Below are 144,179 nucleotides of genomic sequence, written 5' to 3'. Positions count from 1 at the left end.
CCTGTATCCCCAGGTCCCTTTCTACCTGTCTGCTTGTGACCGTTTGAGGCTGTCCCCTTAAGAAAAGGAATATTGTAGTTGGATGTTTGTAAACGAAAGACGGATCTAAACTAATTTCATTGGTAGATTGGGACGAAGCACCTTCTGAACTGGGAGTGCGGCAGAGTATCCTGGGCATTCCTGCACTTTTCTGGTCAGTCTTACTTTTCCCCCTTTGCAGCTCACAGCATTCTGGGTTTTCGGCCAAGACTTGACCTTGAAACTGATAAACTGCAAGGCCTGTATTAACCACCTTCTAATTAACACATAACTGCTTTTAATTTTTTTAAATTTTTAATCTTTGATGCACATTCAGAATCTGATTCGTCAGTTGGAGAGTCAGAAAGTCGTCAGCAAAAATCATTCACCTTTCAACAGTCCAGTGTGGCCTGTGCGAAAGCAGAATAGAGACTGGCGTCTGACGGTTGACTACCGAGCCCTAAATGAAGTGACACCACCTATGAGTGCAGCAGTACCAGACATGATAGAGCTACAGTATGAGCTGGAATCCAAAGAGGCCAAAGAGTATGCTACCATAGATATTGCTAATGCATTTTTCTCTATTCCCATAGCAGAGGAATGCAGGCCTCAGTATGCTTTCACCTGGAGAGGAATCCAGTACACTTTCAACAGATTGCCAATGGGCTGGATCCACAGCTCAAGCATCTGTCATGCAGTGATCCACGATGCAATCCCAGGCACAAATACAGGCTGGGCAGTGACTGCCTGGAAAGTAGCCCTGAGGAGAGAGACTTGGGGGTGCTGGTGGACAAAAAGCTCAACATGAGCTCTCAGTGTGCACTTGCAGCCCGCAAAGCCAATCAGATCCTGGGCTGCATCAGGAGAAGTGTGGCTAGCAGGTCGAGGGAGGTGATCCTCCCCCTCTACTCAGCCCTGGTGAGACCCCACCTGGAGTACTGTGTCCAGTTCTGGAGCCCCTATTACAAGAGGGATGTGGAGGTGCTGGAACGTGTCCAGAGAAGGGCCACAAGGATGATCAGAGGGCTGGAGCACCTCTCCTATGAGGGCAGACTGAAGGAGTTGGGGCTGTTCAGTCTGCAGAAGAGAAGGCTCCGAGGTGACCTAATTGTGGCCTTCCAGTATCTGAAAGGGGCCTACAGGAAGGCTGGGGAAGGACTTCTCAGGATATCAGGTAGTGATAGGACTAGGGGGAATGGAATGAAGCTGGAGGTGGGGAGATTCAGGCTAGATGTGAGGAGGAGGTTCTTCACCATGAGAGTGGTGAAACCCTGGAATGTGTTGTCCAGGGAGGTGGTCGAGGCCCCGTCCCTGGGGGTGTTTAAGAGCAGGCTGGATGAGGCTCTGGCCAGCCTGATCTAGTGTGGGGTGTCCCTGCCCATGGCAGGGGGGTTGGAACTAGATGATCCTTGTGGTCCCTTCCAACCCTGAATGAAACTATGAAACTATGAAACTATGCTCTGGAGAAAGGCAGTGCTCCAGAACACATCCAGTTCATCGATGATATCATCGTCTGGGGTAAAACTGCTGAGGAAGTCTTTGAGAAAGATAACAAAATCATTGACATTCTTCTGAATGCAGGTTTTGCCATCAAGCGAGACAAGGTGAAAGGACCTACCACAGAGATTCAGTTTCTGGGAGTGCGGTGGCAGGATGGACGCCGACACATTCCAGTGGATGTGGTAAATAGAGTCTCTACCATGGCAAATCCCACAAACAAGCAAGAGACCCTACGTTTCTTGGGGATAGTGGGATTTTGGAGACTGCACATTCCTGGATACAGTCAGATTGTGAAACCTCTGTATGATGTGACTCGAAAGAGAAACCATTTCCACTGGGGACCTGAACAACAAGCAGCCTTTGACCAGATAAAGCAAGAGGTAGTTCAAGCAATGGGTCTGGGACCTGTCCGAGATGGTCCAGACATTAAAAACATTTTGTACACGGCTGCAAGTGACAATGGTCCAACCTGGTGCTTGTGGCAAAAAGCTCCAGGTGAGACACGTGGACGACCTCTTGGTTTCTGGAGTCGAGGTTTCAGAGGTTCAGAGGCTAATTATACTCCAACAGAGAAAGAAATTTTACCTGCCGATGAAGGAGTAAAAGCATCTTCTGAAGTAAATGGAACTGAATCACAACTTCTTCTAGCTCCCAGATTACCTTTTTTGAATTGGATGTTCTAAGGCAAAGGCTCCACACCACATCATGCCACAGACTCAACCTGGTCTAAGTGGATGGCTCTGATAACACAGAGAGCTCGAATGGGAAATCTTGAAAGACCTGGTCTAGTGGAGGTGATCTCAAGTTGGCCTGAAGGTATCAACTGTGCTAAACCTCCAGAGGAGAAAGTAACTCGTGCTGAGGAAGCTCCTCCTTACAATGATCTTTCTGATGATGAAAAGAAATATGCTTTGTTCACAGACGGTTCCTGTCGTCTTGTTGGAAACAAGCGAAGGTGGAAGTCTGCAGTGTGGAGTCCAACATGCCGAGTTGCAGAGGCGAAGGATGGAGAAGGAGAATCCAGTCAGTTCGCACAGGTAAAAGCTGTCCAGCTAGCTCTCGACGTAGCTGAACATGAGAGATGGCCCAAGCTTTATCTCTACACCGACTCATGGATGGTAGCCAATGCTCTATGGGGTTGGCTAAAGAACTGGAAAACGAATGGTTGGCAGAGGAAAGGAAAACCCATTTGGGCAGCCAACCTATGGCAGGACATTGCTGATCAAATTGAGAGAATTCCAGTGAAAGTGAGACACATTGATGCTCACATTCCTAAGAGCAAAGCTACTGAGGAACAGCAACACAACCATCAGGCAGATCTAGCTGCAAGAGTTTCTCAAGTAGACATGGACTCTAATCTTGATCTCGACTGGAAACACCGAGGTGAGATATTCTTAGCTCGGTGGGCTCATGATTCGTCAGGACATCAAGGCAGAGATGCAACATACCAATGGGCTCGTGACAGATCCATAGACATTTCCATGGATGCTATCACGCAAGTCATCCATGACTGTGACATTTGTGCTGCTATTAAGCAGGCAAAACGACTTAAGCCCTTGTGGTATGGTGACAGATGGTCCAAGTACAAATATGGTGAAGCTTGGCAGATTGACTACATCACTCTACCACGTTCTCATTCTGGTAAGCAATACGTGCTTACTATGGTAGAGGCGAACACTGGATGGTTGGAAACTTATCCAGTTCCACATGCAACTGCACGCAACACCATTCTCGGTCTGGAGAGACAAGTCCTGTGGAGACACGGAACTCCAGAGAGGATTGAGTCAGACAACGGAACTCATTTCAAGAACAACCTTGTAAAGAGCTGGGCAAAAGAGCACGGTATTGAGTGGATTTTCCATATTCCTTACTATGCACCAGCTTCAGGGAAGATTGAACGCTACAACGGTTTGTTGTAGAACACTCTTAAAGCCATAGGGGGTGGATCTTTGAAAAGCTGGGAAAAACATTTAGCACAAGCAACCTGGCTGGTAAATAGTAGAGGTTCAGTGAACCGAGCTGGACCTGCACATTCAGATCTGCTACAGAAAGTAGAAGGTGATAGAGTTCCGGTTGTTAGAGAACTCCAGCCACTCTGACACCAGCCTGTAGCACTGCATGGGGTTGTTGTGGCCAATGTATAGAACCCAGCACTTAGATGTGTTAAATCTAATTATGTGTTAAATTAGTATCCTCTAAAACCACAACCAGCAGTGACAACATTAACAAGGTTGATTTCAATAGCTGTAAACTAAGCAGTGCCTTCTCCATTCTCTGGGCCTTGGTCCATTTTATATGACTTGGCCACTGTCTAACTGAGCCTTCAAAAATGAGTGGTCCTGTGATAACTCCTGAGTTGTGCTTGGGAATTATTTGAGTGGTGCCAGGTCATGCTGAAACCATGTCAGAGGCCTGACTTTAGTTATAGTAACAGCCAAAGCTCCCAGTGACTCCAGTAAGTGGTCTGGTCAGCCGTCCATGCACTCAGACATGCTTGAGGGCTCGCTCACGCCTTCTGTTTACCAGTGTATTCCTAAAGGTCCTCAGGAGACTCCACTGCTGGAAGTGAAGAGAAAATGCCTCATTAGGAGTCTCTTAGAATCCCCCACTAAGAGCTGGGGCCACTTCAGTGGAGAGTCAGAACTGGGCAAGGCGCTGACATGCCTACAGTGGCAGAAGTGGAGGACTAGCAATATAGAGATAGTGGTTTTCGAAGAAGAAAAGTTTAAAGGCTTCTGGGAAGAACCCATCTCCACTGGAATTTGCTGCAGTGGCACAGATATGTTTCTGCAAAACTGCAGAGCCAGTTTCTAACTCCTGTCAGAGTCATAGAGTGGTTTAGGTTGGAAGAAACCTTTAAAATTCATCTAGTCGAAACCCCCTGCAGTGCTCGGGGACATGCTCAGAGCCCTCTCCAACCTTATCTGGAATGGGACATCTGCCACCTCTCTGGGCAACCTGTGCCCATGTTTCACCACCCTCAGTATATAAAAAAACGTCATCTATCTGGTCTAAATCTTCCCTCTTTTAGTTTAAAACCATCACCCCTTGTCCTGTCACAGCAGGCTCTCGTTGTCCTCGTGTTTCTCACAGTTCCCCCTTAAGTACTAAGAAGCCAATACAACAGTCAGTATCAAGTGAGCATCAGTGAGCAACAGTGAGGATCAGCTGAATTTTGGATTCATTTCAGTGGGGAGGAACCACAGTAAGTCCTTCAACTCTAATCTCATCACTCTAGATGAATACTGCTGTGATGGAGAACCTGCAGACAGTCTTGATGCTTAAGAAGGTGTTTAAACCCAAAGCACTATGGTGTCAGTAAACCCAGGAGCAATAGTTTTTATTGTCATGAAAGGAACTGATTTTTATTTATTTATTTATTTAACTTTTAACTTCTGATGTGGTGTAAATATACTTTGAAAAGGTTGGGACAAAGCAAAAGGAAAGAGTCTGGACAGAGCCCAAGCCTGGAGCTCCAAGCCACATTGCCTGAGCTAAATAGTAGTCCCTTGAGCCAGTCTTACATAGGAGCAAAATCTCACACATCAGCACTGCAAGCATGTGTGTGGTCAGTTTTTTATTGCAGTGAACCACAGGCAGGAGCAGGAGTGAGCACCATATTGCCCCACATTGGCAGGAGAAGTGGCCAAGACCCTCTTTTGCCTACTGGCCTCAGGAGAGCTCAGGAACGTTTACCCGTCACACTCAGATCCCATCTTGGCAGGGGATGGATGGATGTTGTCATCTGTATTACAAAACAGGGAAGCTCTTGAGCAGCTCACTGGGAGGTTGGGTGAGGGTATGATTTCATACCAATCAAATCAGCATGAATATGCCAGCAACCCTACCAGACTCATTCTGTTGGGCTGTGCTCCCAGAATTTTGCCCAGAACATAGCAATGGTATGACTGCTTCTGGTGTCCCCAGCAACCACAGCTCTAACAAACCTTTTCCTTCTGGGCTTTTCCCAGCCTGTGGCAGCTCTCAGACCACCATGGACTTTGTGCCTGTGTTTGCACATGATGCAAAATGTACACCAGGATCACAGGGCCACAGTTGGGGTTGGAAGGGACCTCTGGAGATTGTCGAGTTCAGTCCACCTGCCAGAGCAGGACCATAGAATCTGGCACAGGTCACACAGGAACACATCCAGATGGATCTGGAAAGTCTCCAGAGAAGGAGACTCCACAACCTCTCTGGACAGCCTGTTCACCCTCTCTGAAACAGCACCTACCTACTATGGCCTCGATTTTGAGCCAACTAACCCATGCACTTATGTGAACCCCCTCTGGAGGCACCTTTTCCTTTCCATTGGCAGGGAAGATGCAAAGGTTGTGACACACCTTATTTAGACACCTTGGGAATTTATTGTGTCCGGGGGATGAACCTAGGTATGACCAGGCTGCAGAGGTCAGGTGGTGCTTTGCAGGGAGCCCAGGTATGGGACTTGTGATGGGTTAGAGAAGACTCTTGGTGCTGAGATCTGACTAGATGGGAGATTGAGTTTCATATGCTGGGCTAAAGGCATCTCCTATTGCCTTAACCAAAAAAACTGAGGCCACCCCACAGTTTGGATGAAAACTGTGTATCAAAAGTACACATTATGGGTTATTTTTTCTTCTGCTGGTCTTGTACTCATGGTGTCCACTCAGCTTCTCCCCACATCCTGGGGAGACATGAGAGTTTGTGTCTCACTTGTTAAGCATGTGGACCATCTAGTTCCAACCCCCTCAGGGACACCTCACACTAGATCAGGTTGCTCACACCCACATCCAGCCTGGCCTTAAAAACCTCTAGGAATGAGGCTTCCACCACCTCCCTGGGCAACCTGTGCCAGTGTCTCACCACCCTCATGGGGAAAAACTTCTTCCTAACATCCAATCTGAATCTACCCATTTCTAGTTATTTTCCATTCCCCCTAGTTCTATAACTCCCTGGCACCCTAAAAAGTCCCTCCCCAGCTTTCTTGTAGCCCCCTTCAGATACTGGAAGGCCACAATAAGGTCTCCTAGGAGCCTTCTCTTCTCCAGACCAAACAGCCCCAACTGTCTCAATCTGTCTCTGTAGGAGAGCAGCCCCAGCCCTCTGCTCATCCTTGTGGCCCTTCTCTGGACACATTCCAGCATGTCCAAATCCTTCTTGTAATAGGGTCTCCATAACTGGACACAGTACTCCAGGGGGAGAACAGGAGACATGAAGGCTGTTGCTGACACATAGCTGTATTTTAGAAGATGATGAATGATTTCCTGAAGGCACAAGGACAAGGCAAGGATGGAGCCCTTTAAAGCAGAGTCATGTGGTGGGTGGGGGTGTGGAGATTAGAGCACTAATTGAGTTCCTAATGCTCTTAGGGCTAATCATCAATGCCTTAGCATATAAGGCAGTTCTCATACAGATTTTGGGCACGAGGAGATTAGTAGGAAAGGTCTATCATCTCTTGCCCTTGTGTTCCATATCACACCAGTCACTCTCTGCATTGTACAATCTGTTGCACCTTGGAGGGTGAAAAAACTCAGTCCTGAAAACCCTTACCATTACTCACTGCAGGTGTAACTGCTGTAAGGCCAGAGACCTTCACCTCAACCCAGCTGGGCTTGTGGCACTTCAGCTGCCTCCCAAGAGCAACCTGAGATCCTGATCTCAGAGCCTAGCATGCAGAGAGTGTGGTAAGGGCAGGGGTGTTGGACTGAGGTAGAGATATCACCCTGAGCATCTGATGGTAGGCTCTGTCTGGTTGTGTCAGTGGTAAGAGATGAGCCTATGAAGATACATCAGAGATTGCACTCCAGCTGAGATAAGTGCAACAAATCCTGGCAAAGCCCCAGGTCTCCTTTTGATACACCCAGAAAAGCAGCAGATGATGGAGGGTCATGCTCAGACCTTCCACTGTGATTATAACCCAACCAGGAACCTGAGGCTGGTATTAGACAGGGGCCCAGGCAAAAAGTGAGGTCTGGGGAGACACTGGAATATCCCACAGCTGCCTCTTATCTCTGTAACAGACAAAAGCAAGCTAATCTCACCATCCTGCCAGTCAAATGCCTCCAAGGTGATCAGCATTTTGAGACCTGTGGTGTTGGCATTCTTTCAATCCACCCTGATGGACCTTCCAGCAACTCAACATCTTTCCTAAACTGAGAGAATCAAAGAATCATTGAATCTTGTGGTTTGGCTTCCAAGGGACCTTTAAAGGTCATCAAATCCAAGCCCCATGCAATGAGCATCTTCAAGTAGATCAGGCTTCTCAGAGCCACCTTCCAATCTCACTTGGACTGTTTCCAGGGATGGGACATCTACCATTTCTCTGGGCAGCCTCTGTGTAAAAAGTCATCCTTCTGCCCAGTCTAAGTCTCTCCTCTTTTAGTTTATAACCATCACCCCTTGCCCTTTCACAGCATGTCCTGCTAAAAAGATTGTTTCCATCTTTCTTACAGTACTTCTCTTCTCCAAGTTGAACAACCACAGGTGTCTCAGCTTGTCCTCATGGGAAAGGTGCTCTTGCCCTCTGATGATTTTTGTGGCCTCCTCTGGAGCAGCTGCAACAAGTCTGTGTGTCTGATATAGAGCATTCCTGCGATAGTTTAAAGCTTTTATACAGCTGCATTTTGGGACAGAATAAAGTGTCCTGGTTGGTTTGGTTCTCAGGGGGGTTTGCATGACTTGCTGTCCTGTCATGTTCAATGAGCTATTTCATCTGCCTTTCTCACTCTCAGTGCAGAAGAGCATTTGATGACAAGATGAGTCCCTGGAATTTTTGAGCTCCAGACCTTATAGAACTCTTTATTTAGAGAGGAGACAGGGCCAATGCAGTCACTTTGGTGTGATTCCTAATTTATTCAAAAGCCTTGACTCTGGGTTAAAGCTATCCACCCAGGGCTTTTTCTCTTCCCTCTACATTGACTACCCAGAGAGATTGTGGAGTTTCCTTCTCTGGAGACTTTCCAAACCCACCCGGATGCATTCCTGTGTGGACTACCCTAGGTGATCCTGCTTTGGACTCAGTGATCTCTGGAGGTCCGTTCCAACATTTAATGATCTATGATTCTATGACTAGAGTTCAGCCTTGAATTTGGGAAACATTCCCAGCAGGAGTTTTCTTAGACCTAACACATTTTCCAAAATGCCCTTCCCCCACTGAAATCTCCCTTAACGCTTAATTAAAACTATCTTCAGCCACCTCTGTGAGCGAGCCTACATTCATCACTGTGTCCAGTTCTGGGCCCCTCAGTTTAGGAAAGATGTTGAGTTGCTGGAACGTGTCCAGAGAAGGGCAACAAAGCTGGGGAGGGGTTTGGAGCACAGCCCTGTGAGGAGAGGCTGAGGGAGCTGGGGTTGCTTAGCCTGGAGAAGAGGAGGCTCAGGGGAGACTTTATTGCTGTCTACAACTCCCTGAAGGGAGGTTATAGCCAGGTGGGGGTTGGTCTCTTCTCCCAGGCAACCAGCACCAGAACAAGAGGACACAGTCTCAAGCTGTGCCAGGGGAGGTTTAGGCTGGGTGTTACGAAGAAATTCTTTGGAGAAAGAGAGATTGGCCATTGGAATGTGCTGCCCAGGGAGGTGGTGGAATCACCATCACTGGAGGTGTTGGGCGATAGGTTGGACTTGATGATCTCGAAGGTCTTTTCCAACCTGGTCTATTCTATTCTATTCTATTCTATTCTATTCTATTCTATTCTATTTGTGCCAATTGGGATATGGAATTTCCAAATTCATCCTTCAACTCTTTCATGCAATTCTCAATTTTTCCAGACAGAGTTTCAATGGCCGAAACCAAAGAAACACGTGTCATGCTATCCTCCAATTGTCTCATTTGATCAGTGAATTGGCCAACTGTAGGAGGAGCTCCACCATAATTTCTTGACACAATTCTGCTCACCAGAATGTTTGCATAATTAGAAGGAGCAAGCTTGATGATCTTTTTAGCAAGACCAGTTCCCACAGGAATGTTATCAGGATTCAGTTTCATGTTCACCATAGAGTATCTCTCTAACAGCAAATTCTCTCAGGTGCTTAATTCCCTCATCTATGGTAGTCCAGGGTTTAGGATTCCATGGAAGATCATCTCGGGAAGGGTATCTCAGGGCAACTGCCATTAAAAGGCGTATCCACAGATTAACCTTACCAAGAGCCTTGCCTAGATGTCTATCTATTCCTTTATCTCTCAAGAGAGTTCCTAACTGAGCTGCTGACTTGTCTCCAACCATTAGAGCTGGAGCACCTGTATCATAACATCTACTAAGCCAAGTTAGAACTGGCTCCTTATCTGCTCTGGTGTAATCTTTATGGACATTTCTCAATTCTTCCCGAGGTGAAGAACATCTGGAAAGGTCATCTTCCTCCTCCTTTGCCTCCTCTTCCTCAACTTGTCCAAATAATCCTGCTGTCACTCTCCTAAGCATCTCTTTAAGCTGAGAACCACCACTGCTAGCTGCTGTCCTAGCTGCATCTCTATCCTGTTTTGATCTCACTAACTCCGCTAGATCTTTAAAACAAACCTTCTCTTCCTCCTCAGCAGGATCTTTTCTGGCAGAAGGTCCCTCACCAGGATCAGTCTCCTGCTCTTCTCCCCCATTAGCTCCTGGATCAGCTTTGGCCTTTCCACTTCTAGTCTTTAAAACTGCTACTTGCTTAATTGGAACTGTGTTTCAATTTACAGCCACCTGAACAGAAGCTGACAGTTTTTGAGACAGATCAGCTGCTGTGGGAGTGACTTCCAGTCCTGCTGAGAAGGCGGGCGGAAATGACTTTGCCTCGTTAATGGCTGCTGCTGAAGACGGGGGAGCCGCCATGTTGGAAGCTGCTGCCGCCCCTGGCTGCTTGCCAGAATCAGCAACAGAACCGTTCAAAGCAGCCTTTCCAATAGACTTTTTAGCTTTATCTTTGACACAGATTCTCCACTCTCTTCATCACTGGCCATCTCTGGGGCTGACCCAGAGGTACGCTGCCTCCTCTTTGATCTATGCTTAATAATGAAACAGGCCCTAGACCCTTTTTTCTCCCGACGCCAAGAATATAGCGAATACACTTTAGTTATCACCAGCAGCAGGATTACACACATCAAATAAATCACCTTTGCATCTGAGCCATCACTTAAAATTACTCTTTCACCTACTGGAATCTTAAACTGCCTTATCTCAATTGGGAGAGTGCTAGAGGTCACATTCCTGTATCTGCCAAGCCAAAAGAATCCCAGACAACAATCATATAGAAGCCGGATCTTGTACACAAACCACAAATAAATTCTCTGCATCAAATATTTACCCAGGTAATCCAGAACCAAACCCAAACAATATCTGTGGATCAGAACTCCAAAAACTGAGAAGAACAGACGCTCCAAAATCCAAAACACCTTCATGTTTGCTAGTCCGGCTTGAGAAAGCAATAAATCAAGCTAATTATCTGCCGCACGTTGGGACAGCCAAAAAGAAATGTGGTAGTTTGGAGAGAAGGCCCAGCTTCCTCTCCCCCACAAAGAGGAAAAATAACCACCACTAACCCAGCTGGAGAAGCAAAGGGAAATGCTATATTTTACAAGCAACGTGGAAAATGCCAGATATGTACACAAAATATACAGTATTTACAACATATATACAGAAATTTGCAGCAAAGTTAAAAAAACCAAGAATACAGGAACGAAATTCCCCCCCCATCCAGAGGAGGGTTCCCCTCCCGTACCCCCTTCTCTCCCCCTACCTCCCCTTTTTCCCAAAGAGAGTTAGAAAGAGAGAAAAAGGCAGCTATTAATAAGGCAGAATATTAGTTAAGCCTCATGCGAATTAGTTGCTTATCTGTTCAGGGTCACTCTGGCAGGGTGCCCAGAAGCAGACGAGCTGGAAAGGGAGAAGGAAAGGAGCGAACTGAGAGAAAATCCCAGCTGCACAAAACTTAAAACTGCATTCTACTAATCTACCAATGAAATTCGTTTAGAATATCTGATTGTTTTCGTTAATATTCCAAAGCATTCAGCCAGAGTGTCCCAGCACTGTCCCTTTTCTTAAAGGCACAGCCTCAAATGGCTATCTTATTCTATCCTATCCTATCCTATCCTATCCTATCCTATTCTATTCTATTCTATTCTATTCTATTCTATTCTATTCTATTCTATTCTATTCATGAATACCTTGAAGTTGCAAGGTTGGAGCCCTGCTGTGATCCTGTCCCACCTGAGACATTATGTGGCAGCTATACTCAGAATACCATTGAGGCCACCTATGCAACTGAATCCTGTCACTGATGGTTCATATAGTGTCCTTTCTGCCACACTGGACTCTCTTCCTACAGGCATTTCTGTCCCTTTCCCCCAGGAGACTTTCTTTAGTGGTCATGTTCTGCAAAGCTGGATCCCCACTGTTTGCATCAGGACTCAGCCCTTTGTAAAGCACTATGTGATGACAACATTTCTTGATCATGATTCACAACAACAGCTACAACCCAAGTTCTTGGCTCACTGTGTAGACCAATATCTAATGGCATTCAGTTCAATCCAATACTATCTGCATCCCCACCCCCTCTGACTCCAGCTTCAGGGCCTGGCCAGTGTTGAGCCCATGCTGTTCCTGTTCACACCCTGATTGCTGCTTGGAATGAAGAGGGAGCACTTGGAGATGAACTTCTGGCAGTGTAAGCCCTAGGGAAGGCTGAGGTTTTGCATGTCCGACACTCATTGATTCATGTCTCCCGAATTGTGGAATTGTGGAGATTTACAGGTAAGGTCAACCAGGGAGGCCACCAAATTGCAATTAATGATGCTAAACAATTAATTATTAAGACAATCTGGGAGGAAAACAAACAAACCAACCAAAAGAAGTGCTGGAAATCCCACTCTGAGCACCTCAATGTGTAATCTCCTTGAGGGGAAAAAAAAGAACCACCCAGTCAACAGCTGCAGCACGAGGTCAAGCTGATCATGTGCAGCTTTAACTTCTGAAGCCATTTCAAAGGGTAAAGCTGGAGAGACTCCCTCATTTCCATGACAAACAGCAATCAGTCCCTGAAGAGATTTACCATGACACCTGCCTGAAGCTGCAGCCTGCAACATGTGGACTCCTCAGATGTCTGACATGAGCTCAGTTTCCAGCTGCATCATTGCAGGTGGGATTTATGTGTCAGGAGGGACAGGCTGAGGAAGGAGGTGGGGGCACAACATGCAAAAGGAACATCTTTTTACACTAGGATTCTTGTGTCTTTTGGAGCATTACTGTTGGTAAATCATGCAGAACTGGATTCTGCTCTAGCTAGAATCATTGAATAATACATTGCATAACCCCTCTGGTCTGTCATCAGTGGGGCAATGGTCCCTTGCAGGGGTAATTCAGAACTGGCTGAGGTCTCTCCCTTCATGTAGAAGAAACAGGAGCACCTCAAGGTATGTGGCAGTTTCTGGGACTACTTATTTATGGGAACAGCTCCTGTGGGGTAGTGTGACCGGTTGACGTTGTAGTGGGTTGGAAGGGTAAGGCCAAGAAGCCTCCTCCCTTCCCCCTTGTAAGGTAAAGGGAAAGAAAATTGAAGGGAAAGGAAAAAAAAACTCACAAGCTGAATTAGCAAAGCAGTGGAGCTTTATATTTACAAAGCAATGTAGGGTATGCAGGGGAATATTTACAAATTTACAATATCTACAATATATACAAAGATATACAATAAAGTAACACAGAAATGAGAGTAACCCCCTTTGCCGAGGGGTTCCCCACCTCCGCTCTCCTCTCTCTCCCACCCTTTCCCCAGAGTAGGTCAGAAAAGGGAGAAAGAAGAAAGAAAGAAGTTAAAAGCAGTTTTGTGTTAATTGGAAAGGAGTTAATACAGGCCTTATCAGGTTTGTCAGTTTGAAGGCCGGAGCCTTGGCAGAAAGCCCAGCACAGAAAGCTGCTGCCTGAAGAAGAGGCGGAAGCAAGACTGAAGATAGAAGTGCCGGAGTGCCCAGTTCACTCCCAGTTCACTCCCAGTTCAGAAGGTGCTTCCTCTCACTCTTCCAATGAAATTAGTTTAGATTATTCTTTCCGTTTACCAACTTTCGTCCACCATATTCCCTTTCTTAAGGGGACAACGTCAACCGGCCACAGTCCACCCCTTCTAAACAATTTCATTGGCCGTTCATACTGTCCATCCAATCCAAAAATGATATTTACAGTTTGTGAGTAAAGTTCATAGTCCATTCCGGCTATGCTCAGATGTGGATGATTCAAAAGTCTAAGAAAATCAGAAAATGAGAAAAATGGAAAACAGTTCGTTTCTTCACAGACGAAGCGAAGAAAAGGGAAACAGGGATTCTCAGGGTCTCTTAGTTGACTCAGGTCTCTCAGGGATCTCAGGGTTCGTGCACCGTAGATTCCTCGTTGATTCTTCCTCTGGGCGTGATGTAGCTGTACAACAGTTTGAAATCAACCTCTTTCAGCTAAAGTTAAATTTCTTTGTGGAATACACTGAATTTCACCATTCTCTTGCATTACCCAATAAGTGTGACCAGGACCTTCAGCTGAAACAACCCCTCGGAAAGGTTTAGCCTCTCCTGAGGGAGAAAATACCCAAACAGTTTTACCTAACAAATTCTTTTCTCTAACAACAGGAACTCTGTCACCTTCTACTTTCCGTAGCAAATCTGAATGTGCAGGTCCAGCTCGGTTCACTGAACCTCTACTATTCACCAGCCAAGTTGCTTGTGCTAAATGTTTTTCCCAGTTTTTCAAAGATCCACCTCCCATGGCTTTGAGAGTGGTCTTCAACAAACCGTTGTAGCGTTCAATCTTCCCTGAAGCTGGTGCATAGAAGGGAATGTGGAATATCCACTCAATACCGTGCTCTTTTGCCCAGTTCTTTACAAGGTTGTTCTTGAAATGAGTTCCGTTGTCTGACTCAATCCTCTCTGGAGTTCCGTGTCTCCACAGGATCTGTCTCTCCAGACCGAGAATGGTGTTGCGTGCAGTTGCATGTGGAACTGGATAAGTTCCCAACCATCCAGTGTTTGCCTCTACCATAGTAAGCATGTATTGCTTACCAGAACGAGAACGTGGTAGAGCGATGTAGTCAATCTGCCAAGCTTCACCATACTTGTACTTGGACCATCTGTCACCATACCACAAGGGGCTTAAGTCGTTTTGCCTGCTTAATAGCAGCACAAATGTCACAGTCATGGATGACTTCTGTGATAGCATCCATGGAAATGTCTATGGATCTGTCACGAGCCCATTGGTATGTTGCATCTCTGCCTTGATGTCCTGACGAATCATGAGCCCACCGAGCTAAGAATATCTCATCTCGGTGTTTCCAGTCGAGATCAAGATTAGAGTCCATGTCTACTTGAGAAACTCTTGCAGCTAGATCTGCCTGATGGTTGTATTGCTGTTCCTCAGTAGCTTTGCTCTTAGGAATGTGAGCATCGATGTGTCTCACTTTCACTGGAATTCTCTCAATTCGATCAGCAATGTCCTGCCACAGGTTGGCTGCCCAAATGGGTTTTCCTTTTCTCTGCCAACCACTCTTCTTCCAGTTCTTTAGCCAACCCCACAGAGCATTGGCTACCATCCATGAGTCGGTGTAGAGATAAATCTTTGGCGATCTCTCACGTTCAGCCACGTCGAGAGCTAGCTGGACAGCTTTTACCTGTGCGAACTGACTGGATTCTCCTTCTCCATCTTTCGCCTCTGCAACTCGGCGTGTTGGACTCCACACTGCAGACTTCCACCTTCGCTTGTTTCCAACAAGACGACAGGAACCGTCTGTGAACAAAGCATATTTCTTTTCATCATCAGAAAGGTCATTGTAAGGAGGAGCTTCCTCAGCATGAGTTACTTTCTCCTCTGGAGGTTTAGCACAGTTGATACCTTCAGGCCAACTTGAGATCACCTCCACTAGACCAGGTCTTTCAAGATTTCCCATTCGAGCTCTCTGTGTTATCAGAGCCATCCACTTAGACCATGTTGAGTCTGTGGCATGATGTGGTGTGGAGCCTTTGCCTTTGAACATCCAATTCAAAAATGGTAATCTGGGAGCTAGAAGAAGTTGTGATTCAGTTCCAATCACTTCAGAAGATGCTTTTACCCCTTCATCGGCAGGTAAAATTTCTTTCTCTGTTGGAGTATAATTAGCCTCTGAACCTCTGTAACCTCGACTCCAGAAACCAAGAGGTCGTCCACGTGTCTCACCTGGAGCTTTTTGCCACAAGCACCAGGTTGGACCATTGTCACTTGCAGCCATGTACAAAATGTTTTTAATGTCTGGACCATCTCGAACAGGTCCCAGACCCATTGCTTGAACTACGTCTTGCTTTATCTGGTCAAAGGCTGCTTGTTGTTCAGGTCCCCAGTGGAAATGGTTTCTCTTTCGAGTCACATCATACAGAGGTTTCACAATCTGACTGTATCCAGGAATGTGCAGTCTCCAAAATCCCACTATCCCCAAGAAACGTAGGGTCTCTTGCTTGTTTGTGGGACTTGCCATGGTGGAGACTCTATTTACCACATCCACTGGCATGTGTCGGCATCCATCCTGCCACCGCACTCCCAGAAATTGAATCTCTGTGGTAGGTCCTTTCACCTTGTCTCGTTTGATGGCAAAACCTGCATTCAGAAGAATGTCAATGATTTTGTTACCTTTCTCGAAGACTACCTCAGCAGTTTTACCCCAGACGATGATGTCATCGATGAACTGGATGTGTTCTGGAGCACCGCCTTTCTCCAGAGCATCATGGATCACTGCATGACAGATTCTTGTGCTGTGGATCCAGCCCATTGGCAGTCTGTTGAAAGTGTACTGGATTCCTCTCCAGGTGAAAGCAAACTGAGGCCTGCATTCCTCTGCTATGGGAATAGAGAAAAATGCATTAGCAATGTCTATGGTAGCATACCATTTGGCCTCTTTGGATTCCAGCTCATACTGTAGTTCCATCATGTCCGGTACTGCTGCACTCATAGGTGGTGTCACTTCATTTAGGGCTCGGTGGTCTACTGTCAGACGCCAGTCTCCATTCTGCTTCCTCACAGGCCACACTGGACTGTTGAAAGGTGAATGAGTTTTGCTGACGACTTTCTGACTCTCCAACTGACGAATCAGATTCTGAATGGGCAAAAAAGAGTCACGGTTGGTTCTGTATTGTCTGTGATGCACAGTCTGAGAAGCAACCGGCAATTTAATGTCCTGTATCTTGTGTTGTCCCACAACTGCAGATTCATCAGAAAGTTCAGGTCTGGCAGATAGCTTCAATTTTTGTCCATCAATTTCTATAGAAGCTACTCCAAAAGCCCATTTGTAACCTCTAGGGTCGTTGAAACGCCCTTCTTTCAGAAAATCAATTCCCAAAATACAAGGTGCATCAGGTCCGGTCACAACTGTATGCTTCCTTCACTGTTTACCAGTTAAACTTATATTAAATTCTACCTTACTTAATTCTTGAGATCCACCAGTGACTCCCAGCATAGTTATAGACTCTGATCCCTGATAATTCGATGGTATTCTGGTGCACTGAGCTCCTGTGTCAACCAAGGCCCTGTACTTCCGAAATTGTGAAGTGCCAGGCCACTGGATGTACACATCCCAATAGATTCTGTTATCTCTATTATCCCTCTCCTCCCCTTGGCGGGAGGCAGGGCACCCCTAGTGTGGCCGGTTGACGTTGCCCCCTTAAGAAAGGGAATATCGTGGACGGAAGTTGGTAAACGGAAGGAATAGTCTAAACTAATTTCATTGGGAGAGTGGGAGGAAGCACCTTCGGAACTGGGAGTGAACTGGACATTTCCAGCACTTCTCTGTCAGTCTTGCTTCCGCCTTTTCTCCGTGCAGCAGCTCTGACCTGTGCTGGGCTTTCTGCCAAGGCTCCGGCCTTGAAAAAAAACTGATAAGGCCTGTATTAACTCCTTTCCAATTAACACAAACTGCTTCTAACTTTTATTCCTCTCTTTTCTTTCTCTTTCTATCGCATTCTGGGGAAAGGGGGGGAGAGAGGGGAAAGCGGAGGTGGGGAACCCCCTCTGCCTTGAGGGGGGTCACTCTCATTTCTGTGTTACTCTGTTGTATATCTTTGTATATATTGCAGATATTGTAAATTTGTAAATATTCCCCTGCATACCTTACATTGCTTTGTAAATATAGCTCCACTGCTTTGCTAATTCAGCTTGTGAGTTTTTTTTCCTTTCCCTTCAATTTTTTTTTTCCCTTTTACCTTACAAGGGGGAAGGGAGGAGGCTTCTCGGCCTTACTCTTCCAAACCCACCACATTTTTTTTTATTGGCGTACCCAACGTGCGGCAGATAATTAGTTTAATTTATTATTTGATTGATTTAGTGTTTTCCAGCTGAATTACCAAACATGAAGGTATTGTGGTTTGTACAGCGGTTATTCTTTTCAATTTTTGGGGCTCTGATTTACAGGTATTGTTTGGGTTTGATTTTGGATTACCTGGGCAAATATTTGGTGCGGACAATTTATATGTGGGTTATGTATAGAGTTAAATTATGGTATGGAAAATGTATTAATTTCCTATGGCCAGTGAGATACAGGAATGTTACCTGCACCACTCTCCCAATTGAGATAAAGGGTTTTAAGATTCCGCCTGAGGAGACAGTAACTTTAGGTGATGCCTGGGATCCAAAAGTGATTTATTTGATGTGTATAATTCTGCTGCTGGTGATAATTATCGTGTATCTCCTGATTTCTTTGCGGCGAGAGAGAAAGATATCCAGAGCTTGTTTTGTTATTAAAACTAGATCAAAAAGAAAACGCCGTGGCTCTCGATCAGTCCCAGAGTCATCTAGTGACGAGGACTGTGGAGGACCCGTGTCAGTCAAAAAGAAGGCTAAAAAGTTAATTGGTAAGGCAGCTCTAAATGACTCTGCTGATTCTAGCAAGTTGCCAAGGGCGTTGGCTGGTATCAACATGGCGCCTACTCCTTCTCCCGCTCCTTCTCCTTCTTCTTCTTCTCCGTCGGCCAGTAATGGAGCAACGTCACTTCCGCCCACTCCCTCGGTGGGACCGGAAGTCACTGCCCCAGCAGCTGATTTATCTCAGGACCTGTCAGCTTCCATTAAGGTGGCTGTAAATTCAAACACAGCTCCAGTTAAGGTGGCTCCTTTAAAGACTAGAGCTGGAAAGGGCGAAGATGGAGAAGAAGAGGAGGAGACTGATCCTGGTGAGGGGCCCTCTACTCTAAAAGATCCTGCTCAGGAGGAAGAGAAGGTTTGTTTTAAAGATCTAGCTAACCTAGTGAGATCAAAGCAGGATAGAGATGAAGTTAGGAAAGCAGCTGGCAAAGGTGGTTCTCAGCTTAAAGAGATCCTTAGGAGAATGACAGCAGGATTATATGGGCAAAGAATTCAGGGAGATGAAGATGGAGATGATATTTCAGACTGTTCTTCGCCCCGGGAGGAATTGCGAAATGTCCGTAAAGATTTCACCAGGGCAGATAAGGAGCCAGTTCTAGCTTGGCTTAGTAGGTGTTATGATACAGGTGCTTCAGCTCTAACAGTTGGAGACAAGTCAGCAGCTCAGTTAGGAACTCTCTCAAGGGATAATGGAATAGATAGACATCTAGGCGAAGCTCTCGGTAAGGTTAATCTGTGGATACGCCTTTTAATAGCGGTTGCCCTGAGATACCCTTCCCGAGATGATCTTCCATGGAATCCTAAACCCTGGACTACCATAGATGAGGGAATTAAGCGCTTGAGACAATTTGCTGTTAGAGAGCTACTCTATGGTGAACATGAAACTCTGAATCCTGATGACATTCCTGTGGGCATTGGTCTTGCTAAAAAGATCATCAAACTTGCTCCTTCCAATTATGCAAACATTCTGGCAAGCAGAATTGTGTCAAGAAGTTATGGTGGAGTTTCTCCTACGGTTGGCCAATTCAGTGATCAAATGAGACAATTGGAGGATAGCATGACACGTGGTTCCTTGGTTTCAGCCATTAAAACTATGTCTGGTGATATACAAAATTGCATAAGAGAGTTAAAAGATGAATTTAGAAATTCCATATCCCAATTGGCACAAAGGGATAATTTCAATTCTTCCTCCAGGTGGGTACAAGTTTCATCTGTGAGGAATACACGTCCTCCAAGGAGGTCATTCCAAAACAGGACATTCCAAAACAGGTCATTCCAAAACAGACCACCAAGGCAATCACGTAGAACTATTTGGATAACTCTGCGTGATCAGTTTGGTGAGAACATGAACCGCTGGGATGACCAACCAACTTCTAATCTTTTCAGGAGACTGAGGGAATTGCAAAGTGGCAGAACCCGAGGTAGCAATACCAGAAGGGTAGCTGTTACTTCCACAGTTCCTCAGAATGACTCTTGTGGCTCCAACAGTGGCTCCAGTTATAACATGCAAAGTTATAACCCTGCAAACTATGTGCAATGCACATGTGCGCATGTTCCCCATAACTAGGGGTGCCCTGCCTCCCGCCAGGGGGAGGAGAGGGATAACAGAGATAACAGAATCTATTGGGATGTGTACATCCAGTGGCCTGGCACTTCACAATTTCGGATGTACAGGGCCTTGGTTGACACAGGAGCTCAGTGCACCATAATACCATCAAATTATCAGGGATCAGAGTCTATAACTATTCTGGGAGTCACTGGTGGATCTCAAGAGTTAAGTAAGGTAGAGGTTAATATAAGTCTAACTGGTAAACAATGGAGGAAGCATACAGTTGTGACCGGACCTGACGCACCTTGTATTTTGGGAATCGATTTTCTGAAAGAAGGGCGTTTCAAGGACCCTAGAGGTTACAAATGGGCTTTTGGAGTAGCTTCTATAGAAATTGATGGACAAAAGTTGAAGTTATCTGCCACACCTGAACTTTCTGATGAATCTGCAGTTGTGGGACAACATAAGATACAGGACATTAAATTGCCGGTTGCTTCTCAGACTGTGCATCACAGACAATACAGAACCAACCGTGACTCTTTGTTGCCCATTCAGAATCTGATTCGTCAGTTGGAGAGTCAGAAAGTCGTCAGCAAAACTCATTCACCTTTCAACAGTCCAGTGTGGCCTGTGAGGAAGCAGAATGGAGACTGGCGTCTGACTTTTGACTACCGAGCCCTGAATGAAGTGACACCACCTATGAGTGCAGCAGTACCAGACATGATGGAACTACAGTATGAGCTGGAATCCAAAGAGGCCAAATGGTATGCTACCATAGACATTGCTAATGCATTTTTCTCTATTCCCATAGCAGAGGAATGCAGGCCTCAGTTTGCTTTCACCTGGAGAGGAATCCAGTACACTTTCAACAGACTGCCAATGGGCTGGATCCACAGCTCAAGCATCTGTCATGCAGTGATCCACGATGCTCTGGAGAAAGGCGGTGCTCCAGAACACATCCAGTTCATTGATGATATCATCGTCTGGGGTAAAACTGCTGAAGAAGTCTTCGAGAAAGGTAACAAAATCATTGACATTCTTCTGAATGCAGGTTTTGCCATCAAGCGAGACAAGGTGAAAGGACCTACCACAGAGATCCAGTTTCTGGGAGTGCGATGGCAGGATGGACGCCGACACATTCCAGTGGATGTGGTAAATCGAGTCTCTACCATGGCAAGTCCCACAAACAAGCAAGAGACCCTACGTTTCTTGGGGATAGTGGGATTTTGGAGACTGCACATTCCTGGATACAGTCAGATTGTGAAACCTCTGTATGATGTGACTCGAAAGAGGAACCATTTCCACTGGGGACCTGAACAACAAGCAGCCTTTGACCAGATAAAGCAAGAGGTAATTCAAGCAATGGGTCTGGGACCAGTCCGAGATGGTCCAGACATTAAGAACATTTTGTACACGGCTGCAAGTGACAATGGTCCAACCTGGTGCTTGTGGCAAAAAGCTCCAGGTGAGACACGTGGACGACCTCTTGGTTTCTGGAGTCGAGGTTACAGAGGTTCAGAGGCTAATTATACTCCAACAGAGAAAGAAATTCTAGCTGCCTATGAAGGAGTAAAAGCATCTTCTGAAGTGATTGGAACTGAATCACAACTTCTTTTAGCTCCCAGATTACCAGTTTTGAATTGGATGTTTAAAGGCAAAGGTTCCACACCACATCATGCCACAGACTCTACATGGTCTAAGTGGATGGCTCTGATAACACAGAGAGCTCGAATGGGAAATCTTGAAAGACCTGGTCTAGTGGAGGTGATCTCAAGTTGGCCTGAAGGCATCAACTGTGCCAAACCTCCAGAGGAGAAAGTAACTCGTGCTGAAGAAGCTCCTCCTTACAATGACCTTTCTGATGATGAAAAGAAATATGCTTTGTTCACAGACGGTTCCTGTCGTCTTGTTGGAAACAAGCGAAGGTGGAAGTCTGCAGTGTGGAGTCCAACACGCCGAGTTGCAGAGGCGAAAGATGGAGAAGGAGAATCCAGTCAGTTCGCAGAGGTAAAAGCTGTCCAGCTAGCTCTCGACGTGGCTGAACGTGAGAGATGGCCAAAGCTTTATCTCTACACCGACTCATGGATGGTAGCCAATGCTCTATGGGGTTGGCTAAAGAACTGGAAGAAGAGTGGTTGGCAGAGAAAAGGAAACCCCATTTGGGCAGCCAACCTATGGCAGGACATTGCTGATCGAATCGAGAGAATTCCAGTGAAAGTGAGACACATCGATGCTCACATTCCTAAGAGCAAACCTACTGAGGAACAACAACACAACCATCAGGCAGATCTAGCTGCAAGAATTTCTCAAGTAGACATGGACTCTAATCTTGATCTCGACTGGAAACACCGAGGTGAGATATTCTTGGCTCGGTGGGCTCACGATTCGTCAGGACATCAAGGCAGAGATGCAACATACCAATGGGCTCGTGACAGATCCATAGACATTTCCATGGATGCTATCACACAAGTCATCCATGACTGTGACATTTGTGCTGCTATTAAGCAGGCAAAACGACTTAAGCCCTTGTGGTATGGTGACAGATGGTCCAAGTACAAGTATGGTGAAGCTTGGCAGATTGACTACATCACTCTACCGCGTTCTCGTTCTGGTAAGCAATACGTGCTTACTATGGTAGAGGCAAACACTGGATGGTTGGAAACTTATCCAGTTCCACATGCAACTGCACGCAACACCATTCTTGGTCTGGAGAGACAGATCCTGTGGAGACACGGAACTCCAGAGAGGATTGAGTCAGACAACGGAACTCATTTCAAGAACAACCTTGTCAAGAGCTGGGCAAAAGAGCACGGTATTGAGTGGATATTCCACATTCCCTACTATGCGCCAGCTTCAGGGAAGATTGAATGCTACAACGGTTTGTTGAAAACCAGTCTTAAAGCCATGGGGTGTGGATCTTTGAAAAACTGGGAAAAACATTTAGCACAAGCAACCTGGCTGGTAAATAGTAGAGGTTCAGTGAATCGAGCTGGACCTGCACATTCAGATTTGCTACGGAAAGTAGAAGGTGACAGAGTTCCTGTTGTTAGAGAAAAGAATTTGTTAGGTAAAACTGTTTGGGTATTTTCTCCCTCAGGAGAGGCTAAACCTGTCCGAGGGGTGGTCTCAGCTGAAGGTCCGGGTCACACTTATTGGGTAATGCAAGAGAATGGTGAAATTCAGTGTATTCCACAAAGAAATTTAACTTTAGCTGAAAGAGGTTAATTTCAAACTGTTGTACAGCTACATCGCGTCCAAAGGAAGAATCAACAGGGAATGTACAGTGCACGAACCCTGAGATCCCTGAGAGCCCTGAGTCAACTAAGAGACCCTGAGAATCCCTGTTTCCCTTTTCTTCGCTTCGTCGGTGAAGAAATGAACTTTTTTCCATTTTTCTCATTTTCTGATTTTCTTGGACTTTTGAATCATCTACATCTGAGCATAACCGGAATGGACTATGAACTTTGCTCACGAACTCTAAATATCGTTTTGGATTGGATGGACAGTGTGAGCAGCCAATGAAATTGTTTAGAAGGGGTGGACTGTGGCCGGTTGACGTTGCCCCCTTAAGAAAGGGAATATGGTGGACGGAAGTTGGTAAACGGAAGGAATAGTCTAAACTAATTTCATTGGGAGAGTGGGAGGAAGCACCTTCGGAACTGGGAGTGAACTGGACATTTCCAGCACTTCTCTGTCAGTCTTGCTTCCGCCTTTTCTCCGTGCAGCAGCTCTGACCTGTGCTGGGCTTTCTGCCAAGGCTCCGGCCTTGAAAAAAAACTGATAAGGCCTGTATTAACTCCTTTCCAATTAACACAAACTGCTTCTAACTTTTATTCCTCTCTGTTCTTTCTCTTTCTATCCCATTCTGGGGAAAGGGGGGGAGAGAGGGGAAAGCGGAGGTGGGGAACCCCCTCTGCCTTGAGGGGGCTCACTCTCATTTCTGTGTTACTCTGTTGTATATCTTTGTATATATTGCAGATATTGTAAATTTGTAAATATTCCCCTGCATACCTTACATTGCTTTGTAAATATAGCTCCACTGCTTTGCTAATTCAGCTTGTGAGTTTTTTTTCCTTTCCCTTCAATTTTTTTTTCCCTTTTACCTTACAAGGGGGAAGGGAGGAGGCTTCTCGGCCTTACCCTTCCAAACCCACCACACCTAGTTATGGGGAACATGCGCACATGTGCATTGCACATAGTTTGCAGGGTCATAACTTTGCATGTTATAACTGGAGCCACTGTTGGAGCCATAAGAGTCATTCTGGGGAACTGTGGAAGTAACAGCTACCCTTCTGGTATTGCTACCTCGGGTTCTGCCACTTTGCAATTCCCTCAGTCTCCTGAAAAGATTAGAAGTTGGTTGGCCATCCCACCGGTTCATGTTCTCACCAAACTGATCAGGCAGAGTTATCCAAATAGTTCTACGTGATTGCCTTGGTGGTCTGTTTTGGAATGACCTGTTTTGGAATGTCCTGTTTTGGAATGACCTCTTTGGAGGACGTGTATTCCTCACAGATGAAACTTGTACCCACCTGGAGGGAGAATTGAAATTATCATTCTGTGCCAATTGGGATATGGAATTTCTAAATTCATCCTTTAACTCCCTTATGCAATTCTGAATATCACCAGACATAGTTTTAATGGCCGAAACCAAAGAACCACTTGTCATGCTATCCTCGAATTGTCTCATTTGATCACTAAATTGGCCAACCGTAGGAGAACGTTTGCATAATTGGAAGGAGCAAGTTTGATGATCTTTTTAGCAAGACCAATACCCACAGGAATGTCATCAGGATTCAGAGTTTCATATTCACCATGGAGTAGCTCTCTAACAGCAAATTCTCTCAAGCGCCTAATTCCCTCATCTATGGTAGTCCAGGGTTTAGGGTTCCATGGAAGATCATCTCGGGAAGGGTATCTCAGGGCAACCGCTATTAAAAGGCGTATCCACAGATTAACCTTACCGAGAGCCCTTCCTAGATGTCTATCTATTCCATTATCCCTTGAGAGAGTTCCTAACTGAGCTGCTGACTTGTCTCCAACTGTTAGAGCCAGAGCACCTGTATCATAACACCTACTAAGCCAAGCTAGAACTGGCTCCTTATCTGCCCTGGTGAAATCTTTACGGACATTTCGCAATTCCTCCCGGGGAGAAGAACACTCTGAAATATCATCTTGGTCTTCGTCTCCCTGAATTCTTTGTCCATATAATCCTGCTGTCATTCTCCTAAGGATCTCTTTAAGCTGAGAACCACCTTTGCCAGCTTATTTCCTAACTTCATCTCCATCCTGCTTTGATCTCACTAGGTTAGCTAGATCTTTAAAACAAACCTTCTCTTCCTCCTCAGCAGGATCTTTTAGAGTAGAGGGCCCCTCACCAGGATCAGTCTCCTCCTCTTCTTCTCCATCTTTGGCCTTTCCACTTCTAGTCTTTAAAGGAGCCACCTTAACTGGAGCTGTGTTTGAATTTACAGCCACCTTAATGGAAGCTGACAGGTCCTGAGATAAATCAGCTGCTGGGGCAGTGACTTCCGGTCCCACTGAGGGAGTGGGTGGAAGTGACGTTGCTCCGTTAATGGCCGACGGAGAAGAGGAAGGAGGAGAAGGAGCAGGAGAAGGAGTAGGCGCCATGTTGATATCAGCCGACGCCCTTGGCAGCTTGCCAGAATCAGCAGAGTCATTTAGATCTGCTTTACCAATTAATTTTTTAGCCTTCTTTTTAGCTGACACAGATTCTGCACATTCCTCATCACTAGATGACTCTGGGACTGATCGAGAGCCACGGCATTTTCTTTTTGATCTAGTTTTAATAACAAAACACGCCCTGGACACCTTTCTCTCCCGACGCCAGGAATACAGAGAATACACATTAGTTATCACCAGCAGCAGAATTATACACATGAAATAAATCACCTTTGGATCCCAGGCATCACCTAAAGTTACTCTCTCCCCAGGCGGAATCTTAAAACCCTTTATCTCAATTGGGAGAGTGGTGGAGATAACATTCCTGTATCCCACTGGCCATAAGAAATTAATACATTTTCCATACCATAGTCTAACTCTATACATAACCCACATATAAATTGTCCGCACCAAATATTTACCCAGGTAATCCAAAATCAAACCCAATCAATATCTGTAAACCAGAGCCCCAAAAATTGAAAAGAATAATCGCTCCACAAACCACAATACCTTCATGTTTGCTAATTCAGCTAGAAAACACTAAATCAATCAAGTAATAAATTAAACTAATTATCTGCCGCACGTTGGGTACGCCAATAAAAAAAAAATGTGGTGGGTTGGAAGGGTAAGGCCAAGAAGCCTCCTCCCTTCCCCCTTGTAAGGTAAAGGGAAAGAAAATTGAAGGGAAAGGAAAAAAAAACTCACAAGCTGAATTAGCAAAGCAGTGGAGCTTTATATTTACAAAGCAATGTAGGGTATGCAGGGGAATATTTACAAATTTACAATATCTGCAATATATACAAAGATATACAATAAAGTAACACAGAAATGAGAGTAACCCCCTTTGCCGAGGGGTTCCCCACCTCCGCTCTCCTCTCTCTCCCCCCCTTTCCCCAGAGTAGGTCAGAAAAGGGAGAAAGAAGAAAGAAAAAAGTTAAAAGCAGTTTTGTGTTAATTGGAAAGGAGTTAATACAGGCCTTATCAGGTTTGTCAGTTTGAAGGCTGGAGCCTTGGCAGAAAGCCCAGCACAGAAAGCTGCTGCCTGAAGAAGAGGCGGAAGCAAGACTGAAGATAGAAGTGCCGGAGTGCCCAGTTCACTCCCAGTTCACTCCCAGTTCAGAAGGTGCTTCCTCCCACTCTTCCAATGAAATTAGTTTAGATTATTCTTTCCGTTTACCAACTTCCGTCCACCATATTCCCTTTCTTAAGGGGACAACGTCAACCGGTCACAGGTAGGAATGGGATTCACTGTATAAACTCAGACATTGAGCTCTTTATGCTTATGCTCTGTGTTTTGCATATTATGCTGTCGACAACTACCTGAAGGGAGGTTGTAGCCAGGTGGGGGTTGGTCTCTTCTCCCAGGCAACCAGCACCAGAACAAGTGGACACAGTCTCAAACTGCACCAGGGGAGGTTTAGGCTGGATGTGAGGAAGAAGTTCTTCATAGAAAGAGTTATTTGCCATTGGAATGTGCTGTCCAGGGAGGTGGTGGAGTCCCCATCACTGGAGGTGGTTAGGAAGAGACTGGAGGGGGTGCTTGGTGCCATGGTTTAGTTGATTAGATGGTGTTGGATGATAGGTTGGACTTAATGATCTCAAAGGTCTTTTCCAACCTGGTTAGTTCTATTCTATTCTATTCTATTCTATTCTATTCTATTCTATTCTATTCTATTCTATTCTCCTGGATGTGACATGGTTAACAGAGCCTGGAAACTGGTTCAGCTCATTCTAAAGCAGAGGGCTCAGAGGTGTCTGTCTTCCCCTGAGTGAAATTCCAGAATCTGCAAGTTTATTCCCTAATTTTTCCCTCCCTAAAAGAAACAAACAAGCAAAAAAACAAACCAAACCAAAAGCAAACAAGCAAACAAAAAAAATCTTCCAAGAGCAGCAGTGCTATTTCTGACTTCAGCATTTAATTTCAGCAGTTAATTTCACAGGCATCCACAGAGTGTCAGTGTCAGGCTCAGTTGTAACAGAACATTAGAGTAGAGTAGAGTAGAGTAGAGTAGAGTAGAGTAGAGTAGAGTAGAGTAGAATAGAATAGAATAGAATAGAACCAAACCGAACCTCCATTGGTCTGCTGGTCGCACTCTTCTTAGTGCACCCAGAATCCCCTTGGCCCTCTTGGCCGCAAGGGCACATTGCTGTCCCATGGATAACTTGTCCACCAGGACTCTCAGGTCCTTCTCCATGGGGCTGCTCGCCAGCAGATCACCTCCCAACCTGTACTAGTCAAGAAAGCCTTTGCCACCAGAAGCCAAGTAACCAGTGATAGGATGAGAGGAAATGGTTTGGATGTTAGGAAAACCTTCTTCATTGAGAGAGTGGTTGGGCATTGGAACGGGCTGCCCAGGCAGGTGGTGGAGTCACCATCCCTGGAGGTGTTCAGGAAGTGTGTAGATGTGGTGCTTCAGGATATAGCTCAGTGGTCTTGGTGGATGGGTTATGGTCAGAGCTGATGATCTTAAAGGTCTTTTCAAACCTTAGTGGTGATTCTGTGATTCTAAGCCAGCTTTCCCCCTGCATTCAAGCTCATGACTCCGATACATGTGTACAGAGGAGAAGGAGGCACTGGGTCAGGCTTGTCAAGCAGCAGAGACCACGCTGTGTACAGTGATGCAAACTTATCTGTCATCAGATCTGTACGAGGAATGAGTAGAACACATCTTTAAAATCCTCATTAGTTAATTATCATCACTGCAGATGGTGCCCAGCTGTAAACTCCTTTCTGCTCATCTTAATCCTATTCTGAGTGGCCACCCTCAGCAGAGGAGCCTGTTTGTTTTCCTCTCCAGAGCAGTGGTGGAACACGGGAGCACACAATGGCAGAGGAAGCTGCAAGAAGGGGAGAGATGTAAATCTTTAAGAAGCGAGGAGGGGGCCCATCCCCCTGTGCAGGCAGAAGCAGCATTTCACCTTTCATTTGTAGGGCTGAAACCCATAAATTAGGGAGATCTCTCTGCCTGGCTTTTGATCTTCTCCGTGAGCATTCAAGGGAGGCCTGAGCCGGCATGGATTATTGAGCTGAGCAGAGCTATGTACCTGGATTGCCCTCGATGTGGTGAGTTGGATCTGCCTCTCTCTGTCCCTCCATAAACTTGTGAATTGATACAGGCAAAGCAGCAAAAAGGGAGGTACTGGAGGAATGGAAATCAGACAGCAGCAGGAGGTCTGATCTTTGCCTTTTGTCAGTAGCTTTGTTGTTCTTTGTCATTACATCTTTGTTTCATAGAATTCTTTGGGTTGGAAGGGGCCTTTAAAGGTCATCCAGTCCGACCTCCTTGCAGTGAGCAGGGACATCTTCAGCTTGATCAGGTTGCTCAGAACCTCGTCCAACCTCAGCTGGAATGTTTCCAGGGGTAGGGCTTCTACCACCTCTCTGGGCAACCTGTGACAGTGTTCCAGCATCATCCAGTGTAAACAATTTCTTCTATCTAGTTTGAATCTCCCCTCTTTTAGTTTAAACCAATCATCTTTTGTCCTTTGGCAACAGGCCCTACTAAAAGGCTTGTTCCCATCTTTCTTATAGACCCCTTTAAAATACTGAAAGCCACAATAAGATCTCCTTAGAGCCTTTCTTCTTCAGTCTGAAGAACTCCAACTCTCTCAGCCTGTCCTCACAGTAGCTGTGCTCCAGCCCTCTCATCATTTTTGCAGCTTCCTTTGGACCAGCTCAAACAAGTCCCTGTTCTTCAGGTGCTGAAGACCCCAGAGGTGGACACAGCACTGCAGGTGGGGTCTCATCAAAGCAGAAGAGACCTTGACCTGCTGGCCATGCTGCTCTGGATGCAGCCCAGGATATGGCTGGCCCCCGGGCTCTGAGTGCACATCAGCTCATGTCCAGCTTTTCACCCATCAATACCACCAAAGCCTTCTCTGCAGTTTCCTACTAGGAAAGGGAGATGTAGTTGGTGTTCACATGGGAGAAAGCAGTGCCCATAATAAATCAGGGATATATTTATGGGGAAGGTTATGGGGAAGGTATATTTATGGGGAAGGATCCTCCCCCTCTACTCAGCTCTGGTGAGACCCCACCTGGAGTACTGCGTCCAGTTCTGGAGCCCCTATTACAAGAGGGATCTGGAGGTGCTGGAACATGTCCAGAGAAGGGCCACGAGGATGATCAGAGGGCTGGAGCACCTCTCCTATGAGGACAGACTGAAGGAGTTGCAGCTGTTCAGTCTGCAGAAGAGAAGGCTCCGAGGTGACCTAATTGTGGCCTTCCAGTATCTGAAGGGGGCCTACAGGAAGGCTGGGGAAGGACTTCTCAGGATCTCAGGTAGTGATAGGACTAGGGGGAATGGAATGAAGCTGGAGGTGGGGAGATTCAGGCTGGATGTGAGGAGGAAGTTCTTCATCATGAGAGTGGTGAAACCCTGGAATGGGTTGTCCAGGGAGGTGGTCGAGGCCCCATCCCTGGAGGTGTTTAAGAGCAGGCTGGACGAGGCTCTGGCCAGCCTGATCTAGTGTAGGGTGTCCCTGCTCATGGCAGGGGGTTTGGAACTAGATGATCCTTGTGGTCCCTTCCAACCCTGAATGATACTATGATACTATGATACTATGAAGGTTGCTGATATGATCAAGGCATAGCTGGTGGCTCTATTTTGCTCCATTGAGCAATGCAGATGTTATCTCTGGAAAATGACCAAAGACTGCTTTTGTGTTTTCCTGGGAAGCTCTGAAGTAGGCTCTGAGTCCATCCATACAGAGTCATTTCCCAAATACACAGGTCTCCTTTTTGACCACACCTGCATTCCATTTTTCCTGATATAATTTACTGTAGCCTCTTAAAGCTTCTGCTGCCATTCAGGGAGAGCAGGAGATTGAGTGGGTCAAGCTCATAAGAAGATAGGAACTCCCATGCACAGAGAGAAGACTCCTGGCCAGTTGAAGCATTTCTGCACAGGCAGGGAGCCAAGCTGGTCACAGGCTTGTTCCAACACTGGTCCCTGATGGCAGAGATGGTGACTTTCACCACAGACCCAACTGGAATCTAAACCATAAATTCTGGTTTGGTTTTCTCTGCAAGATCTGAGTAGCCCACAAGGCTTTTCTCTTCTTTACTTTTTTTTTTTTCTTTTTAATTATTATTTAAAAATTTTCTTTCTTCCTTCTTTCTTGCTCACTTGCTTTCTTGCTTGCTTGCTTTCCTTTCTTTCCTTCCTTCCCCCCCCCCTTTCCTTCCTTTCCTTCCTTCTGAATTCCAAATCTTGAATTCTGAATTCCTTCCTTCCTTCTGAATTCCTTTTGAACTCCAAATCTCTTCTAATTTCCTTCCTTCCAATTTTCTTCCTTTGGAATTGTTTTTTATTCTTTTCCCCTCCTTTCTTTCCTTGCTTTCCTTTCTTCTGAATTCCAAATCCTGAATGCTGAATTCCTTCCTTCCTTCTGATCCTTCCTTCCTTCCTTCCTACTTAATTCCTTCTGAATTCCTTCTGATTTCCCTCTTTCCAAATCCCTTCATTTAGAATTGTTTTATTCTTTTTCCCCCTTTCTTTCCTTCTTTTCCTTCCTTCTAAATTCCAAATCCTGAATTCTGATTTCCTTCCTTCTTTCTAAATTCCTTCCTTCTGATCCTTCCTTCCAAATCCCTTCCTTTAGAATTGTTTTTTATTCTCTCCCCCTTTTTGTCCCTTGAATTCCTTCTTTTCCTTCCTTCTGAATTCCAAATCCTGAATTCTGAACTCCTTCCTTCCTTCCAAATCCCTTCCCTCTGATCCTTCCTTCCTTCTAACTTTCTTCCTTCTGAACTCCAAATTCCTTCTGATTTCTTTCTTTCCAAACCCCTTCCTTCAGAATTCTTTTTTATTCCTTCTTTTTTCCCCCTTCTTTTTTTTTTTCTTCTTCTTTGTCTGGCAACTCCTTGGTTTTTCTAAGTACAAGCTAAAAGGGAAGGTCTTGTGGGTTTGGGTTTTTTTTGGCTTATAGAAGCCTCAAGTCAATAACCCCAGACAGTACTTCAGTGAATTACTATTAAAACAAACAAACCCAGAATTTATTCCTTGGGCCAAAGAGAGGTTCATATAGTTGATGACACAAGGGTCATTTTGATCCTCACATATGACCTCTTGAATAGTACAAGGTGTTGAATTTCATCCCATAGCTCCTTGCTGTTTGTTTATGCTCTTTATACATCATGTTAGGAACCTCATCATGTTGGGGCTGCATAACTGTAGGGGCTGCATTAACATGGGAGGGAAGAAAAGCACTGATACAAATTTACCAGGAGGTGACAGGTCAGCAGCCCATTGAGCCTTTGAATAGAGGAGCCTGACACTACTCAGTTGCCTTTTGCTCAAACCCCACTTGGTTTCACCTGTCTGTTATGGAAGAGTATTGCCTGGTGGCCCTATTCCTGATCTGGGAGTTCCTGCATCTCTGTGATGCTTCTTGTGGGGTAGGGAACATGATCTGTATTTGCTTTTCAACATCTGAAACTGCAGCAGGATCTTGGCCTGTTTATAATCACTATGAATTATTGGTTGTGATGGTGACTGATTGGTAGTTATGTTCTGCATCCAAATTGCTCCTTGCAGCAACTGAAAGCACAAGATAATGTTCCCAGCTCTTGCTGCTTTGTAGGTTTATTTTATTTGCTTCCCTTGATTCACTGGATCTGTTTTGGGTCTCCTTTGGAGCTTTAGCATGTTTTGTTTTTCTTCTCACTTCTAATTTAATTCTTTTGAGTCATGGTTTTCTTCTTCTTGTGCCCTGGAGAAACATGAATCATTGGCCAATAGGTGAGTTTCAGTGCTATCAGTTATTGCTATTATTAATTTGTGCCCATTCATGTAAAAGAGGGACAAACTGCACATTCAAGTGTAAAAAGTCACCTATAAAGCTGGATCTCTTCACAGAATCACAGAATCACCAAGGTTGGAAGAGACCTCAAAGATCATGACAGAATTAGAATAAACCAAACCAGGTTGGAAGAGACCTTCAAGATCATCGTGTCCAACCCATCAACCAATCCAACCCACCCAAACAGCTAACCCATGGCACCAAGCACCCCATCAAGTCTCCTTCTGAACACCTTCAATGACGGCGACTCCACCACCTCCCCGGGCAACCCATTCCATAGCGCAATCACTCTTTCTGTATAGAACTTCTTCCTAACATCCAACCTGAACCTCCCCTGGCGCAGCCTGAGACTGTGTCCTCTTGTTCTGGTACTGGGTGCCTGGGAGAAGAGACCATCATCAGCCTGTCTACAACCTCCCTTCAGGTAGTTGTAGAGAATGATAAGGTCACCCCTGAGTCTCCTCTTCTCCAGGCTAAGCAGCCCCAGCTCCCTCAGCCTCTCCTCATAGGGCTTGTGTTCCAAACCCCTCACCAACTTTGTTGCTCTTCTCTGGACTCGTTCCAGCAAGTCAACATCCTTCCTAAACTGAGGGGCCCAGAACTGGACACAGGACTCGAGGTGTGGCCTAACCAGTGCAGTGTACAGGGGCAGAATGACCTCCCTGCTCCTGCTGGCCACAGTGTTCTTGATGCAGGCCAGGATGCCATTGGCCCTCTTGGCTGCCTGGGCACACTGCAGGCTCATGTTAAGCCTACCATCAACCAGCACCCCCAGGTCTCTCTCTGCCTTCTGCTCTCCAGCCACTCTGACCCCAGCCTGTATCACTGCATGGGGTTGTTGTGGCCAATGTGCAGAACCCGGCACTTGGATGTGTTAAATCTCATGCCGTTGGATTCTGCCCATCTGTCCAGCCTGTCGAGGTCTCTCTGCAGAGCCTCTCTACCCTCCAGCAGATCAACTCTTGCCCCCAGCTTGGTGTCGTCAGCAAATTTACTGATGATGGACTCAATGCCCTCATCCAGATCATCAATAAAGATGTTAAAGAGCACAGGGCCCAGCACTGATCCTTGGGGCACACCACTAGTGACTGGCTGCCAGCTGGATGTGGCACCATTCACCACCACTCTCTGGGCTCGGCCCTCCAGCCAGTTCCTAACCCATCGCAGTGTGCTCCCGTCCAAGCCATGGGCTGACAGCTTGGCCAGCAGTTTGCTATGGGGGATGGTGTCAAAGGCCTTGCTGAGGTCCAGGTAGACTACATCAACAGGCCTCCCCACATCCACCAGGCGGGTCACCTGATCATAGAAGGAGATCAGGTTGGTCAGGCAGGACCTGCCCTTCCTAAATCCATGCTGGCTAGGCCTGATCCCTTGGCCATCCTGTAAGTGTTGTGTTATTGAACTCAGGATGACCTGTTCCATGATCTTGCCTGGCACTGAGGTCAGGCTGACAGGCCTGTAATTCCCTGGCTCATCCAACCGGCCCTTCTTATGGATGGGCACCACGTTGGCCAGCTTCCAGTCCTCTGGGACCTCGCCAGTGAGCCAGGACTGCTGGAAAATTATGGAGAGTGGCTTGGCCAGCTCATCGGCCAGCTCTCTCAGCACCCTAGGATGAATCCCATCTGGTCCCATGGACTTGTGGGGATCCAAGCTGCTAAGGAGAGTTCCAACCACCGCCTCATGGAACATAGGGAAACTGTGCAGCTCCCTGGCTCCTTCTGCTAGCTCTGCAGGCCAGCTGTCAGGAAGACGTTCTGCCCTTCTAGTAAAAATTGAGGCAAAGAAGGTGTTAAGTATCTCTGCCTTTTCCTTATCCTTGGTTACAATGTTCCCCTCCGTATCCACCAAGGAGTGGAGGTTTTCCTTCCCCTTCCTCTTACTATTAATGTATTTATAGAAGGACTTTTTGTTGTCCTTCACAGTAGAGGCCAGTTTAAGCTCCAAGCATCAAGTACAACCTGTCACCACAGACCTACAGAATCAGAGTGCAGGGTTCCACCCCCCCCCAAATCTACTCTTCCTTAAAAAAGTAAACAACCTTCCCCCCCCCCCCCCCCCCCAGTCTGGTTTCAAATAACCTCTGAGAATGGACTTCCACTACATCATTGGAAAATTATTCCAGTCTAAATGTTCTGTCATGGGTTTGAGAGGAAGGCCCAGCCTTCTCCCCCCACAAAGAGAAAAAGAAATAAAAACCACAGCTAGCCACAGCCAGAGAAGCAAAAAGGGAAATGCTATATTTACAAGCAATTTTTAGGGAATGCAAGATATATATACACAATTTACAGTATTTACAATATATACACAGAAATATACAGCAAAGTAAAAAAACAATAATACAGGAACGAAATTCCCCCCTCCTCTGGAGGAGGGTTCCCCCCCTGTACCCCCTTCTCTCCCCTTTTTCCCCAAAGAGGGTTAGAAAGAGAGAAAAAGAGCAGTTGTTAATTAAAGCAGTTATAAATTAAAGCAAAGTGTTAGTAGGCCACACGCTTATCTGTCCAAGGTCAGTCTGGCAGAGAGCCTAGAAGCAGACGTGCTGCAAAAAGGGAGGAGGGAAGAGCGAACTGAGGAAAATCTCAGCTGCACTCAAAACTTAAAGTTGCATTCTACCAATCTACCAATGAAATTCATTTAGACCTGTCTTTTGTTTACAAAACATTCAGCCACAGCGCCCGAGTACTGTCCTTTTCTTAAAGGCACAGCCTCAAACAGTCACAGTCCACCCCTTCTAAACAATTTCATTGGCTGTTCATACTGTCCATCCAATCCAAGACAATATTTACCCAGATGATCGATAAGGAGGCCCAGACAATACTTGTAGATCAGAATCGAACACACTGAAAATAGCAATTGTTTAAAAATCCAAAGCACCTTCATGTTTGCTAGTCCATCTCGAGCAAGCAATAAATCAAGCTAATTATCCTCAAGCCCCATGTTGGGCGCAAAAAAAAATGCCATGGGTTTGAGAGGAAGGCCCAGCCTTTTCTCAGCTTCATTCCATCACATCTATTTATACCCTCTTGCTCTACACTAAGTGTTTCCTCTGCATGACTGGGAAGAATTAGCACCTTCCCATTTTGACCACACAGAGAACAAAACACCCAGGAGAAAAATCAAGACCCAGGCAAGGGTAGTGCCAAAATCTTTCTTTCAGAAAGGACTTGCAGTGCCTATGTTCATCAGCTTCCCCTCAGCCTAACTTATCTCCTGGCCTTCAGCACACACTTATTCCTCATTGTTTGCTTAGAAGTGCTGAGAGCTCTTAAAAATGGAGATCCCTTTTCTTCCTTGGCTCTCAGCTGCCTCCTGCCTGCCAGCTCTTTCATTTCCCTTGGGCATTTGTTGGCCAAGCAATGTATACTTAGTGCTTTCAATATTTTTCTTTCCCTCCCTCTTTCATCTAACCAACCCCTCAATCATCTTGTTGCTTTTTCTGTCAAACATCTCAAAATCATTGGCATCCTGCAGGCCTGAGGCTGTTCAGTGGTACCCTCCTGCAGGGCATGAAAGCTGAGTTTGTTGCCTTTGTCTTATGTGTTTCCACTGATGCTAGTTCCCTGGAAGAGTACTGCATGTACTTATAGTCTTAGCAGGAGAGGTGGGCTACTGACATGGCATTACAGATCCTTCCATGCTTGTTTCACAGCAACTCACATGGAAACAATGGATTCTTGTCACATATTGGCTTTCTCTCTTTCTCTTTCCCCTAATGAGATAGTTTAAATCATGTTATTGGGACCAAAGAGACAACAGTTGTGCTCCTAGTGCTGTCTCAATGGCCAAAAAGTCAATTGATCTGTGAGTACCTGATGCTTCAAGGGCTGGAACACCTCTTCTATGACAACAGATTGAGAGAGTTGGGGTGGTTCAACATGGAGAAGAGAAGGCTCCAGGGAGACCTTATTGCAGCCTTTCAGTACTTAAAGGAACCTATAAGATGCATGGAGACAGACTTTTTAGCAAGGCCTTTTGTAACAGATTCAGGAGTAATGGTTTTAAACTAAAAGAAGGGAGGTTCAGACTAGACAAAAGGAAGCAATTTTTTACACTGAGGGTGATGAAACACAAGCACAGGCTGCCCAGACAGGTGGTAGATGCCCCATCCCTGGCAACATCCCAGATCAGGCTGGACAGAGATCTGAACAACCTGATCTAGCTGAGGATGTCCCTCCTCACTACAAGAAGTTGGACTAGATGACCTTTAAAAGTTCTTTTTCAACTCAAAGCATTCTATGATTCTATACCTCAATTTCCCTTTTAGCTTTTATTATTTTTCCCCCCTCTTCTTTCAGGTGCTCTTAGAACTCTGACAGGTCACTTAGCTTTGTGTCTACACAACTCTGAGATGGAGAAAGATCCTAAGCATGCAGGCTTCCCAAGCTGCTTATTTTCTACCCACCCTCTGTGCTATGTGTTGGGCTTCAGTTGGGTCTCAGCATCCACAACATGCTTGGAAAGAGCCAGGCTTGGCTATCTGGTATGGCATATGCAGGACCAGGTGGATGTTGCCCAGGAGGGGGAGGCTGGTTTGAATCGCAGCACTCAAAGAGCAGAGGTGACTTCCTTGCACTCATATTCCTGCTCACAGCATGGTGGTGGGCAAGTCTTCTCCTGACAGCAAGCCTGGGCCCGTGCTTGCTGGTGGTGTGGGATGTCCTAACATGCACATTTACCATCAGCCATCCCAGCAGCAGCCTTGGAGCACTGATGGAACCTAAAGGAGCAATAAATCTGTAGAAATATCTGCTTACTCAACAGCCCTGATGCACGTCCCAGAACCACATTGTGCCAGCTCTACTTCTTGTACATGTTTTTAGCTTTTTTTACCACTGTACAGTCTGTATAGCTGTGAGACTGAGAAATGGATTCTTTGCTGCCATGTGGAGAGTTATGTACAGGTGCCAATTAACCTCCAGTTCCTGTGCTGTGCTGTGCTGTACTGTGTGACATAAGAGCAGAGTGTGCCTCTCAGAGCCCAGAAAGCAATGAGGCTCTGGTTGGTGATAAAATATCCTGCAGAGTTGTAAGACTAGAATATTTGCTCTAGAGTTACTAGGAAGAAACACATTTACAGTAACTCTTGGTAGTGACAGTGCACATGAGAATAATGAGGGGCCCAGAACTGGACACAGTACTCAAGGTGCGGCCTAACCAATGCAGAGTACAGGGGCACAATGACTTCCCTGCTCCTGCTGGCCACACTATTCCTAATAAAGGCCAGGATGCCATTGGCCTTCTTGGCCACCTGGGCACACTGCTGGCTCATGTTCAGGCAGATGTCGATCAGCACCCCTAGGTCCCTCTCCATTTGGCAGCTCTCCAGCCACTCTGACCCCAGCCTGTAGCTCTGCATGGGATTGCCGTGGCCAAAGTGCAGCACCCGGCACTTGGACTTGTTGAATGCCATCCCGTTGGACTCCACCCATCTGTCCAGCCTGTCGAGGTCCCTCTGCAGAGCCTTTCTACCCTCTAACTGACTAACATCTGCTCCTAACTTGGTGTCATCTGCAAATTTGCTGATGACTGACTCAATCCCCTCATCCAGATCATCAATGAAGATGTTAAAGAGGATGGGGCCCAGCACTGATCCCTGGGGAACTCCACTACTGACTGGACACCAGCTGGATGTGGCACCATTCACCACCACTCTCTGGGCTCGGCCATCCAGCCAGTGCCTAACCCATCGCAGTGTGCTCCCGTCCAAGCCATGGGCTGACAGCTTGGCCAGCAGTTTGCTGTGGGGGACAGTGTCAAAGGCCTTGCTGAAGTCCAGGTAGACTACATCCACAGGCCTCCCCACATCCACCAGGCAGGTCACCTGATCGTAGAAGGAGATCAGGTTGTTCAGGCAGGACCTGCCCTTCCTAAATCCATGCTGGCTAGGCCTGATCCCTTGGCCATCCTGTAAGTGCTGTGTGATTGCACTCAGGATGACCTGTTCCATGATTTTGCCTGGCACTGAGGTCAGGCTGACAGGCCTATAATTCCCTGGCTCATCCAACTGGCCCTTCTTGTGGATGGGCACCACGTTGGCCAGCTTCCAGTCTTCTGGGACCTCTCCAGTGAGCCAGGACTGCTGAAAAATGATGGAGAGTGGCTTGGCCAGCTCATCTGCCAGCTCTCTCAACACCCTAGGATGAATCCCATCTGGTCCCATCGACTTGTGGGGATCCAAGCGGGTGAGCAGATCACCAACTACCCCATTCTGGGACAGAGGAAAGCTGTGCAGCTCCCTGGCTCCTTTTGCCAGCTCTGCAGGCCAGCTGTCTGGAAGACATTCTGTCCTGCTAGTAAAAATTGAGGCAAAGAAGGTGTTAAGTATCTCTGCCTTTTCCTCATCCTTTGTTACAACGTTCCCCTCCGTGTCCACCAAGGAGTGGAGGTTGTCCTTGCCCTTCCTCTTGCTATTAATCTATTTATAGAAGGACTTTTTTTTGTCCTTCACGGCAGAGGCCAGTCTAAGCTCCAAATGTGCTTTTGCCACCCTAATTTTCTTCCTATATGATTTGGCAACATCCTTAAATTTTTCATGGTTTGCCTCACCTTTCTTCCAAAGATGATACAACCTCTTTTTTTCCCTTAGTTCTTTTAGAAGTTCATTAAACATCCAGGCTGTCTGTCTGCCCTGGCAGCTCATCTTCTGGCACATTGGCACAGCCTGTTCCTGCGCCTTCAACAGTACTTCCTTGAAGTAGGACCAGCTCTCCTGGTCCCTGTGACCGTTTGAGGCTGTGCCTTTAAGAAAGGCACTTTGGCTGAATGTTTTGGAATAATAGCGACACCAATCAGATATTCTAAATGAATTTCATTGGCAGATTGGTAGAATGCAGTTTTAAGTTTTAGTGCAGCTGGAATTTTTTCTCAGTTCATTCCTTTCACTCTCCCTTCCAGCTTGGCTGCTTCTGGGCTCCTTGTCAGAGCGACCTTGGATAAAGATGAGCGACCTTGGATAAAGATAAGCTCTAATACTAATTCGCATGAGGCCTGCTAAAATTCTGCTTTCTTGATAACTGCCTTTTTCTCTCTTTCTAACCCTCTTTGGGAAAAAAGGGAGGTAGGGGGAGAGAAGGGGGTACAGGGGGGGAACCCTCCTCTGTCCAGAGGAGGGAGTTTTGTTCCTGTATTCTTGTTTTTTTTTTTTTTGCTGTGTATTTCTGTACATATATTGTAAATATTGTATATATTGTATATCTAACCTGCCTTTCCACATTGTTTGTAAAATATAGCATTCCTTCCACTTCTCTGGCTGAGTTAGCTGTGTTGTTTTTTCTCTTTGTGGGGGAGAGAAAGCTAGGCCTTCTCTCTCAACCCACCAGATTTTTTTTGGTGCCCAATGTGGAGCTTGGGGATAATTAGTTTGATTTATTGCTTGCTCGAGTCGGACAACCAAACATGAAGGTGTTTTGGATTTTAGAGTGTCTGTTCTTCTCAGTTTTTGGGGTCCTGATTTACAAATATTGTCTGGGCCTCCTTGTCGATCACCTGGGTAAATATCTGGTGCAGATAATTTATTTATGGTTTATGTATAGAATCCAGATTCTGTATGACCACTGTCTGGGTTTTTTTCGGCTTAGTAGATATGGAAATATAACATCGAGCACTTTGCCAATTGAGATAAGGCAGTTTAAGATTCCAGTAGGTGAAAGAGTAATTTTAAGTGATGGCTGGGATCCAAAGGTGATTTATATGATGTGTGTAATCCTGCTGCTGGTGATAATTAATGTCTATTTGTTATATTCTTTGTGCCGGGAGAGGAAAGTATCCAAGGCCTGTTTCATTATTAAGCATAGATCAAAGAAAAGGCGGCGTACTTCTGATTCAGCCCCAGAGACATCCAGTGATGAAGAGAGTGGAGAATATGTGTCAGTTAGAGATACATCTAAAAAGTCTATTGGAAAGGCTGCTTTGAACGGTTCTGTTGCTGATTTTGGCAAGCTGCCAGGGGCAGTGGCAGCTTCCAACATGGCGGCTCACCCGTCTTCAACAGCAGCCATTAACGAGGCAAAGTCGTTTCCACCCTCCTTCTCGGCAGGACCGGAAGCCCCCTCCAAATAATCTGATCTGTCTCAAAATCTGTCAGCTTCTGCTCAGGTGGCTGTAAATTCAAACACAGTTCCAATTAAGCAAGTAGCAGTTTTAAAGACTAGAAGCGGAAAGGCCAAAGCTGATCCAGGAGCTAATGGGGGAGAAGAGCAGGAGACTGATCCTGGTGAGGGACCTTCTGCCAGAAAAGATCCTGCTGAGGAGGAAGAGAAGGTTTGTTTTAAAGATCTAGCGGAGTTAGTGAGATCAAAACAGGATAGAGATGCAGCTAGGACAGCAGCTAGCAGTGGTGGTTCTCAGCTTAAAGAGATGCTTAGGAGAGTGACAGCAGGATTATGGGGACAACATGTTCAGGAAGATGTGATAGATGGAGAAGAAAATGACCTTCAGGGATGCTCTTCACCTCATGAAGAGGTTCGCAATGTGCGAAAAGACTACATCAGAGCAGATAAGGAGCCAGTTCTAACTTGGCTTAGTAGATGTTATGATACAGGTGCTCCAGCTCTAATAGTTGGAGACAAGTCAGCAGCTCAGCTAGGAAGTCTCTCAAAGGATAATGCAATAGATAGACATCTAGGCAAGGCTCTCGGTAAGGTTAATCTGTGGGTACGCCTTTTATTTGCAGTTGCCCTGAGATACCCTTCCCGAGATGACCTTCCATGGAATCCTACGCCCTGGACTACCATAGATGAGGGAATTAAGCGCCTGAGAGAATTTGCTGTTAGAGAGATACTCTATGGTGAACATGAAACTCTGAATCCTGATGACATTCCTGTACGAACTCGTCTTGCTAAACACCTCATCAAACTTGCTCCTTCTAATTATGCAAACATTCTGGTGAGCAGAATTGTGTCAAGAAATTATGGTGGAGCTCCTCCTACGGTTGGCCAATTCACTGATCAAATGAGACAATTGGAGGATAGCATGACACGTGGTTCTTTGGTTTCAGCCATTCAAACTCTGCCTGGAAAAATTGAGAATTGCATGAAAGTGCTGAATAACTCCATATCCCAACTGGCACAAAGAGATAAGTCCAATTCTTCCTCCAGGTGAATACAAGTTACATCTGTGAGGTATAGACGTCCTCCAAAGAGGTCATTCCAAAACAGATCAAATCAAAACAGACCACCAAGGCAGTCACGTAGGATTATTTGGATAACTCTGCCTGATCAGTTTGGTGAGAACATGAACTGATGGGATGGTCAACCAACTTCTAATCTTTTCAGGAGACTGAGGGAACTGCAAAGTGGCAGAACCCGAGGTAGCAATACCAGAAGGGTAGCTGTTACTTCCACAGTTCCCCAGAACAACTCTAGTAGCTCCAACAATGGCTCCAGTTCTAACACTGCACACTGTGCTCAATGCACATGTGGGCATATTCCCCATAACTAGGCGTGCCCTGCCTCCCGCCAGGGGGAGGAGAGGGATAACAGTGATAATAGAATCTATTGGGATGTGTACATCCAGTGGCCTAGCACTTCAAAAATTCAAAAGTACAGGCCCTTGCTTGACACAGGAGCACAGTGCACCATAATGCCGTCAAATTATCAGGGATCAGAGTCTATAACTATTCTGGGAGTCACTGGTGGATCTCAAGATTTAAGTAAGGTGGAGGTTAATATAAGTTTAACTGGTAAACAGTGGAGGAAGCATACAGTTGTGACCGCACCTGATTCACCTTGTATTTTGGGAATTGATTTTCTGAGAGAAGGGCATTTCAAAGACCCTAGAGGTTACAAATGGCCTTTTGGAGTAGCTTCTGTAGAAATTGATGGACAAAAATTGAAGCTGTCTGTCAGACCTAAGCTTTGTGATGAATCTGCAGTTGTGGGACAACACAAGATACAGGACATTAAATTGCCGGTTGCTTCTCAGACTGTGCATCACAGACAATACAGAACCAACCGTGACTCTTTGTTGCCCATTCAGAATCTGATTTGTCAGTTGGAGAGTCAGAAGGTCGTCAGCAAAAGTCATTCACCTTTCAACAGTCCAGTGTGGCCTGTGCGAAAGCAGAATGGAGACTGGCGTCTGACAGTCGACTACCGAGCCCTGAATGAAGTAACACCACCTATGAGTGCAGCAGTACCAGACAGGATGGAACTCCAGTATGAGTTGGAATCCAAAGAGGCCGAACGGTATGCTACCACAGATATTGCTAATACATTTTTCTCTATTCCCATAGCAGAGGAATGCAGGCCTCAGTTTGCTTTCACCTGGAGAGGAATCCAGTACACATTCAACAGATTGCCCATGGGCTGGATCCACAGCTCAAGCATCTGTCATGCAGTGATCCACGATGCTCTGGAGAAAGGCGGCAATCCAGAACACATCCAGTTCATCGATGATATCATCGTCTGGGGTAAATCTGCTGAGGAAGTCTTCGAGAAAGGTAACAAAATCATTGACATTCTTCTGAATGCAGGTTTTGCCATCAAGCGAGACAAGGTGAAAGGACCTACCACAGAGATTCAGTTTCTGGGAGTGCGGTGGCAGGATGGACGCTAAACCTGTCCGAGGGGTGGTTTCAGCTGAAGGTCTGGGTCACACTTATTGGGTAATGCAAGAGAATGGTGAAATTCAGTGTATCCCGCAACGTAACTTAACTTTAGCTGCAAGAGTTTAATTTCAAACTGTTCAAAATTCGTTTTTAAAGGCTGTTCCCCAAGGAACGTTCTGAGTCAATTCCTTAACTAGGCTGAAGTCTGCCCTCCGGAAGTCCAGAATGGAGGTCTTCTTGCTACCCCTCTTAGCTTGACCAAATACCGAAAATTCAATTATTTCGTGGTAACTGGACCCTAAACACCCTCCGACCACCACATCACCCATCAGCCCTTCCCTATTGGTGAAGCGGAGGTCAAGCATAGCCTTACCCCTGGTAGGCTCACACATCACCTGGGATAAGAAGCTCTCCTCCATGCACTCTAAGAACCTCCTAGACTGCATCCTCTCTGCTATTTTGAGATCCCAGCAGATATCAGGCAGGTTGAAGTCGCCCATGAGAACAAGGTCAGGAGATCTTGAGACAGCCTTAAGCTGCCTATAGAATGACTCATCAACATCTTCCTCCTGGTTGGGTGGTCTACAACAGACTCCAACCAGGATGTCAGCCCTGTTGTCATTCCCTCTAATTCTCACCCACAGGCACTCAACCTGATGGTCCCTGATCTCCAGTTCAATGGCATCTAGTGCCTCCCTGATGTACAGGGCCACCCCTCCACCCCTTCTTCCTTGCCTGTCTCTCCTGAAGAGCCTGTAGCCATCATTTGCAGTGCTCCAGTCATGTGAGTCGTCCCACCACGTCTCTGTGATGGCAACTACATCATAACATTTCTGCTGCATCAAGGCTTCCAGCTCCTCTTGTTTGTTGCCCATGCTTCGTGCATTAGTGTACATGCACTTCAGCTGGGCTTCTGGTTTCACCTCTGGCTCTGGCTTATCACCCCCAGACCCCAGCCTGGGGGGACTGCTTTCAGCCCCATCCCCCTTCAAATCTATTTTAAAGCCCTATCTATGAGACCTGCCAATTCCCTCCCTAGAATCTTTTTCCCTTTGAGGGATAGGCCATTCTCGTACGCTCTGATCTTACCCCTCCTCTGGGACAGATGTACTCCATCTGTTGCCAGCTGACCTGGTGCAGTAGAAAGTTTTTCAAGATCAAAAAACCCAAAATTCTTTTGACTGCACCAGCCTCTAAGCCACTTGTTGACTATAGCTGTGTGGTGGTTTTGGAGACAAGGGCCTAGCCTTCTCTCCCCCACAAAGAGGAAAAATAAAAAACCACATCTAGCCAGTGTGGTGGGTTTGAGAGATAAGGCTTAGCCTCCTCTCCCCCACAAAGAGGAAGAAAGAAACCACAGCTAGCCTGCCGGCGAAGCAAAAGGGAAATGCTATATTTAGAAGCAATTTTTAGGGAATGCAGGATATATACACAATTTACAGTATTTCAGTATTTTCATTATATACACAGAAATATAAAGCAAGGTAAAAAAAAAAGAAACAATAATACAGGAACGAAATTCCCCCCCCTCTGGAGGAGGGATCCCCCCCTGTACCCCTTTCTCTCCCCTTTTTCCCCAAAGAGGGTTAGAAAGAGAGAAAAAGAGCAGTTATTAATTAAAGCAAAGTATGTTAGTAGGCCTTAGTTTGCTTATCTGTCCAAGGTCAGTCTGGTAGGGAGCCGAGAAGCGGACGAGCTGGAAAGGAGAAAGGAAAGGAGCGAACTGAGGAAAGTCCCAGCTGCACCTAAGCTTAAAACTGCATTTTTACCAATCCACAATGAAATTAGTTTAGAATACCTGATTGTTTTTGTTAATATTCCAAAACATTCAGCCAGAGTGTCCCTGCACTGTCTCTTTTCTTAAAGGCGTAGCCTCAAACGGTCACAGTCCACCCCTTCTAAACAATTTCATTGGCTGTTCATACTGTCCATCCAGTCCAAAATGATATTTACAGTTCGTAAGTAAAGTTCATAGTCCATTGTGGCTATTCTCAGATGTAGATGATTCAAAAGTCCAGGAAAATCAGAAAATGAGAAAAATGGAAAACAGCTTGTATCTTCGCCGACGAAACGAAGAAAAGGGAAACAGGGATTCGCAGGGTCTCAAAGTTGACTCAGGGCTCTCAGGGATCTCAGGGTTCGTGCACTGTACATTCCTCGTTGATTCTTCCTTTCGACGTGATGTAGCTGCACAACAGTTTGACATTAAACTCTTTCAGCTAAAGTCAAATTTCTTTCTGGAATACACTGAATTTCACCATTCTCTTGCATTACCCAATAAGTGTGACCTGGACCTTCAGCTGAAACAACCCCTCGGACAGGTTTAGCCTCTCCTGAGGGAGAAAATACCCAAACAGTTTTACCTAACAGATTCTTTTCTCTAACAACAGGAACTCTATCACCTTCTACTTTCTTTAGCAAATCTGAATGTGCAGGTCCAGCTCGGTTCACTGAACCTCTACTATTTACCAGCCAGATTGCTTGTGCTAAATGTTTTTCCCAGTTTTTCAAGGATCCACCCCCCATGGCTTTAAGAGTGGTCTTCAACAAACCATTGTAGCGTTCAATTTTCCCTGAAGCTGGTGCATAGTAAGGAATATGGAATATCCACTCAATACCGTGCTCTTTTGCCCAGTTCTTTACAAGGTTGTTCTTGAAATGAGTTCCGTTGTCTGACTCAATCCTCTCTGGAGTTCCATGTCTCCACAGGATCTGTCTCTCCAGACTGAGAATGGTGTTGCGTGCAGTTGCATGTGGAACTAGATAAATTTCCAACCATTCAGTGTTCGCCTCTACCATAGTAAGCACGTATTGCTTACCAGAACGAGAACGTGGTAGAGTGATGTAGTCAATCTGCCAAGCTTCACCATATTTGTACTTGGACCATCTGTCACCATACCACAAGGGCTTAAGTCGTTTTGCCTGCTTAATAGCAGCATAAATGTCACAGTCATGCATGACTTTAGAATAAACCTTTATTTAGAATAAACCAAACCAGGTTGGAAGAGACCTTCAAGATCATCGCGTCCAACCCATCAACCAATCCGACCCACCCAAACAGATAACCCATGGCACCAAGCTCCCCATCAAGCCTCCTCCTGAAAACCTCCAATGACGGCGACTCCACCACCTCCCCAGGCAGCCCATTCCAATGGGCAATCACTTTTCCTGTATAGGACTTCTTCCTAACATCCAACCTGAACCTCCCCTGGCGCAGCCTGAGACTGTGTCCTCTTGTTCTGGTACTGGGTGCCTGGGAGAAGAGACCATCATCCGCCTGTCTACAACCTCCCTTCGGGGAGTTGTAGAGAGTGATAAGGTCACCCCTGACTCTCCTCTTCTCCAGGCTGAGCAACCCCAGCTCCCTCAGTCTTTCCTCATAGGGCTTGTGTTCCAAACCCCTCACCAACTTTGTTGCCCTTCTCTGGACTCGTTCCAGCAAGTCAACATCCTTCCTAAACTGAGGGGCCCAGAACTGGACACAGGACTCGAGGTGTGGCCTAACCAGTGCAGTGTAGAGGGGCAGAATGACCTCCCTGCTCCTGCTGGCCACACTGTTCTTGATGCAGGCCAGGATGCCATTGGCCCTCTTGGCTGCCTGGGCAGACTTCAGGCTCATGTTCAGCCTGCCATCGACCAGTACCCCCAGGTCCCTCTCTGCCTGGCTGCTCTCCAGCCACTCTGACCCCAGCCTGTAGCACTGCATGGGGTTGTTGTGGCCAATGTGCAGAACCCGGCACTTGGATGTGTTAAATCTCATGCCATTGGACTCGGCCCATCTGTCCAGCCTGTCGAGGTATCACAGTATCACAGTATCACTTAGGTTGGAAAGGACCTCGAGGATCATCGAGTCCAACCTATCAACGCAGACCCCATGACTAGACCATGGCACCAAGTGCCATGTCCAATCTCCTCTTGAACGCCTCCAGGGTCGATGACTCAACCACCTCCCTGGGCAACCCGTTCCAATGATGAATGACTCGCTCGGTGAAGAACTTCCTCCTCACCTCGAGTATAAACCTCCCCTGGCGCAGCTTGAGACTGTGTCCCCTTGTTCTGGTGCTGGCTGCCTGGGAGAAGAGGCCAACCCCTTCGTGGCTACAACCACCTTTCAGGTAGTTGTAGAGGGCAATAAGGTCACCCCTGAGCCTCCTCTTCTCCAGGCTAAACAATCCCAGTCCCTCTGCAGAGCCTCTCTATCCTCCAGCAGATCAACTCCTGCCCCCAGCTTGGTGGCGTCAGCAAATTTACTGATGATGGACTCAATGCCCTCATCCAGATCATCAATAAAGATGTTAAAGAGCATGGGGCCCAGAACGGATCCTTGGGGCACACCACTAGTGACTGGCCGCCAGCTGGACGTGGCACCATTCACCACCGCTCTCTGGGCTCGGCCGTCCAGCCAGTTCTTAACCCATTGCAGTGTGCTCCCGTCCAAGCCATGGGCTGACAGCTTGGCCAGCAGTTTGCTATGGGGGACGGTGTCAAAGGCCTTGCTGAGGTCCAGGTAGACTACATCCACAGGCCTCCCCACATCCACCAGGTGGGTCACCTGATCGTAGAAGGAGATCAGGTTGTTCAGGCAGGACCTGCCCTTCCTAAATCCATGCTGGCTAGGCCTGATTCCTTAGCCATCCTCTAAGTGCTGTGTGATTGCACTCAGGATGACCTGTTCCATAATCTTGCCTGGCACTGACGTCAGGCTGACAGGCCTATAATTCCCTGGCTCATCCAACCGGCCCTTCTTGTGGATGGGCACCACATTGGCCAGCTTCCAGTCCACTGGGATCTCTCCTGTGAGCCAGGATTGCTGAAAAATGATGGATAGTGGCTTGGCCAGCTCATCTGCCAGCTCTCTCAGCAATGCCAGCGACGAGCAGTGTGAGCAATCTGGCAGTGCAGGCCTAGAGCCTGACATGGTGGTAGGCCATGCTCAGCATAAATGCAGCGCCAGCTAGCAGTGGAGCAAAACAGTGCTGTGCCTGCAGCATGTAACTAAAACAAGGCACTGATAGCTATAAACATGGACAGTTATCTTGGGACAACAGGACATGCACCTGCATCAACAACCTCGTTGTGTCATTAGTAGTTGGACCAATAATCTGTAATAGTGCAATGTGTGGTCACTCATAGGGAACCAATGGAGCTATGCCAACAGGGCACTCCGAGTTTATATAAGTTGTAACAGTTGCCTTGCTACGCACTTCTGCCTTTCCTGTCTCCTGTTTCTTTTTCACTTTACTGTGCTATACTTGCACTACAGGCCTGCTCCGTAGGCCTGCACCTCAGGCCTGCACCATAGGCCTGCAACACTGGAACAATAAAGGAACAATACTTGATCACATTGGTCAGCCGTATTGATTCCTATCTCCGTCATCTACATCCAAGCAGCTGAGCAGATCACCAACTGCCCCATTCTGGAACAGTGGAAAACTGTGCCGCTCCCTGGCTCCTTCTGCCAGATCTGCAGGCCAGCTGTCTGGAGGACGTTCTGTCCTTCTAGTAAAAATTGAGGCAAAGAAGGTGTTAAGTATCTCTGCCTTTTCCTGATCCTTTGATACAACATTTCCCTCCATGTCAACCAAGGAGTGGAGGTTGCTCTTGCCCTTCCTCTTTCTATTAATGTATTTATAGAAGGACTTTTTGTTGTCCTTCACAGTAGAGGCCAGTTTAAGCTCCAAGTGTGCTTTTGCCTCCCTAATTTTCTTCCTACAAGACCTAGCAACATCCTTAAACATTCTGTGGGTTGCCTCCCCTCTCTTCCAAAGGTGATACACCCTCTTTTTTTCCCTCAGTTCCATTAGAAGTTCATTAACCATCCAGGCTGGCCGTCTGCCCCGGCGGCTCATCTTCCAGCACATTGGCACAGCCTGTCCCTGAGCCTTCAACAGTTCTTCCTTGAAGCAGGTCCAGCCCTCCCGGACCCCTTTATTTTTAAGGGCTTTATGATAAGGAACCTTCTGAGTTAGTTCCTTGAGTAACCTGAAGTCTGCCCTCCAGAAGTCCAGAGTGGAGGTCATCTTGCCACCCCTCTTAGCTTGGCCAAAAACCGAAAATTCAATTATCTCGTGGTCACTGGCACCTAAACACCCTCTGACCACCACATCACCCACCAGCCCTTCACTATTGGTGAAGAGGAGGTCAAGCACAGCTTTACTCCTGGTAGGCTCTCGCAGCACCTGGGATAAGAAGCTGTCTTCCATGCACTCTAAGAACCTCCTAGACCATCTCCTCTCTGCTGTGTTGAGATCCCAGCAGATGTCAGGCAGGTTGAAGTCGCCCATGAGAACAAGGTCCGGAGATCTTGAGACAGCCCTAAGCTGCCTATAGAATGCTTCATCAACATCGTCTTCCTGGTTCGGTGGTCTATAACAGACTCCAACCAGGATGTCTGCCCTGCTGGTCTTCCCTCTAATTCTTACGCACAAGCACTCAACCCGATCATCCCTAATTTCCATCTCAATGGCATCTAGTGCCATCCTGATGTACAGGGCCACCCCTCCACACCTTCTTTCTTGCCTTTCTCTCCTGAAGAGCCTGTAGCCGTCAACTGAAGTGCTCCAGTCATGTGAGTCTTCCCACCACGTCTCTGTGATGGCAACTACATCATAACATTCCTGCTGCATCAAGGCTTCCAGCTCCTCCTGTTTGTTACCCATGCCTTGTGCATTAGTGTACATGCACTGCAGCCGGGCTGCTGGTTTCACCTCTGACTCTAGCCCTGCTTCCCGAGACCGACCACCGTGCTGCTGATGGGAAGTAGAGACTAACATCTCTCTCTCTGCTTTTCTTTGCTTCCGCACGGTCTATTTCCTTCGTGACCAGGGGGAGGACATGAGGAATTGGGATGGTGAACCCACTTATAAATTGGAAGCTCGGGTACGTGAACTGAAAGGAAAAACAACAACTAAAAATGGATCATTTAAGAAAACAGCAAAGGTATCTGCTGTAAAAAGCCAAGAAAGTAATCAACAATCTCTCAGGAGAAAAAGAATTGAGGTTAAACCCCTTGATCCCGTTGAGGGGACCTCTGGCCAGGTACTACCCAGATCAGAAAGTGAATGCTCTGATGAGGACCAGGAGTAGAGGGTCCCTGCCTTCGGCCAGGAGGAGGAGAGGGATGACAGAGTATATTGGACTGTGTGGATTCGATGGCCTGGCACATCAAAGCCACAGAAATACAAGGCGCTGGTAGACACAGGGGCACAGTGTACATTGATGCCATCAGGGCATAGAGGTGCTGAATCTCTTTGGATCTCTGGAGTGACAGGAGGCTGCCAGGAGCTGTCTGTATTAGAAGCTGATGTGAGCCTAACAGGGGACAAGTGGGAAAGACATCCCATTGTGACTGGACCAGAAGCCCCTTGCATTCTTGGTATTGATTACCTCAAGAGAGGGTATTTCAAGGATTCAAAGGGTTATAGATGGGTTTTTGGTGTTGTTACAGTTTGAGCTGGGTGCCCCCCTGCAGTGTTTACTTCCTGTGTCCAGAAGTCCAGCCCAGGGGTGGACACAGGAAATTATGTAGTATTTCATACCACAATCCTTTGCACCACTATAAGATGCAGTGCGGAGTCTAGCACTTTCTCTTTTCTTCCTCCTCCGTCAGCCGGTAACTGGGGGAGATGTCTCCTGGCTTTGGGCCTGGCTAGGCCCAAGGCCACGGGGGGATGGGCAGTCTCAGATCTGGCCAGCTGAGACTAGCCTAGCAGTGGGAGGGGGAAGAAGGAGCCCTGGGGGTCTCGGGTGTACCCTCAGGTAGGGATGGGATCTCTCTGGGTCTGTTTGGGATTTTTCTTTATCACTGTGCTTTTGCTTTTCTGTAAAAGTTCACTGCTTTCTATTTAAACTTTCCATCACTTTTGCAATCCGTTTGTCTGAGTGTTTATTGTTGCCAGGGGTGGGGAAGGGGGCTGCCTCAACCCAGCACAGGTGTGGCCACGGTGAATACAGAGAAGATCACACAGCTGTCTACCCTGCCTGGCCTTTCAGAAAGTCCTTTCATTGTGGGATTGCTGCAGGTTGAAGAACAACAGGTGCCAATTGCTACTAGAACAGTGCACCGACGGCAGTATCGTACAAACCGAGACTCCCTAGGTCCCATTCATGAACTGATTCACCAGCTGGAGATCCAGGGAGTGATCAGCAAAACACACTCACCTTTTAACAGCCCCATATGGCCAGTGCCAAAATCTGATGGAGGATGGAGATTAACTGTGGACTATCGTGGCCTGAACGAAGTGATGCCACCACTGAGTGCTGCTGTTCCAGACATGCTAGAGCTCCAGTATGAGCTGGAGTCAAAGGCAGCTAAATGGTACGCTACTATTGACATCGCCAATGCGTTCTTCTCAATCCCCTTGGCAGCAGAGTGCAGGCCACAATTTGCTTTCTCCTGGAGGGGTGTTCAATACACATGGAATCGATTGCCCCAGGGGTGGAAGCATAGCTCCACCATTTGTCATGGACTAATTCAGAGTGAACTGGAAAAGGGTGAGGCCCCTGAACATCTCCAGTACATTGATGACATCATTGTGTGGGGCGATAAAGCAAAGGAAGTGTTCAAGAAGGGAGAAAAAATCATTCAAATACTCTTAAAGGCTGGGTTTGCTATAAAGAAAAGCAAAGTCAAAGGACCTGCGCAAGAAATTCAGTTCTTGGGAATAAAGTGGCAGGATGGACACCGTCATGTACCTATGGACATGGTCAACAAGATAACAGCCATGTCTCAACCATCCAACAAGAAAGAGACACAATCCTTTCTAGGCCTTGTGGAGTTCTGGAAAATGCATGTTCCAGGCTACAGTCAGCTTGTCAGCCCTCTCTATTGAGTAACTCGAAAGAAGAATCAATTTGAATGGGGTAGTGAGCAGCAACAAGCTTTCGAACAGATCAAACAAGAGATAGCTCGTGCAGTGGCACTTGGGCCCATTCGCACAGGACCATCGGTGCAGAATATCCTTTACACCGCAGCTGGGGAGCAGGGTCTCACTTGGAATCTCTGGCAGAAGACACCAGGTGAAACCCGAGGTCGGCCATTGGGATTTTGGAGTAGAGGATATCGAGGATCAGAAGCCCACTATACACCAACTGAGAATAAACTAGAATAAACCAAACCAGGTTGGAAGAGACCTTCAAGATCATCGTGTCCAACCCATCAACCAATCCAACCCACCCAAACAGCTAACCCATGGCACCAAGCACCCCATCAAGTCTCCTTCTGAACACCTTCAATGACGGCGACTCCACCACCTCCCCGGGCAGCCCATTCCATAGCGCAATCACTCTTTCTGTATAGAACTTCTTCCTAACATCCAACCTGAACCTCCCCTGGCGCAGCCTGAGACTGTGTCCTCTTGTTCTGGTACTGGGTGCCTGGGAGAAGAGACCATCATCCGCCTGTCTACAACCTCCCTTCAGGTAGTTGTAGAGAGTGATAAGGTCACCCCTGAGTCTCCTCTTCTCCAGGCTGAGCAACCCCAGCTCCCTCAGCCTCTCCTCATAGGGCTTGTGTTCCAAACCCCTCACCAACTTTGTTGCTCTTCTCTGGACTCGTCCAGCAAGTCAACATCCTTCCTAAACTGAGGGGCGCAGAACTGGACACAGTACTCGAGGTGTGGCCTAACCAGTGCAGTGTACAGGGGCAGAATGACCTCCCTGCTCCTGCTGGCCACACTGTTCCTGATGCAGGCTAGGATGGCATTGGCCCTCTTGGCTGCCTGGGCACAATTCAGGCTCATGTTCAGCCTACCATCGACCAGTACCCCCAGGTCCCTCTCTGCCTGGCTGCTCTCCAGCCACTCTGACCCCAGCCTGTATCACTGCATGGGGTTGTTGTGGCCAATGTGCAGAACCCGGCACTTGGATGTGTTAAATCTCATGCCGTTGGATTCTGCCCATCTTTCCAGCCTGTCGAGGTCCCTCTGCAGAGCCTCTCTACCCTCCAGCAGGTCAACTCTTGCGCCCAGCTTGGTGTCGTCAGCAAATTTACTGATGATGGACTCAATGCCCTCATCCAGATCATCAATAAAGATGTTAAAGAGCACAGGGCCCAGCACTGATCCTTGGGGCACACCACTAGTGACTGGTTGCCAGCTGGATGTGACACCATTCACCACCACTCTCTGGGTTCGGCCATCCAGCCAGTTCCTAACCCATCACAATGTGCTCCCATCCAAGCCATGGGCTGACAGCTTGGCCAGCAGTTTGCTATGGGGGACGGTGTCAAAGGCCTTGCTGAGGTCCAGGTAGACTACATCCACAGGCCTCCCCACATCCACCAGGCGGGTCACCTGATCATAGAAGGAGATCAGGTTGGTCAGGCAGGACCTGCCCTTCCTAAATCCATGCTGGCTAGGCCTGATCCCTTGGCCATCCTCTAAGTGCTGTGTTATTGCACTCAGGATGACCTGTTCCATGATCTTGCCTGGCACTGAGGTCAGGCTGACAGGCCTATAATTCCCTGGCTCATCCAACCGGCCCTTCTTATGGATGGGCACAACGTTGGCCAGCTTCCAGTCCTCTGGGACCTCTCCAGTGAGCCAGGACTGCTGGAAAATTATGGAGAGTGGCTTGGCCAGCTCGTCTGCCAGCTCTCTCAGCACCCTAGGATGAATCCCATCTGGTCCCATGGACTTGTGGGGATCCAAGCTGCTAAGGAGAGTTTCAACCACCTCCTCATGGAACATAGGGAAACTGTGCAGCTCCCTGGGTCATTCTGCCAGCTCTGCAGGCCAGCTGTCAGGAAGACATCCTGTCCTTCTAGTAAAAATTGAGGCAAAGAAGGTGTTAAGTATCTCTGCCTTTTCCTCATCCTTTGTTACAATGTTCCCCTCTGTGTCCACCAAGGAGTATTTCACAGTATTTCACAGTATCACTTAGGTTGGAAAGGACCTCGAGGATCATCGAGTCCAACCTATCAACACAGACCCCATGACTAGACCATGGCACCAAGTGCCACGTCCAATCTCCCCTTGAACGCCTCCAAGGTCGATGACTCAACCACCTCCCTGGGCAACCCGCTCCAATGACAAATGACTCGCTCGGTGAAGAACTTCCTCCTCACCTCGAGCCTAAACCTCCCCTGGCGCAGCTTGAGACTGTGTCCCCTTGTTCTGGTGCTGGTTGCCTGGGAGAAGAGGCCAACCCCTTCCAGGCTACAACCACCCTTCAGGTAGTTGTAGAGGGCAATGAGGTCACCCCTGAGCCTCCTCTTCTCCAGGCTAAACAATCCCAGCTCCCTCAGCCTCTCCTCATAGGGCTTGTGTTCAGGGCCTCTCCCCAGCCTTGTTGCCCTTCTCTGGACACGTTCAAGTGTTTCGATGTCCTTCTTAAACTGAAGGGCCCAGAACTGGACACAGTACTCAAGGTGTGGCAAGGCGTACAGGTGGGCTCGTGACCGAGGGGTGGACTTGACCATGGAAGCCATCGCACAGGTCACACATGACTGTGAAACCTGTGCTGCCATCAAGAGGGCCACCAGAGCCAAGTCTCCCTGGAATAGAGCGCGGTGGCTGGGTTTTCGCTATGGTAAGGCCTGGCAGAGTGACTTTATTGGACCACTGCCACGAACACGCCAAGGCAAGCACTACATCCTCACCATGGTGGAAGCAACTACAGGCTGGTTAGAAACATGCCCTGTAAATCATGCTACTGCCCGGAACACCATCTTAGGCCTTGAAAGGCAAATCCTGTGGCGGCACGGTACCCCTGAACGGATCGAGTCTGACAACGGGACTCACTTCAGGAACAATGCCATCAGCTCCTGGGCCAAGAAACATGACATTGAATGGGGGTATCACATTCCCTATCACCCACAAGCCTCTGGGAAGGTTGAAAGATATAATGGACTGTTAAAGACTATGCTGAAAGCATTGGGTAATGGAGCATGGAGGCACTGGGATGTAAATTTAGCAGAAGCCACTTGGTTGGTTAATTCACGAGGATCTGCTAACCGTCCTGGTCCTGCCCAAACAGAACCCTTGCACACTGTGGGGGGAGATAAAGTCCCTGCAGTACACATGGGAAAGTGGCTAGGAAAGGCAGTGTAGGTTGCTCCTCCCATGGGGAAAGGCAAACCCATTCGTGGGATTGTCTTTGCTCAGGGGCCTGGATCACAGTATCACAGTATCACTTAGGTTGGAAAGGACCTCGAGGATCATCGAGTCCAACCTGACACCACAGACCCCATGACTAGACCATGGCACCAAGTGCCACGTCCAATCTCCCCTTGAACGCCTCCAGGGTCGATGACTCAACCACCTCCCTGGGCAACCCATTCCAATGCCGAATGACTCGCTCGGTGAAGAACTTCCTCCTCACCTCGAGTCTGAACCTCCCCTGGCGCAGCTTGAGACTGTGTCCCCTTGTTCTGGTGCTGGTTGCCTGGGAGAAGAGGCCAACTCCCTCCTGGCTACAACCACCCTTCAGGTAGTTGTAGAGGGCAATAAGGTCACCCCTGAGCCTCCTCTTCTCCAGGCTAAACAATCCCAGCTCCCTCAGCCTCTCCTCATAGGGCTTGTGTTCAAGGCCTCTCACCAGCCTTGTTGCCCTTCTCTGGACACGCTCAAGTGTCTCAATGTCCTTCTTAAACTGAGGAGCCCAGAACTGGACACAGTACTCAAGGTGCGGCCTAACCAGAGCAGAGTACAGGGGCACTATGACCTCCCTGCTCCTGCTGGCCACACTATTCCTAATGCAGGCCAGAATGCTATTGGCCCTCCTGGCCACCTGAGCACACTGCTGGCTCATATTCAGGTGGCTGTCGATCAGCACACCCAGGTCCCTCTCTGTTTGGGAGCTCTCCAGCCACTCCGACCCCAGCCTATAGCTCTGCATGGGATTGCCGTAGCCAAAGTGCAGCACTCGGCACTTGGACTTGTTGAAAGCCATCCCATTGGACTCTGCCCATCTTTCCAGTCGGTCGAGGTCCCTCTGCAGAGCCTTTCTACCCTCTAATTGACTAACATCTGCCCCTAACTTTGTGTCATCTGCAAACTTGCTGATGACTGACTCTACCCCTTCATCCAGATCATCAACGAATATGTTGAAGAGTACAGGGCCCAGCACTGATCCCTGGGGGACACCACTGGTGACTGGCCTCCAGCTGGATGCGGCACCGTTCACGACCACTCTCTGGGCCCGGCCCTCCAGCCAGTTCCTAACCCAGCACAGAGTGTAGTGGTCCAAGCCACGGGCTGACAGCTTAGTCAGCAGTTTGCTGTGGGGGACGGTGTCAAAGGCCTTGCTGAAGTCAAGCAAGGATGTACCTGGTGGGTAATGAAAAGAAATGGGGAGACTCAGTGTGTGCCTCAAAGGGACCTAACACTGGGGGAAAGGTAATTTGGAATGTGAATAATGTGAGTTGCATGTTGCAGAAAGTAATGAAGTAAGAAGAACCCAGACTGATGAAGGTTTGCAAGGATCAAGAACGACACAGTGGTTGAGACCATCTGGAGTTGGTGCCCAAGAACAGAATATCCTGCTTCTCCTGTCTTGAATAGTCCCAAGTGACATCTGAAGGAGCAGAAAAAAACTTTCTTTAAGAGAGGACTGAGATATTGATATGTCTCTATATGTTGGAGTATTGAGATAGTTTAAGTATGTAGATCAGGTTGTGAATGTAAGCAAGAAATTTTTTTTTCTTTTGTTATTTTGGTGTAAGAATCAAATGAGATCGTTAAATGTATTGAAATGTGAATCAGGGAACTACAGGCCAGTCAGTCTCACCTCTGTGCCTGGAAAGATCATGGAGCAGATCCTCCTGGAGGCACTACTGGCTCAGAAGAATAGTGAAGAGGTGATTGGGAACAGTCAGCATGGCTTTGCCAAGGGCAAATCCTGCCTGACCAACCTGGTTGCCTTCTATGAGCAGGTGACAAAATTAATAGATGAGGGGCGAGCAACTGATGTCATTTACCTGGACCTGAGCAAAGCCTTCAACACTGTCCCGCACCACTGTCCTGGTCTCCAAACTGGTGACACATGGGTTTGATGGGTGGACCACTAGATGGATAAGGAACTGGCTTGATGGCCGCACCCAAAGAGTGGCTGTCAATGGGTCCATGTCCCAGTGGAGGCCAGTGACAAGCGGAGTCCCTCAGGGATCAGTCCTGGGACCTGTCTTGTTCAACATCTTTGTGGGGGACACGGACAGTGGCATTGAGTGCACCCTCAGCAAGTTTGCTGATGACACCAAGCTGTGTGGTACAGCAGACAGGCTGGAGGGAAGGGAGGCCATCCAGAGGGACCTTGACAGGCTGGAGAGGTGGGCACAAGCCAACCTCATGAAGTTCAATAAGAGCAAGTGCAGGGTCCTGCATCTGGGTCGAGGCAATCCCAGGCACAAATACAGGCTGGGCAGTAACTGGCTGGAAAGCAGCCCTGAGGAGAGAGACTTGGGGGTGCTGGTGGACAAGAAGCTCAACATGAGCTCTCAGTGTGCACTTGCAGCCCTCAAAGCCAATCAGATGCTGGGCTGCATCAGGAGAAGTGTGGCCAGCAGGTCGAGGGAGGTGATCCTCCCCCTCTACTCAGCTCTGGTGAGACCCCACCTGGAGTACTGTGTCCAGTTCTGGAGCCCCTATTACAAGAGGGATGTGGAGGTGCAGGAACGTGTCCAGAGAAGGGCCACGAGGATGATCAGAGGGCTGGAGCACCTCTCCTATGAGGACAGACTGAGGGAGTTGGGGCTGTTCAGTCTGCAGAAGAGAGGGCTCCGAGGTGACCTAATTGTGGCCTTCCAGTATCTGAAGGGGGCCTACAAGAAGGCTGGGGAGGGACTTCTCAGGATCTCAGGTAGTGATAGGATTAGGGGGAATGGAATGAAGCTGGAGGTGGGGAGATTCAGGCTGGATGTGAGGAGGAGGTTCTTCACCATGAGAGTGGTGAAACCCTGGAATGGGTTGTCCAGGGAGGTGGTCGAGGCCCCATCCCTGGAGGTGTTTAAGAGCAGGCTGGACGAGGCTCTGGCCAGCCTGATCTAGTGTGGGGTGTCCCTGCCCATGGCAGGGGGGTTGGCACTAGATGATCCTTGTGGTCCCTTCCAACCCTGACTGATACTATGATACTACTATGATACTATGAACCTGAGCATGATGCAAATGGTATGGAATAAGGGGTGGAGATTGTATTGGGTTGAACTGAGGTGGAGTTAATTCTCCTCACAGCATCGTTCTAGTGCTGTGGTTTTTTGCAGCAGTAGTTGATAACACAGCAGTGTTTTGGCTATGGCTGAATCCAGTATCCGAGCTGTGTCCTTTCAAAATTTCCCTGCCCCAAGGGTACATTGAGGGGTGGGCAAGATCTTGGGAGGGGGCACAACTGAGCCAGCTGACTCAGACTGGCCAAAAAGGTATTCCATACCATATGACGTCAGCTCAGGTATAAGAAGGAAGTGAAAGAAGCAAGTTTGGGAATTCGTCCATGGCATTTATCCTCCCAAGGAACCACCAAGCTTAGAGAGCCCTGCTTCCCGAGACCGACCACCGTGCTGCTGATGGGAAGTAGAGACTAGCATCTCTCTCTCTGCTTTCATTTGCTTCCGTGCGGACTATTTGCTGTTTGCTTATTAGTGTTATTAAATTGCTCCTATCCTATCCCCGGCTTCTGTTATATTTTCTTTCCCTTCTTCCCCTGTTCACTTAAGAGGAGGAGTGATAGAGCGGCTTGGTGGGTATTTGGCCTCCAGGCCAGAGCCAAACCACCACAAATATAATAGAATTAACCAGGTTGGAAAAGACCTTCACGATCATCAAGTCCAACCTATCACCCAACACCATCTAATCAACTAAACCATGACACCAAGTGCCCCATCCAGTCTCTTCCTAAACACCTCCAGGGATGGTGACTCCACCACCTCCCTGGGCAGCACATTCCAATGGCCAATCTCTCTTTCTATGAAGAACTTCTTCCTAACATCCAGCCTAAACCTCCCCTCGTGCATCTTGAGACTTTGTCCTCTTGTTCTGGTGCTGGTTGTCTGGGAGAGGAGACCAACCCCCTCCTGGCTACAACCTCCCTTCAGGTAGATGTAGACAGCAATAAGGTCTCCTCTGAGCCTTCTCTTCTCCAGGCTAAGCAACCCCAGCTCCCTCAGCCTCTCCTCATAGGGCTGTGCTCCAAACCCCTCCCCAGCTTTGTTGCCCTTCTCTGGCCCTGTTCCAACAACTCAGCAGCTTTCCTAAGCTGAGGGGCCCAGAACTGGACACAGGACTCAAAGTGTGGCCTAACCAGTGCCGAGTACAGGGGCACAATGCCTTCCCTGTTCCTGCTACACTATTCCTGATGCAGGCCAGGGTGCCATTGGCCTTCTTGGCCACCTGGGCACACTGCTGGCTCATGTTCAGCCTACTGTCAACCCAGACCCCCAGATCCCTTTCTGCCTGGCTGCTCTCCAGCCACTCTGTCCCCAGCCTTCTGTGCCATGAGAGCTCATTGCTGACTCCTGTTCAAGTTCTTGTCCACTTCCATTTCTGCAAAGCTGGAATTAACCTGAGCCTGTGACACTGTATGGGGCATTACTTTTCCTGACACATGCCTGGTCATTTCTTCTCCTTGGGGTCACCTCAGCTAATTTATCCAGATTTTCAATGTCCTTCCAAAATGCAGTCCTACCCTCCATCAAGTCAGGTGTTCTCAGCAGTTTGATCATACTGGAAAACTTGCTGAGGGTGTCCTCTGTCGACATCCAGGTCACTAATAAGGATTTCTGAGTAGCCACACCAAGTGCTGCCCTCTCACTGCCATTTCAGCTAAAACCAACTCACCTGTTATACTGTTTCTTTGAGCAAAAAAATATCTGTACCAGTGACATGGACATGAATATAAAAGCTTGGGTAAGGTTGTAGTCCAAGAGGAAACTTGAGAGAAGCCACCACTGTCACAGAATCACAGAAGGGTAGGGGTTGGAAGGGATCTCTGGGGAACATCTTGTCCAATTCCCCTGCTAAAGCAGTGTTACCCAGAGGAGGTTGCCCAGGATCTTGTCTGAGTGGGTTTAGAATCTCTCCAGAGAAGAAGATTCCATAACCTTTCTGAGCAGCCTGTCCCAGGGCTCTGTTACCTTCAAAGGAAATAGGTTTTTCCTCATGTTTTGGTGGAACTTCTAGTTTGAGTCCATTGCATCCTTGTTCTGTTGCTGGGCACCATTGAAAGTATCTGGTCTCATCCTCTTGCCCCTCACCCTTTAGCTATTGATCAGCATTGAGAAGATCCTTGCTTGGTCTTCTCTTCTGGTGAAGGACTTTTTAGGGTGTTGGGTAGTGATAAGACTAAGGGGGATGGAACAAAAATAGAAATGGGTAGATTCAGACTGGATGTTAGGAAGAAGTTCTTCCCCATGAGGGTGGTGAGACACTGGAACATATTACCCAGGGAGGTGGTGGAAGCCTCATCCCTGGAGGTTTTTAAGGCCAGGCTGGAGGTGGCTATGAGCAAGCCGACATAGTGTGAGGTGTCCTTGCCCTTGGCAGGGGGGTTGGAGCTAGATGATCCTTGAGGTCCTTTCCAACCCTGACAATTCTGTGATTCTCCAGTCTAAACATCCTCAGGTCTCTTAGTCTTGTGCTCTGATTGCTCAGAGCCTGATCCCACCTGACCTTGAAGGTGAGGAGACCTCAATGATGAGATCTGAGATGTCAAACTTGTTGAACATATTCTTGTAAATCTCTGTCCTTCCAATGAAAGCCCTTTATGACTCTGGACTCTCTGCAAGGAATTGCTTTATACAGAAGAAGGTGCTTTGTGCTGTAAGTGATATTGGTGTACAAGTAAAATGCATAGATAAGCAATAAATAAGTATTACTGGAAGACAAGAATTTCACTTCACAACAAAGTGAACTTTCCTAGTGATTTTGTACTTGAATCCCATTGATTGATTTTTATAGGGGGAGGGGAATTCTAGCCTTTGCAGAAAAAACCTAAAAGACAAATAAGAGAAAGCAGGAAGACTCTATAAGTGAATTATGGGGGGGAAAAGGGGTCATTTCTCACCATTTGTCACTGCAAGTTGCTTGCCTGTCCTCATTTCATGCCCAAATCTCAGTAATCCAGATGTTGAGCACTCAGCTGAAACTCTATCATTGACCGTGAACTTGAAAACATTTGGTTTAGGACTCACCAGACTTTCCTGTTAAAGTAATATTTCCCTGAAACAAATTGTTAGGAACCTCAGCCATCTATGTCCCAAGTAAGAAACTATCAACTAACTGAGAAGTAACATCTACAGAAATCCTTAAGAGCTATCAGCATCTTTCCTCTGGTTCCACTGATTTCCCTGGAGTGATGATAAATCTCATTCCAAAGTGTTGTTGATGAGTGGGAGGGCTGATGAATGAGGTGCTTCATGGAAGTTTTCCAGACTTCTGCAGACCTTTGCTCCAGAGGCAAGTATCTCTGCATTCTCATTTATAACTGGTATGATTTGAGAGGAGTGCCACTGAGTCAGATTTATACCCAGGTTACATGGGCACAAGCAAGAGAAAGATTGGACGAACTGCACCCAAAGCCCCAGTGGATTTGAGAGCCTTCTCCAGCAGCTTAGGTGGCTTTTCTTTCTATCCTTAGCAACACAGCCCTGATTAACTCCCAAGCTGTGGTCAGTCATTTTGAGGACAGTTTGATTGACAGCATGTAACCGGCTAAGGTTTTTCCCTACCTTGGCCAGTGCATTAGATCCTGAAGGCACTTGGCTGGCCGTGTTGGATATTTTTGATTGTTACTGTTTTGTGGATTTGTATTTTCACCTGTGGGATATTCTATAAGAAAAAGTCATCCTGAGCAAGAGGCATGAAGTATTTCAGTGTAAGTACAAAAATACGCCTTGAGACTCCTCTCCCATCTAGCTGTAAAAAGGACTATTTGGACAAGGTGGCCACTTTTGTTGTCTTGACAGATATACAGTAGAATCCTCTGCCCATTCTGAAACTTCAGATGGATAACACAAACCTTCCTCCTCTGAGCACTGTTTATATTTCATACTAGTTCTTTGTACATGGCTCTTTCTTCACATTGTATCCTGCTTCATGGCAGCATATCTGACAGATCCTCCAGGCTTATGTGGGTAACTAACTCTATCACCTAAAACTTAAGGGGCAATGTTCCTTTACATTGGTGATCCCTTAAGAGCCTTTTGAGCTTATTCCAGAAGAAAATTAGTATTGATAAAGCCTATTATGATTTGTCTCTTATTTTAATTTGCTTCTCCTTGTTTCTGGGTTCCTCCTCAGTTTAGGAAAGATGTTGAGTTGCTGGAAGGTGTCCAGAGAAGGGCAACAAAGCTGGGGAGGGGTTTGGAGCACAAGCACTATGAGGAGAGGCTGAGGGAGCTGGGGTTACTTAGCCTGGAGAAGAGGAGGCTCAGGGGAGACCTTATTGCTGTCTACAACTACCTGAAGGGAGGTTATAGCCAGGTGGGGGCTGGTCTCTTCTCCCAGGCAACCAGCACCAGAACAAGAGGGCACAGTCTCAAGCTGTGCCAGGGGAGGTTTAGGCTGGATGCTAGGAAGAAGTTCTTGACAGAAAGAGAGATTGGCCATTGGAATGTGCTGCCCAGGGAGGTGGTGGAGTCACCATCCCTGGAGGTGTTTAGGAAGAGACTGGATGGGGTGCCTGGTGCCATGGTTTAGTTGATTAGATGGTGTTGGGTGATAGGTTGGACTTGATGATCTTGAAGGTCTCTTCCAACCTGGTCTATTCTATTCTATTCTATTCTATTCTATTCTATTCTATTCTATTCTATTCTATTCTATTCTATTCTATTCTATATCAGGTTGCCCAGAGCCCTCATGGAGAAAAAAAGTTTAATCTACCTTTCTTACAGCTGTTGAAAATTAAAGAAATGAAATTTTTCTCATAGGTGGAGTGATGAATTGACCTTTAACCAGGAAATAAACAAGGGAATAATTGCTTGGTGAAATATATGCCTGGATAGAATAAATCATAGTCAAATCTTTGTCAGTGTGCATGGATATGGAAAGAAAAAAGAAAAAGAAAGACAAATCTCTCTAAGTAATATTCTTTCAAATAGTGCCTAATGTCTTTCCTCATGCAGCTGAGGTTAAACTTCCATTTATTTCAACAGTATATTTGCTTCAGTACAATGTGCACAAATACTTCCCTTGAGAGTAGCATAGTAAGCAAATAGTGATTTGTGCTCAAAAATGTGGAGAAAAATCAGAATTTTCAGCTTTTTTGAGTTCTCATTAGTGGAAGTGGTCACTGAACCTTTCCTCCAAAGCATCATTTCTAAGTAGCATGAGAATTTTCTTGGAACCAGAACTTTATTCATCTGCTGCAAGAAGTGTAACCAGCAGCAGACTAAAGGAAAGTTGTCATTAGAAATGCACTTGTTGTTTCCTAACTCCTTTGTCAACATCAACAATATTAGTAGTCATGAGGTCTTGGGTGACAGCTTGGACTTGATGATCTTTGAGGTCTCTTCCAACCTTATTGATTCTATGATCCTGTGATCCTTTCTTGTGAGAGATTTGTTTTTTCAGTTTACACAGAAAACTTTGAGCAGCCAAGAATATAATTCAGGAAGTGAATTAGATATAGATGCTTGTAGCCAGAACCACCTTCTGCAAGCTACAAGACAAGCTGTTGTATTCCTTACTAACAGTTCAAGTGGTGTGCTGCCAACCTGTGAGCAGTAATTCCTGCTCAGAAGATGGTATTGGTAAAAGCCACTTGGAGATGTCTGCATAAGCCTGAGTAGTTAACTCAAAGTGAATTGTGACTAACCATATTCATGGGGCAGAATTTTCTCCTACTTACTGTAGCAAATATTTTAGCAGTTGTAGATGGTGTCCATTGTTTTTTTTCTTTCCATGTCAAAATCAAAGTCCTTCTTTGCCACAGTAGTTTCATTCCATGTGGGACTTTTGTAGTGACTGCCTGCCAAGAATCACAGAATGACAGGGGTTGGAAGGGATCTGGAGAGATAATCTAGCTCAACCCACCTGATAAAACAGAGTTACCCACAGCAGGTTGTCCAGATGGAGTTTAAATCTCTCCTGAGAGGGAGACTCCACAACCTGCCTGGGCAGCCTGTTCCAGTGTCCTTTGTCACCTTCAACGGAAAGAACTAGTCTCAAGCTGCACAGGGGAGGTTTAGGCTGGATGCTAGGAAGAAGTTCTTCATAGAAAGAGTGATTGGTCATTGGAATGTGCTGCCCAGGGAGGTGGTGGAGTCACCATCACTGGAGGTGTTTAGGAAGAGACTGGATGGGGCACTTGGTGTCATGGTTTAGTTGATTAGATGGTGTTGGGTGATAGGTTGGACTTGATGATCATGAAGGTCTTTTCCAACATGGTTAATTCTATTCTATTCTATTCTATTCTATTCTATTCTATTCTATTCTATTCTATTCTATTCTATTCTATTTTCCTTTGTTCTGGTTTGTGCATTCGATAAGGACAAGAAAGAAAGGGTAGAGTCTCTTTTCCACTTGTCTCTGTGACAGCAAAGACATTAAAAACACTTCAGTTCCAAATGGTGAAGTTGAGCCACCAGAAATAAACACCAAAGTCAGCTTAGTTTTAAAACTGAATCTGCTCCTCAGAAATTGTGCAGATAATTCTCATCACATCTGCCCTTACCAGGCTGCTTTTGAATTGGAATACTAGGAAAAATTTCTTCCCTGAAAGGGCTGTCAAGATATAGGACAGGCTGCCCAGGGAAGTGGTGGAGTCGCTGTCCCTGGAGGGATTTAAAAGCTGTGTAGGTGTAGCACTTTGGGACATGGTTTAGTGGTGACTTAGCAGGGTAGGGTTAATGGTAGGACTTGATGATCTTGAGGGCCTTTTCCAACCAAAATGACTTATGATTCTGTTTGAGGTCTTATATTTCTTGCTGTTACTTGTCTGCACAACTGCCTTGGCTTTTCATCTAGACCTTACCTTAGGACATTATGGTAGGACTGTGTGTAGCTGTTGTGAAAGCAACCTCCGCTGCCCCTTACCCTTGGTAGACTCAGGACTGGTTGTGTGCTACAGCGTGTCATCACTACATGAACAGATACAGTTTTCTTGTGCTTTTATTGTGTGCCAGTTGATGGAGTCAAAGGGTTACTTGAGAATCCCAGTGCTCTGTTTGTAAAAACACAGCTGAGATAGTCACAGGTTCTGACAGCTCTTCAGAGAAAACCTCAAAAGCACAAGCAAGGAAGACCCAAAGCTCAAAAGGACAACAATACACAAACATCAGCTTTTGTGGGTTTTGCTTGGGGTCTGGCTCGTGGGGTTTTGGCCTTGAGAGTGACTAACAGTGACTGAATTCTCAGTGCTGTGTGGTGGTTTGGAGAGAAAGGCCTAGCCTTCTCTCCCTCACAAAGAGGAAGAAAAACCACAGCCAGCCAGCCAGAGAAGCAAAAGGAAAAATGCTATATTTTACAAGCAATTTGGAGAATGCAGGATATGTACACAATTTACAGTATTTATAACATATATTCAGAAATATACAGCAAAGTAAAATAAAACAATAATATAGGAATGAAATTCCCTCCTCTGGAGGAGGGTTCCCCCCCTTTACTCCCTTCTCTCCCCTTTTTCCCCAAAGAGGGTTAGAAAGAGAGAAAAAGGCAGGAGATTAATAAAGCAGAGTGTTAGTAGCCCTTATCTGTTCAGAGTCACTCTGGCAGGGAGCCCAGAAGCAGACGAGCTGGAAAGGGAGAAGGAAAGGAGCGAACTGAGGAAAGTTCCAACTGAACTCAAAACTTAAAGTTGCATTCTACCAATCTACCAATGAAATTTGTTTAGAATATCTGATTGTTTTCATTAATATTCTAAAACATTCAGCCAGAGTGTCTCAGCCTCATTGCCCTTCTCTGGATATGTTCAAGAGTCTCAATGTCAATAGCTAGTCGCTACTCTTCCTGCTGTGTTTCCCCAAACCTACCTGAGCCAGTGAGTTCCCAACTCCACCCTGGTATCAGCTGCTTTTGATCAGGAACAGATTGTAAAACTGTTGTGAGGAAAGCAAACTTTGCTTGCATGCTCATCCGGCACCAATTCTACACGATTCAAAGAAACTCTGGTTTTACTTTTCTTGTAGATACCTTTAAGCAAGAGGGATGACTCAGGTGCCTGCTGACTACATGTCGACCGCCAGCTCCTACAAGTATGAGCAGAGCCTTCCCACTGTGGGTCAGACAAGCACTGTCACCAAGGTACCCCCCGCCAAGAAAATAACTTTCTTCAAGAGCGGAGATCCTCCGTTTGTGGGAGTCAAGATGGCCATCAACCAGAGGAGCTTCAAGAGCTTCAATGCACTCATGGATGACCTCTCTCATCGGGTCCCACTGCCATTTGGGGTACGCACCATCACCACCCCACGAGGAATACATTGCATTAGTGAGCTGGATCAGTTGGAGGATGGTGGCTGGTACCTTTGCTCTGACAAGACGTACGCCAAGCCTATCACCATCACTCCTGGGGGGCACAAGCCAGGCCCTCCGCGAAGCGGCCGTCCCTCAAGCACCTTGAGAAGAGCAGCTCAGGAGGGCAAGTTTGAAGATTATTCCACCACTTTCACTCACCATGGCCCCAGAATACCTAAGAAAATCACTCTAGTCAAGAATGGAGAAAGTGGTTTCTGGCGCTCCATTATCCTGAACCGCAGAAACTCCAGGAGTTTCGAAACCCTCCTGGATGAGATTTCGGAGATTTTGCAGCTTCCAGTGAAAAAGCTCTACACTGCTGATGGGAAGAAGGCAAGTATCTCTGATACCTGGTGCTGGGCACTTATTCTAGCACAGCTATCACATCAGCATTTGCATTCACCACCATGCAAATCCTTTAGCTCACAGGGGCAATGGTTAACCCAAATTCACTTAATCCATGGGCTTGTGCAGAATCATAGAATCAATAAGGTTGGAAAAAACCTAAAAGATCATCAAGTCCAACCTCATGACTACTAAACCATGGCACCAAGCGCCACGTCCAATCCCCTCTGGAACACGTCCAGGGATGGCGACTCCACCACCTCCCTGGGCAGCACATTCCAATGGCTACCAACTCTCTCTGTGAAGAACTTTCTCCTCACCTCAAGCCTAAACTTCCCCTGGTGAAGCTTGAGACTGTGTCCTCTTATTCTGGTGCTGGTGGCCTGGGAGAAGAGACCAACCCCCATCTGGCTACAACCTCCCTTCAGGTAGTTGTAGACAGCAAGAAGGTCTCCCCTGAGTGTCCTCTTCTCCAAGCTAAACCACCCTGGCTCTCTCAGTCTCTCCTTATGGGGCTGTGCTCCAGACCTCTCCCCAGCCTCGTTGCCCTTCTCTGGACATGTTCAAGAGTCTCAATGTGTGGTGGTTTGGCTCTGGCCTGGAGGCCAGATACCCACCAAGCCGCTCTATCACTCCCCCTCTTAAGTGAACAGGGGAAGAAGGGAAAGAAAATATAACAGAAGCCAGGGATAAGATAGGAGCAATTTAATAACACTAATAAGCAAACAGCAAATAGACCGCACGGAAGCAAATGAAAGCAGAGAGAGAGATGTTAGTCTCTACTTCCCATCAGCAGGACGGTGGTCAGTCTCGGGAAGCAGGGCTTTCTAAGCTTGGTAGTTCCTTGGGAGGATAAATGCCATGGACGAATCCCCAAACTTGCTTCTTTCACATACCTGAGCTGACGTCATATGGTATGGAATACCTCTTTGGCCAGTCTGAGTCAGCTGGCTCAGTTGTGCCCCCTCCCAAAATCTTGCCCACCCCTCAATGTACTCTTGAGGCAGGGAAATTTTGAAAGGACACAGCTCGGATACTGGATTCAGCCGTAGCCAAAACACTGCTGTGTTATCAACTACTGCTGCAAAAAACCACAGCCCTAGAACGATGCTGTGAGGAGAATTAACTCCACCTCAGTTCAACCCAATACACAATGTCCTCCTTAAATTCAGGGGCCCAGAACTGGACACAGAACTCAAGATGTTGTCTAACCAGTGCTGAGTACAGGCGCACAATGACTTCCCTGCTCCTGCTATTACTACTATTTCTGATGCAGGTCAGGATGCCATTGGCCTTCTTGGCCACCTGGGCACACTGATGGCTCATGTTCAGCTGGCTGTCAATCAGTACCCCTAGGTCCCTTTCTGTCTGGCGGCTCTCCAGCCACTCTGTCCCCAGCCTAGTGTTGTTAGTGTCACATTAGTTACTGCCCCATTAATCACGCAAAAGGGTGACATGGAAGAATCTTGGTCAACCATTCAAGAGCTTCATACATTAGATAATGTCTTCAGTTAATGGGAGGAAACTTCTGTCAGAAGTCCTAAGCTCAATGTTTATCAGGTGGATATAATTCTGTTTAGTACCTAGCATTTTCTGGGAGACATCTTACAACATTTTTCTGTAGTTAACAAGAGGGAATTTGACAGAATGAGATGGCCCTTAGGTAACACCTTACAGTTTCATAGTTCCTAACAGAAAAGGGTCCTGCTCTTGGTGTAGGATCCTCAGCCCTATGGTAAGCTAACTAATAAATACAAAAGTAATTAGAATATGAGTGGGATGAGCAGACATATTTTTATTGATGATTTAGTGAATATGCCAATCAGAGTGAACTCATACAATAATTTTGGGGCATGACAACTTCTCTGTTCTTCTGAAATTCATGACAAATCTGAGATTCTCCTGATTTCTTCTCCATGCCTCTGTAACAGATTAAATCTCTCCCGAGAGGGGGACTCCACAACCTGCCTGGTCAGCCTGTTCCAGTGTCCTTTGTCACCCTCAAAGGAAAGAACTAGTCTCAAGCTGTGCCAGGGGAGGTTTAGGCAGGATGTTAAGAAGAAGTTCTGCATAGAAAGAGAGATTGGCCATTGGAATGTGCTGCCCAGGGAGGTGGTGGAGTCACCATCACTGGAGGTATTTAGGAAGAGACTGGATGGGGTGCTTGGTGCCATAGTTCAGTTGATGAGATGGTGTTGGGTGATAGGTTGGACTTGATGATCGTGAAGGTCTCTTCCAACCTGGTTAATTCTATTCTATTCTATTCTATTCTATTCTATTCTATTCTACTCTACTCTACTCTACTCTACTCTATTCTATGCTAGATGTAAATAAATCTTCAGGCAACATATCTTTTTGATGCAGCCCAGGATTATACCTTTATGTGGGTGTAAACTTAGAGATATATGTGTGGTGGGTTTGAGAGAAAGGCTCAGCCTTCTCCCCCCCACAAAGAGGACGAAAGAAACCACAGCTAGCCAACCAGAGGAGCAAAAGGGAAATGCTATATTTACAAGCAATTTTTAGGGAATGCAGGATATATACACAATTTACAGTATTTACAATATATACACAGAAATATAAAGCAAGGTAAAAAAATAAACAATAATACAGGAACGAAATTCTCCTCCCTCTGGAGGAGGGTTCCCCCCCTGTACCCCCTTCTCTCCCCTTTTTCCCCAAAGAGGGTTAGAAAGAGAAAAAAAGAGCAGTTATTAATTAAAGCAAAATATGTTAGTAGGCCTTAGTTTGCATATCTGTCCAAGGTCAGTCTGGCAGGGAGCCCAGAAGCGGACGAGCTGGAAAGGAGAAAGGAAAGGAGCGAACTGACAAAAGTCCCAGCTGCACCTAAGCTTAAAACTGCATTTTTACCAATCCACCAATGAAATTAGTTTAGAATATCTGATTGTTTTCATTAACATTCCAAAACATTCAGCCATAGTGTCCCAGCACTGTCTCTTTTCTTAAAGGCACAGCCTCAAACGGTCACAATATGGAACAAGCTTGTTATTTTGTGTTCCTTTCTTGTAGCACTAATGTGAAAAAAAAAAATAATAAAAAAAGCAGAGGAAAAAAATTTCTTCCTTTTGCAGTCCCCCACCTAGTCCACAGGTGTTCCCAGTAAACCTATAAGTTTAATTCAATCATAACTCCCAAGGATATAAACCTTTTGGGACTGAAAATCTTACTGGTCTTGCAAACCAATATGTTTTATTTTCCAGCAAAACCTTTATCATTTAATTTCAAGCCATCACTTCACAGAACTGTTTTCCTATTGTTTTTCTTTTCTTTCTTTTCTTTTTTTCCCCCTAAATTGTCTTTAATGAGAAGTTTTACCTGAAAAGGAAGAAACAGTGGTGATTTTAGAAAGCAAATAAATGGAGCACTGTCATGGGTTAGGGAGGAAGGCCCAGCCTTCTCCCCCCACAAAGTGAAGGAAAAAAAATTACCACAGCTAACCACAGCCGGATTAGGAAAGGAACGCTGAATTTACAAGCAGGTTTAGGGTATGCAGGGTATACATACACAATTTACAGTATTTACAATATATACACAGAAATATAGAGCAAAGTAACACAGGAATGAGATTCCCCTCCCCCTGCTGGAGGAGGGTTCCCCCCCTGTACCCCCTTCTCTCCCCTTTTTCCCCAGAGAGGGTTAGAAAGAGAGGAAAGGATCAGTTGTTAATTCAAAGCAGTTATACATCAGAGCAAAATGTTAGTAGGTTTGCAGGCCTTACGTTTATCAGTTCAAGGTTAGTCTGGCAGAGAGCCTAGAAGCTGGAAAGGAGGAGGGCAGAAAGTGAAATGAGAAAAAGTCTCAGCTGGACTCAAAACTTAAAGCTGCACTCTACCAATCCACCAATGTAATTAGTTTAGACCTGTCTTTCCTTATAGAACATCCAGCCATGGTGTCCCTTTCTTAAAGGCACAGCCTCAAACGGTCACAGTCCACCCCTTCTAAACAATTTCATTGGCTGTTCATACTGTCCATCCAATCCACAATGACATTTACAGTTCGTGAGTAAAGTTCATACTCCATTCTGGCTATACTCAGATGTAGATGATTAAGAAGTCCAATAAAATCAGGAAATGAGAAAAATGGAACACAGTTTATATCTTCGCCGACGAAGCAAAGAAAAGGGAAACAGGGATTCGCAGGGCCTCTTAGTTGACTCAGGGCTCTCAGGGTTCTCAGGGTTCGTGCACCGTAGATTCCCCGTTGATTCTTCCTTTGGACGTGATGTAGCCGCACAACAGTTTGAAATTACCCTCTCACAGCTAAAGTTAAATTTCTTTGTGGAATACACTGAATTTCACCATTCTCTTGCATTACCCAATAAGTGTGACCTGGACCTTCAGCTGAAACCACCCCTCGGACAGGTTTAGCCTCTCCTGAGGGTGAAAATACCCAAACAGTTTTACCTAACAGATTCTTTTCTCTAACAACTGGAACTCTATCACCTTCTACTTTCTGTAGCAGATCTGAATGTGCAGATCCAGCTCGGTTCACTGAACCTCTACTATTTACCAGCCAGGTTGCTTGTGCTAAATGTTTTTCCCAGTTTTTCAAAGATCCACCCCCCATGGCTTTAAGAGTGGTCTTCAACACACCGTTGTAGTGTTCAATCTTCCCTGCAGCTGGTGCATAGTAGGGAATATGGAATATCCACGCAATACCGTGCTCTTTTGCCCAGTTCTTTACAAGGTTGGTTTTGAAATGAGTTCCGTTGTCTGACTCAATCCTCTCTGGAGTTCCATGTCTCCACAGGATCTGTCTCTCCAGACCGAGAATGGTGTTGCGTGCAGTTGCATGTGGAACTGGATAAGTTTCCAACCATCCAGTGTTGCCTCTACCATAGTAAGCACGTATTGCTTACCAGAACGAGAACGTGGTAGAGTGATGTAGTCAATCTGCCAAGCTTCACCATACTTGTACTTGGACCATCTGTCACCATACCACAAGGGCTTAAGTCGTTTTGCCTGCTTAATAGCAGCACAAATGTCACAGTCATGGATGACTTGCGTGATAGCATCCATGGAAATGTCTATGGATCTGTCACGAGCCCATTGGTATGTTGCATCTCTGCCTTGATGTCCTGACGAATCATGAGCCCACCGAGCTAAGAATATCTCACCTCGGTGTTTCCAGTCGAGATCAAGATTAGAGTCCATGTCTACTTGAGAAACTCTTGCAGCTAGATCTGCCTGATGGTTGTATTGCTGTTCCTCAGTAGCTTTGCTCTTAGGAATGTGAGTATCGATGTGTCTCACTTTCACTGGAATTCTCTCGACTCAATCAGCAATGTCCTGCCACCAGTCGGCTGCCCAAATGGGTTTTCCTTTCCTCTGCCAACCACTCTTCTTCCAGTTCTTTAGCCACCCCCATAGAGCATTGGCTACCATCCATGAGTCGGTGTAGAGATAAAGCTTTGGCCATCTCTCACGTTCAGCCACGTCGAGAGCTAGCTGGACAGCTTTTACCTCTGCAAACTGACTGGATTCTCCTTCTCCATCTTTCGCCTCTGCAACTCGGCGTGTTGGACTCCACACTGCAGACCTCCACCTTCGCTTGTTTACAACAAGACGACAGGAACCGTCTGTGAACAAAGCATATTTCTTTTCATCATCAGAAAGGTCATTGTAAGGAGGAGCTTCCTCAGCACGAGGTACTTTCTCCTCTGAAGGTTTAACACAGTTGGTAACTTCAGGCCAACTTGAGATCACCTCCACTAGACCAGGTCTTTCAAGATTTCCCATTCGAGCTCTCTGCGTTATCAGAGCCATCCACTTAGACCATGTTGAGTCTGAAGCATGATGTGGTGTGGAGCCTTTGCCTTTCAACATCCAATTCAAAACCGGTAATCTGGGAGCTAAGAGAAGTTGTGATTCAGGTCCAGTTACTTCAGAAGATGCTTTCACTCCTTCATAGGCAGCTAGAATTTCTTTCTCTGTTTGAGCATAGTTAGCCTCTGAACCTCTGTAACCTTGACCCCATAAACCAAGAGGTCGTCCACATGTCTCACCTGGAGCTTTTTGCCACAAGCACCAGGTTGGACCATTGTCACTTGCAGCCGTGTACAAAATGTTCTTAATGTCTGGAGCACCTTGGACAGGTCCCAGACACATTGCTTGAATTACCTCTTGCTTTATCTGGACAAAGACTGCTTGTTGTTCAGGTCCCCAGTGGAAACTGTTTCTCTTCCGAGTCACATCCTACAGAGGTTTCAGGATTTGACTGTATCCAGGAATGTGCAGTCTCCAAAATCCCACTATCCCCAAGAAACATAGGGTCTCTTGCTTGTTTGTGGGATTTGCCGAGGTAGAGACTCTATTTACCACATCCACTGGTGTATGTTGGCATCCATCCTGCCACCGCACTCCCAGAAACTGAATCTCTACATTAGGTCCTTTCACCTTGTCTCGCTTGATGGCAAAGCCTGCATTCAGAAGAATGTCAATGATTTTGTTACCTTTCTCGAAGACTTCCTCAGCAGTTTTACCCCAGATGATGATATCATCGATGAACTGGATGTGTTCTGGAGCACCGCCTTTCTCCAGAGCATCGTGGATTACTGCATGACAGATACTTGAGCTGTGGATCCAGCCCATTGGCAATCTGTTGAAAGTGTACTGGAGTCCTCTCCAGGTGAAAGCAAACTGAGGCCTGCATTCCTCTGCTATGGGAATAGAGAAAAAGGCATTAGCAATGTCTATGTAGCATACCATTTAGCCTCTTTGGATTCCAGCTCATACTGGAGCTCCATCATGTCTGGTACTGCTGCATTCATAGGCAGTGTTACTTCATTTAGGGCTCAGTAGTCGACTGTCAGACACCAGTCTCCATTCTGCTTTTGCACAGGCCACACTGGACTGTTGAAAGATGAATGACTTTTGCTGACGACTTTCTGACTCTCCAACTGATGAATCAGATTCTGAATAGGCAACAAAGAGTCACGGTTGGTTCTGTATTGTCTGTGATGCACAGTCTGAGAAGCAACCGGCAATTTAATGTCCTGTATCTTATGTTGTCCTACAACTGCAGATTCATCAGAAAGCTCAGGTCTAGCAGACAGCTTTAGTTTGTGTCCATCAATTTCTACAGAAGCTAATCCGAAAGCCCATTTGTAACCTCTAGGGTCTTTGAAACGCCCTTCTCTCAGAAAATCAATTCCCAAAATACAAGGTGCATCAGGTCCGGTCACAACTGTATGCTTCCTCCATTGTTTACCAGTTAAACTTATGTTAACCTCCACCTTACTTAACTCTTGAGATCCACCAGTGACTCCCAGAATAGTTATAGACTCTGACCCCTTATAATTTGTTGGCATTATGGTGCACTGGGCTCCTGTGTCAACCAAGGCCCTGTACTTCCGAAATTGTGAAGTGCCAGGCCACTGGATGTACACATCCCAATAGATTCTGTTATCTCTATTATCCCTCTCCTCCTCCTGGCGGGTGGCAGGGCACGCCTAGTTATGGGGAACATGCCCACATGTGCATTCAGCACAGTGTGCAGTGTTCTATCTGGAGCCCCTGTTGGAGCTACTAGTGTTGTTCTGGGGAGCTGTGGAAGTAACAGCTACCCTTCTGGTATTGCTACCTCGGGTTCTGCCACTTTGCAGTTCCCTCAGTCTCCTGAAAAGATTAGAAGTTGGTTGGCCATCCCACCGGTTCATGTTCTCACCAATATGATCACGCAGAGTTATCCAAATAGTTCTACGTGATTGCCTCGGTGGTCTGTTTTGATTTTATCTGTTTTGGAATGACCTCCTTGGAGGACGTCTGTTCCTCACAGATGAAACTTGTATCCACCTTGAGGAAGAATTAGAATTATGTCTTTGTGCCAATTGGTATATGGAATCTTTCAGATCCTTCATGCAATTCTCAATTTTTCCAGACAGTTTCAGTGGCTGAAACCAAAGAAACACGTGTCATGCTATCCTCCAATTGTCTCATTTGATCACTGATTTGGCCAACTGTAGGAGAAGCTCCACCATAATTTCCTGATACAATTCTGCTTGCCAGAATGTTTGCATAATTAGAAGGAGCAAGTTTGATGATCTTTTTAGCAAGACCAATACCCACAGGAATGTCATCAGGATTCAGAGTTTCATGTTCACCATAGAGTATCTCTCTAACAGCAAATTCTCTCAGGTGCTTAATTCCCTCATCTATGGTAGTCCAGGGTTTAGGATTCCATGGAAGATCATCTCGGGAAGGGTATCTCAGGGCAACTGCAAATAAAAGGCGTACCCACAGATTAACCTTACCGAGAACGTGTCCCTTTCTTAAAGGCATGGCCTCAAACTGTCACAAGCACTTTAGCTGCTTTGCATTTTCATGCAATGAAGTCAGAAGAAGGTCAAGAGCTGCTATGCAGAACACTAATAACTGATGGAGTTCATTGTAAGGCCAAAGGAGCTGTGTAGCATCAAGATCCATGGGAGGCCAGCAGAGCTCTTGACTTTGTGATCACACTTGTTTTGCTGTTACTTTGTCTTTCTTGGCCCCATTTTTCATAGAATCATGGAATCATAGATTCAATAAGGTTGGGAAAGACCTCAGAGATAATTAATTCCATTTACCTCTCACATAGTTTCCAATTTGTTCTTCCTGAACTTCCCAGGAGAGGCTGGTTGTCACTTCCATGTCCCAGATTATGGGGCCTTCATTGCTCTTGGGCCAGAGAGTCTTTCAGTGCTATGAATTCAGAATCAGCCTATAACAATCATGCAAGACTCAGGTCAGAAAGGGATTGGAAAGTCTTGGTGTCAATATTAGTGTAAATCCAGAGTGGTCCTATTGGCATTTACACATCTGAATTTTCATTCTGGCTCCTGAAGCTTAGACATGGTCCTGTGCAACCCACTCTAGGTAAAGCTGCTTTAAGCAGGCATGTTGGAGTAGATGATCTCCAGAGGTTCCTTCCAACTCCTACCATTCTGTGATTCTGTGAATGAGGTAGAATCAGTATTTTTACTCTTAAGCACCAAGAAGACTAATGTGCACTAAGATAGACAGGTCTGGATTTAATTCCTCTAAATCATTTAGGATAGTGGGGAGGGAGTTCATTTTTGCCTGTTGTCTTCTTTTGTTTGACTATAGAAGACTGGAAGAGTGACTGAGGGGAGCCACCTAAAATTAACCCAAGCTCAGGATTTCATATACTTGTTTTAATGGACTACACATATATACCAGTGAACAGAAGACATGGAACTCTGCATCTGAAGGTCACTTGACTGATGAGACAGTTGAAAATTGCAGCTTTCCTACTCTTTTCTGGCAAGTAATTCTACAGCAAAATAGAAGCCAGTGTGCTACTAAGAGCAGATATCTCAATTGAAAAAAAAAAGGTAGAGTAACATTTGTAGGTTAACAACTTCATCAGACAGACTTTTATCTCTGTTCTGGGAAGTTCCTACACAGAATCACCAAGGTTGGAAGAGACCTCAAAGATCATCAAGTCCAACCTGTCACCACAGACCTCATGACTAAACCATGGCACCAAGTGCCATGTCCAATCCCCTCTGGAACACCTACAGGGATGGTGACTCCACCACCTCCCTGGGCAGCACATTCCAATGGCTAATGACTCTCACACAACCTAGAGGATTTTCTTTCTCCATGCTCTAAACCATAGGAGACTTTACCTATGTGAAGATTCCCACTGCCTGCCTTTGGAAATTGCTTGTAGGATTACATGAGAGGAACTGCACAGCAACAGAGGATTTCTCTTACAAATGGCAATTATCCAGGGTCCCCCAGGTGAGGTGTCATTAACACTTAAGTCACAGGAACCCATCCTCTGTTGCCTAGTCACAGCTTCTGCACTTATTCTTGAATCACCAGGCCACCCTTTAAGTCTCTCTCTTAAAATGAAAACAAACAAAATTCTTCCTTAGAATCCAATAGTAATTCTTGTAAGACATGTGAAACTACATTGTGTATGCAAATAGTCTACAGTGACTATTACCATCAGCTTCTCAAATGGGATTTATCAACAGTCAGAAGAGTTTTCCAAGGGATGTGGCTGCTTTTATGTTTGTTGAAGTCAGGCCAAAGCTGATTTTTATTATTTAGGGTTTTTTTGCTCAAACACACTCAAGGCTGACCATAAGTTGTTATATATAATGAATGAGTCTGGCTGATTTTCTTATGGGTCACAGTAATAACCAGGAAAAAAACTCTCTTTTGCCTTAGATTCTAGAAGTTAAAACACTACTGAATGAAGACTATGCACAACCAAATTTCCTTGAGGGAGCAGAGAATTGCTTTGCAAGTTAATGAGTGGAGCAATCATAACTTAAGGAATTTTCCTCAGGCACCGTTAATTGGAGACTGTGAAAGGATTAGCTATTAGAAACCCCTTGGGCTAAGAATCTTCATTTTTCTTCTATAGTTGTGTAGAGCTTGGAATGAGACAGACTAAATGCTGTGGCAAGACTAACTGTTCTGAGTCAAATCAAGCCATCTTGGGCAGTAACCTCTTGTAGCATTCTTGGAGAAAGACAGAAGTGCACATATGAGATGGTACTGTCTTCAGTGCATCTTCCCAGTTTTCAGCAACTGGTAGTCTAAAAGCTTTCTAAGCCAGAAAAAGCACCATGGACTGGTATATAAAATCTGTATGGATCCAGGGACTGAGGACAATGGCATGAGGCTCAACAAGGCCAAGTGATGGGTCCTACACTTGTGCCACAACAACACCTGGGGAAGAGTGACTGGAAAGCTGCCCAGCAGAAAAGGATCTATAGATCAACAGCCAGCTGAAGATGAGTCAGTGTGTGCCCAGGTGGCTGGGAAGTCCAAGAGCATCCTGGCCTGTATCAGCAGCAGTGTGGCCAGCAGGATTAGTGTGGTGATTATTTCTCTCTACTCAGCACTGGTGAAGCCACACTTCAAGTGCTGGGTTCAGTTTTGGGCCACTCACTGCAAGAAGGACATTGAGGTGCTGGAGAGTGTCCAGAGAAGGCAGTGAAGCTGGTAAAGGATCTAGAGCACAAGTCTTGTGAGGAGCAGCTGAGGGAATTGGGGTTGCTTATTCTGATGAAAAATGAGACTCAGGGTAGACCTTCTTGTTCTCTGCAACTACTTTAAAGGAGATTGTAGTGAGCTGAGGGTTGATATTTTTCTCCCATGTGACAAGTGATAGAATGAAAGAAAACAGCTTCATGTTGCATCAGAGGAGGTTTAATTTAGCTATTAGGAAAATCCTCTTCTCTGAAGGGCTTGTCAAGGCTTGGACCAGGTGACAATGGTGGAGTCCCCATCCCTAGAGGAATTTAAAAGCCATGTACAAGTGGTGCTGAGGGACATATTTTAGTGGTGACTTGGCAATGCTGTGTTAATGGTTGAACTTGGTGATCTTAAAGGTCTTTCCCAACCAAAATAATACTATGATTCAATGAATAACACTGGGGCAACATACTCTGGCCCTGACACCAAATGGCACTACTAATACATATTCTCACTGTGTACTTTCCAAACTAGAGACTAATTCCCACAGCCTCTAAAACTGAGTGGCCACTTTTAAGCTGCTACTTAGGAAAGACCCTGGTTTAAGTTAACTCCCAGATCTGCCCAGGAACTGCTTGAAACAGTGCCAGCTGATACAGGATTTAATGCACTGAAGACCATTCTTGCAATTTAACATCACAGGTAACTCTATTTCAGTGCCCTGGATCCAGAATTGTTTGATTTGGTAGTAAAGACGGATTAGTATTTTTTTTTCCTGTTATTAGTAAAGATATTGGCTTCCCTATCATTACTAAATAATTCCTGATATTCATGACTATAGTGACCTTGGGGTGCAAGGCCAGGAAACAGGCTTGTCTGACACATTTCCTGACATATCTGTCGAGGGTCGAGGGGAAGGCCAGGCCTTCTCCCCCCCCCCCCCCCCCCCCCCCCGTAAAGTGAAGGGAAAAAAAATTGAAAGGAAAAAAACCACAGCCGGATTAGCAAAGGGATTGTGTGCTGTATTTACAAAGCAGTTTAGGGAATGCAGGTTTATATACAGAATTTACAATATTTACAATATATACACAGAAATATACAACAAAGTAACACAGAATGAGATTCCCTTTCCCCGTCTGGAGGAAGGGTCTCCCTCTGTACCCCCTTCTCTCCCCCTTTTCCCCAGAGAGGGTTAGAAAGAGAGAGAAAGAGCAGTTGTTAATTAGAAGCAGTTATATGTGTTAGTAGAGGCTTTATCTGTTCCAAGGTCAGTCTGGCCAAAAGCCCAGAATCTGTGAGCTGCAGAAGGAGAAAGTGCAAGACTGAGACTAGTCTCACTGAACTCAAAACTCAAGGCAGTGCTTCTGCTTCTCCACCAATGAAATTAGTTTAGACCTGTCTTGTTTATAAAACATTCGGCCATGGTGTCCCTTTGTTAAAGGCACCGCCTCAAACGGTCACGACATCCATATAGCCTTTTCTAGGACATCTGTAGAGAGCCCACAGGCATCCTCCAGGCCACTCATGTTTGGGCTCTCTACCAAACTCATCTGTCTTAATGACAGGTGTCAGCAAGACCCTAGTGCAACTCTAAGAGGGAAATGGGCTACATGGAGGCAAATAAGCTGGTTTAAACCACAGTGTGCATACAAGCAGCAAGAGAAGAAAGGTATCAATTTCTGGTTTTGAGATAGTTAATTTTCTGGTCCCATGCTGACATATTCACTGTGACACTTGGTTTCAGGCTGTGTTCAGGTATGAATAATTGCAACCAATTTCAGCCCCTCATCTGGTGCAAACCATTGTCACCAAATGAACTGTACCACTTTCCACCCACCATGTGTGTGACTCATAGTCTAAAAGCAAACCACAGGTTTCAAGTTTGGTATTCTCGGATTCCGTGCCAAAACCACAACGACTCCAATGAGATTTACACAAGCGATATGTAAACCTCAGCAAAACTTTCCATGAACCTGGTCCATAAGAAGACTCATATCCAGGTGTGTTTTATGAACCTTTCAGATGCCCTGAAATCATTTGGCCCAGTGCCTTACAAGACCCCATGTGCTAGCCACTTTCTTATCTAACATATGCCAAATATAATACTTCCTTATCTAGCATATACTGAATGAAAATTATTCCCTTAGCCTGAGGAGATTTTCTTCTTTCAATAATAACGTAGCAAGTGTAATCACTTTTGATGCTGTTGAATTTAATCCAGGGCAAAGACATTTCGTAGAATCACAGAATTGGTAGGGTTGGAAGGGACCTCAAGGATCATCCAGTTCCAACCCCCCTGCCATGGGCAGGGACACCTCACACTAGATCAGGTTGCTCAGAGCCACATCCAGCCTGGCCTTAAAAACCTCCAGGGATGGGGCTTGTACCACCTCCCTGTGCAACCTGTTCCAACATCTCACAACCTGTTCCAGTGCCTCACCAACAATAATACTGAGCATGTGCAGTAATATTTGTGAACATGATACTTCTATTTATTAATTTACCTGGAGTACAAAGAATAGCAGAATTTCACCCTCTTCTGGGGAAATGGTGAATTTTCTTGGAGTAGAAATCACTGTTTCTACAAAGACTTTTTTTTTTGGGGGGGGGGGGGGGGGGAAATCTGCTTTTTTTCCCTAGGAAAATCTCATTTTCCAAATGCAGACTTTGGAGTTTTTACCAATTATGAGAAAGGAAGCAGAATGGCAGTTGGGGCAGTTGTCAGTATCCATACAGGTTGGAGGATGAAGAGGTTGAGAGCAGCCCTGTGGAGAAGAACTTTGGGATACTGCTGGATGAAAAGCTGCACATGAACCCGCAATGTGCCCTTGTAGCCCAAAAGCCAAGTGACAAAAGTTGTCCTGGGCTGCATCCAAAGCAGTGCGGCCAGCAGGTTGAGGCAAGGGATTCTGTCTCACTGCTGTTGTCTGGTGGAGATTCAACCTGCAGGGCTGTGCCCAGGTCTGGGGTACTCAGGATAGGAGTGGGTCCAGAAGAGGCCACAAAAATGATCAGAGGGCAGGAACACCTCTGCTGTGAAGACAGGATGAGAGAGTTGGGGTTGTTCGGCATGGGGGAGCAAAGGCTCTAAGGAGACTTCATTGTGGCCTTTCAGTAATTAAAGGAGGTCCACAAGAATGATAGGGACAGCTGTTTCTAAAAGGGTGTGTTGCAAGAGGCAATGGTTTTAAACTGAGAGGAGATTTAGAATATATATATATATATATATATGGAAAAATTTCTTTACACTGAGGGTGTTGGAACACTGACACAGATTGCTCAGCAAGGTGGTAAATGCCCCATTCCTGGAAACATTCAAGGTCAGATTGAAGGGAAGATCAGAGAAGGGCAATAAGGCTGGTGAGAGGACTGGAGCACAAGCCCTATGAGGAGAGGTTGAGGGAGCTGGGGTTGCTTAGCCTGGGGAAGAGGAGGCTCAGGGGAGACCTTATTGCTCTCTACAGCTACCTGAAGGGAGGTTGTAGCCAGGTGGAGGTTGGTCTCTTCTCCCAAGCAACCAGCACCAGAACAAGATGGCACAGTCTCAAGCTGCACCAGGGGAGGTTTAGGCTCAAGGTGTAAATAAAGTTCTTCACAGAAAGAGTAATTGGCCATTGGAATGTGCTGCCCAGGGAGGTGGTGGAGTCACTGTCCCAGGAGGTGTTCAGAAAAGGATTGGATGTGGCACTTGAAGCCATGGTCTAGTTAGTCATGAGGGGTGGGGTGATAGGTTGGACTTGATGATCTCTGAGGACTTTTCCAAACTTATTGATTCTGTGATTCTGTGAATTGGACTCTGAGCAATCTGCTGTAGTTGAAAATATTCCTGCTCATTGCAAAGGGTTCAGACTAGATGACCTTTGAAGGTCCCTTCCAACCCAAATCACTCTACGATGCTTTGATATTTTCACCAGTTTCTTCTTCCTGAACAGAGAATTCAAAGGATTCTGCTACACTTCTTAGCAAGCTCTGATTCTCTTTCAACTTGTATTTTTGTGTGAAATAAACTCAGGTGATAGGAGATACTTTTACTTTCACATTTGTGCAATGAGCTCTGCTGAGAGTGCAACTCTTGGCTCCATAATAAAAAACCTATTCAACCAGAATTGTCAGCTAAATGTGTTTCTCTTTATGTCCCGAGCTCCTGGAGTCTATACACAGTATTCATCATGCTCCATGAAGCACAATGTGTGGATGTTCCTGCTAAGGGCCACCTGCTAAGACCATGGAACAATGCCATATAGATCTATGAGGTTGGTCTAGAAGCAACAGGATTTATATACTAAGTCCCAGCTCCTACAGCTAGTTGGAATGTCTCTCTCTTGTGATTCCCCATTTCCCTTCTGTCCTGGTTTGACTTAGAACAGAACATACTCTGTTCAGTGATTTTTACTTAGGCTAGATGTTAGGAAGAAATTCTTCACAGAAAGAGTGATTGGCCATTGGAATGGGCTGCCCAAGGAGGTGGTGGAGTCACCATCACTGGAAGTGTTTAAGAAGAGAGTGGATGGGGCACTTGGTGCCATGGTTTAGTTGATGAGATGGTGTTGGATGATAGGTTGGACTCAATGATCTCAAAGGTCTTTTCCAACCTGGTTAACTCTATTTTATTCTACTTCTCAGCTCAGTATCTTCTCAGTGGTGGCCCTTCCTGAAGCACAATTTTGCAGGCAGTGTCTGCTCCTGGCAGTGATAATGGACTGGGCTGCACAAAGGCTCTTGCTTACATTTGCTCCTATGGAGACCAAGGTCACTGCTAAATCTTGTGTGCCACATTGAGGTGCTGCAAAATTAAAGATGGCGCCTGCATGAAAGGAGAGGACAGGACACATGACCATAAACTGACCAGCAAGGCATTCCATTCCATGGATGTCATATTCATTATAAAGATGAGGGATTATGAGGGGTCAAGCTCTCATCTTAAATGGTCAGCATCCTAGGAGGACTCTGTATGTTCTGCCTTTGATCCCAGACTGTGTGTTTCTGGATCCAGTTCCAATCTGCTTCTTGGTCACAGAATCACCAAGGTTGGAAGAGACCTCAAAGATCATCAAGTCCAGGTCCAGACTAGGACTTCCCCACTGCCTGTTTACAGCATCCTCAGTGGTGAAGGTGACCTAATTGCCATCAAGGGGTTTGGTTCCATATTGAGTTTGTATTTATTTCTATATATTTCATTTTATTGTTGTTATTATGTTCACTAAAGCTGTTTTAGTTTTGTTTTCCAGCCATAAATCTCTCTCAATTATTTCCTTTCTCTTCCCCTTTGGGAAGGGAGAGGGGTTAAAAGAGAGCTTCTGTCATTCATCTAGTGGCCAGCCCAAGCTTAACCCTTGGCATGCTCACAGCTTCCAGCTGGAGTAGCTTTTCATCCATGATGTGGATAATGTCCATATAAAATCAGTAAGTTTTGAGATCTTCTGGTCAGGGGGAATAGCTTGGACTCATGAGCCATAACCTTCCCACTGTCTGAGTCACCAAGAGGCTTACCATAAAAAACAAAATGCTTAACATTTTTCACAACTTGTCAAGTTTTAAGCTAATCCTCCCATCAGAGAGGATAAGGGCAGATGCTTGGGGTGGGGTGGATGCTAGTCTGACTCATCATTTTCAAATGCTGATGTTGGATGGACCAGATTTAATGAACCTGGTGCAGAGGAGCCAGTGATGGACTCTGATTTCAACAAGGAATTGCATTGCGACAGAAGGTGGGAAATATCAGCAGCAAATACCGTCTGAGAAATGCTTTCCTTTCAGCTACATTGAAGTTTGCACCCTTATCTGGATGAGCAGCAAGTTTGCAGATGACACCAAGTTAGGAGCAGATGTTAGTCAGTTAGAGGGTAGAAAGGCTCTGCAGAGGGACCTTGACAGACTAGACAGATGGGCAGAATCCAATGGGATGGCATTTAACAAGTCCAAGTGCCGAGTGCTGCACTTTGGCTACGGCAATCCCATGCAGAGCTATAGGCTGGGGTCAGAGTAGGTGGAGAGCTCCCAAACAGAGAGGGACCTGGGGGTGCTGATCGACAGCCGCCTGAATATGAGCCAGCAGTGTGCCCAGGTGGCCAAGAGGGCCAATGGCATCCTGGCCTGCATTAGGAATAGTGTGGCCAGCAGGAGCAGGGAAGTCATTGTGCCCCTGTACTCTGCATTGGTTAGGCCGCACCTTGAGTACTGTGTCCAGTTCTGGGCCCTTCAGTTTAAGAAGGACATCGAAACACTTGAACATGTCCAGAGAAGGGCAACAAGGCTGGAGAGAGGCCTTGAACACAAGCCCTATGAGGAGAGGCTGAGGGAGCTGGGATTGTTTAGCCTGGAGAAGAGAAGGCTCAGGGGAGACCTCATTGCCCTCTACAACTACCTGAAAGGTGGTTGTAGCCAGGAAGGGGTTGGTCTCTTCTCCCAGGCAACCAGCACCAGAACAAGGGGACACAGTCTCAAGCTGTGCCAGGGGAGGTTTAGACTCGAGGTGAGGAGAAAGTTCTTCACTGAGCGACTCGTTCATCATTGGAATGGGCTGCCCGGGGAGGTGGTGGAGTCACCGTCCCTGGAGGCGTTCAAGAGGAGATTGGACGTGGCACTTGGTGCCATGGGCTAGTCATGGGGTCTGTGTTGATAGGTTGGACTCGATGATCCTTGAGGTCTCTTCCAACCTTAGTTATACTGTGATACTGTAATTGTCTGCTCCTCTGGCTGATTCACAGCTAGAACATCTCAGACTTCATTTTGAGCTGACATATTGATTAGGTAGGGAAAAGGCAAAAAAACTTGGCATATTAATTTGGTGCCATGTGTGGACCTCCCCAACCCAATTCAGCACATTCATAGTATCATAGTATCATTCAGGGTTGGAAGGGACCACAAGGATCATCTAGTTCCAACCCCCCTGCCATGGGCAGGGACACTCCACACTAGATCAGGCTGGCCAGAGCCTCGTCCAGCCTGGTCTTAAACACCTCCAGGGACGGGGCCTCGACCACCTCCCTGGACAACCCATTCCAGGGTTTCACCACTCTCATGGTGAAGAACCTCCTCCTCACATCTAGCCTGAATCTCCCCACCTCCAGCTTCATTCCATTCCCCCTAGTCCTATCACTACCTGAGATCCTGAGCAGTCCCTCCCCAGCCTTCCTGTAGGCCCCCTTCAGAAGTTATTAAGTACCTCAGCCTTTTCCTCATCACTTGTGACCATGTCACCATTTTCCTTTCTGAGGGGGCCCACACCTTCCCTAGTCTTCTTCTTCCCATTAATATACCTGTAGAAGTTCTTAGTGTTCCCTTTAATCTCCCTGGCAAGGTTCAGTTCGAACTCTGCTTTGGTTTTCCTAATCAGGACTCTTGCTGCTCGGGCAGCTTCCTTATATACCCCCTGTTCTACCTGTCCTTCTCTCCACTTCCTGTAGAGTTTCCTTTTAAGTAATAGTGTGTCCAGTAGCTCCTTGCTCATCCAGGCAGGCCTCCTAGCATTCTTACCTGCTTTTCTCTTTGTTGGTATATAGAGCTCCTGGACATAGAGGAGGTGGTCCTTGAATACTGACCAGATGTCCTGGGTCCCTCTTCCCTCCAGGGCTTTGTCCCATGACACTTTGGCTATCAGATCCCTGAAGCAATCAAAATCTGCACGCCTAAAGTCTAGGGTCGTAAGCTTGGAATACTTCCTCCTGATTGCCCTGAGGATATTAAATTCAACTGCTTCATGGTCACTGCAGCCAAGGCCGTCTATGAGCCTCACATTGCTTACCAGCCCTTCCCTGTTGGTGAGAACAAGGTCCAGCATAGCACCTTTTCTTGTTGGTTCCTCTACCATTTGGAGGAGGAAGTTGTCTTCTATGCAGTCCAGGAACATCCTGGATTGCTGGTGCCTTGCTGTGTTGTCCCTCCAGCAGATGTCAGGGTGGTTGAAATCACCCATGAGGACCAGGGCTTGTGACCTGGAAGCCGCTTCTATTTGCCTGTGGAGGGCCTCATCTGCTTGGATCTGCTTGTCAGGTGGCCTGTAGGAGACCCCCACAGTAATATCTCCTTCCCCTGTCCTGCCTTTAATTTTAACCCATACACTCTCAACCAGCTCATCATCCCTCCCCAGGTGGAGCTCCATTGATTCCAACTGGCTATTGACATAGAGGGCAACACCTCCTCCTCTCCTTCCCTGCCTATCCTTCCTAAAGAGTTTATACCCATCTATCCCTACATTCCAGTCATGGGATTCATCCCACCAAGTTTCAGTAATAGCCACTATGTTGTGGCATCCCAGCAGCACAGTGGCCCTTAACTCATCCTCTTTGTTGCCCAAGCTGCGCGCATTCGCATAGAAGCACTTCAGCTGGTCTGGCCCTGTCCTCCTCTTGTGCCAATTCCCCTCGGTTTCCACAGAATGTCCTGGTGGATCATTGGTGGCTTGCCTCAGGGCAGCAAGTTGAGAGCCCTTACCAGCTCTCCTTCTCTCTACTGCTGGTGAGCTGCCCCTCTGTCTCTGGCCAGCAGGAGACTATTAACCCCTTCCCCCTTCAAATCTAGTTTGAAGCCCTATCAATGAGCCCTGCCAATTCCTGCCCCAGGATTCTTATCCCCCTCTGGGACAAGTCCAGCTCCCCTGCCAAAAGCATCTGGAACACTTCCAGGTGGGTTTTGAAATTCTCCAGAGAAGGAGACTCCACAACCTCCCTGGGCAGCCTGTTCCAGTGCTCCATCACCCTCACTGTAAAAAAGTTTCTCCTCATGTTGAGGTGAAATCTTCTATGTTCAAGTTTGTATCCATCCTTCCTTGTCTTATTACTACACACCACCAAAAAGAGCTTGGCCCTCTCCACTTGACACCCACCCCTCAGATATTTGTAGACATTGATCAGATCTCCCCTCTGTCTTCTCTTCTCCAGACTGAACAGCCCCAGGGCTCTCAGTCACTCTTCATAGGGTAGATGCTCAAGTCCTCTAATCATCCTCGTGGCTTAGTGGTGGACTTGGCAGTGCTGCCTTAGACTCAGTGATCTTAAGGGTCTTTTCCAACCCAAACAATGTTATGATTGTTTTCATAGTGGCACATTCCTGCAGGGTCCAAGTGCTTCTCTGGTCTGCAAGGCCACATGCAGGTTTCCTGGCATTTAAATGGAGACATGAAGGACGTACTGTAAATGTTTGGCACTTGGCCTCTAACTAAGGAAGAGAATCACTTCTCCATGCATTTTCCCCTACTGAAGAAGAAGGATGAAAACTTGTGCAGTTAAATATTTGAAATATGACAAAATATAGATTTTTTTTTAAAAATAGATTTTTTTTCTACATATTTTCCTCTTTTTTTCCTGTTTGCTGCTTTGTATATATGTAATTTTTCTTCATGTCATACAGACAGAACAACCAAAAAATAAAAAATGTTTCAATTGATTAATTAATGAAGTTAATGTATAGAAGATGTCAATATAAACTATTCAACCAAAATATTCAACAGACCATTCAACGTGGAGTAGGCTGCCCAGGGGAGTTGTGGAGTCTCTCTCTCTGGAGATTTTCATAACCCACCTGGATGCATTCCTATGTGATCTACTCTAGGTGATCCTGCTCTGGCAGGGGGGTTGGACTAGATGATCTTTTGAGGTCCCTTCCAGCCCTTAACATTCTGTAATCCTGTGAAAATCATTCATTTGTGGCCGTCACTTCATAAAAGGCAGCTTTTCAAATTATTTAAATGGGCATATTCAAGCTTTAATGGACTAACATCAGTATCGAGTACTTTGAACGTTTGATCTGTACTGAGTAATTTGAACATTTGATCTGTATTTAGTAATTTGAGTGTTTGATCTGTCTATTTTTCATCATCTTTATACAAGTCCACATTTCTCTCTATCTTCCTTTTCTTTCCTTATTTCAAACTCCAGTGGACTTCGGACTGAAAGCCAGAAAAAATGTTATCCATCCATGGTCAGCATCAAGCAATAGGTCGATGAGATTTTCTTTGTCATCAGAAAAGTTGTTCCCTAATTGCCTTGCTGTCTCACCAGATAATGGTGCACCTTTCTCAAATAATTTCTCACATTCAAAGCTTGGGGACCTTGTCCACTCCTTGGTCAATGACGACATAGAAAAACAGGTGCACGTGAACAAAGACGGCAGCCTGTCTGTGGAGATGAAAGTCCGCTTCTGCTTGCTCAACCATGAGACTTCGCAGTGGTCCACCCAGATCAAAAAGTCCAATCTGATGAACCAGATGCCTTGTGAAGAGTCAGGGGTAGAGGAGGACAGTGCAATAGACCCCATACAGAAGATGAACCCAGAAGCCAGCTCAGAGGCAGATGAGTCGCTGTATCCCTACGATATCAATTCTTACATGTCAAAGCTTGAGGAATCGGAATGCAACGAGGCTCACTGTCACAGCTGTGGAAAGAAACACCAGGACTGTGACATTTGGAAGAACCCCATGCACACAGCCCAGAGGGGAGAGCCTGCTGTACGAAGCACTTGGCACACATGGTCCTCGTGCTCCAGCACATCCTCCTGCAGGAGAGTAGTCCATAAAAAAATGGCTTCTGTGGATAGCCTCTGCACCACATCCAGTGGGGAATTCTCTGAGCACATTGTGCAAGAGTGCTCATCCTATTCAGAGACTATAGAGAACAGAGTGGCATATAGATCCATTAAAAGGTGCCGAAGTGATTTGTCTACAGGTGCTTCCAATGGAGAGGACCAGCAGGAAAACACTCGGACAAGCACAAGCAATAGTCAGAGACATTCATCCTTGGGTTTAATGTCACATTCAAGCTGTGAAAACAACCTGGATACTAAAGACGCCCCTGGAGACAATGGGGCAAGCAAAACCAATTCTCATATTGGAGATGATGCAGAAGAAGTTGAAAGCAGCAGAGTTGGGAGTGTCATGTCTAGGTCATCTCTGCAGTCCAGGCAGAGCAGGAAGAATATATATGAGGAAACAAGTAGTGTGGGTAGGAGTATGTCCTCCTCAAGCCTTCAGAAGGCAAATCAAGAAGATAACACTAAGTGCTCCACTCCTGCCAACAGTGTGCACAGCAAGTCTAATAACTGTTCCACACCAAGAGCAAAAAGTGAACAGGATGACCACTCTGATGACAACACAGTGATCTCCTCCTTCTCCAGTGAGTCCAACCCTAAGAAACAGGCTGAAGAGGTTGGAGTAGAACAAGAAGAAAGTGAAATCAAAGAATTCAGCTCAGTGTCAGCAAAAACAAAGCCCAGTCAGTCAGTCAAAGATGAGAACAGTGACGGTGAACAATGCTCTACACAAGGCACTTCCCATTCCAGAGCTAGTGACAGGAACAACAAGAAAAGTGACAGCGATGAGAATGTTGTGTGCAATGTCTCTTGCTCTTCCAGAGGATCCAAAAAGAGTGAACACAGCCATGCTCATTTGGATGCACGGTCTGAAATGTCTGTGTCTTCGCTTGGATCCACTCCAAACAAAAAGAATTCCCTACATGCAGATGATATGAGATCATGCAGCAGGGAATCTAATTACTCCAAAAGCTCATGTGGAACCAAGAAAAAATCAATCAGAGACCCCATGTCTCATAACTCAGTATCTTTCCAGTCAAACATTTCATCCACTAGTGAAGCAGAGGCAGCTGCAGGTTTCACTGAGGAGAAAAGCTCAAAAAGCACCACCAATGGCTACAGTGAATCCGCAAAAAGCTCAAAGAAGAGAAGCCATAGAGAAGAAAATAGCAGGCCATCATCCCTCTGCTCAGGTGCTTCATGTTCTAATGGAAAAGCTAGAGAGGGGGATTCCAAGATTAATTCAGAGAATCCTTCTTCAAGACAGGGAAGTATGAGTGAAAGTGTGCGTTCAAAACGTGACCCTGCAGCTGAGAGTGGCATTAGGAATGGAAATTCTGCAAGCGTCTCTTCAAGAGTGTCTTCAAAGTCAGAAATAAAGGAACATTGCTTATTGACACAGATGTCCCAGGAAAGCAGTGATAGGTGCTCACACTCAAACATGTCTCAATCTTCAAAATCAAGGCAGATAAAAACTAGAAACCTTCATGTGAGGATGTCAAACTCCAGCCGGGCATCGTTGTCTGAGACTTTGTCAGTTCGCAGCTTGCATTGCCCTGCCCCACCAAAAGCCAAGCCAAAGAGCAAAAAATTACCTTCAGCCATGTTGAAGAATTCCTCTGTCAGCAGCATAGGTAGTGAGTCAGTGCTGACCAAAGGGAAAGAGCAAAAAAAAATTTCAGAAACCTCCAAAACAACTTTCTATGGGTCTAAATCAACTGCAACCAAAACAAATTATCAGAAGAATAAAGAGGCTGAAGATTCTTGTAGTAGGAAAGTGGAGGAAGAGTTAGAAAGCAAGGGCATGAAGAAGGAAGAGAGTGAGTTAATGCCATCTACTCTACCAAATGCATCTCCAGAAGAGGTTGTGCAAGAATGGTTAAGAAAAATTCCTTCCGAAACCTTGCTTATGAAATATGAAATGGAGGATTATGCAGAAGAGGAATCTGTAGAGGCAACCACTGAGGTATCATGCAGTACAAACTCAGAGGGAACCTTAGAGGATGAAAAGGCTGAGAAAAAGAATGTGGAGGAGACTGAAAATGAGGCAAAGGTTGAGGTAGTAAAAGAGATAGCAGAAGAAGCTGAAGTAGAGGTTGAAGAAGAGACTGAAAAAAGGGTTGAAGAAGAGGCTGAAAAAGTGGTTGATGAAGAGACTGAAAAAGGAATTGAAGAAGAGATTGAAAAAGGGCCTGAAGAAGAGACTGAAGAAGGGCCTGAAGAAGAGGCTGTAGAAGGGGCTGAAGAGGAAGCTGAAGAAGGGGCTGAAGAAGAGGCTGTAGAAGGGGCTGAAGCGGAAGCTGAAGAATGCATGAATCAAGAACAGGTCCCTGAGGTAGTGTCTGAAGCTGCCAAAGCTGACCAGGCAGAATGCAATGAGTCACTTGCATCCAGCCAAAATAACAACAAAAGAGACCTGCCAACCTCTGTCCAGACCTCTGTCCAGATCATGAAGGCTTTGCTCAGTTCAAAACATGAAGCAAAATTTGATCGATCACACAGTCTTCCTGAAGTGTCTCCCACTATGGGGAGAAAACTGAGTAACTCTGCCAAGATTTTGATTACTTGTCTTGCCAGCCTCCAGCTCCTTGATGAAGAGTCAGAAGATCCATCAGATAAATCAAAAGGTTTGAATAAGCCAAGGTATATGGAGCTGCTAAATATTTTTCAATCCCTATGGTTTGGCTGCACAGCTGAAAATAGTGATCCAAGTTCAGGTCAAGAGGCAAGGGAACAGGCAAAGACAGCCTCTGTGTTTAAAGCCCCAAAGTATGTAGATTATGACTTCACTCCCATGTCTTCCTCTGGAGTTGATGTTAGCAGTGCTTCTGGTGGTTCAGGAGATGAGATCACAGCTGGTGCCACTTTAATGGCACAGAAAAATGCTGAGCTCAAATCAGGTGGACAAATGGAAAATGTAGAGACAGGCACTGAAGTGACTGAGGCTGAGGAGCAAAGTAAAGAGGAAGAGCAGTCATTACCACCTTCAACAGCATGTTCAGAGTCACAAGGTGAGGAAAAAGCACAGACTGTCAGAGAGGACTCTCTAGCTCAGGAGGCAGAAGAGAATAAGGAGGATGACTGCAGTAACTGTGAAAATGATCAGGAGGAAGGGGAGGAAAATGAGAGCAAAGAAAAGAGCACGTTAACTACAAATGGAGAACAAGAAGAAGCTGAAGCTGTGAATGATGAAATCCCCAAAGGAAATCTTGAAGAGGAAGCTGATCAGCTGGCCATTAATGATGATGCAAATGTCAATGATGCAGATTGTGGGACAGAGCTGAAAGCTGATCTGGAAGAGCAGCTTGAAAAAGACTCTCCAAATGACCCGGAACCCAAAGTCAATACAGCCAGCAGTGTGGAAACATCCCTTGTGCAACAAAACTCAGTGAATCCAGACCCGGTCTGGGTCCTGAGACTGCTCAAGAAAATCGAGAAGGAGTTTATGACTCACTACGTCAGTGCCATGAACGAGTTCAAGGTCAGGTGGAACCTGCAGAACAACCAGCAGATGGATCAAATGATATTGGAGCTGAAGGAGGCCGTGAGCCAAAGGATCCAAAAAAGCATAGAGAAGGAGATGAGGAAGATCACATCCAGAGCAGGGAACAGGACACCGAGGCCTCCGGCTGAACCACTCAAGCATGAGTCAATGCTCCAGACTGAGCAGAGGTGACGGCGGCTGCAAACTATGCACAGAAAGTCACACTTCAATGACAAGAGTGCAACCCACACTAGGCTAGAGGACACATTATACTTATCATTTCATGTGGCTGAAGACATAGAACTCAGTGCAGCTTTTGAGGCCAGTTTTAGTAAGCAAGCAAGTGAGGAGGAATACTGCCCGTGTGACTCTTGTGTCAGGAAAAAACTGGCTTCCAAGCCCCCACGAAACCCAATGGTGGCCACCAATGCTCCAGTCATGAAAGCATTTGATTTACAGCAAATCCTGAGGTTGAAGACAAATGATAATGAGGATGCCTGTGTCTCAGAAGCAGCTCAGGACATCACAGAAGAAAATGAAGCAGAATTAAATACAGTTGGCAGCTCGGCCTTGAATGAAGATGGAGAAGGGCATGAAATATCAGAGAGCAAAATCTGTGAGATGGAGAATGAGGTTAAAGATGATGAAACCAAAGAAGAAGAAAAGGAAGAAGCAGAAGTAGGGGAAGAAACAATAGAGAGAGAAGAAGAGGAAACAAAAGAGAAGGAAGAAGAGGAAAAGGAGGAGGAAATAATGGAGGCAAAAGAAGAGGAGGAGGAAACAAAAGAGGATGAGGAAGTGAAGGAGGAAGAAGAAGAAATGAATGAGGAGGAGGAAGTGAAAGAGGAAGAGGTAGAAACAAAAGAGGAGGAAGTGAAAGAAAAAGAGGAAGAGGAAAAAGAGGAGGAGGAAGCAAAAGAGGAGGAGGAAGCAAAAGAGGAAGAGGAAGAAACTAAAGAGGAGACTACAGTAGAGGAAGAAACAAAGGAGGAGGAAGTGAAGGAGGAGGAGGAAGAAGCAAAAGAAGAGGAGGATGTGAAGGAAGAGGAGGAAGTAAAGGAAGAAGAGGAAGAAACAAAAGAGGAGAAAGTGAAGGAGGAGGAAGAAGAAGCAAAAGAAGAGGAGGATGTGAAGGAAGAGGAGGAAGTAAAGGAAGAAGAGGAAGAAACAAAAGAGGAGGAGGAAGTGAAGGAGGAAGAAGAAGAAACAAAAGAAGAGGGGGAAGTAGAGGAAGAAACAAAGGAGGAGGTAAAGGAAGAAGAAGAAGAAATAAAAGAAGAGGAGGAAATGAAGGAGGGGGAAGAAGAAGCAAAAGAAGAGGAGGAAGTGAAGGAGGAGGAAGAAACAAAAGAGGAAGATGAAATGAAGGAAGAGGAGGAAGAAACTAAAGAGGAGGAAGAAATGAAAGAGAAGGAGGAAGTAAAGGAGGATGAAGATGCAAAAGAAGAGGAGGAAGTCAAGGAAGAGGAGGAAGAAGAAACAAAAGAGCAGGATGAAGTAAAACAGGAAGAGGAAGAAACAAAAGAGGAGGAGGAAGTAAAAGATGATGAAGAAGGAACAAAAGAGGAGGAAGTAAAAGATGATGAAGAAGGAACAAAAGAGGAGGAGGAAGTGAAGCAGGAAGAAGAAGAAACAAAAGAGGAGGAGGAAGTGAAGGAGGAGGAGGAAGAAACAAAAGAGAAGGAAGAAGTAAAGGAGGAGGAAGAAACAAAAGAGGAGAAGGAAGAAACAAAAGAAGAGGAGGAAGTGAAGGAGGAAGATGAAGAAACAAAAGAGGAGGAGGAAGTAAAGGAAGAAGAAGGAGAAATAAAAGAGGAAGAGGAGGAAGTGAAGGAGGAAGAGGAAGAAACAAAAGAGGAAGAGGAAGAAACAAAATAGGAGGAGGAAGTGAAGGAGGAGGAGGAAGAAACAAAAGAGAAGGAAGAAGTAAAGGAGGAGGAAGAACCAAAAGAGGAGAAGGAAGAAACAAAAGAAGAGGAGGAAGTGAAGGAGGAAGATGAAGAAACAAAAGAGGAGGAGGAAGTAAAGGAAGAAGAAGGAGAAATAAAAGAGGAAGAGGAGGAAGTGAAGGAGGAAGAAACAAAAGAGGAAGAGGAAGAAACAAAAGAGGAGGAAATGCAAGAAGAAGAAGAAAACCCAGAAAAGGATGAGGAAGAAGCACAAGAGGAAGCAAAAGCAGAGGAGGAAGCAAATGAGGAAGATGAAGAACATGAAGAAACTCAACATGAAGGTCTGGAGCCTGAAGAAGTGTCCAAAGCTGAAGGCGAAGCTGAAAACAAAGCTGAAAAAACAGAGGAGCCAGAGGATGAGGATATTGGGGCCAATGCCGAGGAAGAAACATCCGAATGCAGGGAAGATGCTGATGGCTCCAAATCTAACAGTCCTGATGGAGATGCTGCAGAAGGAAAGGAAGCATCTGAGCAGGATGAAACTGAGGCTGAGGAAGATGCAAACCCAGAAGGTACATGTCCAGCTGAGGAGGGAAACACCAGTGAAGGCAGTGACAAATTTGATGAGAATGATGAAGAGCCTGTCAGCGATGACCCTGACAAGGCACAGGGAAAACAGGAAGACAAAGGACACAAGTTTTCTAAGAGAGCCTCAACCCTCAGAGGGAAAAAAGCCAGCAAAAGACTCGAGACTCTGAACAAAGCAGCCCTCTCTTGTTACTCTTCTGTAGGAAATTTCTCACAGCAGTCCCAGAAGGGCTCTGAAGATGAAGGTGAAGAGGAATGCAATGAAGACAATAACCCCACGAGCAGCCATCCCAACGCAGAGGCTCCAAGCAGTGAGAGCAGCAAACCCTCACAGATGTATCCTGAGAGTGAGGAAGAAGACAAAGCCTCTTCATGCACTGATCCTTTAGGGGATGAGGACCAGGCAGACGCTGAAGGTGCAGATCTAAAGGAGGCTGAGGGTACTGATGAAGTCCAGGATTCCAAAAAGAAAGACGACTCTGATAAGATAGACCAGGATGACTTGGACTTCTAGAACTGCTTATCAAAAACTGCTTTTTTTCTTTCTTAATTTCTTTTTTCTTTTTTGAAAGTATATTTTCATGACATATTACAGTATCTCCAGTGAATTGAAACATCATAACTGGCTTTTCTTCTGAGTTAAATGTGGTAAACTTCATCCTGTAACGTTGCAATTACCTGCCTTCATTTCTAGAGGGCTAGTAAACTCATTAAGATTTAGTGGTTTCAATAGAAAAATGGTTGGGGGAAAGGGAAGGCTGTTTTGTTTGTGATACCTTCTTGTTCCTACTCTTTAAGCCATGCTGTTTGCTGCTTGAGTGATCTGTGGCTCTACTGGGCATCATCTCTGACTTCAGGATGCCTTTTGCCTGTTGCATGCCATTTTCCTGGAAAGATTGCCAATCCACAGACAAGTGACAAAATCTGGATTAATTGCCAAAGTCTGGTTAGAGCCCACAGAGATTTATTCACTTCCTCCACCTTACCATACCCTACCTTACCCTACCCTCCCTAACCCTCCCCTCCCCACCCTCACTGTATTGTGTAATCATGTAGCAGTAGATATAAAAGATCAAGTATCTCACTTCTCAGGTGCAACCAAGTGGTTACAATGTTGACCAAATTAGCAATAAGTAAAATTCAGTTCCTTGTGGTCACCTTTGCTATGCCAATGATGGTATCTAATCACTTTATCATCATCCTGGATCCCTCAGACAAGTTTGCACAAGGCCCTGTTCTGATGTTAAATAGGATGTGCAGTTGCTCAGTGCCTCACCCTTGCAGACAGACACTAAAATTTAAACTAATTTTGCCTCTAATATGGAAAAGGTTTGGGGCTCTTCAGCCTGGAGAAGTGAAGGCTCCCAGGAGACCTTTTAGAGGCCATTCAGTACCTGAAGGGGGCCTACAAGAATCACAGAATCACAGAATCACCACGGTTGGAAGAGACCTCAAAGTTCAACTCCAACCTGTCACCCAAGACCTCATGACTACTAAACCATGGCACCAAGTTCCACATCCAATCTCCTCTTGAACACCTCCAGGGATGGTGGCTCCACCACCTCCCTGGGCAGCACATTCCAATGGCTAACAACTCTCTCAGTGAAGAACTTTCTCCTCACCTCAAGCCTAAACTTCCCCTGGTGCAGTTTGAGACTGTGTCCTCTTGTTCTGGTGCTGGTTGCCTGGGAGAAGAGACCAACCCCCTCCTGGCTACAACCTCCCTTCAGGGAGTTGTAGACAGCAATAAGGTCTCCCCTGAGCCTCCTCTTCTCCAGGCTAAATGATCCCAGCTCCCTCAGCCTCTCCTCATAGGGCTTGTGCTTGAGGCCTCTCCCCAGCCTTGTTGCCCTTCTTTGGACAGAGAATGTTTACAGGGCTTGTAGTGATAGGATGAGAGGGCATGGCTTTAAGATGGAAGAAGGGAGATTTAGTCTGGATATTAGGAAGAAATTATTTACAGTGTGTGTGGTGAGAGGACAGAACAGGTTGCCCAGGGAGGCTGTGGATGTCCCTTTCCTGGCAGTGTTCAAGGCCAGGCTGAATGAGGCTCTGAGCAACCTGATCTAGTGGAAGGTGTCCTTGCCTATGGCAGGGGGGTTAGAACCAGGTGATCTTTAAGGTCCCTTCCAACCCAAACCATTCCATGGTTTTATGATTTTTGCTGCAGCAAACAGCTGGAAGAAGCTCACACATTTACTGGACAGGCTGGACTTGACAAACCATGGTAGAGCTTCAAACTTCATTTAGCAACTGGGTTGTTGGTTTTTTTTCCAGATTATATCTTTCTTTTATTTTTTTTCTCCCTGAGGCAATATGTAAAATTCTGAATAAATGCTCAGCTAATTCCAGGATGTTTAACCATACCTCAGCTCCATTTTATCAATAATTTACAGGGAGGGGAAAAAAACAACTCCACAAAACCAGCAAAAGACTAAGAGATGGTGAAAACAAAATGCCTTAAATTGTGTGGTGAAAAAAGTGTGTGTGTGTAGCATTGTGTCAGGTTTGTGAAAGTGCATGCAGATGTGTTGAAATAATCAATCTTCAAAATCAAACAAGGAATACTGTTATAATTTGAAGAATCCATGTCTGAAACTCACAGCCAATCATTTAATTTCCGGCTGTAAGATTAATTTCACTCAAGAACTGGGTTCGGCCCTGGAGGTGCATTACTAATTTTAGGTGTCTGAGAAATAGGGCTCTAGGTGGAACAGTCAGTGGAGACACAGATCTTGACTGAGCTGCCCTCACAAAGGCTTACAGTGCCAACTGGGATCCCTCAGGGAGTCTGAGACAACCACATCATCCACAAGACTGAGAGGATGATCATATCTGGGCTTTGCTAAGTTAAGATCTAAGTTAAGAAGGCAAGATCTCGGCAACTCTGTTCACCTCGTGCATGTTTTGGTATTCCTAAGACATCTCAGGTGGAACTCTCTAGATGCAACTTAGTTGAACCCTGACTATCTCCAAATCTGCTATGTTCTCTCACCTGATACTCTTAGTTCTGTGGTTTGGTTTTCTGTAGACATATCCATATCTAAGATATTTAGTGCCAGCTGAGATGGCCTAGGGAATCCAGTATCATGCCCCAGTCTTGGTCTATTTGAAGGGTGGTTATAGCCAGGTCAGAGTCGGTCTCCTCTCCCAGGCGACCAGCACCAGAACAAGAGGACACCATCTCAAGCTGTGCCAGGGGAGGTTTAGGCTGGATGTTAGGAAGAAGTTCTTCACAGAAAGAGTGATTTGCCATTGGATTGGGCTGCCAAGGGAGGTGGTGGAGTCACCATCACTGGAAGTGTTTAAGAAGAGGATGGATGAGGCACTTAGTGCCATGGTTTAGTTGATTAGATGGTGTTGGGTGATAGGCTGCACTTGATGATCTCGAAGTTCTTTTCCAATTTGGTTAATTCTGTATTCTGTAAATGGGTGCAGATTTCTTCTAGGTCCAAAGTCATCTCATGAGCTCCTTGCAAATGTCAGGGATGCCTCATGGACTGTTAAAATGCATTAATCATGGACCTAAAACCAACCTGAATCCATCCCTAGAATTGTGTAAACAGTTCCTACCTCAAGAGACTGAAGTGCAAGGTTAAAACTCAACTGCCTTTGAGCTGTTACGGTTAACTTCAGTTGGCATTTAAGCACCACACAGCAACTAGCTCACTCCCCCCTCATGGAATGGGGGAGAGAATCAGAAGGCTAAGAATGAGAAAAAAAACAACCAAACAAACAAATCTCATTGGTTCAGATACAGTTTCATGGGTAAAATCAAAGCTGTGCTCATAAGCAAAGCAAAACAAGGAAGTCATTCAGCACTTCCTGTTGGCAGGCAGGTGTTCAGGTGTCTTCAGGGAAGCCAAGCTTCATCACAAGGAACAGTGACTTGTGAAAAAAACATGCCATCACATCAAACATCCCCTTCTTCCTCCTTCTTCCCCCAGCTTTATGTGTTAAGCACAATATCACATGGTATGGAACATCCCTTTGTGCAGTTGGGGTTGATTGTCTCCGCTGTGTCGCCTCCCAGCTGCTTATTCACCCTAAGACTGCTTGCTGGTGAGGTGAGGAGCAGATAAGTCCTTGACTCTGTGTAATCAGGGGAGGTTTAGGCTGGATGTTAGGAAGAAGTTCTTCACAGAAAGAGTGATTGGCCATTGGAATGGGCTGTCCAGGGAGGTGGTGGAGTTACCATCACTGGAGGTGTTTAGGAAGAGACTGGACGGGGTGCTTGGTGCCATGGTTTAGTTGATTAGATGGTGTTGGATGATAGATTGGACTTGATGATCTTGAAGGTCTTTTCCAACCTGGTTAATTCTAATTCTAATCACTGTTCAATAGTAACTACTACTACAACTACTACTACTACTTCTACCCCTGAAATATCAACACTGTTTCCAGAACAAATCTAAAATCCAGCCCTATGTGAGGTACGATGGAGAAAATTATCTTTACCTCAGTCAAACCCAGCCCAACAGGACATGCAAAACTTACTCTTTCTGACACAGAAATATTAATGAGCTTCCTAGTACCTCAATATTGCACTCATAGCTTAATTCCCCACATCTAGAGTACACAATGAGCACTATACCTACTCCGAGGACCAGTCCTGTAACTTCTTTACCATTCAAAATCCCTTCAAGGTGCTACTGGAAGATTCAGACAGACATTGTGGTGCATGAGCTCAGTGCTGGGCCTTGCACAAAAGTGAACATAACTTGTATGAGCTGAATTTGATTGCAAATGCCTTCAAGCACCCACTATTCACAAGATTTGGTAGTGCTACTGAATCCTCCTTGTCTAGACTTATGCTCACAGTTAAAAACAGCACCTAAAGCATCAGTGATCACTGTCTGGGTCAGGAAGAATCAGTGCTGCTGCAGGGCAATTTTCCCCTTCTGTAACCATGTCCCATGACATCAGTATTCTGACTCACTATTAAGCATTTCCAATGTTTCCACAAACCAATTCCAAAACACTTTTTAAGGTGCCCATCATGAGAAATGTGAAAAATACCATAATTGACTCATAATTAAAGGAAAAGCATCAAGGAGAGGGACTGTTTACAAAGGCCTGCAGTGATAGGGGGCAATGGCTTCAAACTAGAAAAGAGCACTTTTAGATTGGATGTTAGGAACAGGTTCTTTACTATGAGGGTGGTGGAACACTGGAGCAGGTTGCCCAGGGAGGTGGTTGGGGCCCCATCCCTGGAGATATTCAAAGAGGGGCTCTGGGCAGCTTGATCTAGTTGAGGATACCCCTGTTAACTGCAGAGGGGGGTGGGCTGAATGACATCTAGAGGTCCCTTCCAACCCAGAACATTCTAGGATTCTATGATTCTAATGTCTGCTTTGTGATGCATCTGTTCTTGCAGTATTCAGAAAGGCACTGACCTGGGTAGTCATAACTCTCATCTTGGCATGAGACATACCCTGGAAGTGATGACTTTAAACATGTCTGGTGAAGATGTGTCCCTCTGAGCCTGCCATCCAGGCTCCCATTATAACCAGAAGGGGGAGAGAGGCAAAACAAAATGAGCATGATTCATCTGCTATAGAGAGCTGCACTGGAAGAGGACAAATTACTACCTCAGCAGGTCTGTTTCTCTCTGCTGAGTGCACAGGTAATCTAGACAAGTTGCTCAGATGGAGGTGTCTCATGTGGGAAGAGCTGCATCCCAGCATAGCAACTACCCAAAAGCATCTTACAATGTTTAGGGTGGTGACCTGCAGACTGCCAGGCAAGAACAGCTCATGCCAGGCATCCCATGGAAGTTTTGGAAACGTTGGTTGTCTTCAAGATCCCCCCCCTTTGCTGCTGATAAAAGTCACTGGCTGGAACTTAACAGGTTAGTGAAAGGGTGAAATTTCCCAGGACTTGTTCTCCAGCTGTTGACTTTGCTCATTTTAAAACTGCTTGTGTACAGTCAACATCACACCCTTTTGAGTCAGTAAGTTTCCTGGTTGCAGCATAACCAAGGAGAAAGAAATACAATAAAACACACAAATGCACTGAAAACTCAAATCACCTGAGTTTCTCACAATGAGACCTGTTCCACTCATAGGATCAGAGAATCAGAGAATAAGAGAATGTTTTGAGTTGGAAAGGACCTTTAAAGGTCATCTAGTCCAAACCCACTGCAGTGAGCAGGGACATCTTCAGCTAGATCATGTTGCTCAAAGCCCTGTCCAGCCTGATCTGGAATGTTTCTAGGGATGGAGCATGTATCATCTCCCTGGGAAATTTCTGCCAGTGTTGCACCATCCTCACTGTAAAAAAATCTCTTCCTTGTATCTAGTCTGAATCTATTTGCTTTTAGATTAAAACCATCCTTCTACTTACTTTTAGATTAAAACCACCACCCCTTGCCCTGTCACAACAATCCCTGCTAAAAGTCTGTCCTCAACTTTCTTGTAGGCCCCCTTTAAGTACTGGAAAGCTGCAATAAGGTCTCCCAGATCTCACATTTGTTTGTCAGGGTTTGTGCCTGGGCAGTGACTTACAATTGTGCCTGTCCCCACCAGGGCAGTATTGGTCTGCACCCATTCAGACTGCTTACAAAAAGCCCCATTCAGACGGGCTGGGGAGGAGCCACAGTGTTGATCCAGGAGATAGATGTTGCTGGAGTAGGTGTTTCTTTCCTCCATCATCTCTCCCAGGATTGCTCAGAGCATCTGTGGCTGAAGCATGCAGCTGAAAAGGATCCCTGGCAGTCACATCTCTCGCACTTGCACTGCTTCCAAAGTTTGCATTTCCCCTTGGCTGCTGTGACTCTCACACGTGCCTGGTCTTGTAGCTTCCCTCTCCCTCTTCCAGCACGGGAACACGTGTTACCAGCCAGCTCCAGAGCCCTCATGTTTAGAGGGGCTGGGAAGATAATGCTTGTCACCACCTGGAAGGGATTACAGCCCCTGTCAGTCAGCAGAGCTGAGCAGGAGGGAGGAGAGGCAATGTGAGACTTGCACAGCTGGGCAGTGTGCTGGGCTGTGTGGAGCTCTGTGGCACAGCTTGCTGTGCATTCCTGCCTGTCTTTTGGGAGGGTTGTTTGGTTGCTTCGTACCAGCCAGACAAATCACTTCAGGATGTATGTTGAGTTATTTGCTTGTTTGGTTTCTGATTAGGAAATAGTGGAAGTGTAAACCACTGAAAGGGAAGAAATTGTGCTATATAGCTGAGGTCCTCACAGATGTGTGCAGGTAGAAAATTGTGGTAGTTTTAGGCTGATGCCTGGGGTAATTTCAACCCACCACAAGACTACTCTCATACTTGGAGAGCCATAATATCCCTTTCTTGCAGGGGGTTGGACTCTTCTATGGAACAAGTGACAGGACAAGAGGAAATGCCCTCAAGTGGCACCAGGAGAGGTTTAGGTTGGACATTAGAAGAAACTTCTTCACTGAAAGGGTTCTCAAACACTGGAACAGGCTCCCCTAGGAAGTGGCTGAATCACAATCCCTGGAGAGGTTTAAAAGCCCTATGAGGAGAGGCTGAGGGAGCTGGGATTGTTTAGCATCCACAGCCTCCCTGGGCAACCTGTTCTGTCCTCTCACCACACACACTGTAAATAATTTCTTCCTAATATCCAGACTAAATCTCCCTTCTTCCATCTTAAAGCCATGCCCTCTCATCCTATCACTACAAGCCCTGTAAACATTCTCTGTCCAAAGAAGGGCAACAAGGCTGGGGAGAGGCCTCAAGCACAAGCCCTATGAGGAGAGGCTGAGGGAGCTGGGATCGTTTAGCCTGGAGAAGAGGAGGCTCAGGGGAGACCTTATTGCTGTCTACAACTCCCTGAAGGGAGGTTGTAGCCAGGAGGGGGTTGGTCTCTTCTCCCAGGCAACCAGCACCAGAACAAGAGGACACAGTCTCAAACTGCACCAGGGGAAGTTTAGGCTTGAGGTGAGGAGAAAGTTCTTCACTGAGAGAGTTGTTAGCCATTGGAATGTGCTGCTCAGGGAGGTGGTGGAGCCACCATCCCTGGAGGTGTTCAAGAGGAGATTGGATGTGGAACTTGGTGCCATGGTTTAGTAGTCATGAGGTCTTGGGTGACAGGTTTGACTCCATGACCTTTGAGGTCTCTTCCAACCTTATTGATTCTATGATTCTATGATTCTATATCTAAGAAGATCTGGAACAATAACAGGCTGCTTGGGGAACTTTCTCCATCTATTCTGTTGGAGCTGTCTTGCTGCTGCTGAATAAATAATCCCAGAGTCAGAACACACTCAGGTGAGGAGGATGCTCAGATTCTGGCCTTCTGAAGGGTGAATTATTCAGTATTTTTCATCCTAGAGAAGTCTCATACACTAAGGTAACTTCTAAGCCGTGTCCACCCAACACAGACTATCCAGGAAGTGACTTGACTAGTAACTCCCTAATTATTTAGGTCTCTGTTATTTCAGAGTGAAGAGTTGTATCTATACATGTCTTCCATATGCAAGGAAAAGAGGGAGGAATTCCTGAAATCCCAAACCTTGTGTCCAAGAGAAAAGGAGAGGTATTTTCTGTGATCCTCTATTCTGGCTGGAGCTGTTTATTTTCTCATGCCCCTAAGTCACAGACCCCATCATCATGTCAGGCCTAAGGAGCAATCTCTGCAACCCTGTAGGCACTTCTAATTTTAACTCCATCCCCTCTGAGCTGAGCATGGGGTTTTGTGCAGCTCCCACAGGAAGCATCCCTCCTGACCTTTCTAATTTCAGGAGCTTGCTTATCCTGGCAAGCCACAGGAAAACCCCTACCTAAGAGCAACCTGCCCGGGTTGCATTGCAATGAATTGCGTTGTGCATTTGCTGCAAATGAGAGGGCACAGCCCTCCTCAGAGAAGGAAATATTTATTCTAAGCCCTGTGATGTGTAAGTGGGGTTGGACCACGAGGGTTGAAAGGGCAGGCTGGAGTAGGCTTGTGTTTCTTTTTGCCTCAGTGGAAAGGGCTGGCTCCTCTTCAGCCTATTGCAGAGTCCTGGCCAACAAAATTACATGTATTAACCTTTCAGCTCTTGCATAAAGGATGGCACTTGGGCTCCTTTTCCAGTTTTAAAAGAGCTGAGTGAGGCTCTTTCTGTCCTGTGACAGAGAAGGAGTAGGTGTAGGAGCAAGGTCAGGACACTACTTCCTAAGCAGATGGAAATGCTTCGTTGCAGTGCCTAATTAGTCTGTTACAGAACAAAAATCCTTTCCCTCCACTGGTCCCCAGTCTGGGAGTTCTCCATGGTCCCAGGTGGCCAGCCTGCCTTGGCACCTCCCCTGCCTGCTGTCTCACCCTGTGGGCTCCACAATTCTTGCTGAACCCACATACCAACCAAGATGTGGAGTAGGGAGTGTGGTGGCACTAGATGTATGAGGTTGGTTTGGGCTGCTAAACCTCAAAGCCCATCAGATGAAGGAGGAGTCAAGAGAACAGAGAGTCGACATTAAAATCCACAGTGATTTGAAGAAAAATTTGTTAATGATTTCCCCCTACTGTACTTCTGAAAAGCTAAGATTGTATTTTATGGCAGAAGTCTTGATCTCCTCCCCAGTCTCCCATCTTGCCCTAATCCTAACTTTGAAAGCAAAATACCCCTCAGTCTTAACATGCTGTATTTTCCTTAGCTTCCTAAGAAACTTGGGGATGCATCCATAATGTTTTCCTCAGAGGTGAGGAAAGCTTCATGCAGTCTTTGTACTATGTTGCATGCCCGAAAATCTCATCCTAGGAAGACAAGTCCTCAGCAAGAGTAACATTTTGGAAGTTCTTAATGGTGTAGTTCAGTATTCTGAGACACTGCCCTGGTGATGTGCTTACTAAATGTGAGAAGTACAAGGATGAGACCAAGCTAGTGAAGACAGCAATCCCTGCAAAATCAGTCCACAGCACCACTGAGTCTGTCCCAGGAGGGAAGGAGAACATGTGGAGGAAAATGCACCTGCTCTGTGAGACTTTTATTATCTCCCATGGCTATTGCCTACACTGAATTGTAAGGATTTAGTTACATCAGATGCCTTTTGAAGCTGTCAGCCAGTTGCAGCAAGGTACCTCATCTAATCTTATCAGGCTTCACCTTCCTGTGAAACCCCTTGAGCAAGGAAAGAGGATTATGCATCTCTGGCCACACCCCTAGGCTCACATCACGTGTGGGAGTGCTACTGCTGGGGAGGAAGAACAGAAGATGGGAAAAAGCTGAGCTCCCATACCCCCACCTTTCTCTCACTTTCCTGTTGCTCCTCCCTATCTCTTCCTGTCTGATGATCCTGGCAGAGACTGACATTTTTTCCCAGCAAGATGACAGGAATCCAAAGTCCCTCTTGATCTTAGAGCTATTCCCTGCCAGGATGGCAGGGAGGGCACCAAAGGGATTTGGGAGATCCCATGCCACACAGCCACCAAGGAAAAGAGGGAGAAAAGAACATCCCTCCCCAAAGAGGGTTCTGATTACTCAAGCATGGACAAGTGTCTTTGAGTCTCTTTTCTGAATCAGATGTACTTCAAACAGTTCTGATCTTGGGTTTGACCATGTTGGAGCAGATTACCTTGCAGAACATGAAAGGGATGGATTTTAATTTGTGTTATTAATAATAAAGAATTAAAGCTCAGGCCTATACTAATTACATCTGCAGATGACATAGAATAGAATAGAATAGAATAGAATAGAATAGAATAGAATAGAATAGAATAGAATAGAATAGACCAGGTTGGAAGAGACCTTCAAGATCATCGCATCCAACCTATCATCCAACACCACCCAACCAACTAACCCATGCAACCAAGCACCCTGTCAAGTCTCCTCCTGAACACCTCCAGCGATGGTGACTCTAAGGTGGGAAGACATTTTATAGTCTTTTGACCTTCAGGACCAACACTGTGACCTGGGTCTCATAATAGCTTCTTGTTTTTTCATGTGGATCATAGAGTCACAGGGTGGTTTGGGTTGGAAGAGGTCTTTAAAGGTCATATAGTCCAGCCCTCCTCAGTGAGAAGGGACACCTTGAACTAGATCTGGTTCCTCACAGACCGGTCCAACCTGGCTTTGAATGATTATTCACAGAGAGAGGAAGATCCACTTTCCTCTAGCATGGATAATCCGTAGAGGAACTTTGGAATAACCAGATTTCCTTTCCAGACAAAGATATTTAGGCATTGTGCTTAAAACACAGCTCTTCCCTCAGCCTACACCTCCCCTGGCACAGCTTGAGACTGTGTCCTCCTGTTCTGGTTCAGTCAGGGGCATTAGTAGGGAACTCAAGCTGCACCAGGGGAGGTTTAGGCTGGATGTTAGGAAGAGTTCTTCCCAGAAAGAGAGATTTGCCATTGGAATGTATGCCCAGGGAGATGGTGGAGTCACCATCACTGGAAGTGTTTAAGAAGAGACTGAATGAGGCACTTGGTGCCATGGTTTAGTTGATTAGATAGTGTTGGGTGATAGGTTGGACTCCATGATCATGGAGGTCTCAGGCAACAAGGCTTGTGAGAGGCCTTGAGCACAAGCCCTATGAGGAGAGGCTGAGGGCGCTGGGATTGTTTAGCCTAGAGAGGAGGAGGCTCAGGGGAGATCTATTTGCTCTCTACAACTACCTGAAGGGTAGTTGTAGCCAGGAAGGGGTTGGTCTCTTCTCTCTAGCAACCAACATCAGAACAAGAGGACACAGTCTCAAGCTGCACCAGGGGAAGTTTAGGCTCGAGGTGAGGAGAAAGTTCTTCACTGAGAGAGTTGTTAGCCATTGGAATGTGCTGCCCAGGGAGGTGGTGGAGTCACCATCCCTTGAGGTGTTCAAGAGGGGATTGGACGTGGCACTTGGTTCCATGGTTTAGTAGTCATGACGTGTTGGGTGATAGATTGGACTTGATGATCTTTGAGGTATTTTCCAACCTTGTTGATTCTATGATTCCATGATCTTTAAATCCCTTTTCTGGACACAGACACCAAACCCAAAAATTCAAGGAAGCAATATCCTGACAGTAGTACTCCAGGCGGTAAGTTCTCTTCCCTAGAAAACATTAAAGAAACACAAAAAAACTTGCTGGGAGACATTAAGAGATGAGAGTATTACAGAAATCAGTTTGATCTTGGGATGTTTTCATGAGAAACATGCCATTTCCATGTGAATTATAGCCAGTGTCATGCTGGCACCAGTGGCATGTTTACATGGAGCAGGACTTTCTGCCAGGATTTCCCAGCCCTCATTGAGTCAAAGACAACATGGTAAGTTCTCTTCTGCAACCCAAGGCAGACTACAAGCCTACAAGGCAGGCTACTTATCACAGCTGAAAATGGGATGTTCAGGCAGTTACTGCTCTGTGGTGGGTTGAAATTTCTCCCCTCCCACCCCCCTCCCCCAATATTAAATTTGCCAGACCAGCTCAGTATAGAAGCAAATGAAAGCTGTATTTACAAGCAAAACTACAATCTACAATGGAATGCTGGAAGAAGTTCTTCATAGAAAGAGAGATTGGCCATTGGAATGTGCTGCCCAGGGAGGTGGTGGAGTCACCATCACTGGAGGTGTTTAAGAAGAGACTGGATGGGGTGCTTGGTGCCATGGTTTAGTTGATTAGATGGTGTTGGATGATGGGTTGGACTTGATGATCTTGAAGGTCTCTTCCAACCTGGTCTATTCTATTCTATTCTATTCTATTCTATTCTATTCTATTCTATTCTATTCTATTCTATTCTATTCTACTCTACTCTACTCTACTCTACTCTACTCTACTCTATACATGCCCCTTGCAGCTGTACTAAGCATTGAGGTTTAGACTCGAGGTGAGGAGGAAGTTCTTCACCGAGCGAGTCATTCGTCATTGGAATGGGTTGCCCAGGGAGGTGGTTGAGTCATCGTCCCTGGAGGTGTTCAAGAGGAGATTGGACGTGGCACTTGGTGCCATGGTCTAGTCATGGGGTCTGTGTTGATAGGTTGGACTCGATGATCCTCGAGGTCCTTTCCAACCTAAGTTATACTGTGATACTGTGAATGAACTCTCACACCCTCACTCACACATCAAAACTATTTACAAAGAAAAGCACCCAGCAAAGCACCGAAGAAGTGAACAGTCAGACCAGGAGGTGTCTTTACAGAGCAAGCTAAAAGTGTGTTTTCTGGTTGTTTTGGTTTTGTCCTTCACCAAACCATTAGGGATAGATGTTCTACCCATTGGAGAGAACAGAAACATCCTAACACAACCACTGAGGTCTCCATTTTCACGGCACCATGGCTACACTGGACCTGCAACTTTTGAGCCTTCTCCTGCCCAATGGTCATGGTCAGCTGGCTGCAGTAGCTAAGGGATTTTTCAGGCTGTGCAGAGAATCGTGGGGTATTTCTTGTGTCCCAGCATGTATGGGAGCCAGAAAATCTGTTTCTCAGTTAGACAGTTTCAGGAAACATCCCAGATCCCAGTGCCAGTCACAGCTGAAGTGAAACAAACTAATGTCATTATAAAGCTTTGGGAGGAGCACTTCAAGATCACCTTCGCTGCACTGGACTTCATCAAGAGCAGCTCTTGATGGTGCTGACCCACTCCCAGATAATGCCATGGCTAGTAGAATCCATTTGACTTTTTTCAAAAGCAGATGCAGCTGGGAGGCAAGGGGATGAGAAAAGAAGGGAAGGGAAGGGAAGGGAAGGGAAGGGAAGGGAAGGGAAGGGAAGGGAAGGGAAGGGAAGGGAAGGGAAGGGAAGGGAAGGGAAGGGAAGGGAAGGGAAGGGAAGGGAAGGGAAGGGAAGGGAAGGGAAGGGAAGGGAAAATACTAAGATGCACAGAGGACACCAGTAACAGTGGGATATCTGCAGTTCTCCCCTTTTGTGGCCAATTATGATGATGGCTGAGTCTACTACATAGCTCCTCCTGCTTCTCTTCGGATTCACATTATGACTCTATGACCAATCACAGGAAATTTCCCTCAAATGCAGAAGGTCAGTCTGTCACAGAGTTTCCCACTCAGGAGCCAGCTAACTATTGCTTTATGCATCATGGAAGGATGCTAAAGGCCAAGTGCTGGGACCTACACTTGGGTCAAAACAATCTCCTGCAATGCTCCAGGCTTGGGAAAGAGTAGCTGGAAAACAGTTTGGTGGGAAAGGCTCTGGCAGTATTGGTCAAGAGCCTGCTGACTATGAACCAGCAGTGTGCCCAGGCCGCCAAGAAGGCCAACAGCATCTTGGCTTGGATCAGCAACTGTGCTGCCCAAAGGACTAGGCCAGGGATTTTTCCCCTGCACTCAACATTGGTGAGGCTTCCCCTCAAATACTGGAACCAGTTTTGGGCTGTTCACTCCAAGAAGAACATTGAGGTGCTGGAGCAAGTCTGAAGAAGGGCAATGAAGCTGGTGAAGGGTCTAGAGCACAAGTCTTGTGAGGGGCAGCTGAGGGAACTGTGGTTGTTTAGCCTGGAGAAAAGGAGACTGAGGGGAGACCTTCTTGCTCTTTACAGCACCCTAAAAGGATGTTGTAGTGAGGTGGGTGTTGATCTTTTCTCCCGCGTAACAACTGCCAGGACAAGAGGAAATGGCCTCAAGTGGCACCACAAGAGGTTTAAAGTTGGATATGAGGAACAACTTCTTAGCTTTCTTATTACAAAGGCTCACATTAATCCCTGGATAGCCCAGATCCTCAAGCTCTTACTTTTCTGTAAATGAAGGCTTAAGACTGTTGAAAGATCTACAGGATGATGTCACCTGACAACATCTAGCCCTGTGACAAGTTCTTGGCATGCACAGCTTGGTGCTGTATGGTGTCATACCTCTGTATAAGGTTTCAGCCCTAAAAAAATCTATTTTTGCACTCATTCAGGACTGAAGAAGAACTAGTGACTTTCTATGTATCATAAAGTGAGTCTGTAACCCAGGCGTTCTACATCATAGGTCTCTTTTCCCCATGAAACTTCTTTCAAACTCCCCACCACTTTGTTGCAGTCACTTTACCCCTCTTAAAAGAATGGAATGGAATGGAATGGAATGGAATGGAATGGAATGGAATGGAATGGAATGGAATGGAATAGAATAGAATACACCAGACCAGGTTGGAAGAGACCTTCCAGATCATCGAGTCCAACCTATCATCCAACACCATCTAATCAACTAAACCATGGCACCAAGCACCCCATCAAGTCTCCTCCTAAACACCTCCAGTGGCACACTTACAGGTCTTTGGTCCAGTATACTGGCACTCCAGCCCTAACTCAGCTCCTAGTGCCACCAAAACAGAGCAAGGATATGTAGGAATTCCATTGGAAGATGATCCATAAAAAAGGAGACCCTATTGCTCTCTGCAACTACCTTCAAATCACTGGAGGTGTTCAGGAGGAGACTTGATGGGGTGCTTGGTGCCATGGTTTAGTTGTTTAGGTGGGTTGGATTGGTTGATGGGTTGGACGCGATGATCTTGAAGGTCTCTTCCAACCTGGTTTATTCTATGTATTCTATGTATTCAAAGAGATTGTAGTAAAGTGCAGGTCCGTCTCTTCTACCAAACATGAAATGATGGGACAATAAGAAATAGTCTCAAGTTCCACCAGGGGAGGTTTAGAAAAAAAAAAAAAAATAGAATAAACCAGGTTGGAAGAGACCTTCAAGATCATCGCATCCAACCTATCATCAAACACCACCCAACAAACTAAACTATGCAACCAAGCACCCTGTCAAGTCTCCTCCTGAACACCTCCAGCGATGGCGACTCCACCATCTCCCCAGGCAGCCCATTCCAATGGGCAATCACTTGCTCTGTGTAAAACTTCCTCCTGACCTCCAGCCTGAACCTCCCCTGGTGCAGCCTGAGACTGTGTCCCCTTGTTCTGGTGCTGGCTGCCTGGGAGAAGAAACCAACCTCTGCCTGTCTACAACCCCCCTTCAGGTATTTGTAGACAGCAATAAGGTCACCCCTAAGTCTCCTCTTCTCCAGGCTAAGCAGCCCCAGCTCCCTCAGTCTCTCCTCATAGGGCTTGTGTTCCAAGCCCCTCACCAACTTTGTTGCCCTTCTCTGGACACGCTCCAGCAAGGCAACATCCTTCCTAAACTGAGGGGCCCAGAACTGGACGCAGTACTCGAGGTGTGGCCTAACCAGTGCAGTGTACAGGGGCAGAATGACCTCCCTGCTCCTGCTGGCCACGCTGTTCCTGATGCAGGCCAGGATGTCATTGGCCCTCTTGGCTGCCTGGGCACACTGCAGGCTCATGTTCAGCCTGCCATCGACCAGCACCCCCAGGTCCCTCTCTGCCTGGCTGCTCTCCAGCCACTCTGACCCCAGCCTGTAGCACTGCATAGGGTTGTTGTGGCCGATGTGCAGAACCCGGCACTTGGATGTGTTAAATCTCATTCCATTGGACTCTGCCCATCTGTCCAGCCTGTCGAGGTCTCTCTGCAGAGCCTTTCTACCCTCCAGCAGATCAACTCCTGCCCCCAGCTTGGTGTCGTCCTCAAATTTACTGATGATTGTTTAGGTTGGACATTAGGAAAAATCTCTTCCCTAAGAGGGTTGTCAAGCCCTATACCAGGCTGCCCAGTGAAGTGGTAGAGTCATGATTCCTGGAGGGGTTTAAAAGCTGTGTAGATGTGATGCTGAGAGACAGTGATGACTTGTCAGGGCTGGATTAACACTTTGACTCAATGATTTAAACAAATATTTTCCAACCTAAACGATTCTACAGATCTGTGATTGGCTCCAGGGATATACCAAATTTAAGTCCATTAAACCAGTGGGATGAGGGTTACCACAGGACAGACCAGGACTCACTACTAGGCGGCAGACCAGGGCTCACTGCCCAGGGAGATGGTGGAGTCACCATCCCTGGAAGTGTTCAAGAGGGGATTGGATGTGGCACTTGGTAACCTCAAGTGGCTCATTTGTTAGCACATAAGACCCTTAATGGGAAGGTCATGAGTTCAAGCCTGCAGTGGGCAGCAGTGTCCTCCCCACTCCAGTCATGAGGTCTGTGGTGACAGGTTGGACTCTATGATCTTTGAAGTCCCTTCCAGCCTTAGGAATACTGAATCTACTGAATGGTCTAGTAGGCATGAGGTCTTGGGTGACAGGTTGGACTTGATGATCCTTGAGGTCTTTTCCAACCTTGCTGATTCTATTATTCTAAGGTTTCAGGTTGCAAGAGAGATTCACCTAGCAACAATGCCCCTAGTTCTATACTTAAGAACTTGAACTTCATGACACATGAATAGAAGGAGGGTATTTTACATCTACTCAGGGCTTTCAGAGTCTGCTTAATTGTCCTCCTCCTCTTTACTTTTCCTTTGCTGCCTTGTTAGTGTTATCAACAATTCCCATGCACTGTGCTGCTGTGCAGGAAAATAACACCTGGCGCTGGGCTTGTATCCCCTCTGTAGGGGCTATGGGGCGAACAATTAGCTCTGTGTCTATGGTGTGACACACGGCGAACGGGGAAGGAAACCTGGGGCAACCACACAATGGACGGGGAAGCATCGGAGGAACAGTGAGCCGCCGTGATTGGATTCGCTGCTCTGACTCCGCGGCAGAGTGTGGAGACTCGCGAGTGTTTGGCGCCCTCTGCTGGCTTAGCGGTTAATCACAGGGTCCTTTGCGTTAGAAGAGACCTTGAAGATCAAGCAAAACCATCACCCCAGCACTGCCAGGTCACCACTAAACTATGTCACTCAGCACCACATGTACAAAGCTCTGAAACCCCTCCAGGGATGGGGACACTACCACTGCCCTGGGAAGCCTGTTTCCGGGCTTGACAACCCCATTGAGGAATTAATTATTCCCAGTGTTCAACCTAAACCTCCCCTGGCACAACTTGAGGTTGTTTCCATTTGTCTTGTTTGTTATTTGGGCAAAGAGTCCAACCCCCACCTGGCTCCAACCTCCTTTCATGGAACTGTAAAGAGCCAGAAGGTCTCCTCTCAGCCTTCTTTTCTCCAGGCTGAACAACTCCAGTTCCCTCAGTTGCTCCTCAGCAGACCTGTTCACCACACCCTCCACCAGTTTCACTGCCCTTTTCTGGACATGCTCCAGCACCTCAATCTCCTTCTTGTACTGAGGGGCCCAAAACTAAACCCTGTATTTGAGGTGTGGGGTATGGGAGATATAGATGAGATACCTGGGCCAGTGTTTTACCACCCTCAGCATGGTGAATCCACATAAGGATTTCTTCCTTATCTGTGCTTTTGGAGGTCCCCACCACCATTCTCTTGATGTCTTACAGATCTTCTGAAGCTCTGCAAAGCCTAGATCAGCTTTGGCTCCTTGGATCATTAGTTTCCCCCATACCTGGACAGCACAGTTGAAGCTGAGGAAGCAGACGTGAACTATGAGGCTGAATCTTCAAAAAATTCTCTAATTCCCTACAAATCTATTCTTCCCATGCACAGATTTGGTAATTTACTCCTTTAAGAATTGAAACTTTTTATTCTGAGGCAGAATGCCTGTGATCATTTGAGGCTGTGCCTTTAAGAAAGGGACAGTGCTGGGACACTCTGGCTGAATGTTTCATAAACAAAAGACAGGTCTAAATGAATTTCATTGGTAGATTGGTAGAATTCAAATTTAAGTTTTGAGTTCTGTTGGAAGTTTTCCTCAGTTCGTCCCTTTCCTTCTCATTTCCATCTTGCCTGCTTCTGGGCTCCTTGCCAGAGTGACCTTGAACAGATAAGCAACTAATCCTACTAATAGGCCTACTAGAATTCTGCTGTATTATTAAATACCTTTTTCTCTCTTTCTAACCCTCTTTGGGAAAAAGGGAGGTAGGGGGAGAAAAGGGGGTACAGGGGGGGAACCCTCCTACGGAGGAGGGAATTTCGTTCCAGTATTCTTGTTTTTTTTACTTTCCTATATATTTCTGTATATATATTGTAAATACTGTATATTGTGCACATATCTTGCATTTTCCACATTGCTTGTAAAATATAGCATCCCTTCCGCTTCTCCAGCTGAGTTAGATGTCTTTTTTTTTTTGCTTTTTGTGGGGGAGAGAAAGCTTAGGCATTCTCTCTCAAACCACCACATTTCTTTTTGGCGCCCAACGCGGGGCAGATAATTAGCTTGATTTATTGCTTGCTCAAGTCGGACTAGCAAACATGAAGGTGCTGTGGATTTTTAAGCAATTGCTCTTTTCAGTGTGTTCGGTTCTGATCTACAAATATTGTTTGGGTTTGGTTATGGATCACCTAGGTAAATATTAATGCAGAAAGTTTATTTATAGTTTATGTATAAGATCCGGCTTCTGTATGATCACTGTCTGGGATTCTTTTGGCTTACCAGATACAGGAATGTGACCTCTAGCACTCTCCCGATTGAGATAAGGGAGTTTAAGATTCCAGTAGGTGAAAGAGTAATTTTAAGTGATGGCTGGGATCCAAAGGTGATTTATTTGATGTGTGTAATCCTGCTATCGGAGAAAATTAATGTGTATTAGTTATTTTCCTTGCGCCGGAAGAAAAAAGTGTCTAGGGCCCGTTTCATTATTAAGCATAGATCAAAGAAGAGGCGGCGTACTTCTGGGTCAGCCCCACAAACATCCAGTGATGAAGAGAGTGGAGAATCTGTGTCAGTTAAAGATAAAGCTAAAAAGTCTCTGCTTTGAATGGTTTTGTTGCAGATTCTGGCAAGCAGCCAGGGGTGGCAGCAGCTCCCAACATGGCGGCTCCCCCGGCTTCAGCAGTAGCCATTAATGAGGCACAGTCATTTCCACCACCTTCCATGGCAGGACCGGAAGCCCCCTCCACAGCAGCTGATCTATCTCAGGACCTGTCAGCTTCTGTTCTGGCAGCTTTAAATTCAAACACAGCTCCAATTCAGCAAGTAGCAGTTTTAAATACCAGAAGTGGAAAGGCCAAAGCTGATCCAGGAGCTAATGGGGGAGAAGAGCAGGAGACTGATCATGGTGAGGAACCTTTTACAAGACAAGATCCTGCTGAGGAGGAAGAGAAGGTTTGTTTTAAAGATCTAGCGAAGTTAGTGAGATCAAAACAGGATAGAGATGCAGCTAGGACAACAGCTAGCAGTGGTGGTTCTCAGCTTAAAGAGATCCTTAGGAGAGTGACAGCAGGATTATTTGGACATCAAGTTGAGGGAGAGGAGGCAAAGGAGGAAGAGGATGATATTTCCAAATGTTCTTCACCCCGGGAAGATTTGAGAAACGTCCATAAAGATTACACCAGGGCAGATAAGGAGCCAGTTCTAGCTTGGCTTAGTAGGTGTTATGATACAGGTGCTTCAGCTCTAACAGTTGGAGACAAGTCAGCAGCTCAGTTAGGAACTCTCTCAAGGGATAATGGAATAGATAGACATCTAGGCAGGGCTCTCAGTAAGGTTAATCTGTGCATACGCCTTTTAATGGCGGTTGCCATGAGATACCCTTCCCGAGATGATCTTCCATGGAATCCTAAGCCCTGGACTACCATAGATGAGGGAATTAAGCGCCTGAGAGAATTTGCTGTTAGAGAGATACTCTATGGTGAACATGAAACTCTGAATCCGGATGACATTCCTGTGGTAACTGGACTTGCTAAAAAGCTCACCAAGCGTGCTCCTTCTAATTATGCAAATATTCTGGGGAGCAGGATTGTGGCAAGAAATTATGGTGGAGCTTCTCCTACGGTTGGCCAATTCAGTGATCAAATGAGACAATTGGAGGATAGCATGACACGTGGTTCTTAGGTTTCAACCATTGAAATTCAATCTGGTAAAATAAAGAACTGCATGAAAGAGCTGAAAGATTCCATATGCCAATTGGCACAAAAAGATAATTCCAATTCTTCCTCCAGGTGGATACAAGTTTCATCTGTGAGGAATACACATCCTGCAAGGAGGTAATTCCAAAACAGGTCATTCCAAAACAGACCACCAAGGCAATCAAGTAGAACTATTTGGATAACTCTGCGTAATCAGTTTGGTGAGAACATGAACCGGTGGGATGGCCAACCAACTTCTAATCTTTTCAGGAGACTGAGAGAACTGCAAAGTGGCAGAACCCGAGGTAGCAATGCCAGAAGGGTAGCTGTTACTTCCACAGTTCCCCAGAACAACTCTAGTAGCTCCAACAGGGGCTCCAGCTATAACACTGCACACTGTGCTCAATGCACATGTGGGCATGTTCCCCATAACTAGGGGTGCCCTGCCTCCCGCCAGGGGGAGGAGAGGGATAACACAGATAACAGAATCTATTGGGATGTGTATATCCAGTGGCCTGGCACTTCACAATTTCGGAAGTACAGGGCCTTGGTTGACACAGGAGCTCAGTGCACCATAATACCATCAAATTGTCAGGGATCAGAGTTAATAACTATTCTGGGAGTCACTGGTGGATCTCAAGAGTTAAGTAAGGTGGAGGTTAATATAAGTTTAACTGGTAAACAACGGAGGAAGCATACAGTTGTGACCGGACCTGATGCACCTTGTATTTTGGGAATTTTCTGAGAGAAGGGCGTTTCAAAGACCCTAGAGGTTACAAATGGGCTTTTGGAGTAGCTTCTGTAGAAATTGATGGACAAAAACTGAAGCTATCTTTTAGACCTGAGCTTTCTGATGAATCGGCAGTTGTGGGACAACACAAGATACAGGACATTAAATTGCCGGTTGCTTCTCAGACTGTGCATCACAGACAATACAGAACCAACTGTGACTCTTTGTTGCCCATTCAGAATCTGATTTGTCAGTTGGAGAGTCAGAAAGTCATCAGCAAAACTCATTCACCTTTCAACAGTCCAGTGTGGCCTGTGCGAAAGCAGAATGGAGACTGGCATCTGACAGTCGACTACGGAGCCCTGAATGAAGTAACTCCACCTATGAATGCAGCAGTACCAGACATGATGGAGCTACAGTATGAGCTGGAATCCAAAGAGGCCAAATGGTATGCTACCATAGACTTTGCTAATGCAATTTTCTCTATTCCCATAGCAGAGGAATGCAGGCCTCAGTTTGCTTTCACCTGGAGAGGACTCCAGTACACTTTCAACAGACTGCCAATGGGCTGGATCCACAGCTCAAGCATCTGTCATGCAGTGATCCACGATGCTCTGGAGAAAGGTGGTGCTCCAGAACACATTCAGTTCATCGGTGATATCATCATCTCCTGTAAAAATGCTGAAGCAATCTTCGAGAAAGGGAACAAAATCATTGACATTCTTCTGAATGCAGGTTTTGCCATCAAGCAAGACAAGGTGAAAGGGCCTACCACAGAGATTCAGTTTCTGGAAGTGCAGTGGCAGGATGGACGCCAACACATTCCTGTGGATATGGTAAATAGATTCTCTACCATGGCAAATCCCACAAACAAGCAAGAGACCCTACGTTTCTTGGGGATAGCGGGATTTTGGAGACTGCACATTCCTGGATTCAGTCAGATTGTGAAACCTCTGTATGATGTGACTCGAAAGAGAAACCATTTCCACTGGGGACCTGAACAACAAGCAGCTTTTGACCAGATAAAGCAAGAGGTAGTTCTATCAGTGGGTCTGGGACCTGTCCGAGATGGTCCAGACATTAAGAACATTTTGTACATGGCTGCAAGTGACAATGGTGCAACCTGGTGCTTGTGGCAAAAAGCTCCAGGTGAGACATGTGGACGACCTCTTGGTTTCTGGAGTCGAGGTTACAGAGGTTCAGAGGCAAATTATTCTCCAACAGAAAAAGAGATTTTTGCTGCCCATGAAGGAGTAAAAGCATCTTCTGAAGTAATTGGAACTGAATCACAACTTCTCTTAGCTCCCAGATTGACAGTTTTGAATTGGATGTTCAAAGGGAAAGGCTCCACACCATATCATGCCACAGACCATGCTCACATTCCTAAGAGCAAAGCTACTGAGGAACAGCAACACAACCATCAGGCAGATCTAGCTGCAAGAGTTTCTCAAGTAGACATGGACTGTAATCTTGATGTCGACTGGAAACACCGAGGTGAGATATTCTTAGCTTGGTGGGCTCATGATTTGTCAGGATATCAAGGCAGAGATGCAACATACCAATGGGCTCGTGACAGATCCATAGACATTTCCATGGATGCTATCACACAAGTCATCCATGACTGTGACATTTGTGCTGCTATGAAGCAGGCAAAGCGAATTTAGCCCTTGTGGTATGGTGACAGATGGTCCAAGTACAAGTATGGTGAAGCTTGGCAGATTGACTATATCACTCTACCACGCTCTCGTTCTGGTAAGCAATACATGCTTACTATGGTAGAGGCAAACACTGGATGGTTGGAGACTTATCCAGTTCCACGTGCAACTGCACACAACAATATTCTTGGTCTGGAGAGACAGATCCTGTGGAGACACAGAACTCCCGAAAGGATTGAGTCAGACAATGGAACTCATTTCAAGAACAATCTTGTAAAGAACTGGGCAAAAGAGCACGGTATTGAGTGGATATTCCACATTCCTTACTATGCACCAGCTTCAGGGAAGATTGAACGCTACAATGGTTTGTTGGAGACCACTCTTAAAGCCATGGGGTGTGGATCTTTGAAAAACTGGGAAAAACATTTAGCACAAGCAACCTGGCTGGTAAATAGTAGAGGTTCAGTGAACCGAGCTGGACCGGTACATTCAGATCTGCTATAGAAAGTAGAAGGTGATAGAGTTCCTGTTGTTAGAGAAAAGAATCTGTTAGGTAAAACTGTTTGGGTATTTTCTCCCTCAGGAGAGGCTAAACCTGTCCGAGGGGTGGTTTCAGCTGAAGGTCCGGGTCATACTTATTGGCTAATGCAAGAGAATGGTGAAATTCAGTGTATTCCACAAAGAAATTTAACTTTAGCTGAAAGAGTTTAGTTTCAAACTGTTGTGCAGATGCATAGCATCCAAAGGAAGAATCAACGAGGAATCTACGGTGCAGAAACCCTGAGAACCCTGAGAGCCCTGAGTCAACTAAGAGACCCTGAGAATCCCTGTTTTCCTTTTCTTCGCTTTGTCGGCAAAGATATAAATTGTTTTCCATTTTTCTCATTTCCTGATTTTCTTGGACTTCTGAATCATCTACATCTGAGTATAGCCGGAATGAACTATGAACTTTACTTACAAACTGTAAATATTGTTTTGGATTGGATGGTCAGTATGAACAGCCAATGAAATTTTTTAGAAGGGGTGGACTGTGACCGTTTGAGGCTGTGCCTTTAAGAAAGGGACAGTGCTGGGACACTCTGGCTAAATATTTTGGAATATTAATGGAAACAATCAGATATTCTAAACTAATTTAATTTTTAGATTGGTAGAGTACAGTTTTAAGTTTTGGGCAGCTGGGATTTTTTCTCAGTTTGCTCCTTTCCTTCTCCCTTTCCAGCTCGTCTGCTTCTGGGCTCCCTGCCAGAGCGACCTTGAACAGATGAGCAACTATTTCGCATGAGCCCTACTAAAATTCTGCTTTATTAATTCCTGCCTTTTTTCTCTCTTTCTAACCCTCTTTGGGAAAAAGGGAGATAGGGGGAGAGAAGAGGGTACAGGGGGGGAACCCTCCTCCAGAGGAGGGAATTTCATTCTTATATTCTTGTTGATTTTTTTTTACTTTGCTGTATATTTCTGTATATATATTGAAAATACTGTGTATTTTGTGTACATATCTTGCCTTTTCCACATTGCTTGTAAAATATAGCATTTCCCTTTGCTTCTCTGGCTGGGTCAGCTGTGTTTTTTCTTCCTCTTTGTGGTGGTGAGGAGGCTAGGCCTTCTCTCAAACCACCACACATGTCTAAACGAATTTCATTGGTAGATTGGTAGAATGCAGTTTTAAGTTTTGAGTTCAGTTGGAACTTTCCTCAGTTCGCCCCTTTCCCTCTCTTTTCCAGCTTGCCTGCTTCTGGGATCCCTGCCAGAGCGACCTTGAACATATAAGCAACTAATCCTGCTAATAGGCCTACTAGAATTCTGCTTTATTAATAATTACCTTTTCTCTCTTTCTAACCCTCTTTGGGAAAAAAGGAGGTAGGGGGAGAGAGGGGGTACAAGGGGGGATCCCTCCTACGGAGGAGGGAATTTTGTTCCAGCATTCTTGTTTTTCTTACTTTGCTGTATATTTCTGTATATATATTATAAATACTGCATATTGTGCACATATCTCACATTTTCCACATTGCTTCTAAAATATAGCATCCCTTCCGCTTCTCCGGCTGAGTTAGCTGTGTTTTTTTTTCCTTTTTGTGGGGGAGGGAAAGCTTAGGCCTTCTCTCTCAAACCACCACAATGCTCCATAGAAGAACAGTGAGTGACAACCAGCTGATGCTCTATTGGGGCATGGCCACTAGATTGCTCACAGACCTTCTAGTTAGGAACCAGTTGTGGTGACCTGACCACCTTTTCTGCCAGGTTAGCTGGTCATTAGAGAAGGGGAAGATGCTTTATGAAGAGGCCTCAAGCACAAGCCCTACGAGGAGAGGCTGAGGGAGATGAGATTCTTTAGCCTGGAGGAGAGGAGTCTCAGGGGAGACCTTATTGCTGTCTACAACTACCCAAAGGAAGGTTGTAGACAGGTGGGGGTTGGTCTCTTCTCCCGGGCAACCAGCACCAGAACAAGAGGACACACTCTCAAGCTGTGCCAGGGGAATTTTGGGGTCGAGGTGAGGAGAAAGTTCTTCACTGAGAGAGTTGTTGGCCATTGGAATGTGCTGCCCAGGGAGATGGTGGAGTCACCATCCCTGGAGGTGTTCAAGAGGGGATTGGACGTGGCACTTGGTGCCATGGATTAGTAGTCATGGGGTCTTGGGTGACATGTTGGACTTGATGATCTTTGAGGTATTTTCAAACCTTATTGATTCTATGATTCTATAATATGATTCCATGAAGTGTATGTTGTACTTTGTGCAAAGGCTCAGAATTACCTGAACTAATAATTGTGGATACACTACACATCAGAGAGGGATTTTATGCAGGCTGAAATATGAGTTTGTTGATCCCAAGGGGCATATTCTTCCTGCAGTGTGCCCAGGCAGCCAAGAGGGCCAGTGGCATCCTGGCCTGCATCAGGAACAGTGCGGCCAGCAGGAGCAGGGAGGTCATTCTGCCCCTGTACACTGCACTGGTTAGGCAGCACCTTGAGTACTGTGTCCAGTTCTGGGCCCCTCAGTTTAGGAAGGATGTTGACTTGTTGGAACGAGTCCAGAGAAGGGCAGCAAAGTTGGTGAGGGTCTTGGAACACAAGCCCTATGAGGAGAGGCTGAGGGAGCTGGGGTTGCTTAAACTGGAGAAGAGGAGACTCAGGGGTGACCTTATTGCTCTCTACAACTACCTGAAGGGAGGTTGTAGACAGGCGGATGATGGTCTCTTCTCCCAGGCACCCAGTACCAGAACAAGAGGACACAGTCTCAGGCTGCGCCAGGGGAGGTTCAGGTTGGATGTTAGGAAGAAGTTCTATACAGAGAGAGTGATTGCCCATTGGAATGGGCTGCCCGGTGAGGTGGTGGAGTCACCATCATTGGAGGTGTTCAGGAGGAGACTTGACAGGGTGCTTGGTGCCATGGGTTAGTTGTTTAGGTGGGTTGGATTGGTTGATGGGTTGGACGTGATGATCTTGAAGGTCTCTTCCAACCTGGTCTGGTCTATTCTATTCTATTCTATTCTATTCTATTCTTTATTATTAGAATAAACCATTATTAGAATAAACCAAACCAGGTTGGAGTCTCCTCCAGTTTAAGCAACCCCAGCTCCCTCAGCCTCTCCTCATAGGGCTTGTGTTCCAAACCCCTCACCAACTTTGTTGCTCTTCTCTGGACTCGTTCCAGCAAGTCAACATCCTTCCTAAACTGAGGGGCCCAGAACTGGACACAGGACTCGAGGTGTGGCCTAACCAGTGCAGTGTACAGGGGCAGAATGACCTCCCTGCTCCTGCTGGCCACACTGTTCCTGATGCAGGCCAGGATGCCATTGGCCCTCTTGGCTGCCTGGGCACACTGCAGGCTCATGTTCAGCCTGCCATCGACCAGTACCCCCAGGTCCCTCTCTGCCTGGCTGCTCTCCAGCCACTCTGACCCCAGCCTGTAGCATTGCATGGGGTTGTTGTGGCCAATGTGCAGAACCCGGCACTTGGATGTGTTAAATCTCATGCCGTTGGATTCTGCCCATCTGTCCAGCCTGTCGAGGTCCCTCTGCAGAGCCTCTCTACCCTCCAGCAGATTAACTCCTGCCCCCAGCTTGGTGTCATCCGCAAATTTACTGATGATGGACTCAATGCCCTCATCCAGATCATCAATAACGATGTTAAAGAGCATGGGGCCCAGCACTGATCCTTGGGGCACACCACTAGTGACTGGCTGCCAGCTGGATGTGGCACCATTCACCACTACTCTCTGGGCTCGGCCATCCAGCCAGTTCCTAACCCAGCTCAGAGTGCTGCTGTCCAAGCCAGGGGCTGACAGCTTGGCCAGGAGTTTGCTATGGGGGACGGTGTCAAAGGCCTTGCTGAGGTCCAGGTAGACTACATCCACAGGCCTCCCCATATCCACCAGGCAGGTCACCTGATCATAGAAGGAGATCAGGTTGGTCAGGCAGGACCTGCCCTTCCGAAATCCGTGCTGGCTAGGCCTGATCCCTTGGCCATCCTGTAAGTGCTGTGTTATTGCACTCAGGATGACCTGTTCCATGATCTTGCCTGGCCCTGAGGTCAGGCTGACAGGCCTATAATTCCCTGGCTCATCCAACAGGCCCTTCTTGTGGATGGGCACCACGTTGGCCAGCTTCCAGTCCTCTGTGACATTTCCAGTGAGCCAGGACTGCTGGAGAATTATGGAGAGTGGCTTGGCCAGCTCATCTGCCAGCTCTCTCAGCACCCTAGGATGGATCCCATCTGGTCCCATGGACTTGTGGGGATCCAAGCTTCTGAGGAGAGTTCCAACGACCTGCTCATGGAACATAGGGAAACTGTGCAGCTCCCTGGCTCCTTCTGCCAGCTCTGCAGGCCAGCTGTCAGGAAGACGTTCTGCCCTTCTAGTAAAAATTGAGGCAAAGAAGTTGTTAAGTATCTCTGCCTTTTCCTCATCCCTTGATACAACATTTCCCTCCATGTCAACCAAGGAGTGGAGGTTGTCCTTTCCCTTCCTCTTGCTATTAATCTATTTATAGAAGGACTTTTTGTTGTCCTTCACAGTAGAGGCCAGTTTAAGCTCCAAGTGTGCTTTTGCCTCCCTAATTCTCTTCCTACAAGACCTAGCAACATCCTTAAACATTCTGTGGGTTGCCTCCCCTCTCTTCCAAAGGTGATACACCCTCTTTTTTTCCCTCAGTTGCATTAAAAGTTCATTAACCATCCAGGCTGGCCGTCTGCCCCGGCGGCTCATCTTCCAGCACATTGGCACAGGCTGTCCCTGAGACTTCAACAATTCTTCCTTGAAGTAGGTCCAGCTCTCCTGGCCCCCTTTATTATTAAGGGCTTTATCCCAAGGAACCCTCTGAATTAGTTCCTTGAGTAACCCGAAGTCTGCCCTCTGGAAGTCCAGAGTGGAGGTCTTCTTGCTGCCCCTCTTAGCTTGACCAAAAACCGAGAGTTCAATTATCTCGTGGTCACTGGACCCCAAACACCCTCCAACCACCACATCACCCACCAGCCCTTCCCTGTTGGTGAAGAGGAGGTCAAGCATAGCCTTGCCCCTGGTAGGCTCTCGCAGCACCTGGGATAAGAAGCTGTCCTCCAGGCATTCTAAGAACCTCCTAGACTGTCTCCTCTCTGCTGTGTTGAGATCCCAGCAGATGTCAGGCAGGTTGGAGTCGCCCATGAGAACAAGGTCCGGAGATCTTGAGACAGCCCTAAGCTGCCTATAGAATGCTTCATCAACATCTTCTTCCTGGTTGGGTGGTCTATAACAGACTCCAACCAGGGTGTCTGCCCTGCCAGTCTTCCCTCTAATTCTTACCCATAAGCATTCAACCTGATCGTCCCTAATCTCCGTCTCAATGGCATCTAGTGCCTTCCTGATGTACAGGGCCACCCCTCCACCCCTTCTTCCTTGCCTGTCTCTCCTGAAGAGCTTGTAGTCGTCAATTGCGGTGCTCCAGTCATGTGAGTCGTCCCACCACGTCTCTGTGATGGCAACTACATCATAACTTTCCTCCTGCATCAAGCCTTCCAGCTCCTCTTGTTTCTTACCCATGCTTCGTGCATTAGTGTACATGCACTTCAGCTGGGCTGATGGTTTCACCTCCGACTCTAGCTTGTCGCCCCCAGACTCTTTCCTGAGGGGACTAGTTTCAGCCCCTTCCCCCTTCGAAACTAGTTTAAAGCCCTGTCGATGAGACCTGCCAATTCCCTTCCCAGGATCTTTTTACCTTTGGGGGACAGGCCGTTCTCCTATACTGTGACCGTTCCCCTTCTCTGGGACAGATGTACTCCATCTGTTGCCAGCTGGCCTGGTGCAGTAGAAAGTTTCCCAATATCAAAAACCCCAAAATTCCTTTGACTGCACCAGCCTCTAAGCCACTTGTTAACTATAGCTGCTGACCTGTTTCTTATGGTATTCCCTCCTGCAACTAAGGTTATTGATTAAAAAATTATTTGTGCACCTGACCCCTCAACCAGGTCTCCCAGGGCCCTGATCCTCTCCTCTGTCCATCAATTACAGCAGTTGGAGGGATTAAGGAGGGTTCAAGTTTAAATTCCTTGACCTTTGGGTACTTTATAAAAATATACAATTCTATGAATCACAGAATCATTTAGGTTGGAAATGATCTTTAAGATCATCATGTCTGGCACTGTTAACTCAGCACTGCCAAATCCACCACTTCAGCCCAACATCTCCTAATTGCATAAAGGTATAGTGTATCACGGAATGAGTTCAGGACTGTGATCAAACCTACTTCCACACAATGCTCACACAGTTTTTGGAAACTTTTTTAGTGTGGTTCTCCAACAGTCTGCAAGCAGTTTAGCAGCCTGAGCAAAGGTGCACAGGACCTTCTCTCACCCAACTGCAATATTCCATGCCTAAATGGACCAACTGAGGTTTTCCACTCTGTAAAGGGTGTCCTCTGGGTTGCATTCTCAGGCAGCTCACATGGATTCTTTCCAGCTCTGAGACTTTGCCATTGTGATTTTGATATCTGGGGAAGTCAGACCTTTAAGATCATTTAGTCCAACCTATTAGCTCAGCACTGCCAAGTCCACTGCTAAATCATGTCTGTCAGCATCACATATACATGTCTTTTAAAGCCCTCTGGGGATGGTGACTCCACCACTTCCTTGGGCAGCCTGGACCAGGGCTTGAAAAACCTTTGAGGGAAGAAATTATTCCTAATACCCAACCTAAATCTCCCCTGGTGCAACTTAAGGCTGTCTCCTCTTGTTCTATCACTTCTAACTTGGAGAAAAGTCCAACACTCACTCCATCCATTCCAACCTCCTTCCAGGTAGTCATAGAAAGTAATATCTCCCTTCAGCCCCCTTCGCTCCAGACTAAGCAAGGCCAGTTCCCTCAGCCACTCCTCACAAGATCTGTGCCCTAGACCATTCACCAGCTTTCTTGTCTTTCTCTGGAGATGCTCCAGTACCTCAATGTCCTTCTTGAAGAGTGAGGTACCCAAAATTAAACCCAGTATTTAAGGTGCAGCCTCCTCAGAACAGAGTACAGCAGCTTCCTTAGTCCTGCTGGCCACACCATTGCTGATCCAAGCCAGGATGCTGTTGGCCTTCTTGGCCACCTGAGCACACGGTGGCTCATATTCAGCAGGACCAATGCACCCAGTAGAGGGGTCAATCCCTTCCATAACCCTGCTTTCCAAGTGTGAAGAGACAGACAGACTCCTAGTAAGAAACCTGCATTATCCATGCCCTCTCTTCAGCACTCAGGGGAAGCTGGATGCCTGACTGCAGCTAGAGGTCTGAAGACACTTTGAGGCTGGGCAGTGCTACGCTGGGTGTTGCAATGACTACCCCACTCTCGTGCAACTCTCTCCCACGTCCCACCTGCACCCACACATGGCAGCTCTCCAGGCTCCCAGGCACTCCTGGAAGTCTCAGGATTCAGTTTTAGCATTGGGAAATATTTCATCTCGACAAAACAAGAGCCATTTTTCCTGTATCTTTACACAAAAGAAATCACAGGCATGTATGGATCAACTCTATTTATCTGTACAGGATTTTGCCTTACAAGGAACAATAGAAACTTGAATCTGTGGAGCTGCCAAACCACAGCAGAGTGCTTAGATATTTTTATTTTTTTTTGGGGGGGGAGGTGTTATTTAATTTTTTTGGTTGTTTTGGAAAATGTTGTGCATATGGGAGTTCCTTAACACAGCAAGACATCAGGCAGCTTCCTGTTATGAAAACAGTCAACAACCTGACATTCAGCAAGCTGACATTCCCCTCACCCTATGTGATAAACAGGGTTGATAAAGATCTGCCACAATAGGTACAATAGCATCCCCTGCATAAAGGAATAGGACATGGAAGGAGCCTCAGTACACAATTATCCCAAGCCATCTCTTACAGCTTCTTTTATACAGTAGATAATCTCATCCTGCTTTCCATATTTTCCCAACATTAATTCACTTCCCCTCAGGCAGAGGTCACTGTAGGTGCTGGGTGTTTGATACCACTTTCTTGTAGGTCTTTATAGTTGTCGTAGTTTGGGCTGGGTGCCCTTCTGCTACAGGGGTGCTTCCTGTGTCCAGAAGTCCAGCCCAGTGGGTGGACACAGGAAATTAGGTTATTTCCTACCATGATCCCTTGCACCACTATAAGTTTCGCGGCGGGGTCTGGCACTTCCTCTTTTCTTCCTCCTCCGTCAGTCGGTAACATGGGGGAGAGATCTCCTGGCTTTGGGCCTGACTAGGCCCAAGGCCACGGGGGGATGGGCAGTCTCAGATCTGGCCAGCTGAGACTAGCCTAGCAATGGGAGGGGGAAGAAGGAGCCCTGGGGGTCTCGGGTGTACCCTCAGGTAGGGATGGGTTTCTCTGGGTCTGTTTTTTGGGTCTCTCTCTCTCGTCACTGTATTTTTAGTTTTTTTTTTCTGCACGCACTCACCGTTCTATTTAAACTTTCCATCACCTTTGCAATCCGTTTGTCTGAGTCATTATTTCTGCGCGTGGTGGGGAGGGGGTCTGCCCTAACCCATTACATTTTGGCGCACCAACGTGGGGCTGGCTGTTGTGCCCACTCTGCAGATCGATTGCAAAGGATGGAGAGTTTAAATTCAGTTCTGGGCGTCGGTTTGGGTTTGGCAGTTGGGGGCTCAAGTGATGTTGCCGGGGCGACCGTGTAAGTTCTTGTGGATTGTGGGGGGATGACTGGTGCGCTGCCGGTGGCTCGGACCTTTTCCTGCTATTTCAGGCAGGGGTGGTTTTCGACCATCGGCATCGGGGTACCGCTTGAGAACGCGGAACCTGCCCCTCCTCCGCGGCGGGCAGTGAAGTGGGGGAGGGGCAGCGGCGAGCAGATCAGAGTCAGGTCCGTTCTCGCTGCGGGGATAGAGCCAGCCGCTGCGAGCGGGCGAGCCAGCTCCCGAAGCCCCGGGGGGCCGACGGGGACTCCAGCTGGAAAGCCGTTTTCAAGGGCTCTGAGAACGCGCGTATGGCTTTCGCTGGAGAAGCCGTTTGAGTGTCCGAGGGGTGGAGGTGATTTTGATTCTGCGCCGCGGCGGCAGAGGTGGGCGGAGCCCTGCTGCGGGCGAGCGGCGCCGGCGGACCCGGCCGTACGCTCGGGCTGCGTCGGGCCCGGCCCTAGTCTCTTCCCCTACTTTTTCGGACGAGTTCCGAAACTGGCGCCGAGCACCTGGCTCCACCTCCCTTCTTCTCAGTGAGCTGTGGTGCAGCCCCTCCCTTTCCAAGGGGGGGGGTGTGCAGCCGGATGCTGTCTTGCCTTGGTACTGGTACGCCTAGTGGGGGGGCGGAGTACCTCGGACAAGCATCCGTGTAGTTGGACCGCAGTTGGAAGCGGTTGATTGCGGCACCCTGGATGGATTGAAAAAGGCAGTCGTGGGTTGGATGGTTTCGACTGGCCTGCCCCAGGGGTGGAGAATATGCCGCCGAGTGATTATTTGTGAAAAGTAGAGGCTTGGCTGAGAAGTCGTGAGGCTGTTCCAGGTGACCAGGATGCCCAACGGATCCATGGAGAACTTGCACCGCAGGAGAATGAGTTCTGCATCGCCGGGAGGTTCCACTGGATGAAGGAAGAAGAACTGGAATGAACAGACACTAGAGCCTGACTGAGAGACTGTTTGAGTGGACGCCCAGATGAAGACACGGACTTCGCCGGACATGTCATCAGTTTTCTGATTTGATGATGTGTTTGGGTGCAGGCATCATGGTTTGAAATAAAGGGGTGGCTCCTGTCGTAGTTTGGGCTGGGTGCCCTTCTGCTACAGGGGTGCTTCCTGTGTCCAGAAGTCCAGCCCAGTGGGTGGACACAGGAAATTAGGTTATTTCCTACCATGATCCCTTGCACCACTATAAGTTTCGCGGCGGGGTCTGGCACTTCCTCTTTTCTTCCTCCTCCGTCAGTCGGTAACATGGGGGAGAGATCTCCTGGCTTTGGGCCTGACTAGGCCCAAGGCCACGGGGGGATGGGCAGTCTCAGATCTGGCCAGCTGAGACTAGCCTAGCAATGGGAGGGGGAAGAAGGAGCCCTGGGGGTCTCGGGTGTACCCTCAGGTAGGGATGGGTTTCTCTGGGTCTGTTTTTTGGGTCTCTCTCTCTCGTCACTGTATTTTTAGTTTTTTTTTCCTGCACGCACTCACTGTTCTATTTAAACTTTCCATCACCTTTGCAATCCGTTTGTCTGAGTCATTATTTCTGCGCGTGGTGGGGAGGGGGTCTGCCCCAACCCATTACAATAGTTCAGCGGCGACGCTCAGTTGAGATTTGAAAACTGTTTACTGGGTTTCCCTTCCTCCTGCCATTCATGATCCCTGTGGTTCAATGCCACAGCTGCCGGTGGCTCATCTAGCTTGTCCCCAAATTAACCTCCTAAAATGTGAATTGATTTCCAGAAGCAAAACAGAAAATAATGGGAACATCTTCCCCCTTCCTTGAACTTGGTAATGGATGCTGGAGATGCCTTTTTACCTCCCTGATTCCCCCACAGTGGGGCTCTGATAAGGCTGCAGGAGAAATATCAAATAATAATAATAATTTCCCACTAAATAATAAGTGATGTACCAGCTTTTCCCCATGGAATGCTCTCCCTTGTCTACATCTTACAAGAAAGCAGTAAATATTCAGATACTGCTGTGTCCTGAAAGCCATTTGGGTACCACCTAGGCAGTGGAAACAGGAAGAAGACAGCATAGTCTTCATCTTTGAGATCTTAAAGTAATGACAAGCTCTCCCTGGATGGCAGAAGTCTTTGTGGAGAGGAGGATATGCTCAGTAGCTTGGAAAATTTTGAAGCACTCTTTGGAGGCACAGCTCAGTCCCTTTAGACCTTGACTCTGCTACTCATTCACAAAGAAGCTTCCTCTGAAGCTTTCTTTGGAACCAGCATCCCCATCCCAGCAGCGCAGCTCAAACTCCACTCTAGGAGGAGGTGTGAAGGAAGGTGGACATTTTCCCATGAAAATTTGGGACAGGAAGATTGCCTCCCACATGCAATATCTGACCAGAAGTATCATTTATTATTGACTTATTGGTTTTGAAGGTTCTTTTTGCCAGGCTGAACCTAAGATGGTGGCAGGGGCACACAAGACCAGAAGCTTGGGGCTAGCCCATCAGCAACATCAAGAGTTTGTCCTAGTGCCCTAAGACAGCTGAGGACTACTGATGCGATGCACAGCCTACAACTGTCATGGGCTGTGGTGCCAGTGCCCTGCCTAGTAAGGGAAGCAAGGATCATTGTTTCCTTTGACAAGGAGTTGAAGGACACATTTGTTCAGCAGGTAACCTGTGTGCCATGAGAACATTAAAGCACCCATGACACTTCAGCATGAGGCCACAGCCTGGGGAGCTAGACTCTGATATCAGGGCACCTTCCTCTGATGCTCGTGCTGTGCCACTTTGGCTGGACTGACAACAAAGCCCTGTTGCAGGAGCACTGCTGGGCATGTGGGCAGGCTAAGGCATGCATGGAGAGGTATGTGAGTCTTAGTGTCCCTCTGGCAGAAAGGATCACAAAGCTCTGTGCTTGCTGGTGACAGCTGTTTTACAGGAGCTAAGAATCAGAATCGATTAGGTTGGAAGAGACCTTTAAGATCACAAAGTCCAACTGTTAACCCAGCACTGCTAAGTCACCACTAAACCATGTCCCACAGCTACACCTCTACATGGCTTTTAAATCCTTACAGGGATGGGGACATCACTACTTTCCTGGACAGCCTGTTGCAGGGCTTGACAACCCTTTTATTTATTCTTTATCCTTTCTGGTGTAGAAATAATATTACACTGCAGTATGCCTGTCTGGTTGCAAAAGTAAACTAGAAGTTTCACTGTCATTAATATATAACTCATAGCATATAATATATATTATATGTTATGTTTTATCATATCATATCATATCATATATCATATAATATAAAAATTACAGTAGATTAGACTAGATTATATTAGAAACAGTATATATTATAGTTTATATGCTATATATGATATAATATTTTATTAGAATAAACCAAACCAGGTTGGAAGAGACCTTCAAGATCATCGTGTCCAACCCATCAACCAATCCAACCCACCCAAACAGCTAACCCATGGCACCAAGCACCCCATCAAGTCTCCTTCTGAACACCTTCAATGACGGCGACTCCACCACCTCCCCGGGCAACCCGTTCCATAGCGCAATCACTCTTTCTGTATAGAACTTCTTCCTAACATCCAACCTGAACCTCCCCTGGCGCAGCTTGAGACTGTGTCCTCTTGTTCTGGTACTGGGTGCCTGGGAGAAGAGACCATCATCAGCCTGTCTACAACCTCCCTTCAGGTAGTTGTAGAGAGTGATAAGGTCACCCCTAAGTCTCCTCTTCTCCAGGCTAAGCAGCCCCAGCTCCCTCAGCCTCTCCTCATAGGGCTTGTGTTCCAAACCCCTCACCAACTTTGTTGCTCTTCTCTGGACTCGTTCCAGCAAGGCAACATCCTTCCTAAACTGAGGGGCCCAGAACTGGACACAGTACTCGAGGTGTGGCCTAACCAGTGCAGTGTACAGGGGCAGAATGACCTCCCTGCTCCTGCTGGCCACACTGTTCTTGATGCAGGCCAGGATGCCATTGGCCCTCTTGGCTGCCTGGGCACACTGCAGGCTCATGTTAAGCCTACCATCAACCAGCACCCCCAGATCCCTCTCTGCCTGGCTGCTCTCTAGCCACTCTGACCCCAGCCTGTAGCACTGCATGGGGTTGTTGTGGCCAATGTGCAGAACCCGGCATTTGGATGTGTTAAATCTCATGCCGTTGGATTCTGCCCATCTGTCCAGCCTGTCGAGGTCTCTCTGCAGAGCCTCTCTACCCTCCAGCAGATCAACTCTTGCCCCCAGCTTGGTGTCGTCAGCAAATTTACTGATGATGGACTCAATGCCCTCATCCAGATCATCAATAAAGATGTTAAAGAGCACAGGGCCCAGCACTGATCCTTGGGGCACACCACTAGTGACTGGTTGCCAGCTGGATGTGGCACCATTCACCACCACTCTCTGGGCTCGGCCATCCAGCCAGTTCCTAACCCATCGCAGTGTGCTCCCGTCCAAGCCATGGGCTGACAGCTTGGCCAGCAGTTTGCTATGGGGGACGGTGTCAAAGGCCTTGCTGAGGTCCAGGTAGACTACATCAACAGGCCTCCCCACATCCACCAGGCGGGTCACCTGATCATAGAAGGAGATCAGGTTGGTCAGGCAGGACCTGCCCTTCCTAAATCCATGCTGGCTAGGCCTGATCCCTTGGCCATCCTGTAAGTGTTGTGTTATTGAACTCAGGATGACCTGTTCCATGATCTTGCCTGGCACTGAGGTCAGGCTGACAGGCCTGTAATTCCCTGGCTCATCCAACCGGCCCTTCTTATGGATGGGCACCACGTTGGCCAGCTTCCAGTCCTCTGGGACCTCGCCAGTGAGCCAGGACTGCTGGAAAATTATGGAGAGTGGCTTGGCCAGCTCATCTGCCAGCTCTCTCAGCACCCTAGGATGAATCCCATCTGGTCCCATGGACTTGTGGGGATCCAAGCTGCTAAGGAGAGTTCCAACTACCGCCTCATGGAACATAGGGAAACTGTGCAGCTCCCTGGCTCCTTCTGCTAGCTCTGCAGACCAGCTGTCAGGAAGACGTTCTGCCCTTCTAGTAAAAATTGAGGCAAAGAAGGTGTTAAGTATCTCTGCCTTTTCCTTATCCTTGGTTACAATGTTCCCCTCCGTATCCACCAAGGAGTGGAGGTTTTCCTTCCCCTTCCTCTTACTATTAATGTATTTATAGAAGGACTTTTTGTTGTCCTTCACAGTAGAGGCCAGTTTAAGTTCCAAGTGTGCTTTTGCCTCCCTAATTCTCTTCCTACAAGACCTAGCAACATCCTTAAACATTCTGTGGGTTGCCTCCCCTCGCTTCCAAAGGTGATACACCCTCTTTTTTTCCCTCAGTTCCATTAAAAGTTCATGAACCATCCAGGCTGGCCGTCTGCCCCGGCGGCTCATCTTCTGGCACATTGGCACAGCCTGTCCCTGAGCCTTCAACAATTCTTCATTGAAGTAGGTCCAGCTCTCCTGGACCCCTTTGTTTTTAAGGACTTTATCCCAAGGAACCCTCTGAATTAGTTCCTTGAGTAACCCAAAGTCTGCCCTCCGGAAGTCCAGAGTGGAGGTCTTCTTGCCGCCCCTCTTGGCTTGACCAAAAACCGAGAATTCAATTATCTCGTGGTCACTGGACCCCAAACACCCTCCAACCACCACATCACCCACCAGTCCTTCCCTGTTGGTGAAGAGGAGGTCAAGCATAGCCTTGCCCCTGGTAGGCTCTCGCAGCACCTGGGATAAGAAGCTGTCCTCCATGCATTCTAAAAACCTTCTAGACTGTCTCCTCTCTGCCGTGTTGAGTTCCCAGCAGATGTCAGGCAGGTTGAAGTCACCCATGAGAACAAGGTCCGGAGATCTTGAGACAGCCCTAAGCTGCCTATAGAATGCTTCGTCAACATCTTCTTCCTGGTTGGGTGGTCTATAACAGACTCCAACCAGGGTGTCTGCCCTGCTGGTCTTCCCTCTAATTCTTATCCACAAGCATTCAACCCGATCATCCCTAATCTCCATCTCAATGGCATCTAGTGTCTTTCTGATGTACAGGGCCACCCCTCCACCCCTTCTTCCTCGCCTGTCTCTCCTGAAGAGCTTGTAACCGTCAATTGCAGCACTCCAGTCGTGTGAGTCGTCCCACCACGTCTCTGTGATGGCAACTATATCATAATTTTCCTGCTGCATCAAGGCTTCCAGCTCCTCCTCTTTGTTACCCATGCTTCGTGCATTAGTGTACATGCACTTCAGCTGGGCTGCTGGTTTCACCTCCAACTCTAGCTTGTCGCCCCCAGACTCTTGTCTGAGAGGACTCTCTTCAGCCCCTTCCCCCTTCGAAACTAGTTTAAAGCCCTGTCTATGAGACCCGCCAATTCCCTACCCAGGATTTTTTTATCTTTGGGGGACAGTCCGTTCTCATATACAGTGATCTTTCCCCTTCTCTGGGACAGATGTACTCTATCTGTTGCCAGCTGGCCTGGTGCAGTGGAAAGTTTCCCAATATCAAAAAACCCAAAATTCTTTTGACTGCACCAGCCTCTAAGCCACTTGTTAACTATAGCTTATAGCTTAAATATATATATATTTTATATATACATTTAGTTGTGAGACCCCCACCTGGAATATTCTGCCCAGCACTGAAGCCTCCAGTGCATGAAGGATACTGAACTGCTAGAATGGATCCAGAGGAGGGCCATGAAGATGCTCAGAGTGCAGAACACCCCTCTATGAGGACAGTTAGAGAGAGTTGTGGTTGTTGAGAGTAGAAAAGAAAAGGCTCCATGGAGACCTTAGAGCAGCCTCTTTCAGTACTTAAAGGATACCTATAGGAAACATGGGGCCAGACTTTTTAGCAGGGCCAAATTCGTGTCAAGAAGTGCTCAAATAATTTAGCAGTGCAGATGAAGGAATTCCTGTCTGGAGTAATTTACTGGTATGATGCAGCCCTTGAGTCCTCAGTGACCTCATCTGGTCACAGTTTCTGATTTATGCTGCTGTTAATTACTATAATTGACTGTTTCTGCTGCAGTAGCAACAAGAAGCCTCAGGCTGAAGATGAAATAATTGTGCTGGTTGCTGCTCAAAAGCAGAGCAGGCCATCTCCTCTGATAAAAGGGGCTCCCAATCAAACTGTAACTTGTGAAAAGGAGAACCAACATTCAGAAGGGCAGGGGGAAACGTCAGCAATGACAAGCCACACTCAGAGCTGTGACCTCCTGGTGGTGTGGAGACATGGGGATGGACAACAACATTTAAAGCCAAGAAGAAGACTTTTAAGGACAGATCAGAAGAAGAATGGGAAGAAGCCCAAGAAGGTCCCTGCACTCATGAAGAACCCATTGCTGCCCTGTAGGCATTCATCCCAGTGCAGAAGGGTGGACTGTGGCCGGTTGACGTTGCCCCCTTAAGAAAGGGAATATGGTGGACGGAAGTTGGTAAACGGAAAGAATAATCTAAACTATTTCATTGGTAAAGTGGGAGGAAGCACCTTCTGAACTGGGAGTGAGCTGGGACTATCCTGGGCACTCCGGCACCCTATCTTCAGTCTTGCTTCCGCCTCTCCACAGTTCAGCAGCTTTCTGTGCTGGGCTTTCTGCCAAGGCTCCGGCCTTCAAACTGACAAACTTGATAAGGCCTGTATTAACTGCTTTTCCAATTAACACAAAACTGCTTCTAACATTTATTTTCCTCTCTTTTCTCTCTCTTTCTATCCCACTCTGGGAAAAGGGGGGGGAGAGAGGGGAGAGCGGAGGTGGGGAACCCCCTCTCTGCCAAGGGGGGTTACTCTCATTTCTGTGTTACTCTGTTGTATATCTTTGTATATATTGTAGATATTGTAAATTTGTAAATATTCCCCTGCATACCCTACATTGCTTTGTAAATATAGCTCCACTGCCTTGCTAATTCAGCTTGTGAGTTTTTTTTTCTTTCCCTTCAAGTTTCTTTCCCTTTACCTTACAAGGGGGAAGGGAGGAGGCTTCTTGGCCTTGCCCTTCCACCCACCACATTTTTTTTATTGGCGTACCCAACGTGCGGCAGATAATTAGTTTAATTTATTACTTGATTGATTTAGTGTTTTCTAGCTGAATTAGCAAACATGAAGGTATTGTGGTTTGTGGAGCGATTATTCTTTTCAATTTTTGGGGCTCTGGTTTGCAGGTATTGTTTGGGTTTGATTTTGGATTACCTGGGTAAATATTTGGTGCGGACAATTTATATGTGGGTTATGTATGAGTTAAATTATGGTATGAAAAATGTATTAATTTCCTATGGCCAGTGTGTCGTGGGATGGAAGGGGTAAGGCCAAGATGCCTCCTCCCTTCCCCCTTGTAAGGTAAAAGGGAAAAAAAATTGAAGGGAAAGGAAAAAAAAACTCGCAAGCTGAATTAGCAAAGCAGTGGAGCTATATTTACAAAGCAATGTAGGATTTGCAGGGGGAATATTTACAAATTTACAATATCTACAATATATACAAAGATATACAACAGAGTAACACAGAAATGAGAGTAAGCCCTCTGGACAGAGGGGGTTCCCCACCTCCGCTCTCCCCTCTCTCCCCCCTTTCCCCAGAGTGGGATAGGAAGAGAGAGAAAAGAGAGGAAAAAAAAATGTTAGAAGCAGTTTGTGTTAATTGGAAAGGAGTTAATATACAGGCCTGGTATCTTGTTTTCAAGGCCGAGGCCTTGGCAGAAAGCCCAGCACAGAAAGCTGCTGCACGGAGAAGAGGCGGAAGCAAGACTGATAGAAAATTCGTGCAAATGTCCACTTCACTCCCAGTTCAGAGGGTGCTTCCCCCCACTTTACCAATGAAATAGTTTAGACTATTCCTTCCGTTTACCAACTTCCGTCCACCATATTCCCTTTCTTAAGGGGGCAACGTCAACCGGCCACACAGTGAGATACAGGAATGTTACCTCCACCACTCTCCCAATTGAGATAAAGGGTTTTAAGATTCCGCCTGAGGAGAGAGTAACTTTAGGTGATGGCTGGGATCCAAAAGTGATTTATTTGATGTGTATAAATCTGTTGCTGGTGATGGTAATTGCATATTTACTGTTCTCTCTGCGGCGAGAGGGAAAGGTGTCCAGACCTTGTTTTGTTATTAAAACTAGATCAAAAAGAAAACGCCGTGGCTCTAGGTCAGTCCCAGAGACATCTAGTGACGAAGAGTGTGCAGAATCCGTGTCAGCTAAAAAGAAGGCTAAAAAGTTAATTGGTAAGGCAGCTCTAAATGACTTTTCTGCTGATTCTGGCAAGCAGCCAAGGGCATCGGCTGGTATCAACATGGCACCTACTCCTTCTCCTACTCCTTCTTCTTCTTCTCCGTCGGCCATTAATGGAGCAACGTCACTTCCACCCACTCCCTCAGTGGGACCGGAAGTCACTGCCCCAGCAGCTGATTTATCTCAGGACCTGTCAGCTTCCATTAAGGTGGCTGTAAATGCAAACACAGCTCCAGTCAAGATGGCTCCTTTAAAGACTAGAGCTGGAAAGGGCAAAGATGGAGAAGAAGAGGAGGAGACTGATCCTGGTGAGGGGCCCTCTACTCTAAAAGATCCTGCTCAGGAGGAAGAGAAGGTTTGTTTTAAAGATCTAGCTAACGTAGTGAGATCAAAGCAGGATAGAGATGAAGTTAGGAAAGCAGCTGGCAAAGGTGGTTCTCAGCTTAAAGAGATCCTTAGGAGAATGACAGCAGGATTATATGGGCAAAGAATTCAGGGAGACGAGGAGGAAGATGATATTTCAGACTGTTCTTCGCCCCGGGAGGAATTGCGAAATGTCCGTAAAGATTTCACCAGGGCAGATAAGGAGCCAGTTCTAGCTTGGCTTAGTAGGTGTTATGATACAGGTGCTTCAGCTCTAAAAGTTGGAGACAAGTCAGCAGCTCAGTTAGGAACTCTCTCAAGGGATAATGGAATAGATAGACATCTAGGCGAAGCTCTCAGTAAGGTTAATCTGTGGATACGCCTCTTAATGGCAGTTGCCCTGAGATATCCTTCCCGAGATGATCTTCCATGGAATCCTAAACCCTGGACTACCATAGATGAGGGAATTAAGCGCTTGAGAGAATTTGCTGTTAGAGAGCTACTCTATGGTGAACATGAAACTCTGAATCCTGATGACATTCCTGTGGGTATTGGTCTTGCTAAAAAGATCATCAAACTTGCTCCTTCTAATTATGCAAACATTCTGGCAAGCAGAATTGTGTCAAGAAGTTATGGTGGAGCTTCTCCTACGGTTGGCCAATTCAGTGATCAAATGAGACAATTGGAGGATAGCATGACACGTGGTTCTTTGGTTTCAGCCATTGAAACTCTGTCTGGAAAGATTGAGAATTGCATGAAGGATCTGAAAGATTCCATATACCAATTGGCACAAAAGGATAATTTCAATTCTTCCTCCAGGTGGATACAAGTTTCATCTGTGAGGAATACACGTCCTCCAAGGAGGTCATTCCAGAACAGGTCATTCCAAAACAGGTCATTCCAAAACAGACCACCAAGGCAATCACGTAGAACTATTTGGATAACTCTGCGTGATCAGTTTGGTGAGAACATGAACCGCTGGGATGGCCAACCAACTTCTAATCTTTTCAGGAGACTGAGAGAACTGCAAAGTGGCAGAACCCGAGGTAGCAATACCAGAAGGGTAGCTGTTACTTCCACAGTTCCCCAGAACGACTCTTATGGCTCCAACAGTGGCTCCAGTTATAACATGCAAAGTTATAACCCTGCAAACTATGTGCAATGCACATGTGCGCATGTTCCCCATAACTAGGGGTGCCCTGACTTCCGCTAGGGGGAGGAGAGGGGTAATAGAGATAACAGAATCTATTGGGATGTGTACATCCAGTGGCCTGGCACTTCACAATTTCGGAAGTACAGGGCCTTGGTTGACACAGGAGCTCAGTGCACCATAATACCATCAAATTATCAGGGATCAGAGTCTATAACTATTCTGGGAGTCACTGGTGGATCTCAAGGGTTAAGTAAGGTAGAGGTTAATATAAGTTTAACTGGTAAACAATGGAGGAAGCATACAGTTGTGACCGGACCTGATGCACCTTGTATTTTGGGAATTGATTTTCTGAGAGAAGGGCATTTCAAGGACCCTAGAGGTTACAAATGGGCTTTTGGAGTAGCTTCAATAGAAATTGATGGACAAAAATTGAAGCTATCTGCCAGACCTGAACTTTCTGATGAATCTGCAGTTGTGGGACAACATAAGATACAGGACATTAAATTGCCGGTTGCTTCTCAGACTGTGCATCACAGACAATACAGAACCAACCGTGACTCTTTGTTGCCCATTCAGAATCTGATTCGTCAGTTGGAGAGTCAGAAAGTCGTCAGCAAAACTCATTCACCTTTCAACAGTCCAGTGTGGCCTGTGCGGAAGCAGAATGGAGACTGGCGTCTGACAGTCGACTACCGAGCCCTAAATGCAGTGACACCACCTATGAGTGCAGCAGTGCCAGACATGATGGAGCTACAGTATGAGCTGGAATCCAAAGAGGCCAAATGGTATGCTACCATAGACATTGCTAATGCATTTTTCTCTATTCCCATAGCAGAGGAATGCAGGCCTCAGTTTGCTTTCACCTGGAGAGGAATCCAGTACACTTTCAACAGACTGCCAATGGGCTGGATCCACAGCTCAAGCATCTGTCATGCAGTGATCCACGATGCTCTGGAGAAAGGCGGTGCTCCAGAACACATCCAATTCATCGATGACATCATCGTCTGGGGCAAAACTGCTGAAGAAGTCTTCGAGAAAGGTAACAAAATCATTGACATTCTTCTGAATGCAGGTTTTGCCATCAAACGAGACAAGGTAAAAGGACCTACCACAGAGATTCAGTTTCTGGGAGTGCGGTGGCAGGATGGATGCCGACACATTCCAGTGGATGTGGTAAATAGAGTCTCCACCATGGCAAGTCCCACAAACAAGCAAGAGACCCTACGTTTCTTGGGGATAGTGGGATTTTGGAGACTCCACATTCCTGGATACAGTCAGATTGTGAAACCTCTGTATGATGTGACTCGAAAGAGAAACCATTTCCACTGGGGACCTGAACAGCAAGCAGCCTTTGACCAGATAAAGCAAGAGGTAATTCAAGCAATGGGTCTGGGAACTGTTCGAGATGGTCCAGACATTAAGAACATTTTGTACACGGCTGCAAGTGACAATGGTCCAACCTGGTGCTTGTGGCAAAAAGCTCCAGGTGAGACACGTGGACGACCTCTTGGTTTCTGGAGTCGAGGTTACAGAGGTTCAGAGGCTAATTATACTCCAACAGAGAAAGAAATTTTAGCTGCCTATGAAGGAGTGAAAGCATTTTCTGAAGTGATTGGAACTGAATCACAACTTCTTCTAGCCCCCAGATTACCAGTTTTGAATTGGATGTTCAAAGGCAAAGGCTCCACACCACATCATGCCACAGACTCAACCTGGTCTAAGTGGATGGCTCTGATAACACAGAGAGCTCGAATGGGAAATCTTGAAAGACCTGGTCTAGTGGAGGTGATCTCAAGTTGGCCTGAAGGTATCAACTGTGCCAAACCTCCAGAGGAGAAAGTAACTCGTGCTGAGGAAGCTCCTCCTTACAATGACCTTTCTGATGATGAAAAGAAATATGCTTTGTTCACAGACGGTTCCTGTCGTCTTGTTGGAAACAAGCGAAGGTGGAAGTCTGCAGTGTGGAGTCCAACACGCCGAGTTGCAGAGGCGAAAGATGGAGAAGGAGAATCCAGTCAGTTCGCAGAGGTAAAAGCTGTCCAGCTAGCTCTCAACGTAGCTGAACGTGAGAGATGGCCAAAGCTTTATCTCTACACCGACTCATGGATGGTAGCCAATGCTCTATGGGGTTGGCTAAAGAACTGGAAGAAGAGTGGTTGGCAGAGAAAAGGAAAACCCATTTGGGCAGCCAACCTATGGCAGGACATTGCTGATCGAATCGAGAGAATTCCAGTGAAAGTGAGACACATCGATGCTCACATTCCTAAGAGCAAAGCTACTGAGGAACAGCAACACAACCATCAGGCAGATCTAGCTGCAAGAGTTTCTCAAGTAGACATGGACTCTAATCTTGATCTCGACTGGAAACACCGAGGTGAGATATTCTTAGCTCGGTGGGCTCACAATTCGTCAGGACATCAAGGCAGAGATGCAACATACCAATGGGCTCGTGACAGATCCATAGACATTTCCATGGATGCTATCACACAAGTCATCCATGACTGTGACATTTGTGCTGCTATGAAGCAGGCAAAACGACTTAAGCCCTTGTGGTATGGTGACAGATGGTCCAAGTACAAGTATGGTGAAGCTTGGCAGATTGACTACATCACTCTACCACGTTCTCGTTCTGGTAAGCAATACGTGCTTACTATGGTAGAGGCAAACACTGGGTGGTTGGAATCTTATGCAGTTCCACATGCAACTGCACGCAACACCATTCTCGGTCTGGAGAGACAGATCCTGTGGAGACACGGAACTCCAGAGAGGATTGAGTCAGACAACGGAACTCATTTCAAGAACAACCTTGTAAAGAGCTGGGCAAAAGAGCATGGTATTGAGTGGATATTCCACATTCCCTACTATGCACCAGCTTCAGGGAAGATTGAACGCTACAACGGTTTGTTGAAGACCACTCTCAAAGCCATGGGAGGTGGATCTTTGAAAAACTGGGAAAAACATTTAGCACAAGCAACCTGGCTGGTAAATAGTAGAGGTTCAGTGAATCGAGCTGGACCTGCGCATTCAGATTTGCTACGGAAAGTAGAAGGTGACAGAGTTCCTGTTGTTAGAGAAAAGAATCTGTTAGGTAAAACTGTTTGGGTATTTTCACCCTCAGGAGAGGCTAAACCTGTCCGAGGGGTGGTTTCAGCTGAAGGTCCGGGTCACACTTATTGGGTAATGCAAGAGAATGGTGAAATTCAGTGTATTCCACAAAGAAATCTAACTTTAGCTGATAGAGGTTAATTTCAAACTGTTGTACAGCTACATCGCGTCCAGAGGAAGAACCAACGAGGAATCTACGGTGCACGAACCCTGAGATCCCTGAGAGCCCTGAGTCAACTAAGAGACCCTGAGAATCCCTGTTTCCCTTTTCTTTGCTTCGTCGGCGAAGAAATGAACTTTTTTCCATTTTTCTCATTTTCTGATTTTCTAGGACTTTTGAATCATCTACATCTGAGCATAGCCGGAATGGACTATGAACTTTGCTCACGAACTGTAAATATCGTTTTGGATTGGATGGACAGTATGAACAGCCGATGAAATTGTTTAGAAGGGGTGGACTGTGGCCGGTTGACGTTGCCCTCTTAAGAAAGGGAATATGGTGGACGGAAGTGGGTAAACGGAAAGAATAATCTAAACTATTTCATTGGTAAAGTGGGAGGAAGCACCTTCTGAACTGGGAGTGAGCTGGGACTATCCTGGGCACTCCGGCACTCTATCTTCAGTCTTGCTTCCGCCTCTCCACAGTGCAGCAGCTTTCTGTGCTGGGCTTTCTGCCAAGGCTCCGGCCTTCAAACTGACAAACTTGATAAGGCCTGTATTAACTGCTTTTCCAATTAACACAAAACTGCTTCTAACATTTTTTTTTCCTCTCTTTTCTTTCTCTTTCTATCCCACTCTGGGAAAAGGGGGGTAGAGAGGGGAGAGCGGAGGTGGGGAACCCCCTCTCTGCTGAGGGGGGTTACTCTCATTTCTGTGTTACTCTGTTGTATATCTTTGTATATATTGTAGATATTGTAAATTTGTAAATATTCCCCTGCATACCCTACATTGCTTTGTAAATATAGCTCCACTGCTTTGCTAATTCAGCTTGTGAGTTTTTTTTTCTTTCCCTTCAAGTTTCTTTCCCTTTACCTTACAAGGGGGAAGGGAGGAGGCTTCTTGGCCTTACCCTTCCACCCACCACAGTGTAAAACCTTCTTGGGTTATTCAGGGATCAGGTCATATCCACCCTGGTGGAAAAAGGATACAGAAGGGTGTAAAACCTTCCCAGGCTACTCAGGGATCAAGTCATATACAGGTGCAAAATTACCCACTAAAGCAAACAGGCTGGTACACAAGTGGCTCATGTGTTACCCTTGAGTTGTTTGCAAGTCCTTCAGCTTCTATATACTTTGTGCCTGGAAGGTGTTAAGCCAAGCAGCTGTGTTTGAGAAGCAAACTCCTCAATGCTTCCTGGGTACCTCATCACTGGCTCAAACAGTCTCAGGATCAACCCCCAAAGTTGCTCTTCACACAGCCTTGTACAGCTGAAGGGCATTTTCCCTCTGCTTATACTGCATAGCTACAGCACATTAGAAATGGAAAAATGGCCATCAGCTCCTCCATGCACCAAAATGCTCAATGCATCATTGGCAGGAGACCTTCTAACACTTTGCTAGTTTTAGGAGGAACCACATGAATAATTTCCATTTGTTCCCTGTAGCTCAGCTCCACCAAGAGTCTTACTCACCTCCTTTGCTCCTCATTCCTTGAGAGGCTTTTTTTTTTTTTTGGTTGTTGTTGTGAACACAAAACAGGCAGGATTTGCCCTTGTGCCCCATTGTGACCGTTTGAGGCTGTGCCTTTAAGAAAGTGACATTGTGACTGAATGTTTTATAAACAAAGGACAAGTCTAAACTAATTTAATTGGTGGATCGGTAGAAAACAACTTTAAGATACGAGTCCAGCAGAGATTTCGGGCAGTCTTGCACTTTTTCCCCCTCCTTTCGCAGCTTACAGCTTCTGGGCTTTCGGCCAGACTGACCTTGGACTGATAACTGTAAGGCCTGTACTAAACTTACTAACACATTTGTTCTAATTATAAGTGCTTTTAATTAACAATTATTCCTTTTCCCTCTTTCTAACCCTCTCTGGGGAAAAGGGGGAGAGAAGGGGGTACAGGGGGGAAAACCCTTCCTCCTGGAGGGGGAGGGGAATCTCATTCCTGTGTTACTTTGTTGTATATTTCTGTGTATATATTGTAAATACTGTAAATTGTGTGTGTATATATATATCCTGCAGCCCCGCTTGTAAATACAGCACATTTCCTTTGCTAATACGGCTGTGGTTTTCTTTCTTTTTTTTTTTTCCCCTTCACTCACAGGGGGGGGAGAAGGCTGAGGCCTTCCCCTCAACCCTCAACACCCATCCAAGAAAAAGAGAGAAAAATAACCCCGAACAATTGCGAAGCTTCCATTTGAGAAATTAATTCGCTAGGGGGCCAAGTTAAAAATAAAGTTCTTTGGCCAGCAGCTTTATAAACTCCAGCTATATTCTCTGGAATATAATTCATAAGCACAATATGGTTTTTTGTTGTGAATTAGTGTGAACTACCAGAAAAGGAAAGAGGAAACCCCTAATGTAGTCCTAAATAGACCTGTGAAAAAGGATAATAAAACTTGTCCTGGATTTCCTTTAGCAGCAGGTGTTTCCTTTGGAGGTTCTATTCATTCAGACTTTGGACAGAGACATTTTGCCAAATTTCTTTTTCTTTTCTTAACTTTTTTATTTCCACCCCCCACCCCCCCCCCAATTATTATTATTGTTTTTGTAAACCCAGAGTTCAGTTGATCTGAGTGAAGGTGGATTTGTCTCCTTGACCAATGTCTCGCTCACTGGTTAGGCCACACCTTGAGTAATGTGTCCAGTTCTGGGCCACTCAGTTAGGAAAGATGTTGACTTGCTGGAAGGTGTCCAGAGAAGGGCAACAAAGCTGGGGAGGGGTTTGGAGCACAGCCCTGCAAGGAGAGGCTGAGGGCGCTGAGGTTGCTTAGCCTGGAGAAGCCAGCTTCATTCCATTCCCCCTAGTCCTATCACTACCTGAGATCCTGAGAAGTCCTTCCCCAGCCTTCCTGTAGGCCCCCTTCAGATACTGGAAGGCCACAATTAGGTCACCTCGGAGCCTTCTCACCTGCAGACTGAACAGCCCCAACTCCCTCAGTCTGTCCTCATAGGAGAGGTGCTCCAGCTCTCTGATCATCCTTGTGGCCCTTCTCTGGACACGCTACAGCTCCTCCACATCCTTCTTGTAATAGGGGCTCCAGAACTGGACACAGTACTCCAGGTGGGGTCTCACCAGGGCTGAGTAGAGGGGGAGGATTACCTCCCTCGACCTGCTAGCCACACTTCTCCTGATGCAGCCCAGCATCTGATTGGCTTTGTGGGCTGCAAGTGCACATTGAGAGCTCATGTTGAGCTTCTTGTCCACCAGCACCCCCAAGTCTCTCTCCTCAGGGCTGCTTTCCAGCCAGTCACTGCCCAGCCTGGATTTGTGCCTGGGATTGCCTCGACCCAGATGCAGGATCCTGCAATTGCTCTTATTGAACTTCATGAGGTTGGCTTGTGCCCACCTCTCCAGCCTGTCAAGGTCCCTCTGGATGGCCTCCCTTCCCTCCAGCGTGTCTGCTGCACCACACAGCTTGGTGTCATCAGCAAACTTGCTGAGGGTGCACTCAATGCCACTGTCCACGTCACCCACAAAGATGTTGAACAACACAGGTCCCAGGACTGATCCCTGAGGGACTCCGCTTCTCACTGGCCTCCCCTGGGACATGGAGCCATTGACAGCCACTCTCTGGGTGCGGCCATCAAGCCAGTTCCTTATCCATCTAGTGGTCCACCCATCAAACCCATGTGTCACCAGTTTGGAGACCAGGATGTGGTGCGGGACAGTGTCGAAGGCTTTGCTCAGGTCCAGGTAAATTACATCAGTTGCTCGCCCCTCATCTATTAATTTTGTCACCTGCTCATAGAAGGCCACCAGGTTGGTCAGGCAGGATTTACCCTTGGCAAAGCCATGCTGACTGTTCCCAATCACCTCTTCACTATTCTTCTGAGCCAGTAGTGACTCCAGGAGCATCTGTCCCATGATCTTTCCAGGCACAGAGGTGAGACTGACTGGCCTGTAGTTCCCTGGTTCCTCCTTCTTACCCTTTTTGAAGATGGGGGCAATGTTTCCCCTTTTCCAGTCTGTGGGGACTTCCCCAGATTGCCATGACTTGAAATATAATAGAGAGGGGTTTAGCAACCTCATCTGCCTGTTCTCTCAGTACCCG

General features: G+C 46.5%; 2 protein-coding genes across 2 annotated transcripts; both read left to right on the top strand.

Moving 5' to 3' along the window:
* Positions 1-61,548: 61,548 nt before the first annotated feature.
* RP1L1 (RP1 like 1) lies at positions 61,549-93,488 on the top strand. Its single transcript, XM_068142930.1, is given in 3 exon segments — positions 61,549-61,711; positions 65,964-66,625; positions 87,467-93,488. Coding segments are annotated over 2 exon segments (6,654 nt in total). The 5' UTR covers positions 61,549-61,711; positions 65,964-65,982; the 3' UTR covers positions 93,478-93,488.
* Positions 93,489-93,714: 226 nt separating this feature from the next.
* On the top strand, positions 93,715-94,590 carry LOC137443338 (protein starmaker-like). The gene has a single exon (XM_068142929.1). The coding sequence runs from the start codon at positions 93,715-93,717 to the stop codon at positions 94,588-94,590; it is 876 nt and encodes a 291-aa protein (XP_067999030.1).
* Positions 94,591-144,179: the final 49,589 nt, after the last annotated feature.

This window comes from Melanerpes formicivorus, unplaced genomic scaffold (genome assembly GCF_026170545.1).
Source record: "Melanerpes formicivorus ecotype bairdi unplaced genomic scaffold, bMelFor1.0.p_v2 SCAF_9, whole genome shotgun sequence".
NCBI lineage: Eukaryota > Metazoa > Chordata > Aves > Piciformes > Picidae > Melanerpes > Melanerpes formicivorus.
Note: the sequence above shows the minus strand (reverse complement) of the source record. Positions and strands in the feature narration are given on the sequence as shown.

Bases quoted from the DNA above. Each gene is read 5' to 3' on its own strand.
- LOC137443338 (XM_068142929.1), top strand. From the start codon at position 93,715: ATGCAAGAAGAAGAAGAAAACCCAGAAAAGGATGAGGAAGAAGCACAA.